This window comes from Sparus aurata, chromosome 4 (genome assembly GCF_900880675.1).
Source record: "Sparus aurata chromosome 4, fSpaAur1.1, whole genome shotgun sequence".
NCBI lineage: Eukaryota > Metazoa > Chordata > Actinopteri > Spariformes > Sparidae > Sparus > Sparus aurata.
In genome coordinates, this window is record NC_044190.1 from 7,226,449 (window position 1) to 7,346,455 (window position 120,007).

Sequence of the window (120,007 nt, forward strand, 5' to 3'; positions counted from 1 at the left end):
TATCAGAACAACTGACTTCAAGGTATTTATCCTCAAATCACAGGATCAGTCAAATGCTGCTCCATAGCATTAAAGTAAAGGGAATTTTAAATTGATTTACGTGGTCAGGTGCTCCCATGATGCTGTTGCCTGAGGGCCTCACATCACGCTTTAAAAATAGGGGATGTCCTCACTGAGATCACTGAGCCACCGGCTGATTGTTTTATTGTATCCTGCAGCATCTCTGACTGAAAGTAGACCAAAGAGCCAGAATGGAGTACCACCATGTTTCAGCAAAGAACGGAGTAGCTGATGAGAATCAGAACGCAGAGAAGCTGTCTCACACTGAGAAAGCCTATACCACCATATTGAGTGAGCTTGGAGAAGACGTCGAGCGTGAGGGCCTTCTACGTACACCACTACGTGCTGCCAAAGCCATGCAGTTCCTCACTAAAGGCTACAAAGAAACAATCCAAGGTAAGGATACTTTTTTTCTTTTTGAAACCGAATACTACTTAAAACTTTCAGTAGTGCTGAAACTTACCATATGAATTTTGAAAATAAAAAGGACAAAGTTCATTTTGCTGACCATTATACATTTTGTGACTACCCTACAGTAGCGCCATATGTTTAAAGTCCATCTGGGGTCTCATTTCTGATTTGTAAAACAAAAGAGTCCGTCATTCTGTCACTTTTGATTTCATCCTTTGCTCCAGTATGACAGAGAATGAAAATCTAATTCACAGATATCTTAAACGATGCTATATTTGATGAAAACCACGAAGAGATGGTGATCGTCAAGGACATCGACCTGTTTTCTCTCTGTGAACATCACCTGGTGCCCTTCTTTGGCAAGGTAATTATTCAGGGTCATTGAATTTCAGTCAAGTGACTGCAAATATTGATATTTGATAAAAATATGCTGGATAATATTTAATTGCCAAGATAAAGATATACAGATGCCCTGAATTTGTTTTTGTTTTTTTACATAAAAATACATGTTTGTCAATGATCTCTTTTAAATCAAAATTTTGGTGGCACTTTGCCTTCAAACATACCATTTCGTTGTTTGTTTCTGTAAATCATCAGCTGACCTTCACACAATACCAATTTATCTTTCATCGGCTTGAATGAATTGATGATATTCATGTCTAATTACTACTTACAGATACTTTGGTTCTGATCTACCATGTATTATAGACTGTATTGAAATATATATTAGTTAACAAATACATTGATAATACTTTGTTTGAATGTTCCAGGCTCACATAGCGTACCTTCCAAACAAGAAAGTGGTTGGACTCAGTAAGCTTGCTAGGTGGGTGATTGGAAAGCACACACACACACACACACACACACACACACACACACACACACACACACACACACACTCACACGTTACATTCTCTTTGTTTTTTTCAGAATTGTTGAGATCTACAGCAGAAGGCTTCAAGGTAAAAATGATTTTAATGCTTTGATACTGAATACTATTATGTATTCCTTTGTAATCAAATGTTCAATTTAATTTTGTGACAATTTTTGTGTGACTCTCTACAGTTCAAGAGCGTCTAACCAAACAGATTGCCTCGGCCATCGCTGAGGCATTGGAGCCTGCTGGAGTGGCAGTGGTTATTGAGGCTGTGTGAGTATTTTGTTTTTTATGTTTTTTTTCCTAATCTCTATCTCATTTTCTAATCTCTATTTAACTTTGTCATAGCTACTTAGATATTGATAGACTTAATTTGCAAGCAAGACACTAAAAGAACATGAAACAGGATTCAGAAGGCACATTTATCCTGCATCTTACTTCTTATTTCTGATATCTACTAGGTTCAGTGCAAATGACTGACGTGCTCTTTGAACATTTATGGCGATTTACATTTTCCTTTCTGTGTCTTTCAGTCATATGTGCATGGTGATGAGAGGAGTGCAGAAGAAGAACGCCAGTACTGTTACTAGTGTCATGTTGGGATCATTTAATGATAATGCCGAAACAAGGAAGGAATTCCTTGCCCTCACAATGCAGAAGTGAAGCATTTTTTTACATCAGCAGATAGGTCATCTGTGATGAAATACAACAGATGAGACACTATATATGTCCTTGAAGGCATACAAAGACATTATGTGTGGTATCTCTAAAGACGCTTGGATATTTTTGAGGGATTTGTGACATACGCACCATACTGACTAAATGTATTCTGGACTTTGAAATCAATAAATGTAATGGTGCTTCAAGTACAATTTCCACTGCAAATTTACATTAAAATTTTAACATGAATCTATTTTTATTTCCATCTATGTGTGTCCTTGATATATTGACCACATGTACACAGTATTTTTCAAAACAGGTTAATTTTTCTTTGATTGTAAACGGATCTCCTTCCAAACAAGTGTTTCATTACAAACACACCTGAAAACACATATCCCATGGCTGTATGGCCTTGTACACTGGGATAGCGTGTGCAACTGGAGCAGGAGCAGATTGTAAACTGTATGAACTCGGTTCCTTAGTTACAGCAAATACTATGAGCAAGTCAGTGAAACATGAATTCTCTTTACAGAATCCTCCTGAATACTGCTATTTTGTCAGCCAAACAGTACAAGCAGCTGTTATTGTCTCAATTCCACCACTGTATCATGACCATTCCGTCAACATAAAAACTCAAACACCCCAATATCATAACACATACACTACTCAAAATGAGTTAGGCCAATTGGGATATTTTACTGTTTCACTTGACTGCTTATCCTGTCACATATCTAATTTTTAGGGCCCGAGGAGCTCTCGACCTGCGAGGCCCCTATTATTTTTGTAGTGACGACTTTTTTGTCCCTAACAGTGTTGGGAATAACAGCGTTAAAATAAACTACGTTACTAACGGCATTACTTTTTTTCAGTAACGGGTAATCTAACTAATTACTATTTCCATTGTTACAACGCCATTACTGTTACCGACTATCAAATGTGGCACGTTACAAACTGAAGCTGCTCATTGAAGCTGTTGTCATCCGACTCGGCTCTCAGCCACCGGAGCTGCGAAGCTGTTTTTTATAATAATTTTTTTTAGCTTGGCTAGGGAGGAGGGAGCGGCGGGACAACCACATAAGTGATGGTGATTGGCTCTCTAAGGTAGAGTGAGAGTTCGTAAGCCAATCAGAGGCAGTGTTCAGTTTACACACAAACCACACACGCACACAGCAGCCTCGCAGACACAAACTAGCAGAGGTGAGCTGCAGCAATGGTGAGTCCGGAGGGAAAGTTATCGTTTTCAAAGTGGTAAAGTACAGACATTACTTTAATCTCTTTTGTCTATGTCCGTTGTAAGCAACTTTAATCTAACTAATGAATCATCTCTCAACGGCACACGCTTCTATAGTGGCCAAAAACACCGTTGTTGACACTGTTGATGATGACAGCAGGCCAGGTGTGGATTAGAGATGGATTTCATCGTTCGATGTCGAGATTCAGTTCCCGTCAGTCAGTTTGGCGGGATGACTCGTTCATGTAGTTCGTTCGTTCGTTTGTTCAGTCGCGCTTCCGATACAACGTTGTTCAGCGGTGAATAGCGTAACAAACAGTTCTCAGCTCCTCGTTCTCAAACGATCGCGCTAACGGTCAACATAACACTGTAGTTCATGGCAAATACACAGCTGCAACTTCATGATTATGTGTACTTTTAGACAACACAACAGTTAGTAGGTAACAGCTAAAGCCGGCCAGCCAAGAACGAGTGACTGACTGAACGAGAATGACAGGAGAGGAATCAGTTAACGAACGAGAACGAGAGCTACGAACAAAATGAAAATGTTTTTTTTTTTTTCATGGAAACGGTTGCTATGCATTCCTGTTTCTCATTGGCTAAAATTCGACGACAGTGTCCTAGACTCAGCATACGAATGGCTGGCTCCCAGTCCTCCTTACCAGTAAACAACACAGCGGCTGGTCTGTGAGAACGAACGAACGAGAGAGAAGTGAAACAGGGAAGCAGTTCAGTTCGTTCGCGATAAAGAGTCGATCGTTCGAACTGATTCGTTCGCGACCGAGCCATCAGTAGTGTGGCTAAGGTGAGCTCCGCTAGCAAAGAAGGACACAGAGCTGTCCGAGCAGCTACAGCTGGATTTTTCTGCTCCAGCTTCACAAAAACTTGACACAGACTGAACTGAATACAAAGATAGGCAGGTATGTTGTTGAGAACATGCTCCTGTTATCAACAGCTGACTCAGACTCCTTCAGAGCACTCACTGGCAAAAATACTGGGGAGAACAGGAGCCGGTCCGCCATGCAGAAATTATCTAAATACATGGATGCAGAGTAGCTAAAATGAATGCCGAGCTCAAAAGGATGAATAATTAAAAGTAACGCTATGGTTACTTTTCCTAGTAACTAGTTACTTTTATAGTGGAGTAATTCCGTTACTAATTCAGTTACTCTTTGGAAGAAGTAACTAGTGACAATAACTTATTACTTTTAAAGTAACTTGCCCAACACTGGTCCCTAATGATTCCATTTTCCACTGCCTGAACATACCCCAAAACTCACCAAACTTGGAATATAGGTCATACCTGCAGAAAAATTGTATGATCTATTGCCGTTGGGAAGTTCCACCACTAGGTGGTGCTATAATCAAGGAAAATGCATTTTGGCTTAAGACTCCCATATACTTTATTGCACATTCAAAAACCTTATATCCACGTGTTCCTGAATTGTGCAGAATCTCCTGATATAGGCCCCAGCCATTTCCACCCACCGTTTTTTTTTTTCCGCAAATTGCCAAAATGTGGCAAACCTACTTTTACGAACTCCTCCCAGGCAATTTGCACGAAACTTTGCACACAGCATCTGTGGACCCTCCTGTCAAAAACTTATTAAAAGAATTTTATGGAGCCAGAACAGTCTCATAATGGATAAATGCACACATAAAGGAATAAATGCACACAAAAAAAGGACTCACAAATGTATTTGGGGAGTTGTATATATATATGACTCGATACACAAATGCATTTTCAATGTACACACAAATATGCTTCAATCCATATATAAGTAAAAAAAAATTCACATATAAAAATAAGATTTGTAAACCTATTTGTGATGCACACACAAATATTTCTTGTTTTAAATATGTGCAATAAAAATTCACAAATGTACAAATCGTCAGTTATTTGCAATTTCCAACAAATACATATTTGGAAGTTGTTACATTGATATATGAATTGTCAAACGCGCATTTGTCTCAGTGCTTTTAATTTGTAAACCTCCCTGCATTTTTGTGCGGATTTTTGAGACTCATCTAGCACGACTCAGATTCACAAATGGTTTTTTTCTACAAGGGGTCATCTGCAGCCAATCAGATGTCTCACTCCTTTACAGCCAATCACATGAGTGCCTCCACACGATGGGTTTTTAACTGACGTCATTACAGTGCACAACGGATCTAGCCTATGGGTGCTGCCATGACAGATAACTACTTCCGCTGGTGGTGTTCTGTGTCCGGTTGCCTTGCAACTGCATGACTGACAGCTGCCGCTATGCTAGCCCTAAACAACTAGCGATATGTCATAAACGCTAAATTGTTTATAAAAAGAGCTCAGGTACAACATGTGCCGTTGTTGGTTGCCACAACAATTCATGAAAATTGAAGGTTTTTTCAGAAACGTCTTGTATAGAACATCGACGACTTAGACAAACTTGTCCGTGCCCTGCGCCCTACACGCCATGCTGAGGAGGGAGGAACGGAGACTAGCGTGGCTCGCAGCTTTGACACTAAAATAAATATTTGGGTTTATGAATATCTTCCACAGAATAGCTGCTGCATGACTGCATGACTTCCCTAACCCGGCAATGCACGAGCAGCCGCCTGTCTCCAAGACTTCACTTTCCTTGAGCATTATCCACGCTGTATGTTTAGCTTGATTGACACTCTGGCTGGGCGTTACTGCTGCCTTCAGAAATATAAACTTGCTGTGTTTCTTCAACAGTACTTTCCCTATTTTGATATTTTGCAGGTAGTTGTATGCTTCTGTGCTTTTGTAACTACGTAATTCTCCGCTGTCAATACCTTCAGAAAATATAAGATAATTAACTATGTCGATGTAGCGAACGTCGGGCCATTGCTTTATGTCATCTGCCCACTCCGTGAGAACTGACGGGTGAGGCACTGTCTACACAACTTTTTAAAACACCTGTACTGTGCATCCACCTCCAATTTTTGTCCATTTCTTTGTGTTAAAACGTCGGTTTTAAGAGCGAGCATGACAGCTACGCTGGATTTAACACCGAGTTCAACCAAAGTCCTTCTAGGCAAGTCATGCCACTCGGCGGCCATCTTGGCGACGCCTCGAAAAGCCCAAAGAGACCAGACCCCTATCTAAATGAATGGAGGCATGGTCAGATCCACCCTTGAACGTGATAGCAGGACGGAAAAAACATACAGACATGCTCGCCAGTGAAATAAGATACACATAAAAACCAAAAAACATCGACTATACCATAGAAATTATGTTTAAAACGCTCTTTTCCTACATGGAAAAGACTCTACCAGAGACGTTCTCGCTGTCGTAAAAACTACTTGTGCGCATGGGCTGGTCAGAGTGATCTGTCTCTACAATAGTAGAACGTCTCTGGTTCAACCAGTTCAACCGGAAGAGCAAAGCCGGTTATGCTGTGAACCATGAGTAAAGTCCTAGATCCGTTGCGGACTGTAATGACGTCAGTTAAAAACCCCTCGTGGGGAGGCACTCATGTGATTGGCTGTAAAGGAGTGAGACATCTGATTGACTGTGAATCGGAGTCGCGCTAGATGAGTCTCAAAAATCTGCACAAAAATGCAGGGAGGTTTACAGATTAAAAGCACTGAGACAAACGCGCGTTTGACAATTCATATATCAATGTAACAACTTCCAAATATGTATTTGATGAAAATTGCAAATAACTGACGATTTGTACATTTGTGAATTTTTATTGCACATATTTAAAACAAGAAATATTTGTGTGCGCATCACAAATATGTTTACAAATCTTATTTTTATATGTGAAATTTTTTTTTTTACTTATATATGGATTGAAGCATATTTGTGTGTGCATTGAAAATGCATTTATGTATTGAGTCATATATATATACAACTCCCCAAATACATTTGTGAGTCCTTTTTCGTGCATTTATTCCTTTCTGTGTGCATTTATACATTATGAGACTGTTCTGGCTCCATAATAGACAAGACTCAACCAAGACTTTCTGAGTTGACTGAGCTTACGTTACAAATGCTATCATGCAGACAAAAGGTGTTTCTATAATTGTTTTTTTTTTGCATTAAAGATTTCTAATTGTTACAAAATAAAAGTTTCCTTTAAACTGTGTATTATGCAAACTGCTCACACTTTGAATGTGATCTTTAATCTGTCGAGCAGGGCTAAGAATGTATCTGACAGTGTAAGTTAGACTGTGTTTATTCCAACAAGGCAACTAGTCCATCCATCACACAGGCGTTTATACTGATCAGCGTTGACCTGCTGTCTGAATGTATCGTTTTAATGAGACTGTTTGACTATAATCCTTCAAGACTTTTTCACTGCTCGGTAACCGTGATAAACAAGTGTTGAAAAGGGTAAACAATTAAGCATAAAAATGTGTAAATTCCTTATTGAAAATTGTAGCATTCTGTCAAATACATGATATACAAAATATATGATTTAAAACTGAGTGAGTTTGCTTTGGTAGACAGCCATTTTGGTCAATGCAATTCGAATTCCAAGAGTCTTGTCTAAAGGATCCACTTTTGAGACTGAGACAATGTTAGTAGAATTACAGTATTTTAAAATATGCTGCCTATGTTAACATATTTTAATGAGTAAATGAATCATACTCAGACCAAAGCTACGTCCACTACAGCTGTTGGTTTTTGCCACTGATAGACTGAGATCATTATTGTGTCCCACAAGATTACGGAAAAGTTACTCCTTTCAGCTGAGGTGGTCTACTGGACCATTAAAAAAGGTGGCCCATTCCCCTGTAATGTATTTCCTATGTTGGCTGATAGCCATTTCTGACGGTTGTTAACAGAAGAGATTAACTGTATTGTCCACCGGCCAAATGGATCATGAATGTTCATATTTCATCTGTTCTTTTTGGATGGTAAGTGAATAAAATCACCAACTCGATATCTATGCAGCACTACATTGGTGGTCAGTGCTGATTCCGTTCCATGAGTATGACCAAGACAATTGCTAAGTGGGACATTTAAGAGTTGTAATTACATGCAAACACTGTGTCTAAATGACACATGAGATCTCTTTTGTCATTCAGCGGCCTGTATGAACACTGTTTTCTGTGACGTATCATGCAGAACATTTGTTGGCTGATGTCGGCCTGGCCAAATAATCACCGTAGCTTTCCATCACTGGTTTCTTTTAGGATTAGGCTTGTTATGTTTTTTCATCTGTATTCCTTATATTTCATGCTATTCCTACTACAGGGTTTCTGCAGGTTTGAACAAGTCAAATGTAAGACTTTTTAAGACCATTTTGAACTCAATTTAAGACTTACACAAAGTATGAAAAAGTATGGAAAAATGCAGTCCCAGAATTACTTTAAAAAAAAACAAACCAATATATTCACAGAGCAACTCAAACAATGAAGAATGGAGTCAGTGAGTGAGTGTGTGTCAGGGTTATTATAGTTTTAAAATTTCATTAGTTTTTATTTTAATGCAGTTTTTTCAGTTGTTTTTATTTCAATTTAGTTTTAATACATTTAACAAGTGATTGCATGGTTTTAGTTTTGTTTTTTCATCTAGGAATTTAAGTAATTTTTTAAAGTTATAATTACCCTGGTGTGTGTGTGTGTGTGTGTGTGTTTGAGTGTGTGTGTGTATGTGCGCGCGCACTTCCTTTTGTTTGTTTTATTAAGGCTTTCCTCAAACATGAACACGAACGGCCCAGCCACTTTGGAAAGGAACTCTCTTTTGATGAACTTGGCAAGACCAAATCACATAATGTAGGCTATCTTATCTTTTCCACAGCTGAATGTTTTGGCCATGTTTGAATCTGTGAACATAGCTTGGAAAAGTTTGCCGATGTCGTTGTTGCTTTGGTACGACTGATGTTTAGCAACGCTGTTCAAAATCCAATGCAACTCCGCTTTCAGCGTTGGAGTTGAGCCAAAGATGGTTTAAATGTCGCTTGACTGCAAGGCGGTGCAGAGTACGGGTCGAGCAGAACTGATGAACTTGAACCGGTAACTGGTGACAAAGGTGCACAGAAGTGTGTGATAGCGTGACTTCGCTGGAGACTATTAGAAGCTAACTGATGTTTTTCCGATTTTGTGTGTGATACCAGCACTTTCACACTGAGTGTGCCCAAGTTGAGGGTCCTCTTGCAGAGCACACACTGCGCTTCAAATTCATTATTAAGTACGGCTTTTAACCAACTGAATTCTGGTTGTTCAAGCCACCATTGGTTAAATTTACACTTTCCCATTGTTGTTGCAGATTCTGCAGTCGAAGTCTTTCCGGAACTGGTGTAGTGTCCGGTAGGGCTGTATATTGATAAGGATTTAGCGATTCCGATGCTTTATCGATTCCTGTTTATCGATCCGGTTTTTTATCGATTCTCTTATTGATTCCAAAATAGGCTGAAAAACAAGTAGTAAATGAGTACAGAAAAGAATACAACCTGATTTATTTATATATATCTAAATCATTCACTGCTGAGAATAAACAATACTCAAATGAGTCCTCAATAAACAAATAAACAATACTCAAATGAGTAAGATGAGTCCACAAGTCAAGTGGCTATTGGCTAAGGTCGGATAATCCCATAGAGAGGAACAACAAACAAGGAACGGGCAGGGCTGGGCTGATTAAATCAACCTCATTTTATCATTATCACACGACGTTAGCTAGTTTAATTTTACCTGCTGTGCTAGTGCTCGCACTGGTGCTGCTAAGTGTGTCAAACACACAGAATTGCTGGAGTATAATGCCGTGTTGTGTGGCCAAATGCTTGGACATATTAGTTGTAATACCGCCTTTGGCGTGCAACTCCCTCTTACAGGTATAACAGATGACGATCCCCGAGGTGTCGCCCTTCTTTGTGAAATGCAGCCAGTCTTAGGATCGTTTTTGCCGGGACGACATTTCTCCACAGTGCATCGCATGTAGCAGCTCAGCTCACCTCTGCTCTGCAGCAGCTTGTATGTGTTTTTGTGTGACGTCATCGCAAGTATGCGAGTAGGGTACGTTTGTTTACAGTGGTGGCACAGCCCGGGAAAAATCGATACCTGAATCGTAGAGTGTTTTTGTTAGCGATTCCAAAGAATCAATTGACTCAGAACCGGTTCCCAAACGAAACCGGTTAACGATGCGCATCCCTAGTGTCCGGGGATAAATTCCGACCAGGCTGTTGGCAAAATTCCACTTATGTTACTTGATACTTCAGAAAGATGAACAACACATGGAGCCAACTGTGAATCTCACCAACACATTTCACCAAACCAAAAAAAAAAATACATACATATTTAGGACTCACCTAAATGTAATTTAAGACCTATTATGTAATGGATGACAGTCAATTATTCTCAAGGACTAAAAGATGCTTGAAGTCTAACCATTTCACAACCATCCAATAACCCTTTATTTCCATGTAGTTTTAAATGTTGGATAGTCATGGCCTATATTTTAGCCATCAGCTGAATCTCATACAACTTTTTATTTCACCTCCCATGTACAATAGACAAAGACCTCAAAAGCATGTCAAGGGTTGCACAGGAGTGGTGGTTATTCCAAGCATTAAGCCTACTGTGACATCCTATCAGAGCAACTGACTTAAAAGTATTTATCCTCAAATCACAGGATCAGTCAAATGCTGCTCCATAGCATTAAAGTAAAGGGAATTTTAAATTGATTTACGTGGTCAGGTGCTCCCATGATGCTGTTGCCTGAGGGCCTCACATCAAGCTTTAAAAATAGGGGATGTCCTCACTGAGATCACTGAGCCACTGGCTGATTGTTTTATTGTATCCTGCAGCATCTCTGACTGAAAGTAGACCAAAGAGCCAGAATGGAGTACCACCATGTTTCAGCAAAGAACGGAGTAGCTGATGAGAATCAGAACGCAGAGAAGCTGTCTCACATTGAGAAAGCCTATACCACCATATTGAGTGAGCTTGGAGAAGACGTCAAGCGTGAGGGCCTTCTACGTACACCACTACGTGCTGCCAAAGCCATGCAGTTCCTCACTAAAGGCTACAAAGAAACAATCCAAGGTAAGGATACTTTTTTCTTTTTGAAACCGAATACTACTTAAAACTTTCAGTAGTGCTGAAACTTACCATATGAATTTTGAAAATAAAAAGGACAAAGTTCATTTTGCTGACCATTATACATTTTGTGACTACCCTACAGTAGCGCCATATGTTTAAAGTCCATCTGGGGTCTCATTTCTGATTTGTAAAACAAAAGAGTCCGTCATTCTGTCACTTTTGATTTCATCCTTTGCTCCAGTATGACAGAGAATGAATATCTAATTCACAGATATCTTAAACGATGCTATATTTGATGAAAACCACGAAGAGATGGTGATCGTCAAGGACATCGACCTGTTTTCTCTCTGTGAACATCACCTGGTGCCCTTCTTTGGCAAGGTAATTATTCAGGGTCATTGAATTCCAGTCAAGTGACTGCAAATATTGATATTTGATAAAAATATGCTGGATAATATTACATTTTCAAGATAAAGATATACAGATGCCCTAAATTTGTTTTTTTTTTACATAAAAACATGTTTGTCGATGATCTCTTTTAAATCAAAGTTTTGGTGGCACTTTGCCTTCAAACATACCATTTCGGTGTTTCTTTCTGTAAATCATCAGCTGACCTTCACACAATACCAATTTATCTTTCATCGGCTTGAATAAATTGATGATATTCATGTCTAATTACTACTTACAGATACTTTGGTTCTGGTCTATCATGTATAGACTGTATTGAAATATATATTAGTTAACAAATACATTGATAATACTTTGTTTGAATGTTCCAGGCTCACATAGCGTACCTCCCAAACAAGAAAGTGGTTGGACTCAGTAAGCTTGCTAGGTGGGTGATTGGAGAGCACACACACACACACACACACGCACACACACACAAACACAAACACACACACACACTCACACGTTACATTCTCTTTGTTTTTTTCAGAATTGTTGAGATCTACAGCAGAAGGCTTCAAGGTAAAAATGATTTTAATGCTTTGATACTGAATACTATTATGTATTCCTTTGTAATCAAATGTTCAATTTAATTTTGTGACAATTTTTGTGTGACTGTCTACAGTTCAAGAGCGTCTAACCAAACAGATTGCCTCAGCCATTGCTGAGGCATTGGAGCCTGCTGGAGTGGCAGTGGTTATTGAGGCTGTGTGAGTATTTTGTTTTTTATGTTTTTTTTTCCTAATCTCTTTAAATTGAAGTATTTAACTTTATCATAGCTACCTAGATATTGATAGACTTATTTGCAAGCAAGACACTAAAAGAACATGAAACAGGATTCAGAAGGCGCATTTATCCTGCATCTTACTTCTAATTCCAGAAATCTTATAGGTTCAGTGCAAATCACTGACGTGCTCTTTGAAAATTTATGGCAATTTACATTTTCCTTTCTGTGTCTTTCAGCCATATGTGCATGGTGATGAGAGGAGTGCAGAAGATGAACGCCAGTACTGTTACTAGTGTCATGTTGGGATCATTTAATGATAATGCCGAAACAAGGAAGGAATTCCTTGCCCTCACAATGCAGAAGTGAAGCATTTTTTTTAAATCAGCAGACAGGTCATCTGTGATGAAATACAACAGACGAGACACTATATATGTCCTTGTAGGCATACAAAGACATTATGTGTGGTATCTCTCAGCCAGCAGCCATAGCAAACAAGATACATGATGAGATATTGTCCTCTCTATATATATAACAACTAAAGACGCTTGGATATTTTTGAGGGATTTGTGACATACGCACCATACTGACTAAATGTATTCTGAACTGTGAAATCAATGAATGTAATGGTGCTTCAAGTACAATTTCCACTGCAAATTGACATTAAAAATATAAACATTAATCTATTCTTATTTCCATCTATGCGTGTCCTTGATATATTGACCACATGTACACAGTATTTTTCAAAACAGGTTACTCTTTTTTAATTGTAAACGGATCTCCTTCCAAACAAGTGTTTCATTACAAACACACCTGAAAACACATATCCCATGGCTGTATGGCCTCGTACACTGGGATAGCGTGTGCAACTGGAGCAGGAGCAGATTGTAAACTGTATAAACTCGGTTCCTTAGTTACAGCAAATACTATGAGCAAGTCAGTGAAACATGAATTCTCTTTACAGAATCCTCCTGAATACTGCTATTTTGTCAGCCAAACAGTACAAGCAGCTGTTATTGTCTCAATTCCACCACTGTATCATGACCATTCCGTCAACATAAAAACTCAAACACTCCAATATGGGATATTTTACTGTTTCACTTGACTGCGTATTCTGTCACATATCTGATTTTTAGGGCCCGAGGAGGTCTCGACCTGCGAGGCCCCTATCGTTTTTGTAGTGACGACTTTTTTGTCCCTAACAGTGTTGGGAATAACGGCGTTACAAAAAAAGGCGTTACTAACAGCGTTACTTTTTTTCAGTAACGGGTAGTCTCACTAATTACTATTTCCATTGTTACGTCATTACCGTTACCGACTATTAAATTTGGTGCGTTACAAACTGAAGCTGCTCACTGAAGCTGTTGTTATCCGACTCGGCTCTCAGCCACTGCAGAGCTGCAGAGCTGTTTTTTATGATAACTTTTTTTTAGCTTGGCGAGGGAGGAGGGAGGGGCGGGACAACCACATAAGTGATGGTGATTGGCTCTCTGAGGTAGAGTGAGAGTTCGTAAGCCAATCAGAGGCAGTGTTCAGTTTACACACAAACCACACACGCACTAGAGGTGGATTTCATCGTTCGATGTCGAGATTCAGTTACCGTTGGTCAGTTAGGCAGGATGACTCGTTCATGTAGTTCGTTCGTTCGTTCGTTCAGTCGCGCTTCCGATACAACATCGTTCAGCGGTGAATCGCATTACAAACAGTTCTCAGCTCCTCGTTCTCAAACGAAACATAACACTGTGTTCAACATAACACTGTCGTTCATGGCAAATACATAGCTGCAACTTCATCATTAGGTGTACTTTTAGACAACACGACAGTTAGAAGCTAACAGCTAAAGCTGGCTAGCCAAGAACAAGTGACTGACTGAACGAGAATGACAGGAGTGGAATCAGTGAACAAACGAGAGCGAGAGCTCCTCGTTCTCAAACGATCATGCTTACGGTCAACATAACACTGTAGTTCAAGGCAAATACATAGCTGCAACTTCATGATTATGTGTACTTTCAGACAACACAACAGTTAATAGCAAAGCCGGCTAGCCAAGAACGAGTGACTGACTGAACGAGAACGGCAGGAGAGGAATCAGTGAACGAACGAGAACAAGAGCTACGAATTAAATTAAATGTTGTTTTTTTTTTCATGGAAACGGTTGCTATGCATTCCTGTTTCTCATTGGCTAAAATTCGACGACAGTGTCCTAGACTCAGCATACGATTGGCTGGCTCTCAGTCGAACAAACGAACGAGAAAGAAGTGAAACAGGGAATTAGTTCAGTTCGTTCGCGTTAAAGAGTCGTTCATTCGAACTGATTCATTCGCGACCGAGCCATCACTAACACGCACACAGCAGCCTCGCACACGCAAACTAGCAGAGGTGAGCTGCAGCAGTGGCGAGTCCGAAAGAAAAGTTGGCATTTTCAAAGTGGAAGTACAGACACTTCTTTAATCTCTTTTGTCTACGTCTGTTGTAAGCAACTCTAATCTAATGAAGCATCTCTGAACGGAACACGCTTCTACAAAACTAGTGGCCAAAAACACCGTTATTGACACTGTTGATGATGACAGCAGGCCAGGTGTGGCTAACGTGAGCTCCGCTAACAAAGAAGGACACGGAGCCGTCCGAGCATCTACAACTGGATTTTTCTGTTCTAACCCTAACCCAGAAAGACATTTTCTAAATACATGGATGCCAAGTACGCTAAAATTAATGCAGAGCTCAAAAGGGGGAATAATTAAAAGTAACGCAATAGTTACTTTTCCTGGTAACTAGTTACTTTTATAGTGGAGTTATTCCATTTCTAATTCAGTTACTTTTTGGAAGAAGTAACTAGTAACTATAACTAATTTATGTGTAATTTATCTGTGGAAATTTTTGGCCAATGGCCACTAGGTGGCGCTCTTTAAATTGAAGTATTTTTTATCTCCACATCAGTAGGTTGGATTAACATGAAACTTGGTACAATTATTGCCAATGCCCTCCTGACTTTCAATCCACTCAGTATCATTCTCAGACCTTGAACATGAAAAGTTATCAAAAGTTTTCGCCATGAGACCTCAAGTCCTTATAACTTCAACATACCTTTTCCCATGTACACCAAATCTATCACACATGTATACGATGTCGCCCTGAATACCTCTACGCATCAATACCGTGTCAGATCTATAGCGCCACTTACTGGACACAGGAATTCAGACAAACATCATCCTATTTACATGACATTTATAGGTTTTTTCCACATATCATACACTACAAGATGACATGCAACTAAAAGTGTGCACCCTCTGACAGCACCGCTGCCCGACACGCGTGGACTGTGAATCAATAATCAAAACATAACCAACCACAAAATTGTTTGATGGATTTTTCCCCTGTAGTCCATTTTGTATTTATGTAGAGAGAGTGTGTAGAGAGTTCTTCTGATTTCAGCGTACATTATTTAATACCGACAGGAGCAGGCCACCAAATTAGAAAGGAACAACTTTGTCATTCGTATCTGGACCAAAATTGACATGTTTGATAACAGTCCATTCCTGAACACATAGGCCATTATATAGTCATAGTCAGTGCCGTCGTATAGGGGGGAAAGGTGATGACAATTCTAAGGGCCCACAGCCCGCTATAGGGCCCACACACAGCCCCCAGTAGCCTCTATGACAAAATGGTTATGCATACACTGAACTAATATATATTCATACGAATGAATCCGAATTTATACAAAGCCACAAGTCATATAATATTCTAATTTTAATTATTTCAATAACCCCCTTGGCCCCTTCTTAAAAAATGGTTTGGTCCACACCGGGGTTCGTTCTTCCCATGGTTCTTCCTCATCGGAATTAAGTGAGCGCGAGCGAACTCAAGCAGGTTAGGATGCCCACCAAAAAGCACAAGTCCGGACACCAGAGAAGAGTTGAGAAGGAGGCCAGGAGTAGGAGCAGCAGAGCAGGAGCAGCAGAGCAGGGGCCCAGGACATCAACAACTTATTTTCTAAGAATGGTGAGAGTAAAACTACCGAGGGCGGCTGAAACAAGGACAAGTCGCCAGTTCATTGTAGAGCAACGGTTCCTAGAGTAGCTATAACTGAATGTTACTAATTTAGGGGCTACTACAGTGACTGTGTGTTTCACACATATCACTGTCGGACAGTGCTCCAGTATGCGCCCATTCAGAGGCTGCATTGAAATGAAATGACGCATTCAAGTTCTACTCAGTAATTATGAGCATCTGACGAAGGTCAGTTACGTTATCATGATGTGTTCAATGTGGTGTTGTAAAATGTGTTATTAGTGGGACATTTGAATAACCTAAATATCCATCCATCCATCCATTTTCATCCGCTTATCCGGGGCCGGGTCGCGGGGGCAGCTGCCTGAGCAGGGACACCCAGACCTCCCTCTCCCCGGATACTGCCTCCAGCTCTTCCGGGAGGACCCCAAGGCGTTCCCAGGCCAGCTGGGCGACATAGTCACACCAGCGTGTCCTGGGTCTTCCTCGGGGTCTCCTCCCGGAGGGACATGCCAGGAACACCTCCCGAGGGAGGCGTCCCGGGGGCATCCGAAACAGATGCCCGAGCCACCTCAGCTGGCTCCTCTCGATGTGGAGGAGCAGCGGCTCTACTCTGAGCTCCTCCCGGGTGACAGAGCTCTTCACCCTATCTCTAAGGGAGCGCCCTGCCACCCTGCGGAGGAAACTCATTTCGGCCGCTTGTATCCGGGATCTTATTCTTTCGGTCATGACCCAAAGTTCATGGCCATAGGTGAGGGTCGGAACGTAGATTGACTGGTAAATCGAGAGCTTCGCCTTTCGGCTCAGCTCTCTCTTCACCACGACGGACCGATACAAAGACCGCATTACTGCGGCCGCTGCACCGATCCGTCTGTCAATCTCACGCTCCATCCTTCCCTCACTCGTGAACAAGACCCCAAGATACTTAAACTCCTCCACTTGAGGCAGGAACTCTCCTCCCACCTGGAGGGAGCAGGCCACCTTTTTCCGGTCGAGAACCATGGCCTCGGATTTGGAGGTGCTGATTCTCATCCCAGCCGCTTCGCACTCGGCTGCAAACCGCCCCAGGACATGCTGGAGGTCCCGGCTCGAAGGAGCCAACAAGACCACATCATCCGCGAAAAGCAGAGATGAGATCCATTGGCTCCCGAACCAGATCCCCTCCGGCCCGTGGCTGCGCCTAGAAATTCTGTCCATAAAAGTAATGAACAGAACCGGTGACAAAGGGCAGCCCTGCCGGAGTCCAACATGTACTGGGAACAGGTCTGACTTACTGCCGGCAATGCGAACCAAGCTCCTGCTCCGGCAGTACAGGGACCGTACGGCCCTTAACAGAGGGCCCCCGACCCCGTACTCCCGGAGCACCCCCCACAGTATGCCACGAGGGACACGGTCGAATGCCTTCTCCAAGTCCACAAAACACATGTGGACTGGTTGGGCAAACTCCCATGAACCCTCGAGCACCCTGCGGAGGGTATAGAGCTGGTCCAGTGTTCCACGGCCAGGACGGAAACCGCATTGTTCCTCCTGGATCCGAGGTTCGACTATCGGCCGAATTCTCCTCTCCAGTACCCTAGAATAGACTTTCCCGGGGAGGCTGAGGAGTGTGATCCCCCGATAGTTGGAACACACCCTCCGGTCCCCCTTTTTAAATAGGGGGACCACCACCCCGGTCTGCCAGTCCAGAGGCACTGTCCCCGACTGCCACGCGATGCTGCAGAGACGTGTCAGCCAAGACAGCCCCACAACATCCAGAGACTTGAGGTACTCAGGGCGGATCTCATCCACCCCCGGTGCTTTGCCACTGAGGAGCTTACGGACTACCTCAGTGACTTCGGCTTGGGTGATGGATGGGTCAACCTCTGAGTCCCCAGCCTCTGCTTCCTCTATGGAAGGCGTGTCAGCGGGATTGAGGAGATCCTCGAAGTATTCCTTCCACCGCCCGACGATGTCCCCAGTCGAGGTCAACAGCTCCCCACCTCCACTGTAAACAGTGTTGGCGGAGGACTGCTTCCCCCTCCTGAGGCGCCGGATGGTTTGCCAGAATTTCTTCGAGGCCGACCGGTAGTCCTCCTCCATGGCCTCCCCGAACTCTTCCCAGACCCGAGTTTTTGCTTCCGAGACTGCCCGTGCTGCCGCACGCTTGGCCTGCCGGTACCCGTCAGCTGCCTCAGGAGTCCCCCGGGCCAGCCAGGCCCGGTAGGACTCCTTCTTCAGCTTGACAGCAACCCTTACTTCCGGGGTCCACCACCGGGTTCGGGGATTGCCGCCGCGACAGGCACCGGAGACCTTACGGCCACAGCTCCGGACAGCCGCGTCAACAATGGAGGTGGAGAACATGGTCCATTCGGACTCAATGTCCCCAGCCTCCCTCGGGATCTGGTCAAAGCTCTCCCGGAGGTGGGAGTTAAAGATCTCCCTGGCAGAGGGTTCTGCCAGACGTTCCCAGCAGACCCTCACGATACGTTTGGGTCTGCCAGGTCTGTCCAGCTTCCTCCCCCGCCAGCGGATCCAACTCACCACCAGGTGGTGATCAGTTGACAGCTCAGCCCCTCTCTTCACCCGAGTGTCCAAGACATACGGCCGGAGGTCAGATGACACGACCACAAAGTCGATCATTGATCTCCGGCCTAGGGTGTCCTGGTGCCACGTGCACATATGGACACCCTTATGCTTGAACATGGTGTTCGTTATGGACAAACTGTGACTAGCACAGAAGTCCAGTAACAAAGCACCACTCGGGTTCAGATCGGGGAGGCCGTTCCTCCCAATCACACCCCTCCAGGTAACACTGTCATCGCCCACGTGGGCGTTGAAGTCCCCCAGGAGAACGACGGAGTCCCCGGTTGGAGCACTCTCCAGTACCCCTCCCAGGGACTCCAAGAAGGCCGGGTACTCTGCACCGCTGTTCGGCCCATAAGCCGAGACAACGGTGAGAGCCCTATCCCCGACCCGAAGGCGCAGGGAAACGACCCTCTCGTTCACCGGGGAGAACTCCAACACATGGCGGCTGAGCTGGGGGGCTATAAGCAAGCCCACACCAGCTCGCCGCCTCTCGCCGCGGGCAACTCCAGAGTAGAAGAGAGTCCAGCCTCTCTCAAGGAGTTGGGTTCCAGAGCCCAGGCTGTGCGTGGAGGTGAGCCCGACTATTTCTAGCCGGTACCGCTCAACCTCCCGCACCAGCTCAGGCTCTTTCCCCCCCAGTGAGGTGACATTCCATGTCCCCATGGCTAGAGTCACCATCCGGGGATTGGGCCGCCGGGGCCCCCCGCCCACGACCGCCACCCATATCCCTCTGCACCGGCCCCGTCTGAACCCTCCCGCGAGTGGTGAGCCCACGGGAGGGCGGGCCCACGTTGCTCGTTCGGGCTGCGCCCGGCCGGGTCCCGTGGGCAGAGACCCGGCCACCAGGCGCTCGCCTGCGAGCCCCAACCCCAGGCCTGGCTCCAGGGTGGGGCCCCGGTGACGCCGATCCGGGCGACGTGCACGTCCTTGGTCTTGTTTTATTCATCAGGGGCGAGTGAACCGATCTTAGTCTGACCCGTCACCTAGGACCTGTTTGCCTTGGGAGACCCTACCAGGGGCATTAAGCCCCGGACAACATAGCTCCTAGAATCATTCGGGTGCTCAAACCCCTCCACCACGATAAGGTGCCGGTTCAAGGAGGAGATAACCTAAATACAAAAAAAGTTAAATGTTCAAAGATTTGTTTGTTTTCATAGCAATATAAAATAAAGGACACCATAATAGCTGACAACAACAAAGTAAAAAAGACTATTTAGAGTTGTGGACAGTTTACACCGACTTTTGAATGGTTTAAGAATATTTTTTGGGAAAGTGAAGCTGTCCACCTAGAGCTATGGTACTAAGAAGCCCATTTAGATTTTGTCCAAGAATAGATTAGTTCTGCATCGGTTTCTCCATGAAACATAACATATAATGTTTACAATATATATAATGGAACAATAAACCTTTATGCTCTGCTGCACTAGAATCAGCAGTGGCTGCTTCATCTGAGTTTGACCCCACAGCAGTCGCTCAGCCCAGCAGTCCAGTGATGCCTTTGATGGTGAGTGAGTGATGTACACACTGGTTGGCTGTTTTGGTTTATTAGTGACCCACTTCCTATTTGTTGAGTGGTTAATTGAAAATGTATTTGCAATCAGAGGTGTAATAACGTGTTGCAAATCAGTGAAATGAGAATAAGACAACTAATTATACATAATTTACATAATAATACTCTGACTTGTTAAGTCGTTAATCGTAAAAAAGGAAACAAATTGGGTGTATTACACCAGGCACCGTCAAGAATACTGAAAAACAAGAAAATTGAAGGTGGCAATGAATGGGGTAGAGGGGCCCACACCGATATTCTTTCAGGGGGCCCAGAATTCCTAGCAACTGCCCTGGTCATAGTCACAGCGCCACATGTTGGACACAGGAAATGACATGTAGCCCCTTCCTGCACTGTCCAAAACATGGACAGTTAAGAGATGCGTACGCAATAATCAGGCAATGGGGCCAGGTACACAGCACGCCCCGACAGCAGCATGCCCCAACGCGTGTGGACTGCGAGCAGGGCCGGCCCAAGCCTCCATGGGGCCCTAAGCAAAATTTGATTTTGGGGCCCTTTATTTCTGCTAATATAATGATTATTGTCATTATTATCATTATGAATACACTTGTAAAACTAAATGTGAGAACTTTTTGTTGTAGTTAGATTGTAATCCACAGTTATTAATCCATGGAAGCAGACACCAGATTTGAAAATTTACAGAAAAATCTTTCAATTAATATTTGGCAAAGTCAGCAACTCCCCCTACTGGCGACACATTAGTAGTCAATACATAAAACCTTAAAGAGCAGCCCGACATGTTTTACCCATCTATGGTTTTTAATCTGAAATGGTAGCAAATTCAGCTACAAGAGCACACTTAATATTCAAAGTGATATAGTACTAAGTGGGATACCAAATGTCATCTAGGCCAATTAAAACCAAAATAAACTAATCGTTTACTGCAAACACAATCTGCTTTATTATTATTTTTTTAAATAAACTGCAACACCAAATGTACGAAAACAGACAGTATTAAATAAAATACATTTTAAAAAATCAGAGAAATACTAGGTACAAGGTAACACAAATGGTTTATAAATAAAATATTAAGATGAATTAGGTCTGAAAACTATGTAACAATGTGCAAAATCTTTGGTAAAATGGAGGGGGGGCTTCGGCCATCGTGTCTTTTTGGGAATATGAATGTGTCCTCTATAGGCAGTGGCCCTCTTAATACCTGTTCAGTCCTTTCTGAGTCTGACAGGAAAGAGGGACACTCAGCTGGGTCAACTGGCGGAGCTGCTGATCCCTGCTCCAAATTGGATGCTGATGAGGACAAATCAATCTTGATGACCAAAGATGAAGGACCTATAGGAACATTGAAATAATATTTTTGGACAAAATTATTCATCTCAGAATATTCTGCACATAATTTGCTGTGCTCTGCAGCAAACAATTGCAAACATACCTCAAACTAGTTAGTTAACTGAATTAATTAATTAATGCAAAACCATATTGCTAGCAAAGGTCACCGCGTTTGTAATGAACGTTAGTTATTAAATATTTGCTATCAAACACTGTTATCAAAAACGTTGTTTTGATGCCGAAAAGCGACCCAGAATAATGTATATACGCTGAAAATCAACTTATTCAAAGTATTACACAAACACAAAAACGCCCCTGAAGGGTAAGTCCTTTTTTGCGACATCCTTCACCTGCTCCAAGCTCCTGGATGCTCAGTGCGCAGACTGCGCACTGCAGGGTTGGCTGCACTGCACACGTTACAAGCGGAGCTCTGACATTTCGAGCAGAGAGGCAGTAGGAAACTACACTCTTTATTGTTTTTTTTGTTGTTGTTTGTTTGTTTTTTGTACAAGTATGTATGCTCTTGGGGGCCCTCTATTGGTCACGGGGCCCTAAGCAGCTGCTTAGTTCGCTTATGCCTTGGGCCGGCCCTGACTGCGAGGACCCGTTCATCGCTGCTTGCGGCTTTAATTTTTTCATTTTGTGAATTTATTTATTTTTTTGTTCTGAAAAACATTTCACTTGAAATGTATATCAAGCACAGGCATGTTTGCACCCATATCCCAATATCCATAATAAATTTTGAGCAGTTTCGAAGAAATCATTTCACAACCATCTGTTTTATAGTTTCTGTGTATATTTATCGTGGGAAGAGTTTTGCAAAACGTCTGTTTTCAGTTACCTATATGTTTACAATATTAATGGGGTAATAATACAAACTCATAAGGTCCCCAGAGCACTGTTTGAAAGGTGGCAGGGTCCGCCACATATAAACAAAGTCAAACAGTATAAAACAGTGTTGTCCTTTAAGGTCAGTTTGTCTTTTCAGTTTATTCAGTCATGAAAACAAAGAGAGTTTCAGTCTCCTCTGATTAGTCAGCTCACACATGCCTGACCCAGCACTGCTAACAATAGAGCAGCTTTGCTCAATCAATTCTTAAATGCAAATCTAGCCACTATGCATAAATTATGCAAATCTATAACATGGTGACATAGTGTTTTGTCACATAGTCACACATTTAAAGGCAGGGCTACTGATGAGGCATTTCAGGAGCAGTGTTTTCTGTAGGACAGAGGAGCTTCTGTTGACCTTTTTATCTTTCAGGATCTTTTACATGCACAATAACCTATAAAACACAAAGGTTGAGGAAAAAAACATAAAAGATCTCCTTTAGTTTTCATACCTTACTCTCTACTTTAAGTAGAATTTCTCATACATAACACATGTGCAACAGTTTTCACACTTAGTGAAAATAATGCTCATATGGGATGCCGAGCAGATTTAAGTGTTTCTCTGTTTATAATTAAAAATATCTAAATTGCAAATATTAACCAAGTCAGTGTTTTCTCCCACACCCTCTTGTCTAATCACAAGGTTGCTAAGCAGACAAGAGAACGGATAAGATGCACATGCTCATTTGGTGGAAGTGAAATAAGAAAAGAAAAAAGAGGGAGGAGAAAAAGGTCACATGCATCTTGATGTAGATGACAATGCACTCAGCATCACGCTGCAATTAAAATTTAATGAGGCCTCTCCATTCTGCTCAACTAGAGCAGTCAGATGTTACTGTACAGACTCTCTGCTCCTCAGCATCGCCATTCCCGTCATCCACCAGCTTCTTCTTCTTCCTTCCCCCTGCTGGCTTTGCTATAACAAACCACATGAAAAATAATATTCTGTGTTCTTTAAAAAGGATTCGTGCCTCAGACTGATCTCGATCTTTGGAGATGGTGCTTGCGTTTCATCTGCTGCAGGGCGAGGTTTCTTTAATTCATCAACGTGAGATCTAGTTCACATAACAAGGGAGGATTTTAGACCTCTTTGTTTTGCTGTAGCTGAGACATATGAGAAATTTAGGAGTATCATTAACATGGCGTTGAAGCAGCACCTGATACATCCTCAGAATACACCTATAACATACTCTGTCACTACATCCATCTCCCTCTATGCCTGTCTCTGTCTCTGTCTCACACACACACACACACACACACATTGTCACCAAACATCCCTGCCTGTGCCTAATCATGCTTCAACATGCTGGATGATGCATAATTACATATTTGCAGAGTGCTAATCTGCCGCCATGTCCTCATGTTTATAATGAGGTGAAGGAGCATTTGACACAGATCTGATAATCTGTACAGTATGCTGGAATTAGGCTGCGGCACACGAGTGGGTTCTGCAGACTCGGTAGCTGTGACTGTAATGTTGTAGCTACAGATGATGAGCGATGAGGCTCCATGAACGGTCTTCTTTGAGATACAGCGCTGCAACCAACAATTTCTACATTTTCTGTTAACCCATTGATTATTTTCATGATTAACTGATTAGTCACCTGGGCAGTAAAATGTCAGAAAATTGTTTCTTAAAGCCCGAGATGACATCCTGAAACGCAAACATATCTTCTATCACAAAGGGGGAAAGAAACCAGAACAAATACACATTTAAGAAGCTGGACTCGACTGTCGGACAGATTGCCATGAAATTCAGTACAGATACTCATGTTCCCCTCAGGATGTTGGCTGTGGCTCAGGAGGTAGAGTGGGTCGTCCACTAATCGGAAGGTCGCTGTTCAATGGCCGGCTGCATCTTGAAAATATCCTTGAGCAAAATACTGAACACCAAATTTTCCCAGATAAACGGATTGGCAAGTCCTGCAAAGCAATTTGAATGTCAGTAAACATGAAGAGCGCTACAGAAAACTCAGTTTACCAGTTGTAGTAAGTAACTATGGCGTCACCATCAGGTCGGCATTCTCTGCCGTCCAATATTTGATTTATGTCCAAAGTTAATGATGTTTCTTTCAGCCTCAGCTGTTCTTTGCTGTTGGTGCTAGTTGGCAAATATTATCTTCACCATCTAAACTAAGATGGTGAACATTATTACAATGCCTGACAGAACTCAGCAAAAGTGAGCTGTCCCCCAACCCTCTGCTTCGTCTTAACCAGGAAACTAAAGACAGAGCACAGGGAGCTTTTTCTCTGTGACTTGGTCCTCTTTAATGTCCACTTCAACTGTGGAACAACACAAGACTGGCAACAGCCCTTTTCACAGCTGACAGCATATCACTCAGAAGTTCACCCAAAAATGAAAATTCTGTCATTTTCTCCTCACAGATGTAAAGTCAGGCTGCAGCATTCTGCTAAAAAACTGAAGTAGATGGAGACAAATCATGGCTTCACACATATGAAAAGATGTTATTTACAGCTTTTTTCAAGCAAAAATATGAGTCCATGAACTTGATCACACGTCAGGGGTGTGAATTAAACCTTTTCATATCATTTTGTGATTTCTGATCTTCTGGAGACTTGGATTACTACGGAGGAGCTGTATGGAGCCGTTCACCTCCCAAATTTACTGATATGCTGAAGAGAATGCTAAACCCAGGGACAAGCAGGCATCACCATGATGATTCCCTGACGATAAGCAGAGCAGAAGTGAAGCATTGTTGGGTTCAGTTCTAGTTCTAGCTGTGGTTTTTCAGAAACTTACTTTGGTAACATTTATTCTGGTGATTGGGCTGCCGCTGCTGCCGTGGTGAGACTTGCACATGCAACGTATATTTATTCTCAATAAAGTAATCAAATAAGGGTGCTGTACAAAAGTAATCATCATAAAAATAAATGCCATCTTAGGCGTGTTAGCGTGGCTGTAGTCTTCACTCACTCTCACTTCTCTCCACAGCAGCAGCAGCAGCAGCAGCAGCAGCATGATTGACATTCATGAAGGCAACCTGTTCCTCTCAGAGAGAAGCTTCGTGTCCTCAGACTCCTGACAGAGACATGTCAGAAGTTTCTGTTGAACTACTCCTGAAATTCACTGCAGTGAGAGAGAGAAGCTGGGGAGATAAATGAAATTATAATTTATCTGGTATCAAGAACTTTTGTAATTTGCATGACTTGTGTTAATGTTTTAAAGGCCGAGTCCTCATTTGCATAATTTCCATTATCCCATAAGAAGAAGTGGTCGCAGCCTCATAAAGCCGCTCTCTCCCTTTTCTCTGGTGCTCATCACTTCCTGCTCTCCTCTTGTAGGGAAATGGTCTCACTTAGTTTTACATGGAAAGACATACAAATCCATTTTCCTCAGGTTTTACAGAGCAAAGTTGTTGTTTTGTTTTCAGTTCTACATTCATCTCAAATCATCTCATGGGAAGATGCTACAGAGATATGATGTGCTGCTATCTCTTCAGCAGGGACCAGATGTTTCATTGTTCTCCGAGGTGATCCTCTGTGGCATTCATAGTCTTATCAATAATTTACCAGTAAGAACTGTGATGGATTGTATCTGAGTCATGGTAAAGGTACAGGATACTGATGATCAACACATATGGAAGCAGCAGATTTCATTGTCAGCTCTGTGAGAAGCTCATTCTGTCCTGAAACCATTTTTAAAATCGTAAATATTTCCTCCACGGTGTCTGTGTGGCTGTAACAATGGTGGCGCTGATTTGCCAGCACAGCACAGCTGTGCTCTCTTATTCTCTCACGGTATATTTTGACTCCTCCACACCTCTTGCTGTCTTTTGACTTCTCGCCTGTAGGAGGAAAAGAAACTGGCAGAATTATGTGAGCAATGCCTGTTTTCTCACTGCTGGAAAATTGGCACATCTGCCAGAAAAACAGTCGGCCTAGACAACACGAAAGGAGGCCGAGCTGTGAATTGATCAAGAGGGATGTGGGAAATACTCAAATTTTCTTTTTTGCTATGGTAAGAGTTGGATGAGAAAATCAAATATGTAGCATTAAGACTGGAAGCAGGATAATCAGTTCGCCTGGCTTTATCTGACAGTTTAGACAAACCACATGTAACTGAATATGTCTCATTAGGCTAGCTGTTTCCCTTTGCTTCTAGTCTCTATGCTAAGCTAAGCTAGCCAGCTGCTGGCTGTAGCCTGAGATAAAACCTTTTCTAACATAAGAGCGGTCCTGAACTTCTCATTTAACTTTTGAAAGGAAAGCAAATATGTGCATTTCCCAAAATGTCAGCCTCTTCCCCTGAGACAGACTGACTCACAGCCTGCTGACTGCTCACAGGACTGAACAGAACTCCTCTCATACAGAAACGTAACGACAGGGAAGCTTTTTGAATTCATATCTTGGACTAAATGAGAAAACACATTTAACACGATTTCTGTACATGTTTCCTCTCCCCTCTGTTTACAGCCGATTCTGGTATTAAATTCTGTGTGGGTGTTTTTTTTGCATGTTGTGTGCATATAAATATTTCCATGTCATCTCATGTTATTTTGTCATTTCATTATTTACTATTAATGTCACTTGTGTTCATCTGGGTCATGGTAGACTTAACTACCCGTATTGTTTGTTGTTGGAGTCATGACGAGGACCAAGAAGTGGACATATGTTAGACTTTTTAGTATTTGCCTCCTTTGACACATTTTCTTATATTTGGAGTGCCTGAATGTCCTTCTTGTTTTTACAGTGCTTCTTTATCATTTCAAGCATTCTGCAAGACAGTTTAAAGATCCAACACCTTCTCCCTCCTTATCTGAACTGAGCCCCGAGGTACGGCACTAGGCTTTAAAGTCAAACTCTCGCCAAAATGCAACCTTTTTGTGAATGTAACCGAGTCAAACTTTCATTTAAAAGCATAATTAACACCACTTTTAAGATTGACCGTATTGTCGTTTTCGGGTCAAAATCTTTTTCAATGGAGTGCTAGGGGCAAATACTATGATAGCATCAAAATCGCTATTTTTAGAACACTAAGAAGGCTCAACACAACATGAAACTTTGCTCGTAGTATCACCAGGGTCTCTACACATGAACACGAGCATTGAGAACATTGCTTGTGTACACAGAGTTTACTAAAAAGAACGTTTTTGAACAACTCACGTTAGCAGTTGCTTCTTCCGCTAGCTGCCGTCCTGCCAGTCGAGAATCTCCGAATGCGACGTGACCTGGAGGACAATTAAGGTGGAATGCTACTGTCTTGCGGCAACAACTATCCACCCGATATCTCACGTGACTTTTCGGGCTTTTGATTATGAGGCTCCTTTTTCAACTTCAAGGTCAATTTTGTTTTTCGCAAACGACAAAACAACGAATTATCCGTGCATCTATATGGAACTAGGCTTTAGGAGCGTTGCACCCTAACTGCCTAACCTTCCAATCACTAGACGAACTGCTCTACCTGCTGAGCTACAGCGTTTCTTTTAGTAAACTCTGTGAACACAAACAATGTTCTCAATGCTCTTGTTCATGTGTAGAGACCCTAGTTATACTACGAGCAGTTTCTTGTTGTGTCGAGCCTTCTCAGTGTTTTAAAAATAGCGACTTTGATGCTATCGCTAAAGTGCCTGTGGCACTCCCATTGAAAATTAGTTTGACCCGAAAACGAAAATACGGTAAATCTTAAAAGTGTCACTTTCGTCGTAGTTATGCTTTTAAACTAACATTTGACTCGGGTACATTCACAAAGCACCCTAGGTTGCATTTTGGCATGAGTTTCGCTTTAATGCTGATTTTCATAGTGGTTGAACCAAGTAATTACAGCGTAACGTCATGCACAGAGGCCCGAAAAGACTTTTTCCCATCAGCTTACGTTGTCAAAGAAGTGATAGTAAAATGATGAATGATTTTTTTTTTTATAACCCACTGGATATGCCTTGTTACACCATCATAATTTGATCCATTCAGTCCAATAACGTTTTCCAATTCTAGAAGAGCTGCACCATTAATTCATTTCATCCTATTTACGTTAGCCCTGCGCTAAACTGGAAGTCTGCTGGCTTGGTTGGCTGAAGTCTGGTTTGCATGCTCTGTGGGCCCCAGAAGATGGAAGATATCAAATCTGCTGTATGGCGCATGAAGCCCAAAAAAAGACTTCTGGCACGTAGAATTACCGAGATCTGTGCTGTGTGGCCCACAGAGCATCACACTACAGACGTCTGCTGACCGAGCTGGTTAACTTCAGGTTTAGCGCCCGGCTAACATGTTAGGTAATGAAATGATTAAACTGTGTGGCTCCTGGCTCAGACTATGATGTTGAAACAATTCATGGAGGTGGTGAAAAAGTCTTTCCCCATAAACAAAGTCTAAAAGACAATATTTACATGACTGATATTAGTGTCAGTTCACCACCCAGGTCACTGAGATAGGATGGGGTCAGGTGAAAATGATCTGCAGGCTGTAGTTGTCCTCATATCAACCAACTTCACCACCAAGTCTCAGTCTAAGTACCTCATTTAGATCATTAACAGAACTGTCTCAATGTGCAGAGCCCTCACTTACTTCTCTGTCAGCTTATTGATTATTTCAATTTGGTGCCAAAGTCAGACGGCACATGGTGAGCAGAGTATTTGTCCTCCAAACAGGTGACTTGAGAGCAAATTGTCTTCGCTGACTCCAGATAAGCAAATCACGGCCGACGATGAGGCAACAAATGCATCCAGTGAAAAGTGCACAGACTCAAATTTGTCAGAGCGCTTTAGCTCCGTGATGGATTGCGAGGGAAAAAGCTGAGCTTTCATCCGGCTGTCAGGAGGAGCTGCCTGCTTCAGCACTTCTATATCCTCTTTAAAAATGAGCAGCTTTATGGTAATTGCCACAGAAGTATTAAAGTAATAAATAACAAGTTTTAACAAAAGCAAGAAATCATATTCATGATAGCTGGGCTGACGGTTTTGTTACAGTAGTTTTGAATATTGCCTGGATATTGATATGTCCCAGAATATGTCATTGCATTTAAATTCAGATGTAAATGTGTGGTTCAGTCTTTAATCTCTGTATCTGTAGTTTGGTTATTTGCACTGTGGATACTGGTGAGTTTGTTTGGATTCAGTTAAAGGGAGACTGGAGAGTGTGGGAGTGGATTTGCATTTGGAGATAAAACTGAGCTGGCCTTTTGGATTCTTTGGCTTGTTTTTATCCGCTCATCAGACGTCCTTCTTCCACTTTGTTCACTGTTTAAACAAAACTTTCTTTCCGAGGAGAGCTCAGAAAATATTTATAAAATCAACACGGCGCTGTTCCCCCTCGCTGTCTCTCTGAGATGCTCTACATAAAGTAAATTAAAAAACACTGGAAGCCGTAGCACATGAATCTTTTATGACCTTGAGAGAGCCGATAAAGTGAAAGACAAAAGGAGCTGGGCTCATGGTGCACTCTGAGCGCTCAGATCAATCAAATGTCAGACAGACGGACTCATCTCTGGCTGGAATCTTAATCCGAGCGTCTGAGTCAGGAGAGAATCAAGTCCTGTGGTTACATTACATATTGTTATAAATTGCTTTAGCTGACCTGCAGATTTGTAGAGATATGATTCAACTGAAGCCCGATTTGAATTCTCTACATGAAGCACTGATTCACTGATACATTAAAGGAACAGTTCACACCAACAGTCATTACCTCCTCACCTCCGTCGTCCACAAAACATTTCTGGAGCTTCACAGTCAAACATTGGGAGAAATCAGAAGACAGCAACAAACAATGTGAAATGGCTCCATACAGCTCGTCCTCTCGATCAGGGTCTCCAGAAGCCGCCGAGATCAAATTGATTTGCAGGATCAAGGTTGTGCAGCCATTTCAGACAGGGTGGATGCTAACACTTTTAGCTTAGCCGCTACAGTGGAGAGTTCAGCTTTAAAAAGGGTGTAAATGAAGTCTTTTCAGATTCATTCTGGATGTCAGGACACTTGCTGGACGAGCCTTATGGAGGCATTTCTATTGTTTATTTCTGTTTTACAACACGTCTCCAGTTACTTCAGTTGTTTAGCAGAATGCTGCAGCTCTGTTTTACTGTCAAGCTCCAGAACTGTTCTGCGGACTATGAAACTGACTTTCCATCAGCATGAGCATGAAATAGATGTACCTGTACTTTAAGACCTGTCCTGTATTTCACTGACGTATTGTCAAGATAAATTACATGTAGATATACTTTACAGTCAGACGTAAAAGTAACATGGTCTGACGTTGGAACAGACTAGTGAATGTGTCTGAAAAGCGTCTCTCTGTGTTCTCTAACTGGGTCATTTTCAAGGTTTATTTATTTATCATTCCACCACACAGGGTTGTACAACAAAACGCGAGCTGTAGGCCGGGCGCCTCGGGGTACTTCTTCATCCATCTTGCATGAATATACCTGGATTAGTGAGTTGAAATCTTTATTAATTTACTTTTATTTTTCCAAAACAGGTTAGCATGCAATATTCATGATGCTCAAGGAAACGTGGTCTGTTGCTTGGTACAAAGAAACTGTGTCATAGAAGCTCATGTGGAGCCAGAAGCACCAGAAGACGATGAATCTTGCACGTACAATAGTGCTCAGGAAGCAAATCATATTATAAGGTTCCTCTATGATTTAAAACTTCAGTGTGTGGGTGGCATCTGCACTAAAGATCACAACCAATGAACTCACCCGCATAAACGCTTCACGGCAGTATGGCGTCACACATAGTGAACAATTATTTTTCATCCCTTTTTACTTCATATAGTGTTTGTTTGTGCATAAATACAAGATGTTGTTGTCATTTTCAACTTTCGTTTAATTGATTCAGTTGATCTGTGCACAATAGAAGTCAGAACAGTGACAGAACCGGGTCAGAGCCGAATCCTCCTGTCTTTATTATAAGTGCCCTCACCTGTTAAACAAAGAAAAGTATCTGTTATACCAGAACTGGGAGAATATTTCCTCCCAGCCGGCTCCACTGGTGGCAGCTCTGTCCTACTGGTGATCTGATTAGTGGAAGTTAGCCCGTGATAGGTGGTGACAGACAGATGGTTCATCCAATCACCTGCCAAGTATTTGTCAGAGGTTCCTTCCCAGCTTTGGTGCTGTAAACCATCTGGTGCATCGGATCAACAGCACATACTAAAGTCTTGCTCAGTGTCACATCCACTTTTCCAACAGTAACTAACTCCTTTATTCCCCAGTTTTAACTCGGTGTTGATAAATACATTTCACTGCATCACTTAGAATTATTATTAAACAGGACAGCGTGCAGGAAATTAATTTCTAAAGCCAACTGCATCCAGGCCTGTATCAGTCCTGTCCCTGGGTGCCATGTGTGAAAATTAGCATTTGATGATTTCCCTTTGCTCTCCTTCTTCTTCCATTAGCAACACAACTTTATCGCTCTCAAGGACTGCGAATGTAAATTAGCAATCTAACTAACAAAGTATTATCAATCTGAGCGGTCCCTGTGGGGTTTCGTGTATTTCATGAGACAGTGAAAACACTCTTCATTATTGCAATTATATTACACTCAGCAAATCTCAGTGTGGTGCACAATATGATGCTGCACACACATCCTGGATATTAAATACACAAATCACTGAGTGGCATTCAGAGGCTTTGGAGAATGAATGTACGACGCTGTCATGTTGATGTAAGAGGGGAGTTTATGTTGAATGTCTCCATCCACAGCGACGCCTCTCCCCCCTCTCCCTTCTATCTCCGTCCACGCTGTCAGTCAGTTCATTTCTCTTTCTTGTGCCTGAGGTTGATGTCAGATACGGAGAGCAGCACATTAAAGTGGCGCACCTGCTCTCCTTTTCCGAAAGTTAAAATGAGATATGGACTCAGAATACCAATAGCCACAGATCAAATGAATGGCGGGGATTTGGAGCGCCTTATCTCACTCAGTCAGTCGGCTTGGCGTTGGCGCTCGGTGCAAAGACCCAGAGAGAGGACCACGGCCTCAGAGATCCTTCCAGCTATCCCTCTGGCTGCAGAGGAAACATCTACGCGCACATATTAGATTCATATTTTCCTATACTTGAATTGCTTTTTTAAAGAATTCCTATATTTTCTACTCATGTTGTGTTTGCCCAAGCCTCTGCTGGTAGACACTTTCGAAAAGGAGTTCATGCAGTTCTTGCAGCATTTTAAATGGGGGAATTTGATTTTTTAAGACAGAGCATTAAACCCGCTAATCCCTATTTTCTGCTGCTGTCGCAGTGGAATGATTTCTGACAGGTATTAAAAAAGTAGGCCGCTGTTTGAAGTTCATTTGAAACAGCTCCAGCGGGTCCACATTTTGAACTTGGAGGTAGACTTTGAGAGTTTGAGCCACCAAAAAAACACCCAGAAATCTCCTCAGCTGTGTTGTGTTTAATCAGCCTTTGAATGGAAATTTTTTAAAATGAGCCTCTTAATTTCCATGAAATTCCTCAGTTACTCCTCAGCGAGCGGGGCTTGATGGAGACGGCAGCTGTTGCTTGTCAACCAGAAATGTGATTAAATTCTGAAGTATTCTGTGTCGATTGAAGAACCCTCAGTGTGTCTTCACCAACAGCGACTCACGTGTTCCCTTTCTCGTTATGCATCCTACGGTGGAAGAAATGAAAAGGGAAAATTATCTGCTCTGAATTGCTTCTTTTTAATCCTGAATTAGAATTCTTGGGTCTCCACTTTTTCTTGCAGAGCAGCTTCCTTTCAGCAGTGATGGTGAAGAATATTACTCTGCACAAAGGGGGAGATGGATTATCATGCTGTATGCATGTTGAGTGAAGAAATGAGCTGTGAAGGTATATTTCCTTTACCTTTCAATCTGTTATCAGTCCCATTATGCTCACGCCTAATATCATTTAAAATGGTATTCTAGAGTGTATAATAATGTTATGTGTCTTTTTATAAGAGAAGGGTAAACTTGGACGTGCAGTTCAGCCTATTCTGTCACAGATTAATATCCTGCTGGAAGACTTTTTCATTGATTTGGCTGTAAACATCCCCTACAGACAGTCCAGTGACTTAGTTTTCTTGTTCCTGCCAGGTAATTCTGCTAATAACTGTAAAATAAACAACAAAAAAAACCCTCTAATGACTGATATAAACTTCTGAGGCAAGCTATAAATAATCACTGCACAATACTTCACACTGAAAATAAAGCTCCACATAACACATTCCTCCCAGTTTCACAGAATGTATTAGGAATAAATTATCACCTGGGGTTTCCTTGTTCTTCTAATGCAGGAATATTACAAGACTTATAGAAGAGCATCATTAAAAAACAATGGAAAATGATTATGAAAAATCCTCCTCTGAGAATATTATTGCATGTAAAAACACATGAATTATCCTGAGAACATGAACTCATCCTTCCTCTACCTGTTTTATCATCACATTTTGAGTTCATATCGGACTTTGAAGAAAAAGAAAAACAGTTTAAAGCAGTGCGGGCTCCGTAAGGTTAACAGTGCTAGCAAATTCATAATGACAGTGTTAACATTGCTCATGTTTAGCAGGTATAATGATCACCTTGTGCACCATCTTAGTTCAGTGTGTTAGCATACATACATTTGCTAATAAGCAATAAATAAACAAACTCGAGGCTGAGGCTGATGGGAATGTCATTAGCTTTGCAGGCAGACAAATAAAACATTTTACCTGGGGATGGTTCTCTGCGAAAAGGTAGAAGAGCACCTGAGTCACTCTGGTTCATCTTGAGGGACTCTGACTCTATGACAATCCTTTTAATAGTTGTCAAGAGATTTCACACTTAAACACTGTGGCTGCAATAAATTGAAATTCAGAGGTTCATCAAAGTGGCCAGGATTCATCATCTGGGGATCATGAACATCTGCACAACTTTTGTTGTCATTCCAGCAAGTAGGTGTCATGATTTATCCATTCATCCATTTTCTTGTGCTTCCAGGGTCGGGAGTCGGGGCTGAATGGTAGCTGGGTAGGCCCGGTGCACCCTGTTGAGATATTTTACTCAATAAGTGGAAAATTAGACCTCCTGGTGGCACTCGAGGGAAACTAAGGGATCACAAAAGTGATGAGGATTCATCCTCTAGGGAACATGAATGTCAGCAAATAAAAGCTTGCTAAAGTGCACACGTCCCAAAAATGTATTTATACTCGATACTGGACAGAAATTCAAATGGAAAATTATAGATAATGTTCCTATGAACATTTAAACCCTCCTTGTGAAGTTCTGGGCGCATCCCTTTCTTCAAACATGCTGCCAAGGCAGAGAAACATCTTCCGAAGATGAATCACTCATGAAGAGATCTGCCTTTGACGGCTGGAGTCTGTACTTCTTTTCTCCCTTTTCTGCTCCTTTTATCCCTTTATGTCTGGTGTTGCTCATGCCTGTAGGATGCACATGCTGCCTTTTTCAGGCTCTGTCTTCTTGGTTGTTTGTATCACAAATCACAACATCACAGTGGACTTCTCTTGTCTTTCAGAACCTCTTCGCCTTTGGTCAAGGTGAACAACTGTATGTGAAAACATGTATAATATATTCTCAACCACCCAAATACACTATAACAGAATCATAAGGTCAAATAAACCATCATATATTATGGAATATTGAGGAGGGAAAGCTACTCAGCATATAAAATAAGCATGTGGTACATAGTGAAGAACAATCAGGTCCTCTAATAAAACACCAGATGTGTCTTGACATGTTTATGCTTAAAAATGATATCAGGTAGGTCAAATACTTTGTACAGCCTACAGTTTAATCAGAACAATTGAATGTCTCATTAACAGAGCATCAAGGATTAGCAAACCATGAATGTCTGTGCACAAAATGGCAATGCAGCCAGTCACTGTTGAGATATTCATATCCAGACCAACCAGCAGACAGCCCGGAGCCATGCTGTTGTATGGCTAAAAAAAACACATCACTGCAGATGATACTAAGAGTTGCAGTTTGATTGCAGTGTCAGCTATTTCTTTTGTAGTGCATATGGAATAAGAAAGAAGAGAAGCTTGCAACTTCGGCCATAAACTATCCCCATAAGACCACCAGCAGGCTGTGAATCCTTACATATTGGTTTAATGAGCCTCCTCGACCAGGACCACTGCAGCTTCTGTGACAGCATTACTGGCAGTCAACTCAAAGTGAAAGTGTGAGAACTCTTACGCAGCTTTTTCAAAGGCGAGATGTTGCCGTCTTGCATCATGCACGTGCTGTACCCTGAGGTCTCTTTGCCTGTGATGATATCATCTTCCTTTATTCATTTGCACGGTGTGTTTCATGAGGTTTGGCATCAGCATGTGTAGTGTAGAGCGGGGAATGTCTCTTTTATTTAAGACTGTGCTGTAATACCATCATCCAGCCTCATGCAAAAGACATTAGAGCTCAAAGAAAAGCTTGAAATTGCACTTTATCTAACACATTTCAGCATTTCAACTGTGTTTCCTCACTCCTGTCAAAAATACTGCAGTGCCTTATTCATACTCAATAACTTGGGACAGGTGCATTTATCCCAGTGTTCCCTGTGCCAGGGTTGAAGGGAGCTATAGGGCACAGTGAATAAGAGGCAAAGGAAATTCTGGGCTGGTCACCAGTCTGACACAGGGCCGATTTCACATTTAAAATCATAACAAAAGATAAATTATTCTCCACCAGAATCAGCCGAATTTGCCATTTGAATCCAATTTTAATTGGCTGTCAGGCGTCTAACACACACTGCCAAGAACAAATGTACAGGAAGAATCGCATAGACGCAGAGCTTCAACAAGGACAGCAAAGCCAAACAAAGACAAGTAAGCATAAGCATACAGTCTGTGGAAAGGAAAATTAAAACACTGCAAGGAAGCCAACGCAAAAACATGGAAACTCTCAAAATCAGTAAACTGCTCTTACTTTCCGGACAATGGTCATTTTGAAAAGACGAATTTCTTTCACTGAATCAGAAAAAAAGCCATGCTGCTTCTATGTTTTCTTGTTTTTTTCTGAAACAATGACAATTAAAATCTATTCTATTCTCCTGACGTCTTTGTTTTTATGAGTTTCCTTTTCCTGCCACAGGTATCGCCTCTCTATGCAAGATTTAAAATAAATCAGCATGGTAGAATGAACAACCTTGGTTTATCACTGAAGGTATTCACTTCCTTGACATACTGGAATCATGCTTGACATGATGAGTCTTTTCAGTTGCAGATACACAAAGAGCAGGGCCTGAATACAGTGAATAATGCATAATGTTGAGAAATAGAAGTGAGAGGTAAAGCAATGCAGAAAATAATGTCAGAATGCTGTATATGTGATGCCTCCCAAAGAGCTGTCACAAAGGAAATGAATCATTTACAGAAATAATTTGTTCTCATTAACTAATCAAATGTTGATCTCTTAGTCCATTCTTACAATCACATATTCTAAACCATGACTGCACAAAGTGGGGCAGTGGGCCAGCCGACCATGAGGTTCAACATGGACATGTGAGATGCTTCTATTGATAAACAGTTACAATTTGATGAAAGAATTTGAATAATCTCCAATGCAGTTGTATTTTTTGTAAAGGTAAAAATGCTCTTTAAATATATATGATCCCTAATTGTTAAATATTTTTTAGAGTCTGTGCAGGAGTAGCAAGGCTTTGTGCAGAACTACAGTCAGTTACGTAGGTTCCAAGCGACAATGGTGTGTGAACCCCAGTATCTACCATAGTATCTTATTCACAACAAAAGAAAATTTGTTTGGAAAAAGTGCTTTGACCCAAGATTAGTAAAATTCTACATACATTGAAAGAAATAAACATGCATATAAAGTGTTATAATTCAAATCTAATCTAATCTAATCCTCATTTATCGCATGAAGATCTGCAATTTATCGATCACAATCAGCAGAATGGCCTCGGGTACAGTCTCCAACTGTAATAATTGTGATTGGAAAGTTTACTTTGAGATTTGCTGCTCCATTTTAGTTGAATAATTTACAACAGATGCTAAAGTTTACTTCTGTAAGTATGCACAGGTTATAGTTAATGTACTTTTGATTAATATATCGGTGCTTGTGACCAAATTACATCTGTAAATATATTGATTCATATTTACATTTTTTATATAACGGAAGGTTATATATAACCACCAACATAACTATAACAAGAATAGAAACATCTGTAAATATTAGCCATTTAATGTAGACTTTACAGTCACATTATTAACTGTTGGAAACTATACCTGAAGCCAGTCTGTTGATCGTGAGTTATTAATTACAGATCTTCATGTAAGAAATGAGGATTAGATGTTATTATATGAGTATTATATCAGTTTATTTGAAAGCAAATATATTTTAATTTACAGTACATATATCTGTGCTTCTTACCTGTGTAAAGTTGTGTTGTTTTTATGATGTAAACTACCTGTTCCTCTATATTCCCATCGGTAAAAAATAAAAAATAAACAGGTTGAGATTAATTTAAATGGATAGATATTTTTCTATTGTTGCTGTGTTCCTTTAAAATGTTTTTAAACAGCATTTCGACAAGCTCACAGGTCAATGTGATACTCTATACAAACACTTTTATTTTGTAATATTTATATGCACCGACTTTACATCATTAAAAGCATTTCCCCAAAAGCACCAACAAAACAAATCCTTGGCTCCAGCCGGATAATTTGATTGGCTCGTAGATATCGCCAAACTCTCGTTCTTTCTCGCGATACTGAGGATCCTTCCCAGTGAGAGGCAGATCTTAAAGTGCATTCAGTTGCTGTTGTGGCTGGGAGGCAGCACAGTCAGCCAGTCAGTCTCTTCGCTTGAACCCTTCTCCAGCCTGAGGTGAAACGGCAGTCTTTTAAACTGCCCGACCAAACGAAAACAACTCTCGCCGCTGTCCCCGAACCAACTCCGATTCTGCACGACACCTTTAGTCCCGCAGGTAAGGCTGCTAACGTTACGTCTTGTTGGCTCCCTCTGTCCAGACACTCATATGCAGTGCTAGCTGATATTTTCAGTTCAGTTTCACATCAGCAAAGCAACATTTAAATCCCACCTGTGTCGGTTTCCTCTCCTGTCACACCTTCCTGTCGTGAGACACTTTGACGTGAAGTCTTTAATACAACCTTGAGCTTGTCGGGTTGTGTTAACTGAACCAGAGGAGGAACCCAGGAACTTCAAAGCTCACTGTTGACTGTCTGTCTCTGGAATGCATACCCCCTGTTAGCTTGTATGCTAACGATAGATCTGCTTAGTATAAAGTAGCTGTTGGCTGGCTCACTAGCTAGCTGGCTAAGTCGCCTGGCAGCTTAATACAAAAAATATCAGCGTTTTACATTGTTGTCCTGTCGGAGAGGTTTTGTGATGAGGTGGCTACGCGAGTAAGCCATGACAGCTGGCTCTGTTTTTTGTGAATGGACCAGAAACTGACAAACTTAACTTGTGGCACCGGTTAGCTAACGTCCAGTCATCTGTGGGTTAACAGCAGATGGTTTCTTGTAAGATCATGTTTTTACATGCAAGATATTTTGACAGAAGTGCTGCGTTTCATTTCTACTCTCCTCTGATGTCTGACGGATAGCGTGTCTGTCTGATGAGCAGTAACTTCTCCATCCTCAGAGATGTTTCGCTTCCACCTCCACGCGGCACACGGCTCTGGAGCTGTCCTGTTATTATAGTCTGAAGCTAATGTATCACTTTTGTTCAGTTGTTCTTCTAGGAAGACAGCAATCAGAGATGCAGTGACACTAGCTTTACTTTATGTGCTCAGCACTACCCTTGATATCCGTACCAGTCCTTCACAGTCGGATCCCTCTAGGTTCTGGTGAAGACACAGCTGTTGCATTGTTTGTGTGTGTGCATTGTGAAGCATCAGCTGTAGTTAGAGCAAGTTTATTTTCATGATACTGACATTTTGCTGTGTGCCCATATCCTCCTTTTCCTTGCATGTGATGCTTGGCTTCCTTGGTTAGATAGGAAAATGACTTGGTTTAAATGTTCTATATGTAGTTGGATAAAATATACAAACATACCAAATTCAAATAAAGACCTTCAATGAGAGTGTGTGGCATTACAAGCAATGAATAAACTGTGAAGTACCATTGTAAATGAAACCCTAACCCAAATGAAAGTAGAAAATGTAATAGAAAATAGTTTTAATAGGAATTTGAGATATGTGATAATACTCCCATGTCGGTGTCCAGCAGAGAGTGTGTGCATTGTTGTTCTAGACACCGGTGGGAGGAAGGATCTCTTGCGGCGTTCAGCGGTGCATCTTGGTTGTATCAGCGTATTTGCTGAAGGAGCTCTGATGTTCATTACAACAGGCGTAAAGGGAATGAGAGGGGGAAAAAAACAAAACTGGACAATAAACAGTTTGTCACATCATCATACTTTTGTACAGAGGAAATTATTTGAACTTTTGCCACTGCTTATTGTACATTTTGAAGTTTAAAAAGCTGAATAGAAAAAATTGGCTGATAGTAATTTCTTTTACAAGCATAGAAGAATGAAACTGATCGTTCAGTTGATATTTTTTGTACATCGCGTGACTGAGATGCACTGACTTGGACCTTTTTTTCAGTTGAAAAATCAACATGTCTCCATGTCTAAATTAGCCTAAACATACACTGATACTGTTCTGTACTGTAATTTGCATAGGCCACATGCCTCATTTTGCCATATCCCATGCGTATTCCCATAAAAGCTTTTTTGGATAGACTCTATGTAACTGAATTAATTTGGGGGAAATAGAAATAGTGTTATATATTTAATTTTATGTTTGGTCTTACAGTGCCCATGTCTCTGCTGATCTGCACTTTGCTTCGTGTGCGATATCTGAATCTGTGAATTCCTCACAACACAGTGTTAAGAATTGTCTGTGGCTCATTTTGTGTCCTTGATTCAACAAGTAACCTCAAACAAAGTCGAGTGAATGAGTCTACCTTCAAATTGTAAAGTTGAATTTTTCTACACAAGGTCTTTCGTCTTTGTCACACTGCTATGACTTGAATTTCCAACCACACCACATTCTATACTGAGTTTTTGTGTATTTCAGTGGGTGAAATATCTTGAATGCTTCACATGTTGCTAGAGAGCCAGCTGAAACATGTTTGAATGTCTGACAAATTCCATTTCACTGATCACACGCCTACTTTTCTTAGTATGTGCCTATGCACAAACATAATTTGATTATGATTGATTGACTTAAGTTGATACACTATTTTTGCAGTTATCAGCAGAGTATCAACCATCATCAACCTGATTCGCTAACCTGGTTTATTGCTCATACATTGAGGTAATTACAACATGTAAATGTCTGACAGAGCTCAACACTGCCAGCTTCCATTTCTTTATCTGTTTGATGCTGATAACAGTTTATTGTGTGTTGAAATGCCTTTGAACCTCCCAGCGTGGTTGTGTAGTCTTCTACCTGGAAAAATACACGTTTCATGGTTACACTGATCTTACAGCCATACGTGACAGTATGAACTTTGCAAGTTAGACAGTCTTGGAAAAACCTTTCAAAACTGACTTCTGAAACAGTGGTAAAAAAACATCAAAACATCAAAGACGACCTTTTAAAGGGAGAGTTGACCCCTAAATCAGCCTAAACTACACCCGCCAATCATATTCACATGCAAAAGAAAACATTAATGTAGAGATGGGTAAAAATATCAATTCATCAATGCATTTAGGGCTGCAGCTATCAAATATTTTTAGAATCTAGTATTCTTCCGATTATCTCATCGATTAATCGAGTGATCTAATAAAAAATTGACGTGCTGTTGTGGTATGCCAGTTCTGCTTTGCAGTAGACACGTTGCACTTTGTTATCTTCTTTTTTTAGTGGGAAATGATCTCAAACTTTGGACATTCTCTGACTTTTACGGACGGCTTCTTGGCTCTCCGCCATCGCGCTACCTCAATTCTGAACGTAGTGGTGTGTGTCTGCAATAACAGTCCATGTGGAAAAATGATCCCTGTGCTAAGCAGGCCACATAACGTGGGTAATAGAAATTAAACCAAGCCTCGAGGCAAAGACTTTGTTCGACTATTTTTTGTAATCGAATTATTTGAGTTACCCTAGTAATCGTTGCAGCTCTAAATGCATTGCAATATATTTTTTCCCAATTCAATATCGATTCAGAAAAACTTCTGAACCGCAGTCCCTCGTCGGATGCCTCTCGGTCATGCGGAGGCGGGTAGCCAATGACTGACGCACCTCTCTTTCGGAAACTGTAAACTGCGGAAACTGCGCAGCCGGTCTCGCCCTGGCCACTGCACCATGCGCCCACGGATAGCACTCTCCTTCCGGGGAGAGAGGGGGGTTCAGTGTCAGCGTTTTACCCCCTCGCGTCTAGCCGGAGGGCAGAGGGACCACGGTTATGTCTATGTTTATGTCAGACAAAAATGTACCATGTAGTCCCAGAAACAATGGCACTTTCTCAGCTTAACTATGGTTGAACTATTTTATAACTAAACACATCATGTCCCTTTGTTTACATTTCAATTTGAACTAGAACTTCCTAGAGGAAAGATTTATAATTTAAGATTACTTTTTTTAATTTAAAAATTATTAACAGGTACTCTGAATTATTTGTTTATTACTACTTATAACTGAATTGATATCGGAGCATTGAAATCAGTATTGAATCGAATCGATATTGAATCGAATTGCGACCTAAAGAATCGAAATTGAATCGAATCGCGAGGTTCTTAACAATACCCAGCCCTAATTAATGGCATTCTCCTCAGGTGAAACTGCCTAAAGCAAAGTCTGTGAATGATCATAAGTAACTGGGACATGATTTCAGGAAAGAGACATTTCTGTTAAGTTTTTCCAATGTATTCTTTTGGGTGTTTTAAGCACTAGGAGCCAGAAAAAAGGCAGACAGCTCTACAGCCAATGTCTCCAAAACATGGCATCTCACACCAAAACAATCTAGATAGATAAATAGCACTGTAGGTAAAAGGAGCAGTGTGTATTTTTATCTGGATTGGAATACTGTTTTGAGTTACATTTACATGTAAAGGTTAATTCCTGACCTCGGAAATACTGAGGAAGACCATAAGATGTGATTCAATGTCCAAGAAGTGCAAATAGGCCTAGTTAAATGTTAAATTGAAGTATGTGTTGTCAAGTTGTAACTTATGACATGATGGCAGCTGCTGTTTCAACTTTGGCAGCCAGCATTGATCCCTGGCAGCCAGCCGGCCTACCATCTTTAAAACTCGCCGTTGGGCACTGTGTGGTGTCATTTGGTGCTCTGAATTTACACATGAACCAGAAAGGCAGTGGAGTGAAGCAGATGCAGAGGAGGTTTTCCCTGAGTGGAAAGTAAAGAGGAAGACACACACATGCAAAGAGCGGTAGTTTTCATTGTATGGACAAGAAATATATTTGTTTAAAATTAATCTTTATATTTTGCTGATATTAATCATTTGCAGGCTTCCACACGTCCATCCACACATCAAACATGATCATATAAATTGGGCTCTTTGATGCCACTGTGAGCTCTGTACACAATCCAAATGAGCAGCTTATTTTGTAAATGTAATGCTGTATTCAGATTCAACATGGTACAGTGTGCATGTTATAATGCATGTTTTTGCAGCAATAACTTTACCTTGATAGGTATATCTCTGGCACACTCTCTTTGTCTCCTACATCCACAGAATCTTCACACTTATGTTCAGATTTGAGGCTTCACATATAAAATGCACACCCGCACACACATTCTGCAGATATCTATTCACATTCTGAAATGAAACACTTCAAATACAGTGTGAAGGTCCTGCTTTCGAGACCGGGCTAGGGCAGGGAATTTCATGATCTCTCCCGGGCTGGCATGGGTTCTCTCCGGGTAGTCCGGCTTCCTCCCACAATCCAAAAGACGAAGCAAGTCAGATTAATTGGTAACTCTAAATTGCCCGTAGGTGGGAATGTGAGGGTAAATGTTATGTCTCTACTACTCAACCCTGTGATGAACTGGTGACATATCGATGTCGAGGGTGTAACCCGCCAGTCACCTGATACCTTCACCTCTTTTTTTTTTTTTTTACTTTCGTTACATCAATGTTGTTGTTGTTGATGTTAATGTTATGAGAATCTAATCTAGTATGAATCTGCTGTTAGCTTTAGCAGTAAACGAGTAAAACTAAGTCTCCCGGCTTTCATCTTTTTTAGAGCTGAAACGATTACTTGATTAATCGGTGAGTGGATAAAAAGAAAAATTATCTCCAACTATTTTAATAATCCATTAATAACCTCAGTCATTTTTCAAACAAAAATGTCAAATATCTGCTGGTTGTTACTTCTTAATGTTCGGATTTGCTGCTTTTCTTTTTTTATGATTTATGACCTTAAATGAAGAGTCTCTGGCAATCTAAAGATTACACTTTCACTTTGGGAAACTGTAATGAGCACTTTTCATATCTGTTGACCTTTTTATTTGGGTAAACAATTAATTGATTAATTGATGATAAAGATAATGGTTGCAGCCCTACATCTTTAAAGCCCAGCTTTGCAGACTTATATTTAAAGTACTTGACTGACTGTTCAAGCCGGTGAGAACACATGAAAAAATGTATATAATGCAGAAAACAGAATAATGAGTATTGATGTAAAAAGTTATATATGGTTTATGGTTTCATTGCCAGCGAGGGCGTCTAGAAGTGTGCTCACACAGAACCTTGTTCCATTGAGTGTGTATTTGTACTATTTTTGAGTGGTGGCAGATTGCAATAACGCAGGCAGAAGTTGGCAGCTTGCTAATTAGGCAGTCAGCTAATCAGAACAAAGACTTTATAGAAATCTAAAGAAGACAGAGTATAACACTCCAATCTCACACTGTGAGAAATTGCATAAATGAACACTGTGGAATGAATGATACTTTTATAATACTTCATGACGAAGAGAGGAGATTCTGAGTGAAACCTATTTGGACCCAAACAAGTACCTTTTTAAAATCCATAAATCTCAGCACCGGGCAAAGTAATCCTTTAGTCACTGGTATTGATCAGCAGCTCCTTGTAGATGTATTAAGGCTATTTCCTGCTGTGGTGCAAATTGTTCCTCCTCCAGCAGAAAACACCAGCAGCACAATGTTGTTGTAATCCACTTTAACACTACAGCTTTGTTCCATATAGTTTATTATTTTATGATTTTCAATGCCCATTTTGGTACATTTTTTTTGTTTGTGTTTTAAACACATAGTATCTCAGTTCAGTCTAACAGATTTTCCAGCATAAAGCGTTGCTGACTCTGCTGCTGATGTTTTGGCATTGTTTGGTTTTCCTTTACATACATATTGTCGCCCTGTAGCTGCAGCTCTGATCTGTGAACGTCTTGCTTTTTAGTTCATAGATCCTGATGTCTTTCAGTGAGAGGTTTACTAATTAAGTATCGGAGAAACTTGGCTGTGATGGTTGCTGAGGATTTAGTGATTGTTCAGACACTTCGGGATCCTGTATAACAATTTGGAGAGAATTTGATGAGCATTGTTCCCCTCTTACTTTAACAGGCTTCTCAACTGGAAAATAATTACTTTGAGGGGAAAGTAAAGGCTATTTTTTTCCCCATATAGGTTTGTTATGGTTGGTTTGATGTACAGTTACAGATTTGTTCTTTTTCTGTCTTAGGGATTGACCAATATTTTTCTTTTTTTTGTTTTTCAGGACCAACACCTACACTGATTATTAGTAAAGGATACCAATAACCAATATTTGGAACAGATATGCATTTGCACAAATAATAAACATCTCAACATTTATTCAGTGTCTTTAGTTACCATGCAGCTTCAGATTATTCAATTTAAACTATTGTGATGTGTAACTAATCAGATTGTGTTGTGGGTGGGACATCAAGTGGGACAACAGAGTGGTGACTAGGGGTGTCAACGTCTACACGTGTAAACGGATACACGGATAACAAATCATAACCGTTTAGAAAAATCAATAACCGTTTACACGTCTTTTTTTCTTCCTCCTCCTCCTCCTCGTTCATTTCTCATCAATATATATAGTATTCAGGGTTTCCCCTACATGTAATTGAGTGTGGCGCACCGCCACGGCAAAAAATAAAAGCCGCCACACCTTAAAAATTCAGGCATAAATAAATCCAGTGGAAATATTTTACCGTCGTCTTCCACCGCAGTCTTTGACGTTAACTAGCATGTTGGATATTTAGCTTGATAATTGGCTAGAGGATTAAAATGGTCACTTAGACCAGAGTCCTGCACTGGTCACCGCATCCGACCCGTTATCCGACAGTAGCACAGATTACATTCCGTACCAGAGCCGACCCGCTATAAATTGATACCGACGCCCGAAGGAAAATTGGACGGACGCAATTTTTAAAAGTGAAAGTAAGATAATGTTACCTGAAAGCTTCAGATAATAACATTAACTAACTATACACTTAAATGTTCCCACTAGTGCAGTTATCCGCATACATAATAGAAATGAAATGGGGCACAATGTTACGTTGATATAAAAAAAAAAAAAACCTGCAGCCACAGCCAGTGTCGCGTCACGTCACGTCACGTCACTTCAAGTTGACTGGGGGACACGATGGCGGCGGTCAACAAGCGGAGCACTGTGTGTTTTTTGAACAAACTGCCAGTGGAAATCAAGTTGAGTGTAGGCTGTCAGGCAAAGTTGGCTTACAACAACAGCACGGGATCCATGCTAAACCACCTGTGATGGAAACACCCGAACAATTTGGAGGGAGAGACTGCTGCTGGCATCGGTGCTACCACAACTGCGATAGAAAGAGATCATAAATCTCCAACGTGTAACCGTGTACACGTCGGTTAGAAGCCCCGTTTACACGTGTAGAAAAAATTGTAAACGTTGACACCCCTAGTGGTGACTACAGAAGAAGAGGATGCTGCAGCAGACCAAAGTAATGCATTTTTAGATTTAATTCATTTAATCAGAAATGGGACACAATAACACTGAAACCCATAACCGGAAAATGCTTCTGAAAGAAATTCTCATGATTCTGGGGTTTTTAAGATTGTTGAATCCATATTACACATTTCAGTTTGTCACCTCCAGTAAATATTAATCATGTAGCCTATCCGGTGATATCTGCTGAATTTGGCAGAGTGCAGTTTTATGTCGCTGCTCTTTGATTTATTGTTGATGTATGTCCTTCCAAAGCCATTTGAGTCTCTTCTCTGATGAGTGCCCTTAATCAGCACATTTCACCAGCCTGCACGAAACAGTCAAGTGTCCTTGTGCCTGGAGTTCTCTCTTCTTTTCTCCGACTGCGTGGTCTGTTTAAAACACTTAGCAGCACAGGACAGAAAGCTGTCGATTGTTAACAGTGTTATATATTGAACTCTAGCCATTTTCCCCCTTTCATGCAGCTCTTGTACTGCAGAGTGGGAGCAAAGAAGAAACCAGATCTGCAACTTGTAGCATTTTCAGTCCTTTGCTGTGTACACTGTAGTAATTACTAACCTTAAACCTGAGATCAGTGCTAGTTGTCTTTGATCCACTGACTCTCTGAATTATGCAGAGGCCTATAAAGGAATATTACTCCCTATTATTACACTGCCTAAGTTTTTGACCAAGTCGAAACATGTCTGCCTCGCCAAGAATCAACAGCAGAAAGATCTCTGTTCAGGCTTGATTACAGTCAGTATTTTAATCTGTGCATGACAGTCATCTGCCTGAACCACGCATTTTCTAAAGAATGAGTCACTGTATGGCTAAAACATTGGGTTAAAACGTTTCTTCTGAGTAACAATTGATTTGAGGTTCTCAGTCCAGCTGCTGTATGAATCCTCCCCTGCTTCTACCAGCTGATGTAGTATCACTTAATTCTTGGGTGCAACTACGAGTGCGATAAGATGCCAGCTGATGCAGTTTCTGACGCCTTACTTAGTGATTTCTTTTTATTTTTCTAGGCCTTAAAAGAATATTTTTCCATCTATTAGTATTATCATCTAATTATACATTTGGGTGACGAAACATTTTCTTCTCTGCTCAAAATAGAAGGCAAATGTAACATTTATTTTCATATGTGTTTACAAGACCTCTTTTTGGAGCGTGTTTATCATCTTAATTAGGCTTTTAAAGGAAAGGTCTGCGTTAGGCTGAGTCTTTTCTCACACTCTAGAGGCTTTCCCATCTGTTTTCTACCAGCAGCCCAAAAAGAGATAATTCATGACTAATTATTAGCAGAAGATATTTAACTATCATAAATTATCCTTTTTAGTGTCCTCGGCATTCAGTCTGAAGTCAAACCATCCTTACTGTGCTTCATCTGTGAGCTTTAGAGATCTACATGCTATTATATGCTGTCACACACTGAGTTAATAATCTTAACCCAAAGTGACTCAATTATTTTCTTAAGATGGCAGAAATATTGAGCAGAAACACTTACAATGAGACATTGGAGATTTTTCAACCAGCACAGATTTTTCTATAACCTTTCTACCAAAGTGGTTATACCTTTTTAATATCTTTTTATTAGACCATTGTGGGCATTGTTGCAAATCTGCCAGCCGAAGTGCTTTATTGCAATCCTGGGTGGAGGGGGTCTCTGCATCAATGTCATGAAGTTGATTTGTCATGCACTTCACTCAAAGGATTTGCCAAAAACAGACATTCCCATTGCCAGAATATGTCCTATAGACTATAGCCTAGTCACAAGACACTCCTTGCCCCGACCTCTTCGACCTACCCTTCATGCCAATGTCTAGGTTGTCCTAGATATCATATCATACATTATGATTCGATACGCGGCACACAAAAGGGATAATATCACACTGTGATCAATTCTGCGATAATCACTTTATTGTAAGGTACATCACGACATCTGTCTAACAGAAGAATACAAAATGCCCTTAAAAAGGTAAAGCAGGTGTGAAGAGGGAACATTGTCACATTCATTTTGGACATGTTGAAAACTGAAAAATTACTGGAAAACCTTAGTTTTCTCCCACGCTGTACGGATGGAGCTCCTTGCAAGTTAAAACAACGACTTTATAATACTGGCAGCCCTCGGTGGTGAGAAAGGAAGGATTAGCTAACTGCGGAAGGTTGACTTACAACGTTGGCATTAGCTGCTTTATCAACAAGGAGATCAAGGTGGTGGCTTTGCTTGTTTGTGGTGTTGCCATTTTTACTTAAACCAGGCTGTTCTTGCATATCATGTAGTCTTTATCGATTTGGGGAGTCACTGAGGAGTCAAATTGGCTGGTAAATCTGTTTAGAGTGCCTTGTTTTTTAGATTAGAATATCAATATAGAGGATATGGATATGGATATATATGGAGCCAGCGTATCTATATGGGTATTGCACGAGGAAGGACGACAATAGTATGATGTTGTGATAGAACTGGAATGTTCTATCTCCATCAGATGAATGGCAAACACCATTGTGATACTACCACAGTAAGGAAAGGGAAAAGACTGCAGCTGACGATGGACATATTTGAAATGTCTGGTCGCGTCTGTTTACATAAACACCATCGACAGCAGATGACATTTGGATATCACATTTCATTGGGGGAGATTTTAACCACCACCCAGTGTATCTCTGTTCTGAGGAGCAAGGGGGCGTCAGTTAAAACCTTGAAATGGGAATGATCCTGTATATCTTGGTACAGTATATCACTATTGTGATATAAAACACATATACCCAACATAAGACTTGATCCATATTGCCCACACCTAGTGGCAGGGGAGAGATTATCAGATGTTGGTTGTTTGTGACTAAGCTGGCAGATGGCAGTTCTACTGTTGATGCTTCTTTCCTGGCTGAAGTTGACCAGAAAATCCTCTTTAAACTGGCCGTTTTTCCTGCTTTTCACAGCCCACCATCCTCAACCCTGCTGCCTTGTATGAAGTCGCTTTCAGATGTGAACTTGCACATTCACACATGTTGCAAACAACAGGAGATGGTCTGTTTCAGACACATTATCACTTCTGCAAATACTCTGTTTGGTTTAGGTTAGGGGCGATGCCTTGGTAGGCCGTGCAGGAGGGTTACTGTGTGTTTACCTATACCATATGTATGTGGGCGTATCTGGATGCCATACAGGAAAGCAACAGAGTACAAAGCAACATCATCAATATCATCATTACGCCAACTCTCTAGCTGTGAATTGTCTGTACAGTGACCAGCTCTATTCTCTCATGGGCTGAGATGGATCACACAGCCGTTGTTCTAGGGAGATGGAAGGTTGAAGTTGGTTTAATGTACGGATCAACTGGTTTTGAACATTTGTGTTCACACATGCTGCTCCTCTGGGTAATGTCTTTGAGACCCTTTATTGCCATGATTAACTTGAATGGCCTGTTTAGGTAAAAGAGCCAATTTTATATCCACTTTACACCGATGACCTTTGTCTGCATGTTTTATTTGCCCCAGCAGGGCTTGACCCATCTGGTCCTCTTAAGTACTCTTGATGACCTGTCCTGGGAGTTTTCAAATAGCCGGTCAGATGGAGAAAAGTGTCATCTATTGGATGTTTGGAGCAACATTGCAGATTGAGGTCATTTCTTACCAAATTAATTTCAAGGCTTAAATGTAAACAATATAAATGTTGTGAAAGCATGAACAAAGGTTGCATTCTTTTATTTTATAGCCTATATGAAATTATCTTCTTTTGGATTAAATCTCCTGCAAAGAACAATTATACATTAGAATTTGCTGACATGTAGAGGCAAAATGCATGTGAATAATTAGAACTGATCATAGGAAAAGGATAAAATAAGTCTCTAATGCAAATCGTACAGTCCAGTGCCTGAACTTTCCCTCATGTTTTCTCTCTTAATAGGCACTGAACCACTCCACACTTGGATCAGCTGGGTGTTAACTTTCCCTTTCTTTCGACATCAGTGGTTTCATTGAAAAAAATCTTTTATGTGTTGAGGAGCAAAGGTTAAGAGCATAAAGGCAGCAGAGGAGAAGATGAAAAGAATAATGCAGTATGTGTTGGTTAAGTTGTTTTCCTTTTAGAATAGCACCCATTTCAAAGAATAGTTTAAGGCCACTGTGGAAGTTGCTGACCTCAAGCTGTTCAACCTTCTTCCTGCAGAAAATGTCATTGATGTCTCTCCTACAGGTGGCCAATAGTCACACAGCTCAAGCTGAGATCTTTGTCTCAGTTTCAGACAGTCTCAGACAGTTTTTTCTTCGCTTTATAAAAGGCTAATGGACAAAGGGCTGCTTAACTTTGGCTTGGCTACATGACACTTCCTTAAGAACAAACCTCAGACCACTGAAACTCATACGGTCACTCTAATAAGTACCTATTTAATATTGGTATTAATGAGTAAACAGGTAGAAGATCATTTGTTTTCTTGAAGAAGATCATGGTGGATTGCACAAGGTTTCAATATGATAAACAAAATATGGGTTTGTCAGGAGAAGTTTTGATTGTATTAATGACAGGATAAAACTACATGGTCTTTTTGCTTGTCAATGTTTATGTGCCAGATTAGGATTAGACCACAGGTTAATAATTAAATGCTGTTTCTCAACAATTGGGGGAAAATAATCAATTCTTATCAAGCAGTTATTTCTCGATGCGGAAATGTCTAAAATTGGAAATTTAACACCCATTTGTCATCATCATGATAACCTGTAGAAATACTGTCAAGCCATGCAGTACGTTCCTGAAAGTGTAACCATTTGGATGGCGCATAACATAATTTGGTGGATAGACACAGAAGACTACACCATGGACCCCAACCCATTGAAGCGTTCTGAGTTTCCTGGTGTGATTTAGAAGGAGATGCCACAACTGATCTCAATGTTCCACTTGACAACTTATCTGTCCTTTCAGTGCTTCGCCATATTTAAACATGTGCATGGAAGCTCGTTGGTTTTCTGCTGGGGCAGCGTTATAAAACATTACGCAAAATTTATTGAACCAGTTGAGAGACTGCAAAAGATTCAGAAATGCTAGCTTTTTCTGATGGGAACGAGTCCAGATGCTGCTCCATTTTTCTTACACTCTGACACACTACATGTGACAAGATGAGCAATTTGAAAATGGCGCCCAGCAGTTATTTTTGTTCCTGACTCTCCACATCATCGAGTCAGGCTAGTATCTTTAAATTTTATATTTTTCCAAATCTGATAAGTTTAGGCCTGCCTTCTTACATTTCTAATAAGTATTACGATGCAATTCTTGATGGGGTTCCTATGGTGAGAGGCTTTTTTGTGGTAACCATTTCAGAAAATATTATGGTTTTGTGTTCTCAGAGTATTACACTATTATTATTATTTTCAGTTATAGTGACCTTAAACACAATAAAACAAAGTTTTCTTGGTTTAACAAACTAAACTATATTTTTTACAAGGATAATGTCCTGGGACAGACTTGAACTTTTGATATACACATTAGATATATATATTCTCAGTAACACTAGTACAGTAGAATGAAAATCCTTAGATTAGCAGATGCACACGGTAAGATAATGTCAATTTTAATACTATGGTATACCTTAAAACCTTTATACCACTGTAGTCCTAACACAGTAGAAGTCATCAACTGCCTGATAAGCAGTACACCATCATTTTCTAAAATAAGTTCGGGTTCTGGGGACTCAAACACAACAGCCGGTCATAATGGCTGCCTTTGTTAACAGTTAGTCTGGGTGTTTCTTGTCTAGTCTTCATTCTGTGGTAATATTTGGCAGTGGATGGAGGGGGAGGTTGGATGAGTACAGGCTCTCTGTGGGACACTGCTGTTGTAAACCCCTGCCCTGTGACCTCGCAGTACAGCCACCACAGCCTGCTTCAAAGGCAACACACAGACAGCTTATGTCTGCATACTTTGGAGCCATAACCCCACCCCAGGCACCTTCCTCTATACCCCTCCTCTGTGCTAAATACCAACCACCCTGTACAACAAAGAAAGTGGCCCCAGTTGCCCCCAGGCACGCAGACAACAGACAGCAGATACAGGCCTATGCTCCCGCTCATTATTCATCATACTTCCTGTCTTTCAGCGAACAAGTATTTCTCTGTCTAACACTGATTTCTTTCATTTTTTTTACTGTGGATTTAGCCAAGAATAAGAGCTGGTTGATCCAAACAGGCTTCCCCAGGAATTGTAACACTCTACAGGGAGTGAGATGCTCTGGTTGGCTGGCTCATGATCATGTGTGGAGTGCTTGTGCCTGTGCCTTCTGTCCTATCTGTCACAGTGTCATTAACCCAAACCCAAGAACCCCACTGCCTCTTCATACACATGGTTTAATCACCCGCAAGCCAATAATGTAGTGCTGTTCTTCTTAGCCACGATTATCTCTTGCAGTTGTCTGACTTGCAAGTCTGTCTCCAGTGGCAATGAATAGAGATGCCACTGTGTTGTCCCTCAGCGTGTGCTCTGTGTAACCAAAGTTAACAACGTCTCTTGTGCTTTACTGACGGGCTGAATGCTTCTCACTTCATTTCTCACTCATTGCAGACTTCATGTGTCATTCACTTGTTTCAAACAGTCATGGTCTATAGTGGAATTGAGGCAAAAAAAACTTGGCACCTGCTATACAAACAGCATGTTTGTCCACCCTGTCCTTGGTTCTGGAGTTTGTGCCAGTCCGTTGTGTATTGACGTGTATTGATTGATTTTCTGCTGCTTTGTATTTTTTGCATTATAGTAGGCATTGGATGATGATAAATTCCCATGTCATGATTTACCCTCATCATCAAAATATTCTTAAAATCTTAAAATAAAGACTAAAATTGCAATAAAACATCACAGAGAGTACACAAGGTTGGATTAATGGTGGTCATTTTGGAGTTTGGAATCAGTAGTATTAATATACGTCCAATTTAACTTGTTTTTCTTGGCATACAAAATGCAAGTCAAGCCTTCAGCCCTGCTGACAGGTTCAGGCAATTCTAAATAAATCAGGAGACCAGTGTAGGACTGTATGTCAGTGAGCTAGACATCTTTTCATGTCATTGTAAGGATTATATATTATCTTAATTCTCTCCTGATAGTGAAAAATCACCTCAATCAACTTATTGTCGGTGTGTTTTTTATCATGAGATGCGTTACAATCTTTTATCCCATCCCTCATTTAAAGTAAAATTCCTGCATTTTTCTAACAGGGTAAAAACAATAATACTGAGAGCTGAACACACGGACGTTTTAAGTCATCCTCATCTCTGGTCTCATGCACAAACATGAGTAGGGTATCGCTGCTTGTCGGGGGACGGGGCTTTAACTAGGATTGCGCGGTTGCAAGATGTCACCACCACCCACTTTGAGGCAGGAGGGGGGTGCTTTAGTCCCAGTCTTATTAGTTTCTAATGGAAATGTAAATCAGGGCAGCAGTGTTTGACTCAGATTTGCCACAAGTACCAATTGAAAGGTCCCTATGGACTTTGGCAAAACAACATGTTGGATAAATGACTTTAAATGCTCATGATTCAAACGCTTGGTTCAAAAGTAAACCCAGAAAGGACCCCTTTTGATTTGCTAACTGAGGTCACTGCATAAGGATCTACTTCGTGGCGACTTGCTGGGCAGCCGGTGCTTTACAAGTCATCATAAGTTAAACACGGGTGTCCTTTAAAGCCAAAAAGACTAAATGAAACCTGAGCTGAATGCAGTGAGGTCTACAAATAAAACTGTATTGGCTCTATGATATTTAACTTGAATAAATAATGATTCAAAGTGCTTAGTGTGATACAGATGACTTGTGTTGACCCATTCAGCCACCTCAGATTAGACCTGCATCACTGTTTTGTTCTGAAAAGGGCATTAAAAATAGGAGCAGAAGAGTCTCCTACGACGGCGACTCCTGCATTATGTAAGAGCTACAAAAAAAAAAAAGTGATGTTGGCATGGGTCATTGTCATGCTTTGTCCCTGCTTCCAAGAGGGACCTTAAGAGTGTGTGTTGCAAATGTACTGTGACTTTTTTTTTTTTTTTTCTATTATCTGTGGCTCTTTGTCATAGCAGGAAAGTAGTTGACCAGAAAAATAAGAACCTTGAAAGGCATATTGTATTTAAAAAGTAGTTCTTTTCCATCCAGTTTCCAGGGCTCAGTGCATGAAACCTGTGTAGTTATAAGTCTCTGGGCTGCCATTTAAGAGCCACCTACTCTTGCAACCCAATGTGGATTATGGATGTCTTAGTTAATGGTTTTAATAGCCATCTTTAAAACTCCACACCCTCCAGTAGTGCAAAACTGGGAGCCTCTGAAGCCCTCTCATCCTCCCTGAACAAAATTAGCCTTCCACGACCCTCCTTTGCCGGGTCTCTTTGACATTCACACTTGATTAGGCTTGCAAATGAAGTTTTCCTTATTTAAAGGTAGGAGGTGCAACCTTGGCCCCAGAGACCTGCTAAGTCTTTATTGGATTGGTTGGACATTTTAAGCTGTGAGGATGTCCCAACAGTGTTTTTCTGCAGCAAGTGGGCCAGCTTCATGGCTCTTTTGTAGCCTCAGGTCCGGACACCGGATGGCCTCCATTTGCAAGGTATTTGGGTATTTTTCTGTAATTATCTGGTCTGTTAAAAATGTCTGGAGTTTATTTATTTACTTCTCTGCCATAGTGCATTAGCTGTACTCTTGGTAATTTACTTTCAGTTGCTCCTTTCCTACCTACAACTGAGCAGGACATTTTTTTGTATTTTCAGCCACCTCTCTGCTAATGAGCTTCTGCTCAAACTGGCAGGTCAAAAAGAGTATTTGAGTTTGAGCGAGCTGGTTGATTTCAGACAACTTATGCATGTCCCCAAAAGTAGAATGCCATTTACAACATAACAGGGCAGCACAATTGCTCAGTGGCCTCACAGCAAGACGGCTCAAATCTGCTGCCTTTCTGAGTGGAGTTTGCTTGTTCTCCCCATGAGTGGCTCTCCTCTGGGTGCACTGGTTTCGTCCCACAGTGTAAAGACTTCCAGATTAAGTGAACTGGAAACCCCAAATTGCCTGTGGATGCCACTCATGCGAATCAAACATTCAATGATTCAATGAGTTAAAGTGTTATTCATCTTGTAAGTGTCAGCAGAGTCCGAGATGAATGCTGTAAATCAGTGCTGGCTAGTGTGTGGTAGAGATCAGCTCTGGGTGTGCGTTGAGATGAGAAAGTGCCTTTTGTTTCAACATTTTCAGCAAGCATAGTCAACCAGACAAACACAAAAAGACTGGCTTCAGAAGAGATGCACAAATGTTTTATATGTCTTCTGCATGAGAATTTGGAGACTGATCGGTGAATTCCTCATGTGATTGGCCTAAAGCATGTAGACTTGAGAAATGTAAAGTCTGTTTTCTTTTGGTTTAGTGGTTGTAAACATAATAGATGCAGTGACTTGCAATGTTTGGGCCAATCCACATGTAGAAACCACAAGTAGAAGTACTAAAATTGTATTGTTCCTGTCAGATAACATATATGTCTCCTTTTGCCCTCTTACCGTACGTTCAGACAAAAGGTGCATAAAGAGGAAAATGATCCCGGAAGTCATTCACTTTCTATTGCGATAACCAATGGGGATGTCTCGTTCTGTTGTCGTCCCTCGGTCAGGTCGGTCCCAGAGAACAGCCCACGTAATTTTGGTTCCTACCAAACATTCGTTCCGAGATGGCGCTGGAAATGTTGATTGCTGCCATAGCAGAACACCCGGTCCTCTACGATTTGACCCTGTTCGCGTATAGGGATTAGAGCTTAGATCGGGCCCAGAAAATCAAGCACCACACAACTCGAGCCTGTGTACGATGTGTCCGAGCCCGGCACCGGCCCGACACATTAACTGTAATTATGAGCCCGATTTAAAGTGAAACTCTCGGCAAAAAGCAACCAAGGCTTTATTTGTGATTTAATGAGTCAAACCTACGTATAAATGCATAATTACGACGAAAGAGGCACTTTTAAGATTTACCGTAGTTTTGTTTTTTCCGTTAATCTAACGCATTAATATTTCTAAACCAGTTAACAGATTAAAGTACTTATTCAAGTCACTGTGCGTTACTATTATTTTTGTCATTTTCCTTTGTAAAAATACATATTTTTGCTTTCTTCTTGCATCTCGGGGAGTGATGTCACTTATGCTACTTATCCATTTAATGACTTTATCAAGTAACTTTCCATCAAGTACCTTTTGGTGATCAACAATGTCGGTAAATGGGCTGTGCTACAGCAGTAGTTTCGTGGTGGTGTTCAACACAAGCCCTTTAAATTTAGAAGCAAGAACAAACAGGGTGACAAAAGCGACATAAGGGACTTAGGTAGAGTGGACAGGGCGGACAAGGGGTATTTCCCTCTTTGTACGCTTACGGTCTGAACGCACAGTTATACCAGTGATCTGATGTCTGAGTTAATTTGATTGTCAAGCTAGAAGACTATATTTCTTGCATAACAATTAATAGATTCCTCTTTTTTAACATCTGCTTTTTCATTATGAATGCTGCTGAACTACATATAAGCCATGCAAATGCTGACTGCAGAAAAGAGAGTGAATATGCTCTCTTTTGAGCTCCACATATGAAGTGCAGATGAATAGATAAGCTTTGCTGTACCATCAAAGCACAGGCATGTCTCCTCTCCTGTGTGTCTCCACACTGTACTGTGTGCCACCAGTATCCATGCCGGATAAGCACATTTGCCAGCTCAGCTCTGACAGCCCTGTTAGTGATGACGAATTTGATGGGCTTGCTTAGCTCAATGTCATATCTCCAACCAGCTTTTTCAATCTGACACAAAAGGGACTCTGTGATTGTACAACCAAGGGAATAGCCTTGTATGGGTTGCAGTGAAATGATCTAATGAAATATATTTAAATAAGAAAAAAATGGAATGAGTGCAAGTGTTATTTCGCAACCTTCAATCTGCATTCTGCTGTTGGATGTTTAGGTTTCTGTCAAATGGCCAATTTGTGGTTTGATGTAATTACCTACTACAGGGGTAGTTTCCAGTGTTCACATAGTTGAAGAGGTTGTTAACGTAAACTCCAGAGTTGACTCTATATTGAGCAGTAAATTGAGATTTCAGACACTAAGGTGTAGTGTTGCATGAACCTAAGTATTGCATCTATACAATACAATGCATTACATTGTGGAAGATGCCATGGACACAGAGGGGATATTTGAGGCTGCTATATTGAGCATTTCCATCACACTCAAGAACCTGGCCACTCAAATAAAATTGCAGAAGGTAAATGTAGTGCACTTTACACTGAGAGGCCACTTTATTAGTTATACCTGCACAATCTACAATTATATACAACAGCTCTACCTTTTACAAAGCTAACAATTTTCAGTGTTGTTGACATGATTGTAAAGGTGTTAATTTAGTTATTTTTATGATTTTATTGGAATGTACTGGTCAATTCTAAGAGGTGTTTCTCATTTTTTTATCCTTCCTGTTTATGTCAAGAGAATGGAATATTAGAAACATCTCTGACGCACTGTTAAAACACCACCACCAACTATCAAGACTAGATGGCAGAATAGTTGTGATGGATTGGAATGTGTAGTTAATCGCAGGGATTTTGGGCACAGCCTGTGATTTTGTTTTTTCTCAAGTTCTTGAATCCAAAATAAAACCACACAGAATGCTGTTTTTATTTGGCAAGCTCTCAAGAGTCCGACCTGAATTTGAGTTGTAAACTATCCCATCCGAAGTGTCAGTTCCCACCAGCCACTTGAATGAAGATAAGAGCTTCGGCTGAGCTGTGAGCATCACACTTTGGACCAAATCTGTAAACCAGCACATGCACAGAAAACTTGCATGCGATGATTTAATGATAATGTGCTATAAATAGCCATGTTCATGGGTAATAACTGCTGCTCAGGCATAACTGTGGAAACTCAACAATGTGACACAGTAGGTGAAACTAAACAGCTTGTTTTGCCATTCTTCTCATTTTTCAAAGATTGTTGGAGCAGACACATTCACGTGCCAACATGTGATTAAGGTCGTGTCTGAATGAGAAGACATCTGGCTCCCACATGTGAGCTCAGCACCACAGTGACTACTGAAATAGAAACATGGGTACAGCTTTATAAATCTGACAACAAGTCAGTTATTTGGCCGTTTCTATCCTTTGAACATACAGTCTTAGTTTTACATATTTGGCACTTCATCTATTTTTGCCAGTTTTGCTGGAGTCTCAGAATTATTTACCTTTCGCCCCAAAGGACAATTCTTTTATAAATTTCAAATATGGAATGTATGATTTATACTGGCCGTAGTAGTCAGTGTTGCCAGTGTTGCACAATGTTCAGACATACTCCTATAACACTGTTTACCCACCACACCAACGTTTTGTTATTTTTCTCCATCAGTACTTTGTCGGACAACCATCGCTACATTAATAATCCAGAGGTGTCTGCAGCAGAGTATCAGGATTTGAGTAGAAGGAGTCATATTTCGCTGATAACTTTAGAAATTGGAAAGAGGATTGAAAAACTAATATTTGGCAATATTTCTGATTTAAACCAAATTGCTAACAAAGGAAAAATGGATTACCTCATTGAGAAGCCAGAGATGTACAGCTGTCACTGGCAGCTCTTTCTTGTTCCATCACGGACTGTATAAAACTACTCACTGACATATTTCAAACTGATCCACTGTCGACAGATGCAGAAAATGGGTAATTTCTTTGTCATTTTTGATGAACGATAGTGCTAAACTCACTACAACTCACTACTTACTTTTAATGTGAACCTGCAGCAGAGGGAAATGTTCCATTTGCATTAGCAGTCAATCAATAAAGCACTCTACAGATAGTGACCATCCTTTCTCGTTTAAGGCCTGGTGGTATTCGTGACACTGGTTTTGTCAAGTTTTGATTAGCTGGTGGGAAATGTACATCACCACTGCAACCCTTGTATGATTATATCAAAGCTTACTGATCATGGTGTTCACAAACAGAAAGAGGCAAAGAGACTTCTTTAGACACTTCTGAAATGCTTCCAGTGGACATTTGAATCATGGCACAAGTGTTACAGCTGAGCAACATGGACGTTATGGGTTACAAAGTGAGAAGAGCGGATATTGTGAGCAGTGTCAATCTGTAAATCTAGAAGATTAGATCCTGAATCACTAAAACAACAATCACACAGTAGTACAATAGCTTCAGAACATACTCTCTCGCCATGTTAACACATATGATAATGGCCTAAGGATAGTCTGAGAGTGAAGGAGATGGCCTAAGAGCTACAGAGAGAGGTTGAAAGGATTTATCCGAGAGCAATTACAGGGAAGAGAGAAAACACAAGATTGACAGGACACCGCCGCCCTGACTGGGGTAATAATTTGCTTGGAAGGGCCACTTATAGGTAACCCTGCAGAATACAGCACAGACAAGCTCTGCTGGAAGGAGACATTTTCACATCGCCTCCAGGCTTTTAAGGCATTCAACCTCGCTGCTGGATCACCCTACAGACTCTTGACATTTCAGGTAAATTCTTTAGTTCGGTGAGCCAAGATGCTTTACATATTAATTTCACAACAGACTCTTGATTAACTCTACTGTGAGTGTCTGACGTGTGGCGTGTTTTAAGCTGAATATGACAGTCTGAGATGTTTTAACTGAAGACGGGATTAAAGCCTACCTCAAGGTCAACCACCTGTTTTTGTGTCTGAAGGAGAACGTATTGCAAGAGACATATTACCAGGTGGAATTTAAGCTCTTGAGTGAGCAAAGTGAATTTTCTCAAAGCAACAGGAATGCAATTACAACATCATTATGGTTAGCTAAGGGTTATACCAAAAAACAGTGTGTCTTTGTCTCATTTAATCTTTCAGCAGGAACTTGCTGTTTCTCTAATTATTCCAGCAAAGGCTGCTGGTTGTCTAATATTTTCATTGGGATTCTGACCCTTAGATTCCTCACTTCATCTCCCACAAAGAAATCATAGAAAGGATATCTGCTTTGCTTCCTGCGTCTGTTTCCTCCTCTTCCTCAGACAGATGCAGTAGCTTTCATCCCCCCATCCTCGTTGCTGTTACCATCCCAGCGGAGGACAGGCCAAAAACACAGGAAGTGAACCTTGAGTAAGGTTGCAAAAGTCTTCAAAATGGAAACTATCAAAGGGAAGTAACAGGAAATCACAGTAACACCATGGATTTATAGCTGTTATTTGCATAGGCTGTATTGTCTTGTGCATATAGAACCATGTCATAAGAAATGAACGTCGACCTTTGCAATAGAAAACAAACAAAAAAAATATGTAGTTGAGTTGAACTCTGAGATGCACTTTTAATAAAATAGTTGGCTAATTTAAGCTAATTTAAACTTTAATTAAACAACAGCAGAAAACATTCCCCATGACCCGCTCTATCGAAATACACTTCAGACATTATTTACGGTGAAAATGTAACGATAAATTCCATTTACAATAAATAATGAATGTAAAAAGATTAATTAATACTGTTAAATAAGCATACTCCATTAAGCTGCATATTAAAAGCTAGCTAGAAAAAAACAAGAATGTTTCAACAAGTTCAAAACTGCTTCTTTGTAATGAAATATTATAAAAGATATCAAATATATTCTTCAGACCAATATGCCAATTTGATCCAAACTGATAATAGGAAGTTAAAGTGAAACTCTCGCCAAAAAGCAACCAAGGCTTTATTTGTGATTGAATATGAGTCAAACCTTCGTGTAAAAGCATAATTACGATGAATGAGGCATTTTTAAGATTTACCGTTGTTTTGTTTTCGGGAAAGCTAATTTTCAATGGGGTGCATGGGCACTCTGACACTAGCATCAAAATAGCCATTTTTAAAACACTAAGAAGGCTCGACGCAACATGAAACTTTGCACGTAGTATCACGAGGGTCTCTACACATGAACACGAGCATTGCGAACATTGTTTGTGTACGCAGGGTTTACTAAAAAGAAGGTTTTTGAACTACTCACCATTGGAGCTGGAACTCCGAGTGCGACCTAACAGGCAAGAGTGTAATGGTTGACCTCCTACCTGTTAGGCCACACTCGGGGATCGACACCTTTTGTCTGCCATATCAGCGGCGCGCCGGAGGTGCTACTGCTAACGTGAGTTGTACAAAAACCTTCTTTTTAGTAAACTCTGTGTACACAAACAATGGTCTCAATGCTCGTGTCAATGTGTAGAGACGCTGTTGATACTGTGAGCAAAGTTTCATGTTGTGTCGAGCCTTCTTACTGTTTTAAAAATAGCGATTTTGATGCTAGCGTCAGAGTGCCCCTGCACCCCATTGAAAATTAGATTACCCGAAAACGAAACTACAGTAAATCTGAAAAGTGCCTCTTTCGTCATAATTATGCATTTACACGAAGGTTTGACTCATATTCAATCACAAACAAAGCCGGTTGCTTTTTGGCGAGAGTTTCACTTTAAACAATGTCATGATAAAGATATGTAATGGAGGCAGGATATTTTACTGATTAGCAAAAACTTCATTTTGATTGAAATGACAGCACTGCACTAAAACGATAAAATGTGAATTTAAGAATTATAAATCACCTCAAGCATCTTTCTTACTATCAGATAATATCAGGCTGATACTTGCACTCCAGCTTTACATCAGTGAAACGTGTGTACTTTTAACCCAAACCAAAGTCACTTTTAAAATGTACAATTTTTATATTGAAATTTGACAAAAGATTAACCTCTCTTGTAAGACATCCATGAATTTTCTGGGAATATATTCTAATCCTGATTAATCCAATATTTCAATGTTCATATGTTCTTTAGCTGCTTTCTTTTCCTTACGGAGCAAAGAAGCAGTTGCACTGAGCTTCAAAGTGCAGAGCAGCACAGAAATGTAACTTACTTATTAATGCAGTGAATGTGCTCTGCCGTAGCACATTACTGGAAGTGAGACAACTAAATTTGCCTTACTTGAGTGTGCCTGTTATGATAAATGACCTGAAACATTTTGGTGTCCCACTTTCCCCCTTTTTCTATTTCTGTCCTGCTTGTACAATTGGTCTTTTCAGTCAGAAGTCTTGACATTTTAAGAGCAAGACTCTCTGATTGAGGAATAATGATATATGCAGAATTCAGAGGGGAGAAGAATAACCTCCGCCACGCTTCACTCTCACAGGCCCTTTGTTCCCATGTCTTTTTTTTCTTCATTCCTTCATATCTGCTAGAGATTGAGCGATATATACCATCAAAGCCTTTTTGAAGCTTCCCACTCTCTTCCAAAATCCTTTTGATTTCCGACAGCATGAGCTGCTTAATATTCCAAACTAGTCGGTGGCCTTTTCAGAGAACTAACAAGGTTCTGAAGATGCAAGTCTTGTCTTCATGTGAAAGGCAGCTGGGGCTCAGCCCTCTGCTTTTTCAGAGCTCACACCAAGGTGTCTGTGCTACTAACAAGTTCAAAGCTGTTCGTCAGATGCACAGAGGCTGGTAGGACATGTTCTCATGTCAGTTGTCTTTCTGTACTTTGACTGCGAGAGGTCCCACCCTCTGTCCCTTCAAAGACCAGATCTGTGTTTCTGCACTTTAGGTATGGCTCTTTATTTTCATTTTTTTGGGTCGGGGAAGTTGGGGAAAGAAATAAGATGATTGAGATGAAACGATCGTTGTGCTGTATTCTGTTTCACAATGATGCTCGCGTTTCTGTTACAGCCGTGCACTTTCAACCCTCCCTAAAAGCTCAAACTCATTCTCAGCCAGGCTGTGGCATGTTCAGCTCGGCTCACTGCAACCAAGTTGAGCCATGGTTTGCAAAAAACTGGTAAACCCCAACATGGTTTGGATTTAGATGCGCTCCTATCCGTGTGGTTGTTTGACCAGTGACTGGAGCAGCTACAGATGAAGAGAGAGTCGCTTTTCAGAAATCTAAATATATTTTATTATCCTTTATTATCCTCCTGATTATAAGACATGCATTGATTTTGTTGTTGTTTGAGGTATAGAACAAATTACCATGACAACAGCAACAGCCGCTTCCGGGTAGAAAACTGGCAGTTGATTTACATTTCAGAGATATGTGAAATTGGCAGACTTGTTTATTTCTGTTTATTTTCAGCCATAACTGTAACTTTTAAAGAATATATAGTAAAACATAGTGGTACGATTTGTATGACGTTTCTATCATGCTTTCATGTACTGTGTCTTTCATATCTACCCAAGAGCAACGTCTCGGACTAATGGTGTGTTTTGCATATTCAAGCTGTCATTTTTTTTCAGTGAACAAGGTCTCCCACTTATTGTTCATGAAAAAGTGTCATTATTATTGAGATATGAAAGCATCAAACATGCTTTTTAGATGGATAACATTCATACACTGAAATAACACCATGAAGAAAGACTAAAAGACTTAAATGTATAATGTTAAATTTGTGGTAGTGCAGTGTGATGCTGGTCTTTCTAACGTACGTTATGGTAAACAAACGATTTGATTTATTCTGCATTTAAAGTTACAGCAAATTTGCGGTGAGAAAGTATTCTTTCTGTTGATTAAAGTTTAATAAATGCATAATGTTTCTATGGTCAATAATTATTAATCACGTGAAATAATAGTGATTATAATTTTGGCTCAGAAACGATACTTTGCGTTTGGTTTGAGAAGTTAGTTCGAACCGACTGCTCAGTTTTAGAGCTGAAAAAAATTTAGTTTATGAATTGATCAGATTATCAACAGAAAATAAATCGGCAACAATCTTGAACTAATCGTTTCAGCCATTATTCAAGCAAGTGTTTCACAATCGCTGCTTCATTTTAGACTTAATTTGAGGACTTGCTCCCTTCTGTTTGATATAATTGTAAACTAAATGACGTTTGCGGCATTTTGTAATCAATAATGCAACAAAAACAATCTGCAGATTGAAAACCTGATTAGCCTAAACTCTGGGCTAGCAGCAAGATTAAATATCTGTGGTGCTCATGTGGAAAGCACTTTGGTTGTTGTAAGTTCAGACTCTCAGCTTATGCAATTCCTGTTAACTGCTGTTTTGCCGTTGCTGAAGTTTGTTCTTTGATTTGGTCACTTTGCTGCGCCTTGGAGTTATTGCTGGAATATGATAGTCAAGTCTTTCCATAGCCAGCTTGTGCCTACAAACATGAAAGAGTTCATGGGGGAGAGCACCACAGGGTCTTGACAGGCACCATGGGTATTTACTCAGCTTCCCAAAACTTCTAAACTCTTATTTACTTTCATCTTGGCTTCCTCTTGCAAGCTTGCCTTTGCAGCCTCCCACTCCAAGTCTTATCCTGTCATCCTGTTTCTTCAGTTTTGAGTTGGAGTGCAAAGCAGGAGTGGCTCTCAGGGACGCTTCGGTTTTCCAGTTTCTCTCTTTTGAGCTGTGTTTGTGACTCCACCTGCCTCCCCAGAGCCTGTTGGTGCTTGTTGCCTCAGCCTTTTAAATGTGTCTCTCTAACGCTGATATGTACATGATCTAATGAGTGAATGCAGAAAGTATCTTGGAGTGTATTTAAGTTTTAATTATTTTGTGCTGTTATAAGCTAAGTTTTTTTAGGGAGTAGGACATCTAAAAATGTTTCTGCATTGGAAAGAAGAGAGCAAATAGTGGGTGAACAGCTGCACCCAGTTTGGATGCAAGTCTCAGCTACAAACCCACATTTTTTCACAGGCACAAAAAGGGAGCGACACAGCCTCTAAATATATGCAAAGCACCGCTACATAACATCAGAATTTACTGTTTATATTCCTGAACACTTGTGACAGCCACAACGCATCTCTCAGCATGTGATGCAGACCAACTGAAACCTTCTTTGTTCACTAAATCCAGTGTGAAAATTACCCTAATGTTTTGAGAGTCGGGAAAGGTTGGCATGGGGCCCGTTCTTTAGTAGAGTAGCATTGGTGACCAGCAGTGGCCCTGAGGTTTCAGGCATTTTAACTGAGCTCATTGATTAAACTAACGTTGGCTGCTGATGTTAGAAAATCGAAGATCAGGGCTCAAAATGTTCCAGGGGGAAGTTCTTTTCTTTTCACTTCTTCAAGAGTGCACGTTTTATTTACCCTTTATATAAAACATGCATAATGTAAATTAGTTTGAAAAGAGACACGTTATCTTCGCATCTAATAACTGACTGAATCTTTTAATTGTAGCATTTTATTTTTCTTTGTGCACACACATAAGTGTCACACAAGTATTATATTTGTTTTGACTCTGCACTCAAATGCCTGTCTTCCAAGTTTTCCTAAATGTCATATTTATCAGCTGCCTTAAACGCAGTTCACATGTGTTCAAAAGTCCAAAATACAGAGAATAAGCTACATTTAAAGAAAAATACTTGTATGTGGACAGAGCCATACATACAGTATTTTGTGTTCGACCAATGCCATGATGTGTTTTTTGATTTTGCAGAATAACTTTATAATGATATTATTGTTATCGTGGGCAAAGTATCATGAATAGTATCAATAACTAATTCACACCCCTAAAAAAACAAAAAAAAAACCAAATTGCAGCAGCAGTTGACAAAACTTGCAAAGTGCAGACATTACCAGGGATTTTGAGATGTTTATTTAAATTAAAGTTTATATTTTATAAACCAGACAATTAATGCATTTGTTGAAATAAACAAAACAGCATAGTTTTAGATAATGAAAGCAGTCATTATTTGCAGACTCTAATTAAAATGGACCAAAAAACTTCAAAGTGTGTGTGTGTGTGTGTGTGTGTGTGTGTTTGTGTGTGTGTGTGCGTGTGTGTGTGTGCAGAAGCAGAGTTGATGCAACGTCTAATAAGAAGTGATCACATTTAATCATTTCGCTCCGGGTCTGCAAGCAGAAATCTCAATTAAACGAGCTCCTCACTTTGCAGATTCAGAATTCTTGGATATTGCTCCGGGCATCAGATGGTCATTGATGGCTGGCGCCGTGGTGGCATCAGTGGTGCGATCATTCAATGTTTGGCCAGCCACTGACTCCCCAGAGTAAGTGGATGTATTATGAATGCCCAACAGATGGGTCTCCATCTCTCCTTTTAGCCCAACTACAAGTCCTGATAGATGTCTGCTTGTGTCAGGATGGCAGCAAATGAGGAGCAACTAAAATTATTAATGACCTAATGTCGTTCTCCGTCAAGCAGCAGTAAAGCAAATATCATCAGCCTAATGTTCACAGTGTATGCACAGGAGAGAGCCATAAAGTTGATTTGCGTGATTCATATGCGAGGTGTCAACCTCTTGCTTAAGAAAGGTCGATTAACTGGGACAGTATGTAAAGGCTATGGAAATTGTGTCAGTGCAGCACTAAGCTTTGAGAGCCACATGCTAAGCCACCTTGAAGAGGAGCTGGAGTCCTCCTTGGCTGTCATCGCCCTTGATTACACACCCTTTAATTCACACAAACTTTAATCCCTAAAGTTAAAGTTGAATCAGGATAAACTTCTCTGAAGGTAAACCATAAAAAAAACTCTTGACAAAGAAGCTCTTTCACAACTCTTTATTTTATTAGGTTTGCAAATAGGTTGTTTTTAGCTATAGTTTGTATCATGGTCACAGAAGGTTCCTATAAGACTTAGACTTATACCTGTATACCTGTACAGACATCTGTTTTTGGATAAACACTTTCTTAAAGAAATGGACTGTTGTGATTAAAACAAATCCAGACAACAACATTGTTTTATGTTTTTTTCACAATCAAATAACACATTAAACATTAAACTGATAAAAACAGTTCAAATCACAATTTTCAATCCAGTCATTGTAACTTTGCTTTAAATTATGTTTCTTTATGCAGCAGTTCCTCCAGCGCTTCTGTTAGCTGAACTGAGCTGCTAATCAATCACCTGCTGAGATAAATCAGACCGATCCGGATGCATTGTATTTTATTGTCAGTGTAGTTACCAGATAATGGCCTCATTTATTAAATCCATGACCTTTGCTGTGTAATGAAGCACTGGTGATTGATTTCCCTGAAGCTTAATCAGGCTAATATTACACTCAGCTACCATTTTGATAGATACACTAAGCTAAAAACTAATGCAGTGTAATCCAGCAGTGCTTCTGTTAGATAGCTGAAACTCACTGTCCTAAATGGGGGTAGACAGAAAGGTTATCAGTTCCAACAATAAAGAAACATAACTTCTATTAAGGAAGGATTAAATGAAGGAGGTGTATTTTATTGTTTCAGATTTAGTTGGATGTGCCAAATTAACTGTAAACTGGGTGCATGATTAGTAAAAAAAACATTGAACAATTTCTTCTGCCATAGACCACATTCACATGGCAGCCATTTCGTCCTCAGGAAGGGAAGCTTGAATGCTAATGAATGGGATAATGTTAAGCTGCTGTGTCTCAGGTTAGAAGTTATATAAACAGTGGAATCCATCAAGTTGTTATCATTTCACCACTTCTTGACTGACAACCATCTGAAGAGATGATGGATTTTGAAAATCTTAAGCGACATTGGGCCATATTTTAAGGTAAGCAGCGTATATGATGACCCATTAGCTAACATTAGCATTTGATCACTTTCCTCGATAACCTCGCTGGGGTTTCACTGCCAGGAGGTATGCTGGAATTTAAAATATATATTTTTTTATGTCCTAGTAACATTAACACTTTTTATAGTTGCTAATGAATGGGGAAGCGTCTGATGAATGATTTGGCTGATTTCTTATGTTTGTACAATTTGCAACCTGGAAAAAGTGGTATGGCATTTGGGCTTCCCACCATGAGCATGATATCAAAGGAAAATGGCTGCCGTTTGAATTAACTGGGGGAACTAAATATCAGGCGAGATGACGCACCTCCACAATAAACCACTTTAGGGAAAACCATTATATATTATTGAATTATTGTGTTTTTTCAGAACTGTTGTTTCCAGTGTATACAAAAAGAGGCTTCATTAGGCTTTGTTCCATTTTGTGGCTCGAAACATTTGTGCAGATTACCAGAGAGAAATTGATAATCATCATTGTGAGCATGGGATAGCTTAAAGAGATTCCTGTTGAGATTCACACTTACACATTCAGCTCTTTTGACAGGTGTTTATTGAAAAGCAGATAGTGCTCCCTGTGTGGTGGTCCCCTCGGTTTAACACAGATGCTTGTCATTCTGAATGGCTACGCATCACATTAAGTTGAGATAAGTGTGTTATTCTAGAGTATCTGACTTTGGCTTCTGTATAAGTGGATTGCCTGTGCGGTGGCTCAGCTGAGATGCTAATTTAAGCAACACAGCACCGCATCCAGATGTTCAGAGTGAGGAGATATCAGGTGGAAATGTTGCCTGGAAGAGGCCTGGATGGCAGGAGTGGTGCATGATAAGCCCCAGGAAGAATAAGCTGCTCCTGGCTGACGCTTACTCTCATTTTCTTCTTCTCGCCTTCTGCCTGCAGCACACCTGACTCAAAGAAGCATCAGTACGCCCATACAGTAGCCGGGGAATATTGATTAAGACTGCTGACATTTCTACTTCCCTTTCACTCTGGCTGGGTACAACATGTGCCATCTTTCAGGTGAAGGTTACATACTCAGACACGCACATCCTCTCTCTGCGTTGTCACAGTGTTATAATGACAGAAATATTTCATTAAAATGTATTTGTATTGTTACACAAAATAACCCTATGCACTATAGATACTATATACATGATGTAGATACGGGTTCAACATAAATTACTAGGGTTAGAGTACAGTGGATAAGTGAAAACAGGAAAAAGGGTTGGAGCGCTGCTCTCTCTGGATAAGTATTTGTAGCAGACAAGCTGTTGTGTGTTAATGATGGATGAATGGCGTTTGAGTCCGACTGGGCATCAACACTCGGTAATGGGTTCTTCAGATCCATTTTCAAACTGCAGTTGAGAGAGAAGACACTGAAGAAGAACCTTAACTTTCAGATTGATTGATTTGGGTTACAGCAGCAGTGAGTGAAGCTCTGTAGTTGAGTCCAAAAATCAATGTATTTGAATACATAAAAACATTTCAGTACTCATTTTCACCAGGTAGATTATAGTTTGCCAAATAGTTTTACTTCAATAAATAAGTGCAGCATCTATGAAGTATAAAAATGTGAAATCATCAGTTAGCTTATCTTGTAGGCCATGAGAAGATGTTGATTATCTGTTATTCCTATTGGCTGAAAAAATACATACTGTGCATCTAAACTACTAACTTGTGGACATATAATATCACAGATGATTCTAACGATGTCCAAACCCAAAGAACTACATCATTTTATTCAAGGTAACCATGTGTTTCATTTGGTGGCCTGTAGCTGTCACTTCCAAGAGAGTCGGGGAGTGAGGAAGAAAGCCTGTGAATGTGACACACACATTAACTCGTCTGGGAACACACGTCAGATTTTCATCAGCAGTGGCGTTTTTTTCACAATGAAGAGAACAAATCCCATCATCACATGCAACTTGCATGTCTTGATTAATTTTCCTCGAGGGAGCCCTTGTGGCACAAATAACATATTGTGCGTTTAACTTATTTCTAATCAGCATGCATTGTATTGCAAAAATGTTGCTGTTTTTGTCCATTTCCCCTTTGTCATCTCATTCTTTGTCATCCCTCCATCCTTTCCTTCTCAACACTGTAAAACTGCACTGGGCCATGCAGTGACAGAGGGAGCCCAGCTGATTTCATTCCTACAGTATCTAATTTAAGTGCTTTGTCAATAAGCACATTTCATAAAACGATCAATACTACTCTCTTTGATGTGGCAATTTAGCACCTTCTTTAGTGTAATGGCCTGTTTCAACAGGGGCTGGAAATACATTGGTGAGATTAATTGCAGAGTAAAGTATCCGTGTCACTCTCTGCATATTTGCACTGATAGATTGGTTGTACATTAATGACCCTGCTGTCGGAAAGCCTATAAATTCATCATCCCTGCAATTACAAAATATGTATTTGTTTCCTCGTCTTAATTTATAGAGCATCAGTGTCAGAATCTATGGGGCATTGATTTAAGGTTGTAATTAGCCACAGTGAAAAAGAATTACACCAGTTAATAATTTTGTTTCCCTCAGAAAAGTTTATATTGAAAAGCTGCTTAGTGTGCAGGAGCGATCGATCATCGTTTCCCCCGGAAACATTTAGCCTTTTAAAGGATTTCATGTGAGGAGTGTGGAGCCTGTTCAGGCCGAGAAGCAGAATACAGAGGACGTCATTCTTCTGCATGATTATCAACTATGACTGAAACCTGCTCGTCTCCACCCTACTGTGAGCCTGAGTAGCAATAAGCACGTATTTGACAAAGATTTAAATCAATGTAGTCAAGTAACAAATGTCATTTTGTCTGTGGAACCACTTTGGTTGTGAATGGAGCCACACAGCTCTTCAGGCCAGTTGTTCCCAGTCTGGGAGTCACAAGATGAATCTGAGGTCCAAAGATAAGGTGGAAAATAATAAAGCACAGCATTTGCTGTATATTTATTTGTTTGTCTGGACTTTTATCTTATTTTTGTGGTGAAATACAGCACAGAACATTCATTATTGTCACATGCAGTCATGCGTAATACAATGCAGTGAAATGTATTATATGGATTTAATTCCTCCCTGAGGAGCAGAGGAAAACCAGCACTTGGGGACCAGCTCCAGCTCCAGCTCCAGCTCCAGCTCTAGCTCCAGCAGGGGGGGGGGCGGACAGGAGAATTAAACTTGTTCATGTTTTACCTTAAACAATCACAGAAGGGGATATCCTTCTCAATTCATCAGCTCACAACTGCAATTTGTGATGAGGAGGCAAAAGATATTTTGATATTGGAAACACTCATAACTAAGTTTGCAATGATCACAATAAATACACTCTCAAAAAGTTGATTGTGGTGAATTTTAATTATTAATCAACAATATCCTCAAATGAATGACTCGAAAACACTGTCAGTCTCACTCACAGACAGCGTTGTATTTCTTTCCTTATCTGTTTTGAATTGCTTAAGCCTGTCAACATAGCTGAAAGCTCGGCTTGCACATTGTTTCCACCACAAGAAAATGTTCAGAGTTCAGACAGTATGTAAATTATTTGGATTCCAAACCTAAAGACATCAGATGAATTTACCACCATTTATTTATCCTTGATTTGTGCAGGAAGACCACGTGAGCTCTAATTTCTGTAAGAAAGACATTTCTGTAATCTGTAATAAACTTGTTTGATATTCTTTGATTGTTTTTTGTCCCATCAGTGGTGCAAGACAAATGTTTGTTTCATAACAAATTGTAAAGTTAGTTTGTGCAATTTTAGTTTTTCCTTTCAAAGTTTTAAGAATATTCATAGGAAAAGACGCCCTCAAAGATTGAAACGTCATGAGCAAATCCTGTAAATAAAATATGTGCATTTCTGGGTGTTGAGCTGAGCTGCTCTGTACATCAACCATACAAAATCATATTTGTATCCATGTTTATGCACCTTTCATAGATGCAGTTAGGCCACAGTGATGTAATTCCTCCTTCTCCTCCTTCATGTATAGGTGTTGAAGGAACGGTGAGCAGACAGGATCAGAAGAACCAGCTGTGGAACGACTGTATGGTGGATGTCAACAGGATGTGCAGCCGGATGGTCGTTTCTTCGTGAATGGATTAGAGGTCAGTATCGATATCTTTACGGTGCTCATTTCAGGGCCACATACATCTATGTTCAAGTTTCTCTAGTTCCATATATTGTGCACAGAGTCATGACTGAGCTGAAACATTGGCAGGGAGAAGCAACTGTAGAGCACATACAGTACAGTGTGTACAAAAACACACCCCATTACATGTACAAATTGAATCCTATATTTCTGCATGCTCTTATTTCTACTGTGGAAAAAGTGGCCAGTCTTTCTTGTATGATGGAATGATTAAGCGTAGCTGGTACCCCCTCAGCCCCCTGAGCCCTGCATCCCTCCTGTTGTCACCATTGAATCATCTTTGATAGCATGAGGAAAGATCGAGCTATTTGAGCCAACTGTGGGCTTATTAGGTTGTATAACACGGATAATTATGTGTCTGCATGAAGACAAGCTGCTGGACTTGAAACGCCGACACATCCCCATACAGCACCGCTGTAATCTCTGGATAATGGTACACTTCGGTCCAGGGCTAATGTTTGAGACAGTTATGTCACATGGACTTTATGATATAATCATTTTTGCATTTCAAAACATCAACCGGCCATTTACCGTACAGCAATGTTTGTCGCATAATCGTCTATGTTTAGTCGTACAATTTGTTTCATAAACACATTATTAAAGGTAATTCTGATGTTTACGTGTTTCAACAACTCTAATGGTGACATTTGGCTGATGTGTTGGTTGTTTGGTAAATATTAATAAGCCCACAAAGAAAAATCAGAGGAGATGTTAGTTTCAGAAAAAGAAAAAAGGAATCCTGCTCAGTATTTACTAAAAAGCTTTTACAAAAACACAAAGAACACATGAGAGATGTGGAAAGACTTTGGATTCTAAAATGTTCCAAGCTTGGCATTCTTCCTTTCTCTCCCTGTGAAGGAAAGTGTGCAAACGCCTTCTAATTGGAAAATATTAGATTTTTTGTGTTGTTTATGTTTTAATTTCACACTTTGTTTAATAGTTCTTAAATGGTTAGGCTCTGGCCTTCCTGCCCATGTCATTAACTGACAGAAACATGAGAGCCAATGCCATTTCGACCTAGAAAAGTGGAACGTTTGATAAGATCGTACATCCAACTCTGATTACCAGGACGCTGTGTAAAACAAACGAGAGCAGATTGTGCTAATTTGTCTAATGTGATTAATTAGTATCGGACCTTAGTCCTCAGAACGAGACAATAATCTCTCGCCAGAATCCCTTCGAGAGTTTGCATCCATGGTGTTGCTTTATTCATCCACCTTATCCCACACACATGCTGCCTCGCCTCTTTCTGTTTCTCTTTCCGTGTTGGGCTTCGTGTCTGCTCAGTCGACTTCAGCACCTTTTATAAAGTCAACCAAAAAACACACCTCAGGTTTTGGTTGTTTTTAAAAAAAAAAAAAAAAAAAAACATTTTATCCTTTATTCCGTTTTCAAAAACAGCAGATGACACAATAGAAACAGACGTGGTGCACTTACAAGTTTTCACCATACAACGGTACAGGTAGGCCTACATTAAACTAGGGATGCACTGATCCACATTTTATCACTTCAGATCTGATCCCGATACCTGAATTTGGATATCTGCCGATACGGATACTATTCAGATACCAGAACTCTGTTTGCTTTAATATTAACATTATCATTATTTATAATGACACAGAGACTCACAGACGTGTGTTATTGCTAAATTCTTCCTAAAACTGAGCCGGAACACTTAGAAAAAAGCAATTTTATCCCAAATCCTCGATTGATGTGCAGATTCTTGTTTTAGCACTTGCAGATCATGTGCTTTAAATCCTACCAAAGCGTGATTGGTTTCTTCACTTTTAAATCCTTTCTTCCTTTTTTTTTAAATATTTTTTTAAGGATCCTTGAAACATCGTCACTGTTCCCAAGATCCTCATTTGTGTTTATGGTGTTGTAGGACAAGCAGCTGTCATGACCTGCCTCTAAAATAATGCCTAAAAGTCCTGTGTATGTATTTTTCTCCCCCATCTCCCCCTCCATTTGATTAGGAGTTTGCTTAATCCCTCAGTAGGGCTCAGCTATAAGCTTTCTGGTAATGACCTGCTTAATCCTCCTACTGGAGATAAAACACAGAGGCGCATTAACTTCAAAGCAGTTTATTCACTTCTCAGCTGCCTCTAAACAAAGCTGTATGATTGAGCTGTGTTGCTGGTGTGGTGGTCTGTTGTGTTGTGCAGGTTTGTCTGTCCAGTGGTCATACATTATTTACGGGGCTGGAAAAACACCAAGATACTACAGTTTCACGGTGACCAGATAAACTTCAGTATTTTTCATCTGTTGGTTAATGTTTTTTTGTTATTTATCAGGAAGATATTTTCTTAATCCGTTGTCTCATTCAGAGTTTTGGGACTGCGAAAGATATTCTGAAGATTAATGTGTTATGAAAACAGTGGCTGGTTGTAGCCTCGCTGCCATTTGGTGAATTTCAAGACTTCATTTTAAAAACAACCTTTACGACATGTCTACTGGTTGTGCTGTGGTGTCAGGCAGACATTAGCAACAGTACGACCGGCAGTTTTCCTTGAAGTGAGTCCCCAGTGCTGCCTCATGAATATGCAGACCTCTCAGCTCGCTGTGGCTGCAGTTCTGAGCTTTCAGCTGCAGTCAGAGAGAACGAGAGGGCTGAAGACTCAGAGACCAGGCTGGAACAGGTAACCGCACATTCTGCACTTGTTCTGGTTAGTAAGTGTATTCTACCAGCAGATAAGTGCAGTCAGCCTGGCCTGCTTTACTTCTTACAATATTGCCATATTACACAATCCCAAGTAATTTACAGTGTTGCTCTTGTAAAAGTCGGTTGTCTAACGACTATATAACTGACCTCAAATCGGTTTCTGCTTCGATATTTGTGACTTAACTTTTAGTTTACAATGCTTCATGAAACAAGTGTTAGTGTTTGTTTGTTTTTAATGGAAAATTGATTGAAATGAGCATTGGATTTACATTATAATCAAAAGCAGGACCTGTGAAAATATTCCTATCTAAAAACATTAACGCAGGTAACACAGAAACGGAACTATCAGCAGAACAGTATGTTAAAGTGCAACACTAGAATGTGAACGGGTCACAAAAGACAGATTTCTATAACTCTACTCGCATACTAAATGGTTGTGGGATTAAGATGCAGGGTTTTTTCTGCCTGTCAGTCATCGCCTTAAATTCATCCTGATGCCTCCACAGTATCATAATCAGGCTCGGAAGCACAACAGACACCCACAATACATATGCACACACTCGCACACACACACCACCACAGCTCCACAGGAACTAACATGCCTCACAGCTTCAGCATAAGCTGATAATTTAGAGGCATACCTTACTTCACCCGTGGAGGAGAGCAGTGAAAATGTCACGAGTTTAGTTGGGGATACAACACCTGCCCCTCACACATACACCAGGCCTCTGCTCCTGTAGCTCCCTGAGGGTGGCTCACGAGCACTCAGCTTTTATTGCCATGATGACTGCCTGTGATTTTTGCACCAGAGGACTGCAGGAGAAGAAAAACATCTCTGTTCGTCCATCCCCACGTTCACTGCCGCAGCAGTTGTGACATGTTGTAAACGTTGTACATTCTGCACCAGGGACTACGATGGAGATTAGCAGCTAGTTTGTTGTTTTAACAAGGTCACAGTGTTTTTTTCACTGATTTGATTTCTCGAGTTGCTATCGAAAATGCCTCACCCTTTCAACAGACAAACACTATCAGTATGGTATAGTATTAGACACCTTTTTGAATGTTCCCAGCCTTGTTACTGAGGATTTGAGGGTTAAAGAAATCCAAATATTTGCATATGTCAGGCAGAATTAAGACCCATAATTTTAAGCCATCAGGGCAATCAGAGATTCCTAATATGTTACAGTCCATTGCAGCCTGAAGGCAAAAGGCAAAGTGTAAAGCTGTTGATTTTTCTGCGGTAGCAGCAAAATGCTGCATGGACTTCAGGAAGCAAGGTATTGAAGTTTCTCGTCTTGTCAGACTGAAGTCGATGTTTTAACAAGCAGCTTCGAGCTGTCAGTAATATCATCTAGGATTATCAGAGCGAGATCATTAAGCTTTTACAAAGTCAGACGTGCAATCAGCGGCTTGTCATTGTTGGAACACTAGAGGTGTCTATCCTTGATGCCCTGGTGATTATTTTTGAAAACTGTTATCTAATGAAATGAGTGCCGCTAGGGCTGCATTTAATGAGCTCTTCAGAGCCACAGGTGACATCTTGTTCAACCAACAGTCCAAAACTCATGATATTCAGGTTATTATCACATAAAGGAAAGAAAGGAAGGGAATTCTTATAAAGGAGAAGCTTAAACCTGTAAATGTTTAACATTTTTTGGGCAAAAATTTCAACTGGTCAACCAATCCATATTTTCTGCCCTGTATACCACTTATGTATTATGTTTCTAGAGAACTGCAGTGTATAGCTAGAATTAGCCATATACTATTAACAAAGTAAGGTTGCTTTCTCCTAGTCTTGTGTTTGCATTAAGATGAACATAGCACAAAGTGTCACTGAAGTACTGAAAGGGCTGTTAATCTTGTGCTTATTGGGGGTAAGTAATCTAGTCGACCCACCTTCTCACACACCCTCCATGCTCATCTTGACAAAGGAGAATTTCTTTAAAGGCCTCAGTACACACACCGGGCTGACAGTCTGCTGTCGGGTGCTGTCAGGGCCGCCAGTCAGCGTCAGCCTCTTGAATTTTGTCCCCCATAGTATCCATGATTTCACCTTTTTAAAGCAGTTTCTCAAGTTTTTTATGAGACATATTCTCCACAGAGAAGCGCAGGACGTGCAAACTTAGCAGATAAATGAGTTGACGCAACAGTCAGCCTTCATCGCAGGGATGTCAGGTCGGTCTGCAGAGGCCTTGAAGACACACTTGATAAACTGCACATCTCCACATTTTACATCAAGCTCTCAGGGGTACGTTGTTGGGTATTGTGTCCATAGTATAGAAGAGTTTTGGTCAACATTATGTTAGCACAGAAACCTGGACAATGTTGCCATTATTTAATTACAAAACATCACAAATAGCTGTCATCGGTTTCTTTTTCAGAAAATACTTGGCAGAGCTGAGAGGGGCTGTGTTGAATACTGATTACAGTGTTTGGATTTTTGTTGTTGATAATTGTGTCTTTCCTTACTGTTTGAAACCACAAGGTCTGTAATCTTTGTAAGTTAAAATTGTGCCAAAGCCTTCCAAGTGCCAAGTTTGACCAGTTATGTATTCATGAAGAATGATTGCATCATATAAAAAGTCTGTTATTTCAGGCACTTTTCAGTTTCCTGAGGCGGGACACTGGGAGCACATTGCTGCACGCTGAAAAGCTGCTTTTGTTTTCCAGTCCATTTTTATTAATCTGTCAAGCATGGAGGACTTTTATCCTCCAACAGGATTGTCTTCCTCCTCCTGTCCAGTTGCATCTGTCTTTTTAAAAAAATGTATTTTTATGTTGGTGTAGTTTCAAGATCAAAACCATGTTATTATCAGAGGGATTCTATCCAGCACTTCCTGAGTGGAGCTGATAACCAGTGGATTACACCAAGGTCCATCCAGATCTTATAAACAAGTCCTCATACCTAGATATTCAGATATTCAACCTCTGTGTTCAATGTCTAAAAACTGCTAGATTACCTCCCTGTTTTCTGTCTTCTATAGCCGTGTCTTAAGTGAGTTTTGTCATAAGGAAACAAACTTTATAATTGCAAGAATGTATCGCTCTCTGACAAGTAAAATTTCAAAAGAGTGTCATTTCATCATTCGTTTTAATGTTGCAGAGTCTTATCTGCTACTCTTTTTAATTATTCTAATGATATAAAGAGCAATTAAAGTTTCAGTCTCTGGTTAGTTTAGATCTCCTGACTTCACAGTCTTCTATCTCTGCTCTCTTTCTACAGTTTTTTCCAAGATTGTCCGTCTTTCCGGAGCTTCTTTCAATCACAAAGCCGCTGCTTATTTGTTTGTCTGACATGGTTGAGACGGAGTATGACATCACCCCAGTCAAAACATTTCTGATTTCTGATCCGTAAGCAAACTCCGTCTTGCAATTTGCTCACCTGTGACATTATCTCCTCTTCCAGTCTGCTTGGTGTTGCTGCTTCAGGGTTTAAATCCCGCTCATGAAATGGGACGTGGCTTTAGACGAATCGTTTTGCAGTCGGCGTGAGGCGTTAGGATGCTCTCCATGCTGCAGTGCTTAAGCTCATGTCTATCCACCTTGAGCCAGAACTCAACACGAGTGACGAATCACTATAAAAAGAGCCAATTATTTATAGTCTGTTCCCCGACAGGGCCGGCCCTACTTATCTTTCAGGGTGCAGTCCGCAGGCCTTCCGCCTCAGTATTGTCAGAGCTCCCGTCGGCCCAATCTTTCATGACTGCGCCAGGCTGACATTTCTCTAAATATCAATGATAGTTTTTATGTGTGGCAATAATTTATCAGGCGCAGTGATGCACCAAAGCCTTTCTTCCCCTCTGACTGGAAGAAAACGGCAAAAAGTTTCTAAAACTTTCTCATGGAACGAAATGATTCATTTGTTTATAAGGTAGAAAGATGGCCTGTGTCTATCTGAGTAGACACGTCTCAGCCCCTTTATTATGCAGGCAGAGCCTACATTCAGTGTTCGGCTTTCAGAATTTTGCTGTCTTGATTAATAGGGAGGCTATTCTTCATTTCTGCAACTTGCAGTCTCTCAACATTTGCTTGTTAAAGCACTCTGGGAGGGTCATCCCAGACATCAACTTTGTTCAAGAAGCTGCAAGCACTGTAGTTTGACTGCAATGCTGGAGCACTTTGCTATTGCCCAATTACTGCACGTTAATTGAGCTGACCTTTAGTAGTGTCTAGTTTAAGCTGCGATATTGAAAGGATCTTGGGGAGTAATGATTTTCCTCCTCTACTCCGTCTCTCATCAGACGACCTAACTCTGTCATCACTGCAATAGTAAATTCTATGAGCAGTAAGCTGTAATTAGTGTGGAGGAGGAGAACTCCAGTATCTCCATTGATTTCTGCTGGCATTTATAAAATGCCTGATTTGTTCAGTGCATTGTTTGAGGTCATTCATACAAAATGTGGCAATCAGCAAACCTATAAATAACATGGACGTTTGTGCAATCTCAAATGCTGTTGACCTGCTATTGAGGGGATCCTCAGTAACAAACAGTGACCACAGTTCTGTGCAGAGAAGTTGAAAATATATCCAGATGATAATAAATAGATTTATAGATTGTAACATAATCTCATATACAGGTAGAACATAAACGATCATGTTGTTATGGCAACCTTTATGTGTACTTAAATAAAAAGAAACATTTCTTCAGAAATTCCAATAGAAAAATCTAATTTTGAGTGACAGTGTAAACCTCTTATAAGAGTTATTAGGCAGAGGAGCTTAGACCTAAAGATGCAATATGGGCTGAGAGGGTCCGATATAAAAACAGCTGCTGTTCTATGCAATGCTCTGAAATTAAACAGATGAGCATTATATTTCATTTTGGACCAGGCTGGTAGCCACTGACAGGAGGTCAGTGTCAGGAGGAGGTACGATATTTTGGGAAATTAGTTTCTTTCTCTCTTGCAGAGATAAAGAAGAAATGTACAACCCTTGTGCTTGCCATTAAGCAAAGGTTAATATAAACACAAGATATTATGGGGAAACAGCTGGAATGGCTGTGTTCAAAATTCAAAATTGGCCTACAAGACTATCTGCCCAAAGCTCATTTATTAAAAAGAAACATATCATTTGGTTAAGCTGTTCAAAAACCTAGATATGAAAATGAAAATGGCTGGTTTAAGGTGGGTTATAAGCACGATTAATTCTCAGCCAGGAGCTGTGCGACCTGGAGGCTCTGTTCTCGGACTACCTGAGAAGTTTAGCCAAAGACAGCTTACCATGCAGACATGACAATGAGGATGATATTCTCATCTTACTCTCTGCAAGAAAATAAGAAAACTTAGACGGATAAAAATACTTAAAAGACTTGTACAAAATTCAGATTGGGTAGTAAATCAGACTCACACGCACAAACTGGCAACCAAAGCACAACCCAGAGCTTCTAATTGATCAAAGACCTGCCAATTTGCATTTACAACCACGTCCAGATTGTTTTTGTCTGAATTCTACAATCTTGATTAACAACATACTCTACATTGTCTTTGTGTTCCTGACTCATCCACACACAGACACTCTCCTCGATGAACGAGTGAACAAACGTCTGTTCACTTCTTTTTGGCTACAATCAAATGATTTCTGCATCAAGAAATCGTACTGACCTGATCTCTACTGACCTTTTTTAATGTTTGTGTGATATAAATCCATTGTCTTTTCGCCTGGGTAGAAAATTCATCTTGCATACACCAAAGTAACCAGGTTACAGTCAGCCTTCTCCACCGCTGATTCTTTTGTGAACACCATGTAAACAAGAAACCCAGTTTCAGTTGGTGAATCAAGATGTGCACAGCCAGAGATCTCCTTTAGAAAGCTGATGTGTTGGTCATGTTTCTAATCAGCTATTTAAATATACTCGTGTGCATGACAAAGTCTTCAGAGAGGGACTCTTTTAACAGGAAAATAAGATCATTACACAAAGCAGTGCATCCTTGTTTTGAAAATAATTGTATTCAAAGTCAGAGTGATACTAAGGAGCCTCTAGATTAGTCTGCCTTCACTGAAAAACACTTTGTCAAACTGCTCTGTGCACACAGACAGATAACACATGACAGATAAAAGATATCTTGTGAAGCTGTGGCTCCTTTTCAGGAGGAAAGGAGAAGTCTTATTGCTGACCTGCTGCATATAAATGCAATTTTACAGTAACCAGGTTGATACAGCTCCTAGTAAAGACCTCTCTGTAATCGGGTGTCTTGAGTGGCTGATTTGACCTCATGTTAAACACTGAATTTATGTCACCACATTTAGATTCGCACATTTTTGAGCTTAGCCTTTACTCTTTAAAAATAAAGTAAATCCGTAGTATTTCACTGCAGGCTGCAGGTCCACAGTGCTGCAGTTGTAGGGTGTAAATTTCCTCAGATGTCAATACCAGATGACTTGTTATTGGCCTTGACCCTTCTCGACAAATCACCCATCATACATGCTTCTAATGGATCCCTTGTGTTTGTGTCATGCAGGGAAGTTGTGACCATGCGCTGCCTCGCTGCTCGGGTCAACTACAAGACCCTCATCGTTATCTGTGCCCTCTTCACACTCATCACTGTGTTGCTATGGAACCGCTGCTCAAGTGACACCTCCCTTCGCTTCCTGCCCCGAGCCGCCTTGGTGGCTCCGAGTCCCAAGGTTGGGGATGCGAGCATTAGCAGCCAACAACACCCTCCACAACCTCCAGAGCCCCCACCTGTTGTCGGGGTTGTCAGCGGGATCAAGTACGAAGAAATCGACTGCTTGATCAACGATGAATCTACTATCAAAGGCCGGCGAGAGGGTGGAGAGGTCTACCTGCCTTTCAGCTGGATGGAAAAATACTTTGAAGTGTACGGCAAAGTAGTGCAGTACGACGGCTACGACCGGTTTGAGTTCCAGCACAGCTACTCAAAGGTTTACACGCAGCGTGAGCCCTACCACCCCGACGGAGTCTTCATGTCCTTTGAGGGATACAATGTGGAGGTCCGCGACCGTGTCAAATGTATAAGTGGAGTGGAAGGTAAGACTTTTTCTGGCTTTTTCATCGCAGCTCCGATCTTAAATTTCACACAGTTGTGCTCACAGTTTAACCTGTGAAGACCGAGGGCGCTCTCAATACTTTGGCTTTAATGTTTTTTTCTTCAGTCACATGTCTTGAAAATGAACACATCATCCAAAACCTCATGGAATTTCTGTTTCCTATTGAAATATTGGAGAAATGTGTGTGAAATGCTTAGTGCTTTTGAGTCCAGGCTTTCCATTTACAAGTGTCAGGTGTGTGTAACCAAGATTGCAGAAAAAAGAAGCCCTTTGACAAAATAATTCCGTCAGCAGAGAGCATTTTGCAACGGGAACACACTAGTCTGTTCTGTTCATGTCCTGACCCATGACTTCTCAGTCCTTAAAACATTTTTAAATGAATACTTTGGTGCTCATGGTTTGGACCAAAGCAACCTTTGAACTTGTCTCTCATTTAAATCTCAATTTACAGACCTGGAAAGCTTCATAGCTGCATCGTTCAAGGTTTTGACGCTATTGTGATGACAATCTGTCCACGGACAGAAATGGATCATTCCACTCAAACTCATGAAAATGAGTTGTCATGAGAACAATCATATATTCTGTAAGCATCATTTGGTTGCAACAAAGTGAGGCTGAGATAAATGTCTTTTTTTTTTAATTATCAGATACTAGTTATTAATTTGATTACTGTAATTATTATGTGGCAATACGTGTTACATGTTATACTGAGGATTTTTTGGATGTTCAGGACAAATTTCAACATCACAAAAATGACCAAATTTAAAAAATGTATGACTAGAATAGTTTTTGGATAGGATTTTGCAAGTTCTCTTGAGTATAACGGGAGTTGGGAGGATCCATGATATAAGCTCTCAATTTTCTTGGTGAGTCTGAATTGAATGACCTGAATATAAACACCTGGTAAAGCAGTCAAACTTGCTTTCTGCTACAATAGTTGTCTCCAGGTACACACTGTTGTAATCTTTTTGCGTATGCCATTAATAAAACATAGATTTGGTGTATTGAGTTAAAAAACATAGTGTATTTGATGAAAAATTTGATTAGTTCTACAGGTGTTTAAAACACCCCACATCCCTGAGACGTATGTGATTTGCTTAATGAGGTCACTTTCAGCTGAGTGATGCATCGTAAAATCTATTTGATCTGTGAGAAAGTGAATCCAGACTTGATTTAACAAGATAGCTCAGGTTCCTGAAGTACCCACCCAGTCTTTGCCACCCCACTCCCAGATGCTATTAGCCTTTCGTGAACTGACTACCAAACATGATTTGTGTTCAAGTCAGTGGAGAATTGATCTTCTTTTCACTCAGACGTCATCTGTCAGCATTTCTTTGCACAGATATCTGTCTGATGAGTGAGTGTATCCCTCCCTGCTCCTTCACACTTGGAGTCAATCCTCAAAGTTGTTTTTTTTTTTCCAAGGTTCCTTTTAAAATAATTACCAGGAAGGATCAATAGCTCATTTTAAAAGGCTATTAGTTCAAACCACATTGTCATCAATATAGTTCCGTGCCCCTCTCGCATGAAGAAGTAGCCCTGTATACTCGCCTGACATTAGAAAATAGATATTCATTATTCTTCTTTTATTGTCAAACTGCTTGAGTCGCAACCAAAAAGAAAAAAGATCATCATACCAGAAGCTCTAAACGTAGTGTTTGTTTTAAGTCCCTCAAATAGTTCCTTTATAGATTCAAACACATCAGTGTGATCAATGAAGATGATTGAAGTAGAAGAGCTGTGATTCGTAGTTATCCTGAGTCCTTTTCCACTCAAGAAGCAAGCGTTCTTTTTGTTGGGGAGATGCAATGAAAGATGATATATTCTCTGTCAGCCGCAGGACGTTAGCTTGATGAATAATGATAGCCAGTGTTTGTCAGAGCGATTTGCCAGCAGTAAATAGGTATTTTTGCTGAGATGGATAGTGCACTTTTCCACATCGGTATTTCTTCTTTCACATGGTGTGTCAAATCTGCTCTTCTGATCTTCACACAGACAGAGGGACACAGTAGTTTTCTTTCCTTCATACAATCTTCCAGAGGTTGTAATACTCACATGGATGTGAAGAATAATTAAGTACTATGTTAGGAAGCCCGATACCAAGGGTTTAAGTTCAGGTCAACTCACCAGAGACCCTGGTTCTCTCTTTGCCTCCATTTTAAGCCAGCATTTCAAGTTAAAGTTCATAAACACCCAACCAGGGAGGTCACCTCTGCAGATCACTGCTGCAGTCAGGCTGATAAACAGGATCCCAAAAGTTCAAAACTAATCTCTGAGCTCTCCCCCTGTCAGTAAACTCCCCCGGATCAGAGCAGAATCCGATGTGACTCGAGGTGTTTATTTTCCACAAGGTCAGGCTCTCTCTCCCTTCACCAGCCGGTCCTGCACACAACACTCGGCTAACACCTTTTATTTTGAAAGAGAGCCCCTTAGCCTTTTGTAATACATCATTTTATGTAAGTTATGTAATATTCTGAAATTACCAGCCTGTTCTACATGTTCTAATACTTGCCTTTTCCCGCTTACTCATTGTATCAACTTTATTGATGATTATTTATCAAACATTTTGTGAAAGTAACAATATTCATCCTTACAGTGTTGTCACAACATCAGTACTAAGGTATTCGGTCGTAAACATTGGTAAAATAGTTTTTGTTGCCGAGTGCTTTTGAGGACATTTTTCAGTATTTTAACATATTTACTATACGTGCAATATAACTTAAAGATCACACGTTATTTTTAAGATCATATCACTCAGACTGAATTAGTTCCAGTAAGTGTGGTTGATTTTCAATGAATTTTAATCATTTCATTTTTATAGTGCTCATTATTTTTTATGCCTTGTGCAGGCCCATGTAAGGACATTTTAAGGTGAAACACTATTCTATATTTACCATAATTGTACCTCAGTAAAACACATGTACGGGAGGGACCGTACGTATGGAAAAATGGGTCAGACGGCAATCGAGACAAATCTGTTGGTACCTCTGGGCTGAGCAGCGGGGAGCCAAGTTATTCTCACTCCTATCTCATGCAGAACGTTTCTTTTAGTACAGAATACAGGAAACGCATCTTTACTCCCACACACACACACTTGTACTCACACAGACACATGCAATTTACCAAGGTCCATTAATTAAGCCCAAGGCTTCCTGCTATTTAGCACTCCACTTGCGCAAGCGTACAACCGTCTCTTCAACTTAGCATATTTTTCATTGGTGAAAATAGCAGTTCATTAATTAGCCTGTCACAGTCTGAGGTACCGCAGGGCTTAAACAAGGTCATGGGAGCATTTCTCTCCCAACGCACCCTGCTGCCCGTGAAGAAGTTATTTAACAGGACCCTCAGCAACATTCATTAAATGTTATGACGGCTTTTACATCGCTCAAGCTTCTGCCACCTCGTGTTGTAACTTGTGTCAGGAGTCACACGTACACAGTACTGATATATCAAGCTCCATCACTCACTCGCCTCTTTAAACTGTGATACTACTGGGATGGGAAAATAAATTTAGATGGAGAGATTTTCAGATAAAGTAGTCTTTGAATGCAAATGTATGCTGTCAGTGTTGGTATTATTAGACAGAGTCATACAAACAACACTTTTATGTGATGTTACTTGTCACATCTCCTGCAAGGCTGGTGATTTTATTTCGAGGGTTAGGAATTGAGGTCTCACTACTTCCATGAGACAAAGAACAAAAGTTGAGAATAAAGAAGCTCCGGCAGCCAGAGCATTATCATTAGTGGAAGTAGTTAATCCTCTCTAGCAACACTCTTAAATCCCGATCTGTCTCATTTTTTGTGTCTCCCGCTTCCTCTTGAACCGTCTTTATCTTCACTCCCTGCTCTATTGCAGACCACCATCACTTCAAACATGCACACAAACGCGCTCAGACACAGTCCTAAAACACACATTGTATTGTTTTAAGTGCTTGATTAAACACGCACACTCTCATCTACACTGCTGGTGCAAACACATACCCGATATCTCTTAGCCTAACACCTGTGCACACTCAGCCTGCTGGCTAAGATGGATACGGCGCTTTCTAGTGAAGACACAGGTGGATGAAGCCACTGAATTGAATCCAGGACACCGTTGTTTTTGCAGCTAGGTTACAGTGACTCCAAATCACAAATGAAATTGAACAGACAGCATTGCGATCCGAGCTCCATCTGTTGCGTGTCAAAGATTGAATAAAATTGTGGTTGTTAGTTGTTGTGCAGTCAGGCTCTTATCATCGGTGCTTCTTTCCAACAGGCTTGCACCTGCAGTACATGTGGTTGGTGTATAATTACACTTGTTCTAACAGCTGTTTGTCAGTTGTCTTCTGTTGAACACTTTCTATCAGAAAGTGGTAAATCCAGCAAAAAGGTATAGTATTATTCTCCCAAAGTGTTTCATGTTGTACCCATCCATAGGGCACATTTTGAAGCTGCATTAAACTATTTTTTCCACGAGGAGGCAGAAAAACTACAAACGTCCTCACAAAACCAATCCCTGTTAGACCCATTAGTCTTTGAAGTTGTTATTTATGGCAAATGTCTTAGCAAATAACAGCCAACGTTACCTTTTAAACCCAGCAGACACAGAGAAGCGTCCCGCTGCTGCCATATTTCTGACTACCTTACATTTACATTTCTCTATCCACTGTAAAGTGAGGCGGGGAGGACATGTTTTTGTAGGCTAACCCAGAAGTCTGCATCGCCCTGGTTTCCTCGACAAGAAGCCTATGGGAATTTTCACTTTGTTTTATTTAAAAAAATAATCTCTAGGGCTCTTTAGGCTGTTTTTTTTTTTTGTCTGATGTGTTTTTAATGTGTTTGTATATTCTGTGCTACACCACAAAGTGCCTCTCAGAGGACATTAAATGTTTTCTAACACATGTTAATTATAATTACACATTTCATTCAGCAAGATAATCTTAACAAATGAACACCACTTGTATGATTATGAAGCATAAATGCTTTCAGCATAAATCACCAGATGTCAAACGATAACAGTGGCTAAAGGCTTGACACAAACTACGTTGCGTTTGCCTACAATGTCACTATCACTTAGCTTCTTCCTACACCAAACTATGCACACATTACCACAATCTTATCAATCTACCAACTGGAAATTAGAGCTACAATGGTCTTCTTTGCGTGTCTTTAAATGGAGGTTGCTAAACAAGTGGCACAAGTCTTTTCTAATTCACATGTGGGGTTCTGACTGCCCTGACTGGTTTTGAAGTCGTTTAAACAAACGTAACTCGTGTTAACCACAGACGTCATTTCAAAATACATATTGACTTCAAGATGAGATAACCAAAAGTACAAAAATGCTTTTCCCACCAGCTACTGAGAACATGTGAGCCGTTAAGCTTCAACCTATTGAACTTTTTCTACCATGTGTGCATTCTTTCGATTTGTAATAATTCATTCTCATTTTTGTCTGATTTTAAACATGCTAGAGGACAAAAATGGAGTTTGTGATATAAAAGGAGAACAAAGAAGATGGCATTACTATAAGATGGTGTAGCACTTTGATGCTTTATTAACTTCAGCAGTCTTGAAGTTTACTGTAATTGGCAGAAGACCTAGTTTTTCACATTTCTGTAAAGTCCACTCTCTGGAGTCATGAAAATATGTGGAGGCTTACCAGTCAATTCCACATGGATTACTTGGTGTGATCCAGTGAGTAGCACAGTGTTACAGTGTTATGATTCTGACAGTCATTTGACTTAAGTTGTCATGGGAGATGCCAGTAACAAGACGGGCATGAAGAAAAGTCTGGCGAGGGATTGGAAACAGTGTTTGTGTGCGAATTTATGAGCGTGTGTGCACTTATGTATTTCCCCTCTTTCATGACCACATTAATCAAATGTGTCAGCTCTCATTCAGTGGCTGTTTGTGACCACTGCACCACTTAAAAGTGCTTTTACGTTTCATTGGTCCATGCTTTAAAAATAAACATTAAAGTGGGGCCTGAATTCATTTCCCATTAGTGATGCTGATCAGACTGAAGAAATGCATATTTCAGATATATTACGTATTTGCCTTGAATCTAGCTACACAAAGATAGTAACCCACCAGAATTTCTGTCCATATCAGGGGAAAATTAATAAGAATTACCCATGACAAACAATAACTTGTCATAACAAGTTACTCTTGTGTTGCAGGTTTGTTCATGACAGTCCTGTATTTCTTTGTCTTTCAGTGTTGCATTTCCCCTTTTGATGGCTTATGATGCCTGAATTGTAACTTAAGTCCAGCAGTGAAGTTTTTGCACTTGGTTCTGCTGCTCTAACATCGGAGCAGACTGGCAGGGTATTAGCAGGGGTTGCTAATGTAAGCCTATAAAGCACCACTAGTGTCCAGGTGTTCCTTTTTATTCGGTGACTTCACTGATAGTAGCAAAAGGCATTGGGATGATACCAGCCAGAGCTTAAGACAGCATGTTGGAGTCTGTTAAGGGTCTTAGGGCGAGATTTAAACCACCTTTGAGACTGAGGGCCTTACAGCTCTGTTCTGAGGGGCAAGCAGGCATTGGAAAATGATGAGTTGGGGGGGAAAATTAGAAATGGAATCGAGCCAAAACCTCTACCCATCAGCCCCTTCTGGAACCTGTGTTCAACCCTCAGCGATAGAGCAAGTTGTGGAATACAGATTACCGGTGTTTGGGGATGAGACATCAGTGAGGGATCATGCCCTTGTCGAGGCATCAACTCCTACTGCGGTGGTTTTGTACACAGCGTGAGTTAAAGGTGGATGGAGGGTTGCAAGGCGTCTTCATGTTTTAACAATGAGAAGACCAAAAAAACATTTCTACTGGATAGAACAGGGAAATATTTAGTAATATAATTTATTACAATTTAACATCTTTCAGCATACTTGTTCATGCCATAATGTATTAATGGCAAAACTGTTGCGCTCCTTTCAGCGGATGCAGTTGATCAACACTGGACACAGCATGACAAGCTGAATGTTTCTTGAGAGTTGAAGATTTTCTAACAACGACTTAACCATAATCTCCATCTGTTCATACTTTGCCTCCATTTTCAACTACACACACACACACACACACACACACACACACACACACACACACACACACACACACACAATCAAGTATGAAAACCCCTTCACACCGTCTGAGTCATGTCATTTACTGTGTATAGAGTCTATAGTTCAAGATTACATCCCACCGTGTGAGGAAACGGCCCAAATCAATGAGGAAAGTAGAATTTAAGTGATCAGCTATGTATGCAGCAGTGATTAGTTTGAAAGGAGGAGGCATATTATCACCCAGTCCTAATCAGACTATATTATGTTCTCCTCAGAAGGATGGGGTTTGGGTTGCTCATGTGATCTCTCTGTCAAAAGGTCTCTAAGTGAACTATCTGTTAATCAGAGCGATTCTCCTGCTGAGCTATTTCTGGCTGCGTGAACAGGGAAGCTGGCCTGCAGTGAAATGCAGGACGAAGCTTGAATTTCACCACACCGTCCAGTCATTAACAGAGCTGGTGGGTTTTTTCTAACCTTTTCCTGTTCTGTTGCTGCTGTCTGCATTCACAAAACAGGCCCCGATATGAACCTTTCTTATTGCCATAGTTAGTCTCATCCAGTCTCTGGGAAGTTTTAAAATGTATGTGTTTTGGATCAATAATTCATTTTGGAGCATTTTAATTGATATGCCTGTGGTTTTGAACTCAATGTGGCACTGCACTTAACAGATTCAGTCTATTCTCAAGCCAAAAATAAGCTGCTACGTGAACTGTCACCTTAAAAGGAACAATTTGCTTTAAATAGACCTCAAAGAGTTGAAAAGACAAACCCTCACATAATCAAGATGATCGCGGTAGCGCAAGATATAGAAACATCTAGAAAAGGAAAAGCATGACCGACCACAGAAGAATAAGAATGTAATGCAGCAAACCACACAAACTAAAACCATTTAGGGAAGAGGTTGAGAAAGCCAGACTTTATAAAATTGCCCTTTCCTAGCTCCTAACCCAATGTTTCCCTTTCTCATTATTATCTTTAGTTGTTTTTTATTTGATAATTTAGCTATATCAAAGTTATACAAACCTGAAGCAGACTGAAGTAGGTATAGGAAGAAGTTGCTGTCCTACATAATTTCAATTCATAATAATACCCTGATAATTATCAAAATATTCTCAAAACCTTAGAATTAAAACTAAAATTGCATTAAAACATAATTGAATCACTTCAACCTTGCACTTTGTTAGACAACAAATATTTTCATTGCATCACAGATAGGACATGTTTTTTTTAGTGGAAAATAATCAAAGGATCTTAAATAAGTCATCATGAATCCTAAAGACTTTGGGTAAAAATACAAGATGAATAAGTGCTGATAGCATCATCTCCATGTTGTTATATAGTTAGGAATACATAGTATTCATTCAGATCAGATTTAACTCGTTTTTGTGGTTAATACAATGTGCAAACCTGCCTTCAGCCTTGGAGACACGCTGAGGAAATTCAGAAAATATCAGGAAACGAATATATTACTGTCCATGAGCGAGGTAGACGGCTTTTTCAAGTCATTCTTGTGAGGATGTTAATAATGCTTTGAAGTAAATAAGTGTGTGGATGTCGATAGGATAAAGAAAACATAGCAGTAAAGTATTAATGTTATTATGTCTTGAGTATAAGGAGGTCATTATCTAAATTTGCTCAACATTGCTGTCCTCATCCTCTCAGGTGTGCCTCTGTCAACTCAGTGGGGCCCTCAGGGCTACTTCTACGCCATTCAGATCGCCCAGTACGGCCTGAGCCATTACAGCAAAAACCTGACCGAGCGCCCGCCCCACGTTGAGGTCTACGACACCGCCGAGGAGAGAGACAGCCGGGCCAGCTCGGCGCCCTGGAGTGTGCCGAAAGGTTGCGGTCTCAGCCGCGTCCCCGACAAGTCCCGAGCTACCTCCGTGCGTCAGTTCAGTGCTCCAGGTATGTAAGCCTTTCCATGAGCCCAGATGGCCTCGGGGCAAGGAGCTTATCTGCTGTTAACTGTGGCTGCAGGAGGCTCGATATGCAACTACACCCTCAGGACAGGATGATAGTCTGCAGTGAGTCACAGCAGCAGTGCCTGAATACTGGCAGACGGTCCTGGTTGACAGTGGACCCACCACATAATGACAGACTCTTTAAAATTATGATGATTAAGAACCAGCAGACACAACATCACACATTTCATCCTATGTTGTTCACTCAGTCAGACATTCTCACATTTAAGCTGTCGATGCTTTTGTGAAGTTCGCTGCGGACAGAAATGATACCAGTTGACATTATTTCCACCGCTTCTCCCCTTTCATCCAGAGTTCGAGGATCAGCGGCTAAAAAGATAACTGTTGTCTCCAAATGTTATCAGCTGGAGCCAATTAACCTTAATTCTGTTTGTTGGACAAAATAAAGCTCCAGGCTGTTGTCTGCTTAGATTGCTCTTTGCAAAGCCATTGTTTGTGACATATGGGCTTTAATGAAAGGAAGTTAACTGTTTCCTTTCTGTTGTTCTGGCAGAGCAACAGAGTTCAGTGATCACATCATGTTCATGGGATTTAATTTTTTGTGGACAACTACAAAGCTCTATGGCACAGAGGAGCGAGATATATCAGGCTCTGTGGAGGATACATTCATTGTTGGTTTTGGTCTTTTCATGGTATGCGTTTATATGTTCCACAAAAATATAGAATATCATCAGATATTCCTTGATCATATGAATCATGAAAATGCAGGTAACGTTGGTGAGTGACATAGATGAGGTCCGCTGTGATTGGAGGGTTACTGAAACAATCATTATAAACATACATCACAATTCTTTGATTGAACCTCGCTGTCCCCCATCATCATCACCACAATCATCGAGCTTCACTCAGTGTTTCTGCTGATAACATTTATCCGTTGCTAAAATGGCCATAGACAGGTTTCCTGATTAAACGTATAATTATGAAGTAAATGTTGATTGCACAATAGGTTTGGGCGATATGTTTTCCAACCAGCCACCCTCAGCCCATCAATCAGCAATAGCTAATAGATTCGTGCAGCTGTGTGCCAGCACTGCACACATTTTTAGCGAATGCTATTAGTTGCTAGCTAAACTAGGGGCTAGTTGCAAAAAAGAAGGCAAAATCACCAGAATCTTGCAACTGGCAAGCCAAAGGACCAAACTAAAGCAATTCCCTGTCTCTGGAAATGTATGATACCAACAAAGGACTCCAACGCTGCCAATTTGCACAAGCAGTTGTAAATGGACCTTCGTGCTTAGTACGCTATGCTTACACCTGCTCTCCACAGCGTGCAGGGATGAAGTGGATTTTTGCTGGTAAAAAATGGATATGGAACGTTGCACTTTGAACTTGCGTATAGGTTAAATTCACTCCCAGCTGGTCAGCGTGAGTGGCAAAGCGGCTCTGCTAGTAATCTTGCTTCAGTAACTTGCACACAGAGCCCTGCTCTTCAGGCGGTCAGCGGGCTTTTTTTGTGCTGGTCAGTTCTGCTCCTCGACTTGTTTCTAATCACAGTAAGAAACCACAGATTTTGGCCCTTCCTATTTTTGACACAGGCCGTTTTCTCAAAATGAGTTTTTTCTCATACTCTGAGCCAAAAATCTCTACTTCAGTAGCACTTATATACACCAAACTTTCCAGTTGTATTCCTATCTATATTCTGAAGGCTTTAACAGAGGGGTTTGTTCATATATCATTCATAGCCTGATTTATATAACATCTTAATCCTAATAACAGGGCGAAAATTTTTTTTTATGGCTGTTAACAGTATTTTGTTAAGTGATAAATAGAAATATCCAAAATTCCCTCTATAAGAACCTTTGGCTATAATATGTCAACAAAATGAAACAGGAATTTTGATCCTGGCTTTATCCAATGTTTAGATTTATGTTCTGGAAATGTATGCAAATTGGCGCATATTTAATTAGATAATGCATCATTTGCATATTTAAACATACAATTTCAGAAAACTCATAATACAAAAAATTATTGTCTTAATGTAAGTAATCAACTGGGGAAGTTTCATGGTGATACACATTAGTTAAAAAAAGATGTCCCTATTCTTCACCTGTAGTGTCTCCCCTTAATTAGCTAATGATGCTAATTACTCAAATTGCCCAACACGCAACTTTTAGCAACCAAGCTGAATTTCATCCACTAGGTCTATAGATTACATTTCAATCATAAAAGTTCATAGGAAACACGATTTTTGGGTCCAAGAAAATCCAGTAGACTATTCAGGCTAAATGATTGAATAAACTCATTACTGACTGTATTACTATTCTTTGACTGACCCCATCTGTCCATTGTCACTATGGTCATCTAGTGTTTCTGCTGATAACATTTTTTCTGTGGTTGTTGAGAAGCATTTCACACAATTCTGCTGTGAAGAATGCAGGAGGATACCACAGCAACACGGCATAAACAATGCTTTTTTTTATTTGTCTTACGAGGCAGCAAAGATTAGGAAGTGTGATCTAAAAATGAAAATGTGATATTTTTAGGCACACTTTATATCTCAATATTTTAAAATCTCCTCAGAAGCAGTTAATAAATGCTAAAATATCACCATAAATCATGACTTAATACTTTGTTGTTGACAGAGTGACAATATTGTAGGGATGTGTATTTGCATTTTCACAAAATATTAACACATTGACATTTTTGGCTAATAATGATCAAAAATGTAAATAAATGTAAGACAGATATTAGAATGGGTAGAAACAGTCCTGTAATTTCAGAAAATTACATCAATTTACTGTAATGCCACCTTTTAAAACCTGCAAGAGACAATAGGAATGTATAAATTATGAAGAACAAATTGAAATTATTCTTGTTCTCCTGGCATCAGAGCTGTGAGGCAGCTTGTCTGTGGAGATGATAGTAGCTAACTCTGCTGCAGTGGAGCTAATGACAGTGTCATCAGGTCATCAGTCAGATATCATTAGCTTTATCATGAGTGAGAAGGGATTGCTCTGTTGTTTCATCACCATGACCGGAAGTTCTATATCAAACAAATCTGTACTTGTTTGCTGAGGGAGACACTGAGTCAGCATTTCAGAAATGTCGCTGAACCCTTTTTGCTGATGTTGTTGTAAAGGGATTTGGTGAGATGTGAGTACTGCAGTAAAATACTTAAATTGAATAAAATTGTCCTGTATTATCTTTTTAATTGTGCACAGTTAATAGGCCTTGAGAAAATGTTGGCTCTCTGACTGAAGGCGACTGTCCTTGGGGCCACTTCGCGTCGTTTCAACTCGGAGGGATCTGATTTAATTCAGCTCGCTCTCTTTGTATCAGAGGCTCATATGTTACTGAGGAGAGGTTGCGGCCTCACTCGGACTGGACTGTGTAGTCGTTTATTGTGCAGCCTTCTCCCTTATGCATCTAAAATGTGTTCTATAAAGAGGGAAAATATGAAAAGAATGAACCACCACTTCTATGGTCCTTTTCATTATACCACAAACAGACGAGTATTCAGGGATGCAGTATGTGCTGGGAATAATAGAGTCCGATTCAGAAATGCTCCAAGAGCAAGTTAAAGTTTTATTTAGAGAGCGGTGGTGTCACCAGCCGTAATGACAACTGTCTCTGGTCATTTTACTCAACTGTTGTCAACTAATGTTAATTGAAGAACAAGCTCTCGGCTACTCCCTGGCTAACATGCTCACATTCTTTACTCTGGCCATAGGGTCTACACATAAACATAGGTTTTGTGCATCAATCCAAAAACGTTTATATTTTTGATAAGATGTAAAAAAGGTATTTTTATTGTTGCTGTTCATAAAAGATTGAGCGCCCAGTTTTCCTTCACAGTAACGACCTGGATGATTGCCTCAGGTCAGTATCGGACAAGCTAGCATGCAGCTCGCTAGTTGCAGAGTGTAACTTTTAATGAGGGTTGTTTTCATAAGCTCTCGGCTAAAGTTTTGACTTGAATGACTTGATGTCATACGGATACATTCATAAATATCTGAACTCTTCCAGAATCACCTCTGAGAGTTTACCTAGAAATAGACTTTTCTTAAACTGAAAAGTACCTACTGAACCTGGAGGCAACAAGCAACCGCATCGCTGCTACACACGAGTTGTTACTCAGCTTCTTGTTAACATACTTTGTCTGGTCTTTTTAAGAGTTTTACCATGAAATAACCATAACCTTTGTCTTATCAGAAGAGTACCTTGGATCATCCTTTTTTTTAACTTCAATGTTCCCAACCAAAGTGATCACACTTTGGACCTTTTGTTTCTCAAGTAACAACGATATTATTGCTACACAGTTTGTGTAGTATTTTTATACTATGGAACAAAGGGGAGGCTTTTTCTTGTTTTTCACATTTGTGTTAAATCTTGCACTTTGCAGAGAGCCAAGTCATTGTGAGATTTAATTCACTGTGCAGACTTCAGTTAAACTATTGAAAAAAGATGTTTCTGTTGGCCCTCCTGCTTGCCGCACACAAAGAGACGCTGAACCTGCGGTAACAGTTCCATAAATTACATTTATATGACTACAATTACAAAAGAATCTGTCTCAGCTCGAACACTATTATCATGTATTACGTATGTTGTTACAGAATAAAACAAACGATCAAACTGTGTAGCCTTCATGCATTTAATCTGATCAATCACTTTATTCAAGTTGATGCTTTTGTTCAGTTGTAGTTTTCTGTTTAAGGTGATGGCGTCATAAAACATGATGACAGACATTCAAAGTTTTATTCGTAAACATAAATAGAAGCTTCAAATATATATTTAAAAAAGACATTGAGTCGTCTACATATTTCAACTCAAACTAAGATGTGACTCTTTATCTTAATAGGGATTGAAATCCTTGCATAGTTTTACAGCTGTAAAATGACCGGGCCATGAAATAGTTGTCAGGAGTTATTTTTGGAGAAGTCAGAATGTTTCACCGAGCGCCGACTGTGAGCCGTCTTTTATTCTCCCGACTCTGACCTCCTGCTGATATCTTCAGGAGACTCACTCTCTCTTCCTCTGTCCTCTGTCGAGCTGCTGCCTCAACTGTAATTCTCACCTCCGCCTAATTCCTCCGCTTTCAAGCTCTCATCATCAACAATTTCTTTTCATTTCACCGCCTCTCTCTCTCTTCCCCCCTCTAGACCCCGCTCACCTCGCCTCACAGCTTTAGCCCGCCATTATCATTCTCTCTTTCCTCGACATCATCATGTTTTCATCATCACTCTTCAGCCATCCCTCGGCGGTCTTCATTCTCCATTAATCTTCCTCGTCTATCCCCAGATTTCAGTCAGTCTTCCACCTCTATTTACCCATTTCCACCCACTTATCACCCTTCTGCCCACCTAAACGTTGCAATCATATTATCTCGATCCATTTTAACGCCTTATTCTGCTCCCTCGTCCAAACTTTTCTTGTTTTCTTCCCCGGCTGTCACTTTCTCTTTCTGTCTTTTCCTTCCTCCACTTCCTCCTCCTACTCCCCTCGTTCTGTTTGGACCTTTTTTTTTCCCTCCTAACTGTATCTAGGGCACCGGTGTTGAACAGCCTCTCAAATGCTCTGACAAGTGGATCAATCGTCTGTCCCTTGATAATAACCTACCGTCTACCATCTGCACATTCTTGCTCAAACACTGTCCGCCGCCGAGACCCTTTATTTTCTGAATCCCCTCGTGGTCAGTTGATGGTTCAGAAATGCAATTTGCATAAACCAAATCCTGCCAGAATTAGCAAGGCGATCTGAGTAGTGAGATGCTGTGGAGCAACTGTCACCAGCTAGTGACAGAGCCTGTTAGAAGAAGTGTTCACTAACCTTGAAAGTTTTGCTGTTTTACTGACTTTGAAATGTTGAGTCACAGTGGAGTTAAAGCGACTCTTCTGAGACTGATAAACACTCATTCTTAAGACAGAGCCATCGTGCATCACCCACAGGTTTCGGAAGAGTCAAAAGGAAGCTCAAAGTGGGCGGTACCGGACGCTGCCATCTTGACAGTTCCTGACTCCGCCCAGAGTCCTTGACCAGAGAGAGTCACGTCATCTCTGTTCAAACCAATGGAGCAATTTTTTTTTTTTTTTTTTTTTTTTTTTTTTTACAGCAGTTGTGGATCATGGAGCCTCTCAATAGCTCCTGGAAGCAAGATGCGTGTCTGGCAGCCAAGTAGAGTTTCAGAAGAATAGACCATTTAAGATGCTCTTTTAAAGGGAAGACCAGAAAAGGATCAAGTAGTATATCGTCACTTTTGAATTAAAAATGATGATCTTTCAGAGGCAATCATCAGATACTGTTTCTGTCCGTTATCCTCTAGTGTCATTTCTTTCCCATCTCTTATCTGTACATTCATGCTGTAGAGTACATGTCATGCAGGCAAATAAAGAATTACAGTGTATTACAGTGAATTTCAACACCTCCGCGGCTCTTTCATGCAGACAGGTTGAGTGACAGTGAAGACAGGTCCACTTTTTAATCCCTGAAGTTTAGAAAACTTAACTCTGTGCTCCCATCAACTCCAGGTGTTTTCCTCCAGAAGCTTTGGGCTCTGTTTGTCCATTTAACCAGACAGCAAGCAATATTATCTGTCCAGTATTTGCATCAGAAATCATAATTCACAGGGTGGATGGTTTTAGGAAATGTTACATTTGCATTAACAGGGAATTAATAAAGCTCTGAACGAAAAACATTGAGGCTGATGTCAAATTCAGCAATCTGAATCCAGCACAGGAGTCACAGATTCCACGGCTTCTAATACAAACTGGATGTAAATACAATGAATGAGCATTGTGGGAAAATATTGACCATTAATATCAAAACAGGGTTTGTGTTCCTGAAAATGTTGAGGATTGTCTCTTTAATGTCAATGTGAAAACAGATCTCTTCTGCCCATGTCAGAGTCCAGATATCAATCCAGATTGAGAATTTGTGACTGGACCTGATAAAGGTTTGTTCACTCATGATAACACAACTGACAGGGCTCCAACAGTTTTGTAATCCTGTACAAATCCTGTAAATGCTGCAAAAGGAGCTAAATCTATGAGAGGCTTAATACTTGTGCAAACGTGTATTTTGTATTTAAAAGGTCTTAGTTTAGTAGAAGCAAAAAACACATGAAATCTTCTTTGATTCAATGAAGTGAAGCAATAAAACATGCAGAGCTGAAATAATGAGTCAATAATGATGCGTTCACATGCTCCTCAGACGTTTTCACCTTCCGAGGCTGGAAGCCGTTCTTCCAACATTGTTGTGTTCATGTGCATCAAATCAGAACGTGGGAGCAACATGGATGCCAGAAAGTAGTTGTTCTGCATTTTATCGCTTTGATCCCCACACAGTTTCAACCTAAAATGCAGTACTACAGTTTACATGCGAGCCAGAATTAGATATCTGTTACATGATTGTGATCGTAGTTCCTCATCATCAGCCCTGAGTTCTGAGCTGTTCTTCTTATTTGAGGGGAAATTTATGTGAGTCCTTCATTTCATTTGCCGGTTGATATTCAACAGAACATCAACCAGCAACTTATTTGATTAGCTGTCAGTCATATTTGAGGCAGTAATGCTCTGATTTGACGGCTTCAGCCTGTCAAATGTGCTGTATTGGTGTATTTAGATGTCAGATTGTAAATTGAATCTATGAGCGTATAAAACAAAGAATTTGAATTAGCCACACCGAGCACCGGGAAATTGTGATGTGGTTTTTCACAGTTTTCCACCATTTCACAATTAAAGATTAATAAAGAAAGTAATTGGCAGATTCATCAATAATGAAAATAACAGTTGCTTGCAGCCTTAAAAACATTAACGCTTCCCGAGAGGGTGGCTGGTTTCTATTGGTGCTCTGTGTTTGTGTGGTCACACTGATGAAGTCACTGGAGGCTGTGGATGAATAATCTCATGAGCATCGACCGTTACACGGGCCTTTTGTATCCGCACATGCACATTACACACTGTACATGTGTTTCCAAGTGTTCGTCTGACGTACCCACATGTGTATACGAGCCTGGTTTCAGTCTAGCACATTTCTTGCTGCATGTCATCTCTGTCTGCTGCCTTATTGCTAAACAGCCAGAGAGCAAAGCAGAGCGGAGGAGGTGGAATCTCGTCTATATTCCCTGCCCATCCTTTATTGATGCCAGAGTAATCACGGGGCCAGAGTACAAATCCACTTACTCTCTGCATTGCCTTAAGTAATGGATTTATGAGTGCATTAAAGAGCCGTAGTCATCCAGAGGCCCCTGCCAGACTGGCTCTCTCCTTCATTCTCCTCCTGATCGACTGCCTTTGTGTCTCCGTCAGCCTCGTCTGCCTCGGCTTTCTCATGACATGTGAGATCTCGCTGTCTCTGTTTCTCACTTGTCTTCTCGCTATTGGCTCATTTTCACTCTCTGCGATCTCGGGCTGCTTAAAAGGGAGCCATGATTCCATTACCCCCCTTTTTTCTTGACTCCTCCGCTCTTTCCTCTCTTCATCCTTCGGGGAACCTTGATGAGAAAAAGGTGCTGCGCAGACCACGTAACGAGGCCAAAGGAGAGATCATCCCAGAATCTCTTTGTGCTTGAGGGGGTTGAAATGAATTCAGCGCAGCAGCTGAAGTGCCTGGAAAAGAGTTGATATAATGTAAGAGGTGCGGTGGCGGTGTGGAAACTGAACATCAGCTGAGTTCATGTCTTTGGTGAGCTTTTATGGAAGTGATGTGGGGACGCAAATGGAACCAATTACAGAGTTTGATTCAGTGACTTCGAGAGAAACTTCACATGCTTAGATTTAATTTTGCTGTATTTTTACACCATGTTATTTCAAACTACACACATCTCGTCACTAAAAATGTGTGTTTGATGTTCGTACATAACAATAACACAAAAATATGAATATCTAATATCGGCCTAAGCCTGGTGACGATACTGCTCCTCCTATGCGCATAAATAATGATAAAAGAGTAAAAATATTCTGTACTAACACTGTAATTTATGAATTAGAAAGGCTTTTGAAAATTACTTTTTAGACTTCCTTCAACACAAAATGTGAGAGGTCTTAATTGACAGTGAACCCACCTGATACCTTAACACTCACTACCATGCTGTGGCTCGTGCTGCCCAACTTCCTGCCTCTGAATCTTTGGTGCTATGAGCAGAAAAAGTTAACCAATTATATTTATAGAATTTGACATTTATGTGTTTTGCAGCTGTATAAACAGAGAAGAAACCCTGTCTTTATATTTTATTTTGATCACAATTGAGGTGTCACAAGCACAGGACACACATACAGATGTATGTTGTGTATTGCCTTGCAGCCTTAAAGTGCTAAAATATGATTTTGGGTCCGTATCGCCCGTTTTTCAGTCTGTAGGGAAGTTGCTGCTCTGTTCTTCACTTCCTCTTTTACTTCTTCTTACATCTTCCCGCTGCTCTGTTCTTTCCTCCCTGCTGACCTCTTCCTAATTAAGCTCAGTGTGCAGTGACACATCTGTACTATACATCCCATGAGGCGTGTGTGTGTGTGTGTGTGTGTGTGTGTGTGTGTGTGTGTGTGTGTGTGTGTGTGTGTGTGCGCGCGCACAGATAATAAAAATACAGGATCCTTGGTTATGCAGGGTTCTCTGAAGTTATCAGACTGTTATTGATCTTTTGAATATGTGACTATCAAGTGAATCTGAGGAAAGGAGGACCAAGATGAGCTATCATAGCAGGAGGCATCAGAGGAGGGTGTGTGCGGCTAAAAAAAGGCTTCCAGTCAGTCGGCTAAAAATAGTCCGTTGTCATCAGAACTTCTTAAAATCAGTCAAATGAGGGTTGTTGTTTTTTTCTCATCAGTTGCATTTGAAAAAAACACAATAGTTAAATTTCTGCTGCAGGTCATTTTTAACATTTTTAACACTCCCCTTGTTTATCTGCTGCACCCCCCCTCCTCACCCTCCTCACCCTGCCACAGAGTCCTCAGAAGGCGTGTCCCTCCAGCTGGGTAACTCCAAAGACTTCATCCTCAGCTTGGACCTCAAGTTCGTCTCCAACGGCAGCGTGTCTGTTGTCCTGGAAACCACGGAGAAGGGCCCGCCCTTCACCATCCACTACGTGACCAGCACGCAGCTCATCGCCTTCAAAGACCGTGACATCACCTACGGTATCGGCTCACGGACTGCCTGGAGCACCCTGACCAGAGATCTGCTCACCGACCTCAGGAAGGGCGTCGGGCTTTCCAACACCAAGGCTGTGAAGGCCACGAAGGTCAGTTTATGTCGGACATCTGAGGCACCTAACTAACTACTTAATGACTTGTGCAGCATTATATTCAGCAGAGTTTTATGTATGTAAATTAAATACAGATGTAGAGTTTTGTTAATTTATGTTGGGATATATTTTATTATGGGAACTCCGACACTCTACATGTAGAGATGATCATTTAATTCCACCACTGATTGTTTTGTCTGCCACTGCGTCTGATGTCCTCCTCAGATCATGCCCAGACGGGTGGTGCGACTTGTCCTACATGGGCGTGGCTTTGTTGACAATGTCACCATCTCCACCACAGCCCACATGGCCGCCTTCTTCGCCGCCAGCGACTGGCTGCTCCGCAACCAGGACGACCGAGGCGGCTGGCCCATCATGGTCACCCGTAAACTGGGGGAAGGCTTCCGGCCTCTGGAGCCCGGCTGGTACTCGGCCATGGCTCAGGGCCAGGCCATGTCCACCCTGGTGAGAGCCTACCTCCTCACCAAGGACCAGGCTTACCTCAACGCTGCCCTCAAGGCAGTCGGACCCTACAAGGTGCCTTCAGCGCAGCACGGGGTCAAAGCTGTGTTCATGAACAAATACGACTGGTATGAGGAGTACCCCACCACACCCAGCTCCTTTGTCCTCAACGGCTTCATCTACTCCCTGCTGGGACTCTTTGACTTGACTGAGACCGCCGGAGAGAAGCTTGGCAGGGAGGCCGGGCAGCTGTTCAGCCGCGGCATGGAGTCGCTGAAGGCCATGCTGCCGCTCTTTGACACGGGGTCTGGGAGCATTTATGACCTGCGTCACTTCATGTTGGGCACGGCGCCCAACCTGGCCCGCTGGGACTATCACACCACGCACATTAACCAGTTACAGCTGGTGGCATCCATAGACAACTCTCCCGTCTTCAAGGATGTGGTCAAACGCTGGAAAAACTACTTAAAAGGGATTCGTGCCAAGCACAACTAGACAGTAACCCACATATAGATACAGCCGAGATGATGATTGAAGGGTTGAATATACTTTGTGTGATGGATGAGTGCATGTGAGACGAGTGCTTCCTCACATTGTGTGTGTGTGTGTGTGCATCACAGTTTTGGTTGAGGTTCATAATCTAAAGGTGAGTTTAATCAGCTGCAGCTGTCAACACTTAACGTTTCTGTTGCAGGTTTATATTTTCTGCAACAATGACTGTAGCTCTCTTCCCTTGTTTTTTTCCTTGAGCGAGTGTTTGTAATTATGCACAGACCTAGTTTCACAGTGTGTGTGTGTGTGTGTGTGTGTGTGTGTGTGTGTGTGTGTGTGTGTTGGTTAAAGTAAGAATATATGATGTAAGCGAACTGAATTGTTAAAACTGTCTTTCCAACTCTCTTTGTTGCAACCACCACAAGTTTTCTTCCAGTTTTTCACCATTTTTTTTTTTTTCAGATTTGCAAAGTTTATTGAGACAAATAAACAGAATACATTATAAATTATTTTTAGGAGAATGTTGCCAAAAATATATCTCATCATCATAAAACACATTCTGGGTTTGATTTCTCCACTGCAAAGTTTTTAATCCGTAACCCTCAGAAAGTTTGAAATCATAGGTTTACCATATTTAAACTGGTAGGTGAGGTGAATTAATTTGGCTGTCATCCTTTTTATAAAAATGCTTAATGCTTCCAAACTGTCATCTTCCAGTTCTCTCTGAAGATGTTTCGCCTGAAACACAGTTAGATAGTCACAAATTATTTTGGGGAGGATTATGTTGTTATGTCTTTAGTGAGCTTAACTCCTTTAGATATTTATTCTTTAATTTGGGATTAAGTTTCTGGCGAGCTGCTCTGAGGGATAAACACTTCACACCACTATATTTGATTTCAGATGTTTAAACCAGAGAGTCTCCTCATGAGTGTTCAGCTGAGCTCTTGTTTATATCACACCTGGTCAGAGCTCTGTCATGTGACTCACACCGGAGACCGGAGACTGCAGGTAGCACGCTGCCACATCCCCTCAGATAAACCCATCAGGCCTGCAGCCATCTTTAAAAAAAAACACCCTGATTAATAATTCAACCTAATAAGCTGCCAGTGCTGAAGCTCCTTTTATGAGATGTTTAAGGATGACAAACTTTGTGCTACCACTCTCAGCTGTAACCAAAAGCCACTAAAGTCTGACAGTCGGTCGCAAAGAAACTAAATAATTCATGCGCCATTACAGAACACAGCTACGCACGGTTAGTTCTGCATCACCAGGGTTTCAGCCCAGTTTGTAAAGAAAAAGTTTTCCCGTGTCAGAGATCCTACAGCCGAGAAATGAGCCGACGGTTTCACTGATCAAGAGTTGGGATGTGGATTACATCAGTCATGTTGTCTTCCTGAAGTTAACACGGGTAACTTCAACTATTCAGACGAAATCACAGAGAGGAAGAGATGCTTCTCTGACCGCTACTCAACATAAGTGTGTCATTACTTAAAGACCTTCGAGTGGTTGGCCCTGTTGTCATGGAAATGAAACTCTGCCAGTTGTCCAAATTGAACCAAATTCAGCACAGAACTTCCTCAGCAGTAAACCTGGACTGTCTGATGGACATCAGGGTGAAAGGCTCTCAAGATAACTAAAGCACAGAAAGAAGGACAGACGGAGATCCTTTGCGTTTATTCAGAAGATGAATAGAAATGTAAAACTCCTCTCCTCTAAAGCTTCAGGTATATCAGTTTAAACACTCCCAGCAGTGTCATTCTAAGCTTCCTTGTCCTGCATCAACTAATCTAATAATCGATTCACTGCCAACCATTTTGGAATTGGTTTGAGTCCTTTTCAAAAAAAAAAAGTCTAAATTCTCTGATTCCAGCTTCTTAAATGTGAATGTGTTCTGGTTTTCTTTTCTCCTCTCAGACAGTAAACTGGATATCGTGACACCTGAGGACATTTGAAACCAATTATAAACCAAACTAAATAAACTAATTGATTCATCGAAATGAAAATGATCTCCATACATTCATGTTGTAATAAATGTATGCAGGACTCACCGAAAATGATTTCAAACTAGCTCTCGGATGAATCCCGGGACTTTCCCTTGTAAAAAATCTTTTTTACAATCTTTACATGACTTTATGTCCCCTTGATTCGAGCGGCGCCATTAGTTTTAGCTGCGTTTTTATTCATCCTCATGCCCCTTTTGACCTTTTTAATATCTTGTGTGTATCTATCTTTATCTTTACTTCGAAACTCACCTGAACAGCTCTCCTTCCATAACTCCTCTGCATGATAATTGCAGGCTATGTGTGTGGTTGGTGTAGACGTATGTGTGTGTGTGTAGGTAGCTAGACGTGTGGGCACAGCTGCGCCTCACTAACATGTCAATTTATAACATTCAAATAGACGATGGCAGGAGTGCTGAAGGTCGAGGTAAATTCTTGACAAACATAAAGAGGCTGTCGGTCCCAGCAGGCTCTCATTGTGCCTCTCTGCTGCCGTGGGTGCATGAACTCAGCGTTTTTAATCTCGGCGCTGCCCTGTTGACCGCTGTACGAGGAGAAACCGGCTCGCCAAGACACTCACAATTCACCCGGCTAATAGGCTGGAGAGCCTGCGCACCGTACAGTCGCGAGTCGGGGATGAGTCAGCACACACCGGCACCGCGCTCACAGAGAAAACAAAGTGGAGCCGTTCAGCATTAATGAGGCTTTTATTGATCTACTTTTAAAGATTTTTAATGGGACGCAGGAGAATCAGGCGGGTTTGTTCTTCTCAAAGTGTTGATGGTGAATTTCTCCTTTGGTCATTTTCATAAAACTGGTGGGATGAGAACGTTCTCCCAGACGGTCGGCTTTCAAAACTGTGAGCTTTTACAAACTAGATCAAAGCAGCAGGTGATTCATTGTGATGTAACAGAGAAGAAATAGGCCTTAAAGTACAGCTTAGACTGTAACTCGACTTTTGGCATAGAGAACCATGTGAGAAATTAGGGCAACACAGTCAGCTGAGATTTAGAGGAAAAAGTTAAATATTTAGATAATGAAGTTTTGATATCATGAGGAGAAACAGCAGCTGTACAACACCGTATTAACACCACAACAATAAAACCACTGACACCAGGCTCTTTGACATGAAACAGCCCACACCGCACAAGCTGCTCAGGAATGACCCGAGGACGGTGACAAGCAGCTCAAGGCTCCGATCTAGCTTCCAAATTCCTCAGATCTGAGTCTGATCAAGCTTCCTCAGACAAGTCTGATCCACGGAGGCTCGATCATGGATCACACTTGGCTCTCGCTGATCAAGGCGTGGACACGACACCTCGAGGGTTTGCCTGTGATGTCGTACGTCTCTGAGTCCTGTGTGATGTGAGGCGGGGCCTCCATGATCAGAGTTGTTCCAGCAGAGCCCCGGGCTCTTTCCCACGTTCCTCAGACCGTTCCTGAGCAGCTCTGCCGGTGCAGCAGGGCGCATTAAGGCCCTCATCGCATTATTTTGACTGAGTCTTCATTTCCGGAGTTGGGAATCCATTCTTCCGATTCCGGTGTGTTCCACTTGCAGTCAAAAGAAGATTGTTTGGCATTTTATTGCTCCGAGCGTTCATGTGAATTTTCAACAGAACATGAACACACAGTTAATGTTGTGCTTTAGTGCTCATATACGTTTCTATACAGTTACAGGAAACGCTCAAACATGCGCGTGTAATCCAGTCGACCCAGTTGACCGTCTGTGTTGTACTGGAACAACAATCTGAACGTTACACTCTGCTCACATTTGGGTTGATTAATACATATAGATAACTAAATATTGTCACATAGAGCCCGTTTAATCTTAACATAGAGCATTTGTTCTTAAAGCAACCCTGTTTCATGATGAAGTTGAATAATCAGATTTTTTTCTCATATCAGTGAAGGTCCTGTCCTGTTCGTAAGAAATAGCAAACACTGACTCTTTGTGATGTTGGGTCGAGACGGTCCCGCCCCAAACATCAGTATTTAACAAGTTGAAAAAAAACCTTTTCTTACAAATTGGACCTTTAAGACTTTTCTAAACAGCGGGCCCTAGTCCTCCAATTCAGACGTTAATCCTGAGGTTGTTTTCAGTTTAGAGAGGAGCTGTGAGTGCACTTTTCTGTTTGATAATCGCAGTGTTTTGGATGCGTGCTGATTCTTTGCTTTGTTCACTTCCTGGTGGCATTTTCTCCCCATGAACCTCCGCATAACCGAACCTGACGGGACATGTGGAGCTCCGGTCTGTGGTCTAAAGGGAACATTCAGGAATGGAAGTTGTGTGTGTGTGTGTGTGTGTGTGTGTGTGAGAGAGAGAGACTGACTGTGTCCATTTTGTTTATACCAAAGTCATGAATTTTTGAATTTGTATATTTTTGTGTGCAAACCGATTTTTCCATTCAGCATTTAATGACGTGGAGTCTCCTCGGAGGCGTCACAGAGAGACACTGCCTTCTGAGAAATGCTAGTTTTTCAAATGTAGGTTGGATAGATGATAGCAGGAATAAGGAGATGTAAAACGTGCTTATCGTGATGGGGATGTGTGCAACTAGAGATTAGCATTTAGTCAGCTGCTGTTTTAAAGGCAAATAGCTGCAGATTCTCCTCAAAGTTTTCTTTCTTTTTACTGTTGTTTTCTTTGAGTGTGTGTTTGCATCATTTGTTGGAGGAGGGAGATGGTTTTTTTTTTTTTTTTTAGATGAAAGCACAACTGCCGTTTGTTGTCACATGATTTCTGTTGTGTTTCTGTTGTGTTTCTGTTGAGGACAATGTGCAACGCCTTCATTAAGGAAGCTGCTATTATTGTTCACTGTGTTACAGGTTTGACAGCTTCTTTTCTCCTCATAGTAGTGCTGTTTCTTTATTTTTTTCTATTTTTCCACTCTCTATTAAAGACTTCAGCAGATGACCGCTGAGGTCATATGTGATTTATGCAATAAAATGTTTACTGGGGTTGTGACACCACAGGAGACCCAGAGCGGTTGTACAGACTTTGCAATCAAAGCACAAAGTGCAAATGCTACCGTTTTTTTAGTCAAAGGAAGAAATGTGTTTATATACAGAGTAATGCTTCGTGCTTTAAAACTTTGCTTTTTAAAGGTGTAAAAAAAAATAATAATAAAAGCATTTTTCTTAAACGTCTGATCTGGTTTTTTTCCTGTTTAATTGAAGTTCCACACGAATGTTTTAACTCAGTGTTTCAGGAAAATATGGCGAACATGTTTTAAGTTCTGGCTTTTCTATGTCTTCTCTGATCAAACACTGAATATTCTGTGTTTTGGGATGACAGAATGAGATGTGTGAAGACATCACACTGGCTGTTGGGGGTTTTTTTTAACTACCGACCAGAACTACAGGACTCCAAACTGAAGGCTGCAAAAGATTAACGCTCTGTGAACATTTATATGAGGATGGAAAACTCATTTATTCAAAATATATTCTTTTACATATTTATTGTTCTCACTCCTTCCTTTGTTTTATTTCTTTAATTAACGTATCTGCAGACATCTTTTACTGTCTGTCCTTGTTGTTTGCTTCCTCACTTGCTTTGTTTTATTACATATTATTTGCACTGACTCTTTTTATTCATTTTTATCTTGTTTCTTCACTCTATCGTAACGACACTTTGAGTTACACCCTGCTGTATAACTAGTTTATAACTTTTATTATAATTTTCTTTTCTTATCATTAGTTTTACAGAGGAAACAGCTGCAGCCTTTTAGTTTTATTCAACATTTTTAAATGTATTTTTACATATTTACTTGCAAAGGACCTCAGCAATTCATATTGTTCACACTGCAGTATTACTGCAAACCTCCAGTATTCATATGTGGTTTCTCTAAAGGAGCATTATGTAGTTTTGGGGGAGAAATTTTAAGAGAAGTAAATGAACAAACTGTCCTCAAAGGAAACAACACTGTTTATATCTGCACATCGTTCTGAGCAGCCTGCCTGTCTGCAGGATTTCACAAAAACTACTGAACAATCTCCCCAGAATCTTGGATTGAGGTCGGGTCTCACTCCGGAATAGATCCATAAACCTTTTTTGGGGGGGATCCAGGAGTTATTCCTAACCTTCTTTAACATTGCAAGACGAGCAGTTTTTCCAAATTTTCAATAATTTGTCAGAGAATAATGTCTGGATGTTGATGAAGAACATCGGGAGTAGTGGATTTAATTATGTTTTATCTGATATTGGATGAAGTCTGAAAGTATTAAAGTGGACTGTTGGGATTTAGGGGAGGTATGCGCTCTACTTCTGCCTACTATTGTAATTGTGCAGTCGTCTATTATTCTCAGGGCTCTACTTCTGTTACTGTGTCGCATCGATCCGCTCAAGTCTAATGACAAACCCATAAAACCATTTCTCCATCATCTTTGAACTTAACTTTGTATCCAGTATTTATTGCGTCAATGACCCCGGAAAATTCTCCCGATTCTGCTCAGACGTCGGTCCGTTTCCAGGATGACTTCTGCTGGTTTTAGACCTGAAATGATACGTTCAGGTTAATCTGCTGGTGTCCTTTGTTCTGACTCGCAGTGGAGAAACAGTTTGTTCATACTGAACATCGTCTCTGTGAAACTGCTGAGAAGAAAAACAATCCTGATTAATAATTAATCCTAATTAGTCTATTCTGATCCAGTGAGGAGCACAGACACCTGAGACGGGCTGTGTCTCCGGCCGCCCGCCTGCATTTTTCATTACCTTCTGGCATTTATACAATCCAGCCATAATTTCTCCCTTCTCACAGCCTCACATCTCATTTCTCCCAGTTAATGATATTACCGTCCCTCCTGACGCTGCGTCTGTCTCCCAGTCCTGTAATTAGCTGACATAAACCCGATAAGCTCGGTCTCTTCACGGCCTCTGTCTCGGCCTCCTCTGCTGTCGTTCAGATGCCTTTGAGATGGCTGTGATAACATTACAGTGGATCCTTGGTTCTCAGAGGCCACAGGCTTGATCGTGTCCATAAATTTACCCACTTGATAAAATTAACACCCCGTTGAACCCGGCGTTATTGGATCTGTTTGTGTGTTGTGTGGCGGTCCCAGAGGAGGAGAGAGGAGAGGAGCTGGAGATGGAGGCATCCGATGAAATGAGAACAGAAACGAGACACCTGCTGCACTTTTTATGAGTCCAATCTTACAGCTTTCATCCCAGAAGGTTTAAGAGGTTCTGAGATCTGATCTTTGCACCTTGTAGGATGACTTTAATCTTAAAGCAACACTTCAAGTGTTTGTGGTGATATGCCTTTTTGGTTTCTGACAGTAAGTTAAAGCTCCTACAAGGAACTCTGATGTTGTGTTGAGTCTGGCGCCCCCTGTGGACAGAGGAGGGACGAGCACCGCCTCCTCCTTTAGTGAACTTGATCCGACTCGAGCATGGATTTGTTTTGAAACGAGTGCTGTAAGTGCTTCTGGCATAAATCTCTACGAGTTTGAACACACTGAATTATTTATTTATTTTACTCGCCTACTTTCATGCAAAAATGATCCTGCAGATGACCTGTGGCTGCCCTGTCAGCTGGAGAACACATCATGTAGTCTTACATGGTCCAAGTTCAAATGTTATAACAATGTCACTGACAAAGAGCACTTAACTCTTGTTTTTCTGATGAAATATTCAGATACCTGGCAACAAATGTCATTTTGTGACCTACAATTCCCCTGCCTGTATGTATCAGGGGCAAATACTCCATATTATAGTTCTTTATTTCTCTTATTTACACAAACTTTGTGCACATCCAAAACAAGAGCGAAGGTGGAAAAACAGCCTAGTCAAAGACCATAATACATAAAGCTGCATACATTTGCATATTTTCCAAGTTTAGGGCTTTAAAAACTGATATAAATTATTTATTACTGGTTTTTATATCCATGATTTGGGGAATCTGCAGAGCTCAGCTTTTTAATGTAGAGAGGTTGAATGAAGAGTTAAATCCAAAATTAAAATTCAGTCATTTCATGCCCCATTTTAGCAGAATGCTGCAACTCTGTTTTACTGTTTCGTGGACTACGAGACTTCACCTGACTTTATATCAGCATGGAGATAATGACTGACTAACTTGTCCTTTAATCTTATAGCAACAGTTCATACTCTTCCTCTGTTTTCTGACAGTCGGCTGAAGATGAGAACATAAATGTACCTCTGTGTTAGATATACAGTTGAGGCTGCAGCAGCTGCTTCGTTCTGGCACAAACACTGGAAGCAGGAGGAAACAGCTTGTCTGAGGCGGAAAGGAAAAAGTCCTCCCAGCACCTCTAAAGCCGACTAATTAACATGTTATGTCTCACTGGTTTATTTCTTGGCTCCGGGCAATAACTCACTGGAATCTCTGCTGGTTGCTGGTTGAAACCAGCTGGTTGTAAAGATAAGAAAATATAAAATCAGGTGCTGCAAGATGGTCAGTATTTGAATAACATGTATTTAAGAAACACATTTAATCATGCAGATTGTGTTTTTGTATTTTGCATTGAAAAAATGTGATGTAATTTGTAGTAAAATACCTGAAGAGCTTTCATTTGTGTATCTGAAAAACAGAAAAGTACATTTGTTCTCAAATAAAACATATTTTTATCCAAAGGTTTGAATGTCCTGTTTTTTAAGAACAACAGATTTTTGAGCCTCACTCCCAACTCGTCAATAATTTCAAGCTGGCAGCCGAACATTTCTTGACAAGGTGGGAATGAGACTCAAAAATCAACTGTTCTTACAAATAGCACCTTTACGCCTAAGAAAACAGCCAACGATTAGCCTTATAATGACCTTTGTCCTTGAATCAGTCTGTCTGACACCTGCTGCGGTGTGACCTACAGGAGCTGAAACAAATCTATCGATTCAACAACACTTCACACTTCAGATATCTGCAATAAACAGACTTTTTTGGGGGGAAATAAATCACAATGTGCAGTAAAATTTAATGAAATGATAACAATAATTAGATCCATGATTGTATTTCACATTCAAAGAAATGTAGAATATCTGCATTTCATCATCACTGAATGGAGAGAACAATAAATGGAAAAATTAACATTTCATCTTCACATACATACCACTAGAGGGAGCCACAGTTTGATGCTCAGTATTCTCATCAGTCTCTGTTGGCGGGCAGATGTTTCTTACATTTGAACAGAGCTTGGCTAACTGTTTCCCTCTGTTTCCAGTCTTTGTGCTAAGCTAAGCTAACTGGCAGCTGGCTGTAGCTTCACCTTTAACAGACAGGTTTCTGATCAGTAATGATCTTTTCTTCTAGCTCTGCCTCGTTTCAGCAGTTTGTTGTAAAGCTTTACTAAACCCTCAGGAATCCATTTCTCCGCGTTCTCTGACAAATCATTTCCAAACTTCACTTCTCATCTTACTTCTTTTGTGCTCTTGAGAAAACAGTTGTCAGACTGAGCTCAGCCTCAGCCTCTCTTCTAAACGGTCACCAGAGACGAGGAAAGGCTGTTGCACTAAAACAAGATGAGCTCCTGTTTCAGTTTCCAAACCTGGTAATTGCTGTTTTTTTAGCTCATTCATGAGCAGCTGGTACACTTTGGTTTATGTGGTGGAGAGGAAGAGAAAAGTCTCGATGGTGCAAACACCAGCCGAGCCAGAGATGATGCTGCTGCTGCTGCTGAACGATGAGGAGACGGAGCAGCAGAAAGAGAAATGATAAAGTCGGGAGTGTATGCACAGGAGAGGAGGCAGGACTGTGACGGGGGTCTACACTTAGCCTGACATTCAACAGAGAAGAAGAGGAGCCAGTGCCTGGAGTCTGACAACTATTAATAATGTATCAGGGGGTGTCTGCCACACACGCTGCTCATTTGGAGACACAAACTACACCTCATCAACCAAAACTCCAGGGAGGCTGCAGCAGTGTGAGCAGCTGCAGCACAGCAGCCCGGGTTAGTGAAGTCTACCACCCATCTGTCCCCGTGTGACCTCACACAGCGACGACACACCACTGCACAAACTCTGCATGTCATTAGCATCATTATTAGCATGATCGCTGTGCAACATAGATAAGAGAATGTCTTTTTAATCGAGTCATTCAAGAGAGAAAAGGACTGGTTGTTGCATCTTGAAGAGTACTTTTACTTTTTACTTCTTGTAGATGCAGCGATGGAGTGAAGTTACTCGAGTACTCCACTTGAAATACTTCTGCTTCACTTGAGTGTTTCTATTTGTGCTTTTATTCCACTGCATTTATTTGATGGCTGTCGTAGAGATCAAGATTTGACATACAAAACGTGTGTGTGATGATCCCATGAAATACGATGCGCAAAATAAACTACTAGACTAAATGATGTAAATGATTAATCATTCATCGATTAATCGCTCTTAAGAATTTAACCAATTAAAAATGTACAAACCGGCACAAATACATCAAAACGTGTCTTGTTAATTTAAAAACAAGTCATTTTTAATCTTAAATCTACAAAAAGACGTTCTGATATTTGTACATTTTAACCATTTCATAGCCTCAGTTTGTGTTGGATCTCGTCGGACTGTTGATCAATAAGGACTGATGGAGCTCTGTAATTAAAATGAAATCATTATGTTGTGTTATTCAGTTTAATATGATTCCAGTAACCAGGTGTTCACTGTATCTGTTGTCATAAGTCTTAACCTCCTGGTTAAAACCATTTTCTACTTGAAAACATTCAATATATTTAAGCTATTATTGATTAACCTGCGTATCGATTTCTAAGGGAGCTGATACTTGATTAAAAAAATTGCTTTCCTTTCCTAGTTGCATCTCTAATATATATATACACAAACTATATAATTTTTTTTTTAGGTTTTACTTGTTACCAGTAAAACTTCCTAACTTTCACTGACATTCTCAATCCAGGAATTTTGTTGTAACGGAGCATATTTCTGTTGCAATGATGCTGCTTTTATTAAATAAAGGGCCCAAGATAAGCTGAACATATTTAAAGAATAAGTTCGGCCAAAAATGAAAGTCTATTCACTCTCTACTCAACCTCGTGCTGATGGAAAGTCTCGAAGTCCACAAAACACTTCTGGGGCTTCACAGTCAAACAGAGCTGCAGCATTCTGCTAAACAACTGAAGCTGCCGGAGATCTGATTTAACATAAAAAAGAAATGGTTATATTTAGCTTGTCCAGCATAATTAAAGTCTCCGGTAGCCTCGAGATCCCAAATAGATTTGAAAAGTTATAAAGCTGAAATCTTCACTGTATACTGCAGCTGCTAAGCTAAAAGAGTTAGTTTGCACCACGTCTGAGGTGGGTGCATGTAACATCGAGGATGTTATTTCTAATCAGTTCTTCTGAAGACTTGAGTACACTGGATGAGCTGTTAGGAACCATTCATGGTGAGTTCCTCATTTACGTCAGCTGTTGAGGAGAATGCTGCAAAGCTTTCCAGCAGGGTTCTGTGTTGTGAAGCTCCAGAAAAACACAAACTGCAAAATTACCTGACTTTCCAACATAGCAGTGAGCAGATGATGACCAGGTTTAAATTTCTAGGTGAACTCAGCCTTTAATCTCTAACAATGCAGCGGATTTTAAATACTCATTTCATATCTTGTCTGTAAAATCTGAATCTGTGAAGTGATACCTGTCAAATGAATGAAGTCAGAACGACATTTCCCTCTGAAAAGGATGAATGAAGAACAAAAACACTATAAAGAAATATCCTCCAGTGATCATATGTAAATGAAATTTAGGTATTTGAAGTGCCTTTTAAACTAATGAAGAGGTGAACGTTTGATATTTGTGCTGTGAGTCTTTGAACCGTCTCACACTCATCTAAAAACCAAAAACGAACAAGGTCCTTCAATATTTAAGACCGTTTGCATCCACAACAATGACTCACTGCATGCTTAATGTGAGAGGTTGTGCTGATGGTACAGAAACAGGAGGAGGAGGAGGAGGAGGAGGAGGAGGGCATTGGCCTGAAGCAAACTTGTTACTTTTCCTCATTAACAGTCAATAAAAGAAGCACACAGCGCTCTAAGACCTTTGCGTCCCTGCTGTGATGCACTTTAATTCCCTGTGATGTCTCCAGGAGGAACAGCTCTGTAGCCCGAGGTCAGCCAGTAACAAATGAATGAATAAGAGAGAAAAACAAAGAGAAAATATCAAATCTAAGGGCAAAGTTTGAGGACACGACTTTCAAGTCAGGCTAAAAATAAACTGCGTGGACAAAAGCCTCTCATGCATCTTCATTATCAGCTGCAGGACCTGTTCACGCCCAAACCTGAGCAGCTTCTGTTGGACAGCACTGACCCCCTGTGGTCACATGAGGTGTAACATCAGGTTCAGGATCAGCGTGAGGCAGTGATGTTTGTTTGTAACGCTGTTTCCTGTATGAAAGCATCTGCGTCCTCATTTATTCCTTTAATTTGTTTATGTCTAATGTGCGAAAAACAAGATCAAACTGAGCTTTTACTGGATATCAGATAGTCAGTGTGATGGAAGTTACTGAACTAAAACAACAACACAGAACCTCATGCTTCTGTCACATCATTACAAACTACATATTTTTTTTATCAGAAGTGTAGATTATTCTCTTGTTAGCATTGAACACACACACAGTTTGACTATAGTCATTTGCAGTCCCAAGTCATTTTTTCATGGTCTTGTCCCATGTTCAGTGTTCAGTGTCATCTTACCTGCAGTATCTGGTCTTTGCAAAGAGAAAGAAGAAGGTATTAACTGTCTAATAATTTTGTATGTGGCAAATGTAAGTAATCTGTATTATATTGTCTTATAATGAATGATATTCAGTCAAACAAATGTGATCAAATATCAAAAACAAGGAAATTACTTTACTTTACTTTACTACTTGACTTTACTTGTTCACACTTCTGCTTCATCTCAGAACTCAACTACTTTCACTCACCTACATTTATTTCGCCGTTTACTTTGAGTGAGTTTAACTTCACCACGACTTCAAAACAAATCATCTTACATTACATTACATATTATATATTTAATGATGAGATGTGGACTCGAGTCGCTGTTTTAAAGTCTTGCAACTTGTCTTGACAGAAAGCAAATGACTCCAGACTGAATTTGGACTTGGAAGTCATCGTGACGCGACACGTATGTTGTGTGTAAGAAGGAGCTCCAGAGTTTTATCATCATCAGCTGCAGGTCACATTACAGAATGGTTTAGTGTTGCAGGTGTTAATGAACCAGGTTTCCTCACACCTCTGACATCATCATTCTGTTCAGCGGTTTTAAATCTGTTTAAGAATGAATTTGAGGTTTTTTAAAGAGTAAATTAACTCTACCTGGAAATCTCATTTTGGCGACCTCCAGTGGTTACACTTGACATCACAGCTCTGATGTTGACTCTGTGTCAGCTGATGATCAGACTTAAACCTTTCTGTAACTTCTAAGTGTTGGTGAACACACTTCAGAATCTTTTCTGTTCAGACACAGCAGCTTCAGTTTTTATTCCTCTGTTGTTCCATGCTGTCAGAACATGTGGTGTTCTGTTCACCTCCTGCACTGAGCCGGTGATTCAGGTCATTACATCAGCATGTTCTGATTTGGAGAGGAAGTCACCACCAGTCCGGGTGTTGGCGTGCAGACAAAGGTCTCTCTCTTGACCTCCACCCAAACACACCCATGTATTGTGTCTGGGTGGAGGTCAGAGGTGAACAGTCCTGATACCTACACCCAGCGAGCAGAGAGGAAAGGTACACTGCAGGTGAAGGTGGCTAAGGTTTTAACAAAGAGGTATCAACATGAAACTTCTTCAGCTGATGACTTACATGAACATAGTTATATCTGTAATCACATAATTAAATATTCAAATGAGGCATTCAAAAGGGCACCGAGCTGCATGAAGCTGCATGGTGAACCAGCTGGAATTGTGGAAACCTTCAAATACTTAGGAACCATATTTGACTCCCATCTTAAATTTGACAAAAACACAGTCAGTTGTCAAATGTGGACAACAAAGAATCCACCTGATGCGGAAACTAAATTCCTTTAGTGTTTCTAAAACCATTTTATGTTCCTTTTATCATTCTTTTATTGAGAGTCTTTTAATGTTCTCTTTTATTTGTTGGTTCAATGGTCTGTCAGTGAAGGACAAGGACAGTCTTAATCAGATCGTTAGAGTCTGCTCCAAAATTATTGGAGTCCAGTTAACAGATCTGAGTGTGCTCTGGAAAAAACATGTGGTCCAGAAAGCAAAATGCATCCTGAAGCAGGGAGACCATGTCATGTCCAGTGAATTTACTCTGATGCCCTCAGGGCGACGCTACTCTGCCCCCCTGAGGAAGACAAATCGCTACTCAAATTCTTTTATCCCTTCAGTTATTAGGTTGATGAATGCCAATTTTAATGAGTAGGGTTGTGCTTGTCGTTATTTATTTATTTACTTGCATATTTGCACAGGTACATGACATCGCTGTTGAGAACCATAAGTTGAACTGATTTACTGAAAACTGAGAGTTGAGTGTCAGAGTTGTATGTCTAATGAATGATTGCTGTATGAGTTGTGTTTTTTCTTTTCCAACTTAATTGAACTGGGAGCTGTAAACTGAATTGCCCGTATGGGATAAATAAAGTTTTCTGAACTCTGAACTGAACTGAACTGAATCTCCAGAACAGAAATGTAAACATTTAAAACCAGGCTCAAAAGTCTTGTTTCATTTTGTTGACATATCAGAGTCAAAGGTTTTCTCAGAGGGAATATTGTATAATGTTTATATCTTTACATAAATCAGAAAATAGCGTCAACAACCACACACACACATGCACACCATGCTTTTAATAATAAAATCTTCTATGATTCAGGCTGCGAAAGATATTTATCGCTCCATTGAAACCTTCAGAATATAGATATAGAATTAGAGTGTAAAGTTTAGTTAATGTAAGATTCACGTCACAACACCGCCATTGTTGTAGTCATCTGCTCCCTCAAGTGGTCACCAGTTTATTGCAGTAGCTAACTCTGCTAATGCTAGCGTGCTAACAACATTGCTAACGTTAGCTAGCTAATAGAGAGCCAAAGTAACGCCTGGATATTATCCGCGTACAAAACTGATGAACTAAACTTTCACATATCTGCAGTTGTCAATATGAGCCGATTTATTCTGATTCTCATCTTTTTAAATACTTTTCTGTGCCAAGTTGGGGATGGTGACGTGCGTTGACAAAGGGCGCATGTAAAGAATACCAAGAGTAACCCTCATGAACCCTTTTAAAACATTGCAAGGTGTCTCCATTAAACCAGGTTGACCCTCCCTGCTGGAAAAACCAGCATTGACCAGCACCAAAACACAACATCTGCTGGTATTGCTAGTGACTGGTCACAAAATCTCACAACCACTTCTCTTTTAATACAACAAGGAATATACTGAACGTTGAATAGTTGGTGAATCACTCGTGTGTTAATGTGTGAAACTAGTCCAGCAGGCGAACAGTCCAAAAAACATCCTCCACAAGATCTCTACTCTAGAAACACAACAGTTCAGTTTCTTGGTTCAGTTAAGTTCCACATCAAAACACATCTTCCCGCAAACACAATAAAGTAAAAATAGTTTAATCCAGGTACTCCTGGATCATCATACCAGTGTTCCCTTTTCAGTCAAGTCAGGTCAGAGTAGGAAGTCAAGACCAGGATGTGCCTGTAACCAGGGCATGTGAGCGGAGCGGAGTGCGGAGCGTGCGGGGAGCGGAGCCTGCGAAATATAGTCGGAACGCAGAGCGGGTTTTAATCCAAAGGCCAGAGCGATGGTTCCGTTTCGCTCCAGTTCCGCTCCGATACCGCTCTCCACGAGTCTAGGGCATGCACAAGTCCACACAGACTCACTTGTGCCTTCAAGGAGTTCATTCGTTGAGAGATGGAGTTTGTAAAAATATTTCGAAAAGCAAGCAGACAGGCGCACCATCAGCCGGGGGGGAGAGCGTCCGTCCGTCCCCCGGCTCCTCGCCGTCAGCCGGGGGACGGATGGACGAACGGACGCTCGTCACCGTCAGCCGGGGGGCCCTTTTTTTACGAGAAGACCGCGGCAGCCCACTAACACCCGCTATAAAGCAGCTAACATTGAAAATGAGTATAGTAGCGCTGAGCTAGCAGTATAGCGGCGCAGCGCCGCTGTTCCACCGTCTGGGGAGAACCCTGCAGGTCATATAGGCGCAACGTCAAGAATTGCTCCCTCTTTTAAATTTGAGCGAATGAAATTTTAGGTGAGCGGAGAGCGGTCTTTGAGCGGAGCTGTCTGGCATAACTTTGAGCGATGGAGCGAAGGAGCGAACACCCACGTAAGCGGGGAGCGGAAATTATTGCCGCTCAGCTCCGCTCACATGCTCTGCCTGTAACGCCTGAGATCCACAGTACAGCGATCAGAGCTCTGTATACGGGTTGGCGCTGATCCATAAGGTTTTCTGAAGAATGAGCCAAAGTTTCACACAAAACTAGATGATATTATACTTTAATTATGACAAACAGTGACATTCTTGACTCTGACGATTACCTTTTAAATTGACAAACACTGTATGTGTGATTCATGGCACAATTTGTCTGTGTTCCATGAGGTCACAGAGGGGGCCGTGACAGCACCCTACGTTGTTGCTGCTAATGCTAGCTAGCTAACATTATGACACTCCAGTGTTTTGGGCTCATACTGCAGAACTCAGCAAGTTTTACTGACTTTTCCACAAACTGGAAACTACCAAGACTCTTGATGCTGAGGAGACACAGATACCAACCGTGTTAAACTGTTGGATCACAAACTGGAACCAGTTGTCAGAATTCTGACACACACATCAACAAAACAAACAATTTGGACCCGATAAACATTTTTATAATGAATACTTCACTATCATAATAATGTTTTTAAGGAGAAGAGATGCAACATAACCTTTAAAAAAAGTTTTTACCTGGAGACTCTCCTCATTCAGTCACTTGCTAACGAAGAAAGATACATTTTTATCATCCTATTAAAACATTAAAACACATTAAAACTCAGAGTTCTGATGATCTGCAGTGACCTCCCTCTGGGTTTTTTCTTTGTTATCATCATTTGACCTTGTTTATATTCTCTGGCTCTCTGGAGGCAGGACTCCCAGCTCCTGGCTGTGTTTATACTGTTACACTAAACCTTAATGAATTACATATTATCTCACACATTAACTGTACTGACTGACTGACTGACTGCATGCCAAATCAAGCGGACTTCAAGTCAGACATACATCTCCTGTCGGTGTATTATGTTCAACGTTGCTGCTGTGACTCTGACTGCAGCTCCTCTGGGAGAAAACACAATGAGCTCCCAGATGCATGAATGTCTTTCTCATCTGAGCTGTTGTGATCGCAGCTCGTAGTACAACGTGGAGGAGTTCTGCAAGTGGAAAACAAGGACAGATGTTAGATGTGATTTTATAGTGACTTTGTTATAAATGCTTCAAACATACCTGATCTCATTTGAGTGGAATACTTTGAGTTTTCCATCAAACCTTTGGGATGAAGCATTAACTTATTTTTTGTGTTAAAACTAAAGCGAGCGTGACATTTTGTTCAGGGCTGCTGAGCTCAGATCAAACATGAAACAAATCAATGTATCATCAGGGTTTTCTTTATGTGTGACACGAGCACACTCTCAGCCAAACCACAATTAACGTCTCACATTTCCACTTCCTAATTCTGCGGTGGCGGTGAGCCGTGTTTGCTTTCATTGCTTCAGAGTTTAAACAAGATAACAGGCCCGGGGAGCACCGTCTCGGCCGGGCGTGATGGCCGCCGCGTCACAAGTCGGTCTGACCGGGAGGCCACCTCTGTTGACTTTTACAGCCAGACGGATTCACACCCTTCATTCATGGTGTCAGCCTCATCCGGAGCGCCAGGCAGCTCCTGTTAAGTTCACCTCTGAGCTCACTGAGAGTTTGTGGCAGGAAAATGGCCTTAATGGTGTCAGCTGCAGAACATTAATGTCAATGAGAGCTTGTGTTTCTGTCACTGCAAGGATCTTTTTTTAAATAAACCTGCCTAACCGGCTCAACTGTCCTCTCTTTGTGAGAGCATTACAAAAAGAAGGGTTTGTTTTAAGGTGTTGTGATCGAGGGTTGATGCATGA

At 40.8% G+C, this 120,007-nt stretch overlaps 3 protein-coding genes across 5 annotated transcripts; all 3 read left to right on the forward strand.

The window, feature by feature from the left end:
* The first annotated feature begins 181 nt into the window (after positions 1-181).
* LOC115580574 (GTP cyclohydrolase 1-like) lies at positions 182-2,257 on the forward strand. Its single transcript, XM_030415084.1, has 6 exons — positions 182-456; positions 726-835; positions 1,242-1,297; positions 1,402-1,433; positions 1,537-1,621; positions 1,882-2,257. The coding sequence occupies exons 1-6, from the start codon at positions 252-254 to the stop codon at positions 2,009-2,011; spliced, it is 618 nt and encodes a 205-aa protein (XP_030270944.1). The 5' UTR covers positions 182-251; the 3' UTR covers positions 2,012-2,257.
* Positions 2,258-10,976: 8,719 nt separating this feature from the next.
* Positions 10,977-13,086, forward strand: LOC115580570 (GTP cyclohydrolase 1-like). The gene is made up of 6 exons (XM_030415079.1): positions 10,977-11,237; positions 11,506-11,615; positions 12,014-12,069; positions 12,172-12,203; positions 12,307-12,391; positions 12,645-13,086. The coding sequence occupies exons 1-6, from the start codon at positions 11,033-11,035 to the stop codon at positions 12,772-12,774; spliced, it is 618 nt and encodes a 205-aa protein (XP_030270939.1). The 5' UTR covers positions 10,977-11,032; the 3' UTR covers positions 12,775-13,086.
* A 25,298-nt stretch (positions 13,087-38,384) lies between these two features.
* Positions 38,385-107,095, forward strand: glceb (glucuronic acid epimerase b). Of its 3 annotated transcripts, XM_030414834.1 has the most exons (7): positions 38,385-38,578; positions 68,884-69,003; positions 71,961-72,075; positions 81,240-81,769; positions 90,501-90,746; positions 100,699-100,991; positions 101,220-107,095. In XM_030414834.1, the coding sequence occupies exons 4-7, from the start codon at positions 81,253-81,255 to the stop codon at positions 101,949-101,951; spliced, it is 1,788 nt and encodes a 595-aa protein (XP_030270694.1). In that variant the 5' UTR covers positions 38,385-38,578; positions 68,884-69,003; positions 71,961-72,075; positions 81,240-81,252; the 3' UTR covers positions 101,952-107,095. The 3 variants fall into 3 exon arrangements, with proteins under 3 accessions (XP_030270694.1, XP_030270692.1, XP_030270695.1); XM_030414832.1 differs by lacking the exon at positions 68,884-69,003; XM_030414835.1 differs by lacking the exons at positions 38,385-38,578; positions 68,884-69,003 and adding an exon at positions 62,916-63,072.
* Positions 107,096-120,007: the final 12,912 nt, after the last annotated feature.

Excerpts from the sequence above, each read along its gene's own strand:
- LOC115580574 (XM_030415084.1), top strand. The coding sequence starts at position 252 with ATGGAGTACCACCATGTTTCAGCAAAGAACGGAGTAGCTGATGAGAAT. Across the intron at positions 457-725 it reads CTACAAAGAAACAATCCAAG|ATATCTTAAACGATGCTATA; the intron begins GTAAGGATACTT and ends TCTAATTCACAG. Across the intron at positions 836-1,241 it reads TGGTGCCCTTCTTTGGCAAG|GCTCACATAGCGTACCTTCC; the intron begins GTAATTATTCAG and ends TGAATGTTCCAG.
- LOC115580570 (XM_030415079.1), top strand. The coding sequence starts at position 11,033 with ATGGAGTACCACCATGTTTCAGCAAAGAACGGAGTAGCTGATGAGAAT. Across the intron at positions 11,616-12,013 it reads TGGTGCCCTTCTTTGGCAAG|GCTCACATAGCGTACCTCCC; the intron begins GTAATTATTCAG and ends TGAATGTTCCAG. Across the intron at positions 12,392-12,644 it reads GCAGTGGTTATTGAGGCTGT|CCATATGTGCATGGTGATGA; the intron begins GTGAGTATTTTG and ends TGTGTCTTTCAG.
- glceb (XM_030414834.1), top strand. The coding sequence starts at position 81,253 with ATGCGCTGCCTCGCTGCTCGGGTCAACTACAAGACCCTCATCGTTATC. Across the intron at positions 81,770-90,500 it reads ATGTATAAGTGGAGTGGAAG|GTGTGCCTCTGTCAACTCAG; the intron begins GTAAGACTTTTT and ends TCATCCTCTCAG. Across the intron at positions 100,992-101,219 it reads AGGCTGTGAAGGCCACGAAG|ATCATGCCCAGACGGGTGGT; the intron begins GTCAGTTTATGT and ends TGTCCTCCTCAG.